At 43.0% G+C, this 142857-nt stretch overlaps 7 protein-coding genes and 1 long non-coding RNA gene across 9 annotated transcripts in view; 5 read left to right on the top strand and 3 right to left on the bottom strand.

Moving 5' to 3' along the window:
• Positions 1 to 9874, top strand: part of LOC120041963 — a 10605-nt gene extending 731 nt beyond the window's left edge. The window contains exons 2-16 of the mRNA XM_038986838.1: positions 1 to 28; positions 180 to 279; positions 488 to 708; positions 1389 to 1545; positions 1716 to 1939; positions 2315 to 2435; positions 2735 to 2931; positions 3046 to 3160; positions 3375 to 3544; positions 3641 to 3738; positions 3910 to 4040; positions 4375 to 4564; positions 9356 to 9491; positions 9593 to 9689; positions 9759 to 9874. The exon at positions 1 to 28 is cut by the window's left edge and continues 187 nt beyond it. Of these exons, the coding sequence (XP_038842766.1) occupies positions 1 to 28; positions 180 to 279; positions 488 to 708; positions 1389 to 1545; positions 1716 to 1939; positions 2315 to 2435; positions 2735 to 2931; positions 3046 to 3160; positions 3375 to 3544; positions 3641 to 3738; positions 3910 to 4040; positions 4375 to 4564; positions 9356 to 9491; positions 9593 to 9689; positions 9759 to 9832 (2059 nt within the window). The 3' untranslated portion in view covers positions 9833 to 9874. The remainder of the gene's footprint in view (positions 29 to 179; positions 280 to 487; positions 709 to 1388; positions 1546 to 1715; positions 1940 to 2314; positions 2436 to 2734; positions 2932 to 3045; positions 3161 to 3374; positions 3545 to 3640; positions 3739 to 3909; positions 4041 to 4374; positions 4565 to 9355; positions 9492 to 9592; positions 9690 to 9758) is intronic.
• A 23231-nt stretch (positions 9875 to 33105) lies between these two features.
• LOC120041954 lies at positions 33106 to 34629 on the top strand. Its single transcript, XR_005475994.1, has 4 exons — positions 33106 to 33127; positions 34198 to 34254; positions 34359 to 34458; positions 34556 to 34629. It is a non-coding gene; the product is annotated as an uncharacterized LOC120041954 (long non-coding RNA).
• A 2909-nt stretch (positions 34630 to 37538) lies between these two features.
• LOC120041959 lies at positions 37539 to 47940 on the top strand. Of its 2 annotated transcripts, XM_038986833.1 has the most exons (16): positions 37552 to 37828; positions 37932 to 38093; positions 38245 to 38344; positions 38553 to 38773; positions 39454 to 39610; positions 39781 to 40004; positions 40374 to 40494; positions 40794 to 40990; positions 41105 to 41219; positions 41434 to 41603; positions 41700 to 41797; positions 41969 to 42099; positions 42440 to 42629; positions 47415 to 47556; positions 47657 to 47753; positions 47825 to 47940. In XM_038986833.1, exons 2-16 carry the CDS (start codon positions 37953 to 37955, stop codon positions 47896 to 47898), a joined length of 2178 nt encoding a protein of 725 aa, XP_038842761.1. In that variant the 5' UTR covers positions 37552 to 37828; positions 37932 to 37952; the 3' UTR covers positions 47899 to 47940. The 2 variants fall into 2 exon arrangements, with proteins under 2 accessions (XP_038842762.1, XP_038842761.1); XM_038986834.1 differs by lacking the exons at positions 47657 to 47753; positions 47825 to 47940 and having other exon boundaries at positions 37539 to 37828; positions 47396 to 47506.
• A 15315-nt stretch (positions 47941 to 63255) lies between these two features.
• On the top strand, positions 63256 to 71657 carry LOC120041958 (DISP complex protein LRCH3-like). The gene is made up of 6 exons (XM_038986832.1): positions 63256 to 63545; positions 63836 to 63949; positions 64935 to 65035; positions 65324 to 65461; positions 65790 to 65867; positions 70852 to 71657. The coding sequence occupies exons 3-6, from the start codon at positions 64997 to 64999 to the stop codon at positions 70990 to 70992; spliced, it is 396 nt and encodes a 131-aa protein (XP_038842760.1). The 5' UTR covers positions 63256 to 63545; positions 63836 to 63949; positions 64935 to 64996; the 3' UTR covers positions 70993 to 71657.
• A 5269-nt stretch (positions 71658 to 76926) lies between these two features.
• On the bottom strand, positions 76927 to 81145 carry LOC120041956 (dynein regulatory complex protein 9-like). Its single transcript, XM_038986830.1, has 5 exons — positions 80996 to 81145; positions 80046 to 80120; positions 78898 to 79029; positions 77462 to 77563; positions 76927 to 77289 (listed from the first exon to the last, which is right to left on the bottom strand). The coding sequence occupies exons 1-5, from the start codon at positions 81143 to 81145 to the stop codon at positions 77182 to 77184; spliced, it is 567 nt and encodes a 188-aa protein (XP_038842758.1). The 3' UTR covers positions 76927 to 77181.
• Positions 81146 to 81309: 164 nt separating this feature from the next.
• Positions 81310 to 99935, bottom strand: LOC120041962 (dynein regulatory complex protein 9-like). The gene is made up of 4 exons (XM_038986836.1): positions 99640 to 99935; positions 99282 to 99484; positions 98819 to 98947; positions 81310 to 81499 (listed from the first exon to the last, which is right to left on the bottom strand). The coding sequence occupies exons 1-4, from the start codon at positions 99766 to 99768 to the stop codon at positions 81409 to 81411; spliced, it is 552 nt and encodes a 183-aa protein (XP_038842764.1). The 5' UTR covers positions 99769 to 99935; the 3' UTR covers positions 81310 to 81408.
• Positions 99936 to 117014: 17079 nt separating this feature from the next.
• On the bottom strand, positions 117015 to 134360 carry LOC120041957 (transport and Golgi organization protein 1 homolog). The gene is made up of 24 exons (XM_038986831.1): positions 134185 to 134360; positions 132577 to 132633; positions 130277 to 132443; positions 129929 to 129994; positions 129705 to 129838; positions 128091 to 128216; positions 127941 to 127962; positions 127728 to 127804; positions 127545 to 127622; positions 127306 to 127416; positions 126779 to 126850; positions 126558 to 126662; positions 126324 to 126440; positions 126060 to 126141; positions 124934 to 124986; positions 124720 to 124810; positions 124504 to 124642; positions 124128 to 124320; positions 123872 to 123939; positions 123470 to 123558; positions 119753 to 119827; positions 119601 to 119647; positions 118223 to 118571; positions 117015 to 118066 (listed from the first exon to the last, which is right to left on the bottom strand). Exons 3-24 carry the CDS (start codon positions 131223 to 131225, stop codon positions 117807 to 117809), a joined length of 3303 nt encoding a protein of 1100 aa, XP_038842759.1. The 5' UTR covers positions 131226 to 132443; positions 132577 to 132633; positions 134185 to 134360; the 3' UTR covers positions 117015 to 117806.
• Positions 134361 to 140760: 6400 nt separating this feature from the next.
• LOC120041961 (eukaryotic translation initiation factor 2 subunit 1-like) lies at positions 140761 to 142563 on the top strand. Its single transcript, XM_038986835.1, has 2 exons — positions 140761 to 140899; positions 141156 to 142563. Exons 1-2 carry the CDS (start codon positions 140786 to 140788, stop codon positions 141279 to 141281), a joined length of 240 nt encoding a protein of 79 aa, XP_038842763.1. The 5' UTR covers positions 140761 to 140785; the 3' UTR covers positions 141282 to 142563.
• The last annotated feature ends 294 nt before the right edge of the window (positions 142564 to 142857 follow it).

The following is a 142857-nucleotide window of genomic DNA, read 5'->3' as shown; positions in this document are numbered from 1 at the left end:
TAATGCAGAGGAGACATACCTCCAGAATGTAAGCTGACTTTCTCCACTTCCTCCATGAACTGGGTCATGTTCAGTAGAGCAAACATTTGGAAACGGTGGCCCTACCTGAACTCTGCAACATATTGTTAATACGGTGTGCCCTACTGAACACGGCCCTGGTGTGGTTGCCCCCTGAACAGGTAGCTGGGGTTCCGATGCGGGTGCTCTCAACCTCAACCTTCTTTGAGCAGAAGTGGCTGGTTACTCGAGTAGATGCTACGGCTGTTTGTCCAACACCAGGTTGAGTGTGAAATAATGGACAAACTTGGCAAATTAAGATCTTATAAACCCAGTTCTTAATTGGCTCCAGACAAGACTTTGATTTGTGTTATGTAGTGTTCAGTTGGGAAAATGTTTTGGGATGAACTTTTTCCAAATAATGGCACATTTGTTTTCAGTTGCAAAATGTTCTGTTATGATGTGCACTTGGCTTCTTGTTTCACTGCAGGGGCAGTGGCCTTTACTCCAGAAGTGATCACCTGGTACATGCCGAAGCACATAGACCCACTTTTCTCCTCTGCTGCCTTCACCATGTTGGAGGTGTACATGGGAATTGACGCTAAGAGGCTGGACACTGAGGAAATGGCTGCCAGAAACTACTCGGTTTTAGTCACAGAGGCTCATATTATTGTTGAAATTCCGGTGGGGGCGGTTGGCGGCTATTTCAAGGTCAGCGTTGGAAGAGTAAAATGTTCCTGTTTAATTTGTAAATCAAATCTTATTTGTAGAGCCCTTTTTACTGCAGCAGTTGTCAGTGCTTTGCAGTAACCCTTTGCCATCTCTCATGGGTAAACTCCTAGAAATGTTGTCTTGTGTAAAATGTTTCTTATTGAGCAATTGTCTGCTTAATCAGGCTAATATACAATGGATTGGTGGGTGTGTATACAGCCTGACACATTGGATTGCAAAATCGTGTGAATGTTGCATAAAATGACACTTAAACATACTCTACCGCTTGTCTTTGCAGTTTGTCCTTCAGCCGCTTGAAATTTGAGACCAAATATCCACACTAAAGTATTGTTTACCTGACTTTTTAGGGAGCCGGTAGCTTTGCCACTCAACTGAATGCAAGCAACGTTCGCTTACTGTTTACATATTGTGCAAGTGTTTACTTTGCGTGTCGGTTGCTTTGAAAATACACACCGCCGGAAATGCAAGTTGACAACCATATGCCTACCAGTTCTCTAAAGTCGGGTAAGCCGATATTTTGTCTTAAATTACGAGCGGCTGAAGGACAAACCACACAGATAACCGGTAGAGTAACATTCTGGCTTGTAAGGAACATTTAGCTGTTTTTGCACTCCACTTGTGTATTACAGCCTGAATGATTCACTCGTCTCCCTTTACAGAGCCATATTCAGGATGACCAGTACTTTGTCACTTACACCATTGAGCCCATGCTTGAGTTGCTGTGGATCGAGGAGGTCGCACACGAGGACACCAGCTACAAAGTCCTCTTCCCTATCACAACGCCACCGATGGCCAGGCCTCCACAAGTTCGCAACTGTGAGTCTGGTTTAGTTAAATAGTGCCTATGGTAATTTGGGATGCCTGGGTTGTTCATTAGGCACAAAACAGAAGAAAATGTACTGAAACGGGGAGGCAATAACAAATGTCCATTTTCGACTTCCATTGTAGCGCATTTCAAAATGTTTTTTTTGTTTGCCAATGAACAGACACGCCCTTAGACACAGTTCCTGAGCAGGCAGTGTTTGTGCTTGAGTTGGGGACCTTCAACCTTGATGTGGAGCTGCTGAACATCACCTTTCCCGCCATGGTGCTAACTGTTGCAGAGTGCAACGCCAGAGGCTTCAATGTTCAGGAGCAGAGATCCCTGGACAACACCTTGAAGACCTTCAGGATGGAGGTGCCCTTCTCAGACCCGGTGGTCTTTAAGGAGGTGTGTTTCTGTTAAATGCAAGGCCACACGCAGTGATTTGTACATGCCCTAATAAGTGGGCCACCAACAAAATATAAATAATGGCGCAAATGTACTTTGTATCCCTCATTTACTCAAGTGTTTCCATTATTTTGGCAGTTGTATGCATTCACTTGCCAATAGTGCTTGATTTACATTTACATTTACATTTAAGTCATTTAGCAGACGCTCTTATCCAGAGCGACTTACAAATTAGAGGAATGAGGGCAACATTACTTTAAGTATATAGTTTGTTTTAATAGTCCCCATATGTACTTAGTTGTCACTTGATGTTGAATAGAGTTCTGTTACAACAATAATGCTATCAATTGACCAATGCGTTTAACTTCACTACAGAGAAGGGCGGAACAAGGTGTCACAACCTTCACTCTTCAGCTGATCTACGGCCTGGTCGTCTTTCCAGAGTACGCTCCTTTCTCTCACTCTGCCGTTGTGGACGCTGTACTGCTGGACATTGGTATGTCTCTGGACTACGCCAAACTACTGTTGAATGGCTTCCTCTCGTTAATGATTGCAGTGAAAGCCCAACTAGCCATACTGTAGGTTTTACCTATGCGGTCTCTCTACAAAGAAAATGTTAAGCTTTAGAGTATTTGGACCCAGTGTCCTGTTCCTGATTTGCCAGGATCATGTTTATTCAGTCCCAACGTAGCAAAACATTTTGCAACTGAAAACGAGGTTTTCTCCTTGGACAAGTTCAAGTAGTACCTTCCTGTTTTTTGTGCTTAATGAACACAACCCTGTTTGTCCTTGTAGTGCCACCCTCAGTCACTGGCAACTGTGATCAGGAGAACTTTCACATCACTGTGGACTACAGGAACCAAGATCCCTTTTTCGTGGTCTTGGTTGGCAAGCGGCTGCTTAACCATGAGCTTGCTCAACAGTATTTAACAGAGGGCGACGCAGACTTCACCATCACGTTGCCCTTCTCTTCGCCGGACGCAGTGTTTGAGGTACGATGCTCTCCCAAAACATGTTAACCTAAATTGCTGCAGCTAGCCTCGCTTTCCTTACTCTGTATACATGCATACAATATTGGACTAATGAACTCTCCCATTGGTTCCCAGTCGGTTCACCCGTCCTCTGTCAGGAGCAGACTGGATGTGGCTCTGTTGAATCCTTACAACAACATGACCATCAAATACTTTTCCCTGGCTTGCAGCTTCCTCAAAACGCTGACTGGTTGGTTCTCAAACAATTACTTCCGATAAATAGTCGTTTGACATGTTTACCTAACCTGGGTTCCTTGCAAATACTGTGAGTCTAATAGTAGTGCCAGATGGGCATGGTTTGCACTTTTGGTGCTATTCCATTGGTTCTACTGTGCTCAATGAAGTGTAACAAATACAGAACCCAGGTCTGATGGCTACCTGTCTTTTGCTTCCCCACCCCCAAGAGTGTTTCTCTAACGGAACGATGACTGCGCTGGCGGTCAAGGTGGAGTCTGCTCCCAGTCTGAACCCCGGTCAGCTGACCCTGAGCGACCCCGCCTGTGGTCCCACCTACAGCGACGATCGCTTCGCCTACTTCCACTTCACTGTCAACTCCTGTGGCACCACCAGGAAGGTAAAATGACTATTACCCTGAGGTGATGGGTACTGTGTATTTACGGACTGTTTGCTTCTGCAGGCTGTAATAAGTCAATTCCCCTCTACTATATAGTTTATCAACAATGTCATGCTGTATGAGAACGAAATCTCCTTGCCAGATGAACTTGAGGTGAAGCTGAATGGCACGACGTCTTCAGAGGAGGAATATCAGTAAGTGCATTACGCATCACAATTGTAGCTGTTAGATTTTATAGGTTTTTTCTTCACCAATTGCTCAAAACTTTAACTTTGTATACAGGGAAAATGTGCCTCTACTACCAGTGTGTCCACTCCACTGCTTGAAGTTTCCTCTATTGAAGTTGCCTACATCTCTCTTTTTAGGTTAAAGGTTTCCTGCTACTATGTGGTCAACATCACTCGCACATTGGCCTTCCTCACCAGGCCGCGTGACAACGAGCTTTTTGCCGAGACTGGGACGGGTCGACTAATGGTCAGAATGAGACTCGCTCAGGGTAAGCGTGCACAAATTCAGAATTTCAACTTGGCCTCTAAATTCTAATCACTCCTGATGATCTGGAAATTGAATATAGAATCTTGGAAGGTGTCCTTTACAAAACCATTCCCAAAAATGTAAGCCTTATGATATATTACTCTTGTGTTCTGAGATCTACAGGTGTGGCTATGGAGTAACGGTGAGGAGCTGATTTGGGAATTTGTCAGAAGCCTCTGGTGGGGGGGGTTTCATCGGGGCACAACAGGATATGATAAACGTGTGTTTCTTAATGGACAAGTTGAGATGGTACCTCGCTGTTTTGTGCCCACCGGTTGTCTCGTTCTGTGTTCCAGACGCCTCGTATAACACGTTCCACCAGGAGGAGGACTATCCAGTGGTGAGGTACCTGAGACAGCCTCTGCACTTTGAGGTGGAGCTGACCAGGTCCTCTGACCCCAAGGTAGCGCTGGTGCTTGACCACTGCTGGGCCACCCTCAATGAGGACTGTGACTCCCGACCCCGGTGGAATCTCATCATTAATGGGTAACTTGTTGTTTTTGGGCCTAAACAAGTGTTATTCCACAGGTGTGGTTCCTGAGTAATTAGCAACCTATCATGCTTGGCAGGCCATCTACTTTGACTACCGTGGCTATGCCCCCATCCATAGGTCATGAGTGGTCACAATGGTTTGAGCTTAAAAACAATGTGAGCCTTATGCGGTCTGTCAGCAGATCTCCACCCAAATGAACACTTCTGGGAGATTCTGGCGCGTAGCATCACATGTTTGTTATCACTGAGTGGTCCCTGCAGCGTAGCATTGGAACAGAACGTATGATGCAAACAAACGACTCTAAACCGCGTTGTCTGAAAAGCATCTAAACAATGTTTAGTACTGATGAGAAGTAAAGGTCTTCACAACTTTATTCCACCTTTACTTGTAAAATATATAAATGTTAATGCTATCATCTAGTCTAAATAACAGCTAGACTTGTTTTACAATGTGCTCACCAGTGATGCGGTACAAGGGAGCCATGTAAATCTAGTTTGGAAAATATGGCAGCCATGTTTGTCAAGCAAGAACTCCCTAATCCCATTCACTGCGCCCATTGCCTGAGATCTTAACTTAGTTTGGCCACTTCAGCGTGTGACAAATCTTTGTACTTGTTACGGCGTACACATGACAAGTAGTTTACAATTAACAAATCAAAAAGCCAATTGTCACCTCCCCAAATACAAGCCTAGCTTAACCGTAGCACGAAAGCTAAACAGTTGCAAGATATAGATCAATCCATTTAGTCCTCGGGAAGGTATTGTGGCGAGGATGATGCAGGAAATATTACTTAGATGGGGGATTTATCAACAATAAATGGAGGGGCAGACAGTTTTTCTAAGCTAAATACCCCTGAGGTACCATAGTTTACACTCTGATGCCGTGTTCAAATCAACTAACGGCTTGGAAGTCTTTGTCTTGAATGCACTGAAGTCTATGGGGGTACTCCGAGATCCCAGGTGTCTTAAACACCATACGTCAGTTGAGTCTGACAGACCCTTACGTGATAACCCGACTGCATTGTATGGCGTTAGCTCATATTCGGTACCACCTTCAAAAGTGTTTTACACACGTGTCCATTACAATCTAGGCAAGAATCAGAATGCATGAATAAAACGCTAAGTACATTATACTTACGGTATGCTACAGTAGAAACGTTACACAGAAAATAAGGCACTTTGATAGGAATGCACGCATGTCCAGTTATTTGTAAGGAAGGCAATGTGGGCACCAGGCAATAAATGTGCCAGGGGGAAAGTTTGTGCAAGGCCTGTTCTGACTAGGTGTGCAAATGTCTGTATGCTTGAAGGAAAGTTTGTCTGGCTCATTCAAATTCTCAAAAAGAAATTGTCTGCAACATTGAAATGGGCTACTTTTGTGAATGAATGAGGCAAACTTAGAAGTTGAAACGGGCTATAGAAAATTAGCAGGTAGTGTGCCTTGGTTTGAGGTCAGCGCGGGTTAACTGTCCACATTTTGGAACGGTGAGTGCATTCTGACATCACGCGCATAACAAACTCCCGCTGGGGTGACTGTTGAAGATATTTGGAATTCGCGTGTGGAAAGGTTAAGACACTATGTTGGCGTTACCTACACCTTTTTACTCAATGTTATCCTTTTGGTTTGCTCCAGTTCAGTGTTGTGCTGAACTGCTGGGCAGTCGAATGGAAATCGAGAGCGGCTGGCAAGCTTGGCTTGCCTTTCCGATTGGTTTCATACAACTGCTCTTAACACTGACTGAATACTTGTTGAATTCAGGCACAAGTGACCTCTTGTGTTTAAAACGGTTATGCGCTTAACATAATGGATGGTTCACACGCCTGTGCAGCATGGAAGTTGATGTTTGAAACTGAATAGGATCAGTGGACAGGATCCCTAGAAGTTGATGCCACTTTCAATGGAATTTCCTGTCCTAGAGGAATGCGCTAATTGGGAGTTGCTAAACATGAACAAATACCACGGTCAAGTGTAGCAGCATCTTGCTAACCTTATTTAGCTAGCTAATGTTCATATTTAAAAAAAAATGTCACACAGCTGGGTTTGTCATAAGCATTGATTTGGGCACTTTGCCACAGATGGACACCGCTGGCCTAATTTTTAACTTTGCCATCTTCTCAAGAATTTAAATTGGGTAACTATTGAAAGATGACTTATTTTTCCTACATTGTAATGGACACTGCAACCTTTGGTAGATGGGCTAACATTGACTTTGCACTGATTATGCACGCTGCAAATGACACTTTATTTTGCGGGTGTCTTTTCAGTATCTGGATACATGTTACACCAAGCAGTGGAGTGAAGCAACTTTATTGGTCAAAACCATTTATTGGGGGATCGGGTTTGCCAAATGCTATCAAATCACGCAATTTTACCATTTTTATGAAATGGTCGCAAAACCCCAAATTTGGCACCCCCTATTTTAATTTGCTCCGGCGGCCATGTGGACACAAGGCTCATCTGTCACGGGAGTAACTTTGCAGCAGTTTATTAAATCAAATGTCATCCTGGTGGGGGTGGTAGCAGTTTGAAAAAACAGGCTGAAAATGTTTTGTAGATCATAGGAAAAGACACCACATTCACATGGCTGTGCACGAAATGGGCAGTTCAGATTTGTCACTTCAGCTGCTTAAATCGTTGTGCAAAATCCTGAGAAAGCTCTGGCCGTCGTCTGCCAGCTCAAGTGGATTTGTACTGGTGTGGGCGTTCGTCTCTTAATGTAACGTCTTCAGATTTCACAAATCCCTTTTTGCTAATATCTGTCAGTTAAACAGTAAATGATAAACCTCCCAAAGATGCAAATGACAAAAGTAGGCCTAAACTGTCAATGCGTAGGTTACTTTATATAGTAGAGCTGCTCCCTTCACAGAAGTCCTCCACGTATGAATCTGATGCCATGGGTGTAGAATTTATATTTTTTGACCAATTTTTCCGACAGCGGAAGAATTGCTCTGGCGCATTGCATGAAATTCTTAATTAAAATGAATTACTTATTTTGAAAAATATGATTGCGTTGTTGATGATACCGACTGTCTATTCGGCAACTTTGGTTAAACCACGGTCAATTGATCAATATTCAGGTCGCCTGTAGTCTGACCATTCTGGATCATTTAGAACTTTAAGAACCATTTAGAGGGACGTCTCACCACATGAGAATGCATTCATGTCAATGTAATTGAATATACATGTTGGACATACGACGTAGACATTTGACATCCGTCATTTAACTAGCTATAAAAGCCTTTGCAGTAGACAAAGTGATATTGTTGATGAGAAATGCTATGGCATTGCTAGTATGACCCTCCCTTGACAAATTAAATGCATTTTTTTTCAAATAGGCAGCCCAATTTCTGTTTTTTTAGATAAATAAAAAATTTACTAAATCAGATTTTTCCAGGTCTGATGGGCCAAAAGATCAGAAATTAAAACCAACAAACTACTGTCGTGACCTTGAATTATCTGAGGACTGTTTAATTGTTACCCGACTCTAAATGAATCGTGTTAGGATTTGGGGTGCCGAGGAAATGGTTTTAAAGATACCGTCTCCCGACTTAAACTCTAGACGGTAGAAATCTATTACATTGCTAAAGTCAACTTATTAACCATTACATCGTATCCTCCTCGCAGCTGCAAGAACCCCAGCCTTATGATTCAGTACTATACAAATTGGTTTAATTTATTTACTAGCTAAACACACAGGTCCCTAGCGGACTGACACAATATGACGGCTTGTTACGATGTCTCCCCCACCCATGGTTCCATAAGGGACACTTATCGTTGTTACATTTTTGCATGAATGTATTTATGTGGGATGCCGCCGTGGAAAGGTAGGTGGTTGGGTCTTCTCTCTGATTGGCTCCCTGAGGTCACAATGTCGTTAGTTGTCCGTGGTTCCAATGACTAGTCTTGAACGGAACTTCAGGATGGATTTTCCTTTCACTCATTCTGGAAGATGGACTAATCAACCCTGTCGCTGATTCCTCAGTGGGTGATGAGAGTAGGATGGTTTGGATAGCAGAATGGTCCCACTGAAGTTAGCTTTTCTAGGTACTTGGCTGCAAACAGCTAATCGGCTGTACCAGTGACTGTCTGTCTGAGGGGTGTTTATTCTCCCTCGTGTTGGTATTCAGGTTTCGGACCACTTTGGACATGAGCTGCAGCTCGCCGTCCTTAGGAAGGTGCGTTTAGGAAAGTTCCAACCATTTCAAACGTGTAGCTAGCGACTCACGGTTTTCTGGTCTAATGTTAATTTCAGTTACCAATCCTTTTATGCACTCTGGCCGCCGGGGACGGTTCTGACACACTCTCTGATGTCACTCGTGGCATGGCTACTTACTATGCACATTTTCTAGGAGTTTCTCTAATACGTTCAAAAGTGAATACTGGAACAATATTTCTAACATAAGACTGGTCAGATAGAAAAAGAATGTCATGTTGATTCTTATTTTGTGATTTTTAAAAAGGAAATAATGGAACTAGAAAAGTGCTCACACTACAGGTAGGAAGTCTCGAGCCTTTACATTGTATATGAAATATGTTGGGTTTTTCAAGACCGAGGAATTTAGGAGGGGTAAGAGTTGATGGGGAAAAGCCTGGTAACAAAGACATTCCTTTAGTTCATACTGGAGGGGGAGAAGGAACCCACTTCTCCTGTCATTTACAACACGGTGTGAATTGATCTGATCCTCACAGTACAGTCATGACACCACCATAAGACTTCGTACACAAGGCGGTTGGGGTTTACAGTGTTTTCTTGTTCCTAACTTAGTCCCTCTCTACACTGGCAGTTGTGATAACCCGGAGGATCCGTACCGTGTAGTCTTCCACCCGGTGGTAGCTGACGCCAGGGTCCACTTCCCCCCTCACGTCAAACGCTTTGAGTTGTTTTCCTTCGTCGAGGATGCGGTTGAGCCGAGTGGCCAGGTAACAAAGTTCACCCAACAATCTTTATAGGTTAATTTTGTGAGTGGCAATCATCCCTTTTTTTTAAATGTATCTGACACCATCAAATCTTTGATTCCTAGGTCTTTGTCCATTGTGATGTGGTCATCTGTGACGCCAGTAGTCCCTCTGGCGGCCCCTGTAGTGGACAATGTGTGAATCGGGACAACCCGAAAAGAGGTAGGTCTTGTTTTATGCTTTTCAGACTGTCAGACCATAACTGAACTAATAGGTTCTCTCTCTCAACAGGTCAACGACATGTCAAAGACCTCTTTGAGGAGCGTCATTTCTATGTTTCTTCTGGATACATTCTTTGGGTGTAATGTCTTGTTCTAACATGTCAAATAAAGTGTTCTATATAACAATTACGTTTGCTTTACTTGCGTGGCAACATCCTAACCGTTGGAGCTACCTTAATTGTATCTGATTTGCGTATAACACCAAGGCGCATGTACTTTAGTGGATGTAGTAGGCTTGTCATCTGACGTGTATCAATCAACCCTTTTGTAAGCATGGAACTCTGAACCATCCACACCAATTTCCTGTCTAGGACGAACAATGGGTGTCAAAACAAAAGCTTTCCAATGTCCAGTAGGAAGAACTGACTCGATGTTATAGCAGATGGTGGTTTGCCAAAGTGAGGCCAGCAGGGCTGTGGTTGGCTGCAGGCCCCAGGGAGCGCAGCAGTGTTGGGAATTTCCAACTGAAATTACAACTTTACTTGATACCTCTCACTAGCTTGGTTTCCATCCAAATATGGACCTTTCTTTAATGATATGCATGTATATCTCAAATGGGGAGAGCTTGACTTTCTCACTACTTGTTTTTTGTAAGAAGTGTTGACAAGCTGAATGTACCGAGCTGTCTGTTTTTAAAACTACTAGCGCACAGCTCAGACACCCATGCATACCCCACAAGACATGCCACTAGAGGTCTCTTCACAATCTCCAAGTCTGGACTAGGGAAGGTAGAGTCATGAATACGTTGCAGTCTATTCCGCATCAGGATCAGATTTAAAGAAACACCTTACGGAACTGAAGAGATGCAGCAGTTCCTCCTTTAAAAGTTGCGAGCTTGCACCGCGGGACGGCTTCATTGCTCCAGACCACAAGGGGGAGTTGGCGCACTGGAGGATGAATTAGTTGGGTAACATAGATAAATAGGATGTTTAATTTACATAATATGCTTATGTGAGAGTTGTCATTAGAATGTGTCCCTTTGGACTATACTGTTGGCAGTTGCACGTTTCCCTTCTCAGCTAGGGCTCAGTCACTTGGGGCCCAGAGAGGGGAGACGTCAGAATGGAACATTGTCTTCATATGTGAAGGGATGGCGTGATTAAGGGGGAACCAATTATCTCTTGGCTCAACAATGTCTGTGCGCAAGTCACTACCCTCAGTGAGCTTGTCCAGGAGTGGGGAGAAGAGGTTTACTTGAGATGGGATCAGATTTATTTATATAGCTCTTCTTACATTAGCTGATATCTTGAAGTGCTGTACAGAAACCCAGCCTAAAACCCCAAACGGCAAGCAATGCAGGTGTAGAAGCACCGTGGCTAGGAAAAACTCCCTAGAAAGGCCAAAACCTAGAGGAACCAGGCTGGGGGGTGGCCAGTCCTCTTCTGGCTGTGCTGGGTGGAGATTATAACAAAACATGGCCAAGATGTTCATAAATTATCAGCATGGTCAAATAATAATCACAGTAGTTATCGAGGGTGCAGGAAGTCCTCACCTCAAGAGTAAATGTCAGTTGGCTTTTCATAGCCGATCATGAAGAGTATCTCTACCGCTCCTGCAGTCTCTAGAGAGTTGAAAACAGCAGGTCTGGGACAGGTAGCACGTCCGTTGAACAGGTCAGGGTTCCATAGCCGCAGGCAGAACAGTTAAAACTGGAGCAGCAGCACGGGCAGGTGGACTGGGGACAGCAAGGAGTCATCATGCAAGGTAGTCCTGAGGCATGGTCCTAGGGCTCAGGTCCTCCGCGAGAGAAAGAGAATTAGAGAGCATACTTAAATTCACACAGGACACCGGCTAAGACAGGAGAAGTACTCCAGATATAACAAACTGACCCTGGCCCCCCGACACATAAACTACTGCAGCATAAATACTGGAGGCTGAGACAGGAGGGGTCAGGAGACACTGTGGCCCCATCCGAAGATACCCCCGGACAGGGCCAAACAGGAAGGATATAACCCCACCCACTTTGCCAAAGCACAGCCCCCACACCACTAGAGGGATATCTTCAACCACCAACTTACCATCCTGAGACAAGGCCGAGTATAGCCCACAAAGATCTCCGCCACGGCACAACCCAAGGGGGGGCGCCAACCCAGACAGGAAGATCACGTCAGTGACTCACCCCTCCTAGGGACGGCATGAAAGAGCACCAGTAAGCCAGTGACTCAGCCCCTGTAATAGGGTTAGAGGCAGAGAATCCCAGTGGAGAGAGGGGAACCGGCCAGGCAGAGACGGCAAGGGCGGTTCGTTGCTCCAGAGCCTTTCCGTTCACCTTCACACTCCTGGGCCAGACTACACTCAATCATATGACCCACTGAAGAGATGAGTCTTCAGTAAAGACTTAAGAGTTGAGATCGAGTCTGCGTCTCTCATATGGGTAGGCAGACAATTCCATAAAAATTGAGCTCTATAGGAGAAAGCCCTGCCTCCAGCTGTTTGTTTAGAAATTCTAGGGACAATAAGGAGGCCTGCGTCTTGTGACCGTAGCGTATGTGTAGGTATGTACGGCAGGACCAAATCGGAAAGAGGGGTAGGAACAAGCCCATGTAATGTTTTATAGGTTAGCAGTAAAACCTTGAAATTAGCCCTTGCCTTAACAGGAAGCCAGTGTAGGGAGGCTAGCACTGGAGTAATATGATAACAATTTTGGGTTCTAGTCAGGATTCTAGCAGCCGTATTTAGCACTAACTGAAGTTTATTTTGTGCTTTATCCAGGTAGCCGGAAAGTAGAGCATTGCAGTAGTCTAACCTAGAAGTAACAAAAGCATGGATTACTTTTTCTGCATCATTTTTGGACAGAAAGTTTCTGATTTTTGCAATGTTACGTAGATGGGAAAAAAGCTGTCCTTGAAACAGTCTTGATATGTTCGTCAAAAGAGAGATCAGGGTCCAGAGTAACGCCGAGGTCCTTCACAGTTTTATTTGAGACGACTTTACAACCATCAAGATTAATTGTCAGATTCAACAGAAGATCTCTTTGTTTCTTGGGACCTAGAACAAGCATCTCTGTTTTGTCCGAGTTTAAAAGTAGAAAGTTTGCAGCCATCCACTTCCTTATGTCTGAAACATAGGCTTCTAGTGAGGGCAATTTTGGGGCTTCACCATGTTTCATTGAAATGTACAGCTGTGTGTCATCCGCATAGCAGTGAAAGTTAACATTATGCTTTCGAATGACATCCCCAAGAGGTAAAATATATAGTGAAAACAATAGTGGTCCCAAAACGTAACATTGAGGAACACCGAAATGTACAGTTGATTTGTCAGAGGACAAACCATTAACATGAGACAAACTGATATCTTTCCGACAGATAAGATCTAAACCAGGCTAGAACTTGTCCGTGTAGACCAATTTGGGTATCCAATCTCTCCAAAAGAACGTGGTGATCGATGGTATCAAAGGCAGCACTAAGGTCTAGGAGCACAAGGACAGATGCAGAGCCTCGGTCTGCGCCAATAAAAGGTCATTTACCACTGCGCCAATAAAAGGTCATTTACCACCTTCACAAGTGCAGTCTCAGTGCTATGATGGGGTCTAAAACCAGACTAAAGCATTTCGAATACATTGTCTTCAGGAAGGCAGTGAGTTGCTGCGCAACAGCTTTCTAAAATTGAGAGGAATGGAAGATTCGATATAGGCCAATAGTTTTTTATATTTTCTGGGTCAAGGTTTGGCTTTTTCAAGAGAGGCTTTATTACTGCCACTTTTAGTGAGTTTGGTACGCATCCGGTGGATAGAGAGCCGTTTATTATGTTCAACATAGGAGGGCCGAGCACAGGAAGCAGCTCTTTCAGTAGTTTAGTTGGAATAGGGTCCAGTATGCAGCTTGAAGGTTTAGAGGCCATGATTATTTTCATCATTGTGTCAAGAGATATAGTACTAAAACACTTAAGTGTCTCTCTTGATCCTAAGTCCTGGCAGAGTTGTGCAGACTCAGGACAGCTGAGCTTTGGAGGAATACGCAGATTTAAAGAGGAGTCCGTAATTTGCTTTCTAATGATCATAATCTTTTCCTCAAAGAAGTTCATGAATTTATTACTGCTGAAGTGAAAGCCATCCTCACTTGGGGAATGCTGCTTTTTAGTTAGCTTTGCGACAGTATCAAAAATAAATGTAGGATTGTTCTTATTTTCCTCAATTAAGTTGGAAAAATAGAATGATCGAGCAGCAGTGAGGGCTCTTCGATACTGCACGGTACTGTCTTTCCAAGCTAGTCGGAAGACTTCCAGTTTGGTGTGGCGCCATTTCCGTTCCAATTTTCTGGAAGCTTGCTTCAGAGCTCGGGTATTTTCTGTATACCAGGGAGCTAGTTTCTTATGACAAAAGTTTTTAGTTTTTAGGGGTGCAACTGCATCTAGGGTATTGCGCAAGGTTAAATTGAGTTCCTCAGTTAGGTGGTTAACTGATTTTTGTCCTTGGGTAGGCAGAGGGAGTCTGGAAGGGCATCAAGGAATCTTTGTGTTGTCTGAGAATTTATAGCACGACTTTTGATGCTCCTTAGTATATAGAGTTGCCAATTAAGTTATGCCTTGGATGAGGTAATGTTTTGGTACTACGAAGTAGTTTTAGAGACCAAACTGAGCGATAATTTATAGCGAATGCAATCTGGCTAAGGGATACTCCTTTCTCAAGTTAAAGGCCCTTTGTGAAGTTTTCCTAAGATCTGTGGTTTGTCATGTAAGTTGAGAGGGGTGTATCTTTGCTATAAAAAATCTCAATTGCCATTGTTGGAACTCTCAACAATTAATAGATAGTGAATTGTTGAAAGTCACAGGGCTTTGGTAAAGCTCATATTATTAAAGATTAAGTTTAAGTATAACTCTGACGTGTGTGTGGTTTGTAACTCTCCTCATTTGGTAATACAGGGAATTGCCACGACAGCACTCATAATGCATTTGGGTCCCAAGGCTTTGTGATGACGAATTTTGACGCGAGCCACCCTTGCCTTGTGGCGCTCAACGAAGATGGCTGACGTCTTAACGAGTCAAGCAAATGTACAATTTGAGAGGAATGTGTTAATGTAGAGACAAACGCATTGACTGCACAATTGTGTAAGCTTGCCTTGCAATGCAGCTGAAGTAACATAGCTAACTATTTACTTGCTTATTGTGTCGGGTTAAAAATAACTATGTAGCCGATCTGGGTATGGACCCTAAAACGTAAAGTTCTGAACTAATATTCATACCAATCAATGAACCTCAAGTCTGAATGGCATTAATGAAGCCAAGAGTAGAATATTACTTTAATGTGCCAAGGATGCAAGTCCTATATACACATGTACTGTAGTTACCACATTGTAGCCTGTACATTGAATATATTCACCGATCATGTACTCTTCCTTGGCAAATAAAGGTGCGGTTCAGATATGGCATTTTTCAGTCATATCAAACGCCATTATTTAAATGATGCGGTGTCTGCATGCATTACAATTATACACTTTAGTGTTTACTGCTCCTGGGATATCAATGATTACACATTGTAACTATACAATAGAATAAACATGATTGATCTGTAATTCATAGAGAGAAAAACCTATGAACATTTAACTCCATTAATCTGAGGACGGACACAGGATAGTATTTCAACCAGTGGAGAATGTGAAACGCTTTATTGAAAGAAGTGCATTTTTTTTTCTTATTTTTTTTCTTTTTTCTTTTAAATTTTATCCCATTTTCTCCCCATTTTCGTGGTATCCAATCGCTAGTAATTACTATCTTGTCTCATCGCTACAACTCCCGTACGGGCACGGGAGAGACGAAGGTCGAAAGCCATGCGTCCTCCGAAGCACAACCCAACCAAGCCGCACTGCTTCTTAACACAGCGCGCCTCCAACCCGGAAGCCAGCCGCACCAATGTGTCGGAGGAAACACCGTGTACCTGGCCCCCTTGGTTAGCGCGCACTGCGCCCGGCCCGCCACAGGAGTCGCTGGAGCGCGATGAGACAAGGATATCCCTACCGGCCAAACCCTCCCTAACCCGGACGACGCTATGCCAATTGTGCGTCGCCCCACGGACCTCCCGGTCGCGGCCGGCTGCGACAGAGCCTGGGCGCGAACCCAGAGACTCTGGTGGTGCAGTTAGCACTGCGATGCAGTGCCCTAGACCACTGCGCCACCCGGGAGGCCCAAGAAGTGCATTTTAATTGTAATATTATAAATACAAGTTCAATCTTGGGCGGGCAGGTGGACTAGTAACCGGAAGGTTGCGAGATCGAATCCCCGAGCCGACAAGGTAAAAATCTGTCCTTCTGCCCCTGAACAAGGCAGTTCTTAGGCCGTCATTCTTATCTGACTTGCATAGTTAAAAAAAAAAATGGTAGGCAAATCTGTACTTCAATGCACATATGGTGTGCATTAGAAGATGAGGTGGGTAGAGAGGTAAGAACAGCGGCAGATAGCATATGATTCATGAATGACAGTGCTACCCTAATATTCTCTCAGTTCATCACAATTGCGCTGTCGGGACTGGATTCCTCTCACATCAAAACATACCTGCAGACGAGAGAGCATGATTAAGCCTCTTTTTTTGTCAAACACGGTCAGTCATCTTAAATCAGAAGGTGAAATGCAAAACTGACCTTGGATCATTAACTCTGGGGTTTCAATGTAAAGCATCTCTTTAATAATACTTCCTGTTGACTCAACCAAGTGACATCTCACCTATGATCAGGCTGTGCCCTCTGTCAGCCAGTTCAGATGCGGGAGAGGTTCAACAAAACAGCTGATATAACCTAGAGGATTTAGGGGGAGAGGGTTGACGTGAGTGGCTACAGAGTACTTTAAGCTGAAAAACAGACCCATGAGGACAAACAATAGAAGATAATGCCAATAGGTGTCTCACCACTTGATTATTGCAAGGCTAACCCATGACTTAGCAGCAACAGATAGATAGTCCAGTGAAAATGGCTGTAAATCTGAAAATTAGCAGCTGACATCTTAAGTTTAAAAAAAATATATATTTATGCAATATTTCTTATCGATGGCGGTTAAGATATCGTTTAGGACCTTGAGCGTGGCTGAGGTGCACCCATGACCATGATAGAGCATGACGCTTCCAAAGCCAGGATAGTGGGTTCGATTCCCGTCACCACCCATACATAAACGACAGCAGGTTTTATTGTATGTCGCTTTGGATAAAAGTGTCTGATGAATGACATATATTATTTTTATATAGTCACTTACTTGCTATACAATGTAGAGAGAAAAAGGGTCAATTCAGGAGGGAGCTACGAAATTCATGTCCAAACATCGTTTTCTTTGCCTGATGTCATTAGAAATTACATAGAATTAATCATTAGCTTGTTCTCTACAATATTATAACATTCATATACTTGTACTTGACAGTGTTGATGAAATAATAACGATCATTTGCTGTGACCATTACTAGTTTAGACTGCACCGCACTTGGTTGTATGTGTTCCATATTTGGTGTTGTGAGGTTAAATATCTCAGAGTAAATCATCGGTAACTTTTCAACCATATATGGTAGAGACATTGGGTTTAGACTATTGTTTTCTGACAATGTTCTATTGATTGGGCATATTTGTAAACCTTGAATGAATTAATAATTTTATGTTTTTGGCTACTTTGCCACCAGATGCTTTCCTATATCGTTGGTATAATATAAAATACAAATACCAAATATTGTGTTTTATAAAGTCACTAGCTAGATTGGAAGAATGAGACAAACAAGGTGATTGTTTTTATTGTGTTGTTTAACTCCTGAAAGTATAGTCTTTGCCACAGTGGGCTATAAAGTCTTTTGGAGGACATATTGACCAAATTCAGACAAGGGGGGGGGGCCACAGCCCACGGAAAAAAAGCACTGAAGGCTCTACACTACCAGTCAAAACTTTTAGAACACCTACTCATTCAAGGGTTTTTCTTTATTTTTACTATTTTCTACATTGAAGAAAAATAGTGAAGACATCAAAACAATGAAATAACACATATGGAATCATGTAGTAACCAAAAAAGTGTTAAACAAAACCAAATATATTTGAGACTCTTCAAAGTAGCCATCCTTTGCCTTGATGACAGCTCTGCACACTCTTGGCATTCTCTCAACCAGCTTCATGAGAAAGTCACCTGGAATGCATTTCAATTAACAGGTGTGCCTTCTTAAAAGTGGAATTTCTTTCCTTTTTAATGCGTTTGACACAATCAATTGTGTTTTGACAAGGTGGGGGGGTATACAGAAGATAGCCCTATTTGATAAAATACCAAGTCCATATTATGGCATGAACAGCTCAAATAAGCAAAGAGAAACAACAGTCCATCATTACTTTATGACATGAAGGTCAGTCAATATGGAATATTTCAAGTGTAGTTGCAAAAACAATCAAGCTCTATGATGAAACTGGCTCTCATGAGGACCACCCCAGCAATGGAAGACCCAGAGTTACCTCTGCTGCAGAGGATAAGTTCATTAGAGTTACCAGCCTCAGATATTGCTGCCCAAATAAATGCTTCACAGAGTTCAAGTAACTGACACATCTCAACATCAACTGTTCAAAGGAGACTGTGTGAATCAGGCCTTTATGGTTGAATTGCTGCAAAGAAACCACTATTAAAGGACACCAATAAGAAGAAGAGACTTTCTTGGGCCATGAAACACAATCAATTTGTCCTTTGGTCTGGAGCCCAAATTTGAGATTTTTGGTTCCAACTGCCATGTCTTTGTGAGATGCGGGGTGGGTGAACAGATGATCTCTGCATGTGTATTTCCTACCATAAAGCATGGAGGAGGAGGAGGTGTTATGGTGTGGGGATGCTTTGCTGTTGACACTGTCTGTGATTTATTTTGAATTCACCCTTAACCAGCATGGCTACAACAGCATTCTGCAGCTATACGTCATCCCATCTGGTTTGGGCTTAGTGGGACTATCATTTGTTTTAATAAATTATTATTAAAAAATAAAAACAATTGTTTGTTACTTTTACACCTTTTTCGTGGTATCCAATTGGTAGTTACAGTCTTGTCTCATCGCTGCAACTCCCGTATGGACTCGGGAGAGGCGAAGGTCGAGAGCCGTGCGTCCTCCAAAACACAACCCAGCCAAGCCGCACTGCTTCTTGACACAATGCCTGCTTAACCCGGAAGCCAGGCGCACCAATGGGTCGGAGGAAGCACCATACACCTGGCAACCCTGTCAGTGTGCATTGCGCCCGGCTCGCCACAGGAGTCGCTAGAGCTCGATGGCACAAGAACATCCCTGCCGGCCAAACCCTCCCCTAACCCGGACGACGCTGGGCCAATTGTGTGCCGCCCCATGGGTCTCCCGGTCGCGGCCGGCTGCGACAGAGCCTGGACTCCAACCAGGATCTCTAACTGCACAGCTTGCCTAATTGCACCACTCAGGAGAATGTATTTGTTTTTCAACAGGACAATGACCCAACACACCTCCAGGCGGTGTAAGGGCTATTTTACCAAGAAGGAGAGTGACGGAGTGCTGCATTAGATAACCTGGCCTCCTCAATCCCCCGACCTCAACCAAATTGAGATGTTTTGAGATGAGTAGGACCGCAGAGTAAAGGAAAAACAGCCAACAAGTGCTCAGCATATGTGTGAACTCCTTCAAGACTGTTGGAAAAGCATTCCAGGTGAAGTTGGTTAAGAGAATGCCAAGAGTGTGCAAAGCTGTCATCAAGGCAAAGGGTGGCTATTTGAAGAATCTGAAATATATGATATGTTTCACACTTTTTTGGTTACTACATGATTCCATTTCAGTTATTTCATAGTTTTGATGTCTTCACTATTATTCAACAATGTAGAAAATAGAATTTTCTTCTTTGACGCACCTTATGTCTAAACTTCTTTACAGTGAAATTATTTTGATTGGTGATCTCAACTGGTGTTGGTTAAAGCCGGTGTCTGATGATTTAAAAATGTTTTGTAATTCTATGAATTTTACCCAGTTGATTAACTCACCCATTCGCCCAAATCTTAAATGCCCAGATAAATCTACCCTGATTGATTTGATATTGTAACGGCAGCCTTCCTCCTCTTCGTCTGAAGAGGAGGTGTAGCAGGGATTGGACCAAGACGCAGCTGTCACGTTCCTGACCTGTTTTCCTTGTTTTTGTATGTGTTTCGTTGGTCAGGGCATGAGTTGGGGTGGGCATTCTATGTTATGTGTTTCTATGTTGGGTTAAATGTGTTGCCTGATATGGTTCTCAATTAGAGGCAGGTGTTTGACGTTTCCTCTGATTGAGAACCATATTAAGGTATGCTGTTCTCACTGTTTGTTTGTGGGTGATTGTTCCGGTGTCTGTGTCTGTTGCACCACACGGGACTGTTTCGTTTGTTCATTCGTTTGGCTAGTCTTTCCTGTTTGTGCGTTCTTCGTGTCTATATGTAAGTTCTCAAGTTCAGGTCTGTCTACGTCGTTTGTTGTTTTGTATTTTCCAAGTGTTTTTTCGTGTTCGTCTTGTCGTTAATAAATATCCATTATGTCTGCATACAACGCTGCGTTTTGGTCCGACCCTTACTCCTCCTCCTCATCCGAGAAGGAGGCATTAGACAGCCGTTACAGCAGCGTAGCTCGTGTTCAACATGTTTTTAATAAACAAGACGAAACTGTGAACACTTACAAATAACAAAATAACAAACGTGGCAAACCGAAACAGCCCTATCTGGTGCAGAGAAAACACAGAGACAGGAAACAACCACCCACAAACCCCAACACAAAACAAGCCACCTAGCCAGGAGCTGCCAGCCAGGAGCTGCCAGAGCCGCCAGCCAGCCAGGATCTGCCAAAGCCGTCAGCCAGCCAGGATCTGCCAGAGCCGTCAGTCAGCCAGGATCTGCCAGAGCCATCAGTCAGCCAGGAGCTGACAGAGCCGTCAGTCAGCCAGGATCTGCCAGAGTCGTCAGTCAGCCAGGAGCTGCCAGAGCTACCTGTCACGCCGGCGATGCCGGAATTCCCCCTCAGTCTGGAGCTGCCCCTCAGTCCGGAGCTGCCCCTCAGTCCGGAGCTGCCCCTCAGTACGGAGCTGCCCCTCAGTACGGAGCTGCCCCTCAGTCCAGTGGGGTTAATATGGAGGGTCGCCATTAAGAGGAGGCCACAGAAGCGGGGATTAACTATGGTGGGGTGGGGGCCACGTCCAGAGCCAGAGCCGCCACCGTGGACAGATGCCCACCCAGACCCTCCCCTATAGGTTCAGGTTTTGCGGCCGGAGTCCGCACCTTGGGGGGGGGGGTACTGTCACGTTCCTGACCTTATTTCCTTTGTTCAGTCTTGTTTAGTTGGTCAGGACGTGAGCTGGGTGGGCATTCTATGTTATGTGTTTCTATGTTGGGTTTATTGTTTGGCCTAATATGGTTCTCAATCAGGGGCAGGTGTTTGTCATTGTCTCTGATTGGGAACCATATTAAGGTTGACTGTTTTCACTGTTTGTGGGTGATTGTTCCTGTTCGTTGCGTTCATTGTCTCTATGTTCCCATGTTCAGGTCTGTAGCGTCGTTAGTTTCATTTTCTGTTTATTGTTTTGTTCGTGTTGTTAAGTATTCCAATAAATATGGAAACGTACCACGCTGCAATTTGGTCCTCCTCTCTTCCACCTAACGACGAGCGTTACAGATATTAAAACAAATGTTCCACATAAATATTCTGCGGTTGGTGTTTTTTGTAATGATTTAAGTGACCATTGTGCTGTTGTTACTGTTAGAAATACTAAGGTTCCTAAGACAAACCCATGTTTTATTCGTAAGAGAAATTTGAAGTGTTTTAATGAGCAGGCTTTCTTTCACGATTTGTTTCATTTTGACTGGAGCAAGATTGAGCTTATCCCTGATGTGGAAACTGCCTGGATATTCTTTCATTATGTTTTTTTCCCAAATAGTAAACAAACATGCCCCATTCCGCAGGTTCAGGGTTAAAGGGCGGGATAATCCATGGTTTTCTTCTGAGCTGTCTTGTATTATTCACGACCGTAATCTAGCCTGGGCTAAAGCAAGGAAATCATGTTCTGATGCTGATTGGCTTAATTTTAGGCAATTACGAAACAAGTGTTCTTTTCTTCTCAAGAAGGTCAAGTCTGAATATTTTATGTCTGTTTCCACTGATAACCTGAATGACCCTAGAAAGTTTTGGAAGGCTATTAAGTCTATGTCTGGTAACAGTAATGTTACTGAATTACCGTCATGTGTTTTGAAGGACTCTCTTGCTGTATATGACAAAACTGAAATGCTGAATTGTTTCAATGAGCACTTTGTATCATCTGGTAGGCTGTTTGATTCAGTGTCCTCTGTCTCTGTACAACCCTGTGTGGATGAACCAGTGAGAGCTGGTCAAACTTTTAGCTTTTTGCCATTCTCAGTGCAGGTGGTACATAAAGCCCTGAAATCCTTAGATCAGAGAAAGCCTGCAGGTCCTGATCTTTTGGATCCCTGCTTTTTAAATCTGGCAGCTGATTTCATAGCTGAACCACTTACATATCGGTTCAATCTAACCCTGGAATGTAATGATATTCCGAAAATCTGGAAATCAGCATTTGTCCTACCACTTTTAAAAGTGGGAGATCCAACTCTTTTAAATAATTATAGGCCAATCTCAAAGCTGTCACCCCTGGTGAAAATACTTGAAACCCTTGTGAGTGAACAGCTAAAAGAGTTTTTAATTACTAACTCTATTTTATCAATGTACCAATCGGGCTTCAGGAAGAAGTATAGCACAATTACTGCAGCCATGAAGGTTTTAAATTATATCACTGAAGCCCTTGACAAAAAACAACACTGTGTCTCACTTTTTATTGATCTTTCTAAGGCTTTTGATACAGTTTATCATGCTATAATAAGGCAGAGATTGTCGAGTGTAGGTCTTTTAGAGCATGCAGTTGCATGGTTTGCTAACTATCTGTCTGATATAACTCAGTGCACTCAATTTGATGGGCTTATGTCTGTTAAATTGTCTGTCTTTAATGGTGTGCCCCAAGGCTCTGTACTTGGTCCTCGCTTATTCACTATTTATTTAAATGATTTAGACAAAAATGTCCAAAATGCGCAACTTCATTTTTATGCTGATGATACTGTTATTTACTGTTGTGCCTCGTCTCTTACAAAAGCTTTCCAGAACTTGCAAACGGCTTTTTATACTGTTCAACATACCTTGTGTCAATTGAAGCTTATCCTCAATACTGACAAAACTAAACTAATGGTGTTTTCTAAAGCAAGAAATAGACCTCTGAACCTTTCACCTATTACTACCTGTCAGGGCAAGGAGATTGAGGTTGTAACCTCATATAAATATCTTGGAATTTTAATTGCATATTCAACAACTTACAAAAAAATTGAAGCTGAAATTGGGATTTTATTTTAGGAATAAGGCCTGTTTTTCTTTTGAAGCCAGGAGGCTAGTATCAGCTACATTTATGCCTTTACTAGACTATGGGGATATTTTATATATGAATGCTTCCGCTCAGTGTTTGAGATCAATTGATACCCTTTACCATGGCACTTTGAGATTTATTTTAAACTGCAAAACCCTTACGCACCACTGCACTTTGTATACCAGGGTTGGCTGGCCTTCTCTAGTCACTCGTAGGCTCAGTCACTGGTATACTTTGATTTATTAAGCCATTTTGGGTTTACTACCTTTTTATTTGGGCATTTTTATTGTTCAGAAATGTGGTGGGTACTCTCTTCGTTCGCTGGACTTTATCCTGCTAACTGTTCCAAATGTCCGAACTGAATTTGGTAAAAGGGCTTTTATGTACTCTGCGCCATCGTCTTGGAACGCCTTACAAAATACTTTTAAACTGGAAGAACTTGTCCCGATTGGTATTTTTAAATCACTGATGAATGATCTTGAGACTGATTCCCTGACCTGTCAATGTTTTTAATTTGCTGTTTTTGATTTTTGTTATACTCTTGTGAATTCAATGGTTTCTACTAGATTACTTGTAGTTTTTCATGTTGTTTGTCTGTATTTTTGTAATTACTTGGTGCTGCCTATCTTGGCCAGGACGCTCTTGAAAAGGAGATTTTAAATCTCAATGAGCCCTTCCTGGTTAAATAAAGGTTAAATAAATAGTAAAAATAAAGAAAAACCCTTGAATGAGTAGGTGTTCTAATAGCAATAAGGCACCACTGAGGTTTGTGGTATATAGCCAATATACCACCCCTCCTTGGGCCTTACTGCTTAAATAACCCATATCTCTTTTATAACAAGATATTATCATTGACTATATGAAAGTGCATGTATGAATGAGTCTGATTTACCGTTTTCAATGGCAGGTTCACCTTCTGAAGCCGGATGAGGTTCCCAAAGCGTGCTGCACAACCACCAAGCTCAGTCCCATCTCTGTACTCTTCTACGCTGACAACAACAACGTGATCCTAAAGAAGCATCGCAACATGGTGGTCAAGACCTGTGATGCCTGTGACACCAGTGGTAGCCCATCTATCTATTCTTAATTTTAATCAACTTAATTGCCATTGTTCCAAAAGAAACAAACAGGGTAAAATAACTTGCAACCAGCAGTTGATAGCAATAAACTGTCAATATGCTGATAAATAGTATGTATCTAATATATTGATTTTGAGTCAGAGTGGTATATGAACAACACCCATTGGACCTATAACCATACTTCACTTTTGATTAACTAAACTATTCAAATCTACAGTAATTCAGATAATTACATCACCCCTTCATGTCATATATTCTGTGACCAATCAAAGCTGTAAAGTACTGTATCATAAGTATATCAATGCTAAAATTCTGCCCTTTTGATGACTATAATATCTTGTTGAACCATGAATTTGTCATTGTCTCTTTTAGAAGTACTAAACATGGTTTGCAAAAAAATACACGTTTTTCTTCTTCTTTAATCATACTTTTAACCAGTACAAGTTAGTAACAATGGAAAATGGCAACAAACCAAAAAATGTTTGGCCATTTTTGTATGTACAGTGTAACAAATACACAGTGATGTATGTCCTTGTCAACAGATATCTGGAGGACTGTATACTGCTATATTTGTAATAAACTATACTGAACAAAAAAACGCAACATGTAAAAGGTTGGTCCCATGTTTCATGAGCTGAAGTTAAAGGTCTCGGGAAATGTTCTGTACGCCAAAAAAAAAAAAAAAAAAGTGAGCATTTCTCCATTGCCAAGATAATCTATCCACATTGAAAGGTGCACCATATCAAGAAACTGATTAACTAGCATGATCATTACACAGGTGCACCTTTTGCTGGGGACAAAAGGCCACTAAAATGTGCATATTTGTCACAACACAATGCCACAGACGTCTGAAGTTCTGAGGGATTGTGCAATTGGTATGCGGACTGCAGGAATGTCCACCAGAGCTGCTGCCAGAGAATTGAATGTTCATTTCTCTGCCATAAGTCGCTTCCAACTTCATTTTAGAGAATTTGCCAGTACATCCAACCGACAATTTTCCTGCCTGCTAGCCATTCAAAATGTAACGATTCCTTTTGGGTGTCAGGGAAAATGTATGGAGTAAAAAGTACATTATTTTCCTTAGAAATGTAGTAAAGTAAAAGTTGTCAAAACTATAAATAGTAAAGTACAGATACCCCCCCAAAACTACTTAAGTAGTACTTTAAAGTATTTTTACACCACTGTATGTGCTTCAATAGAGTCTGACGTTCAGGGTGGTTGGACATATTGTAACGGCTGTCAATGTCGTTCTCCTCCTCGGACGAGGAGGAGCATGGATCGGACCAAGATGCGGAGTAGGAGGTATTCATGATTTTAATGGCAAACCAACAAACACTACAAATGAACAAAAACAACAAACGTGACTAACCTGTAACAGTCCTGTGTGGCCCAAACGCTAACACAGGAAACAAACACCCACAAATAGCTAAAGCCTATGGCAGCCTTAAATATGGCTCCCAATTAGAGACAACAGAAATCAGCTGTCTCTAATTGAGAACCCATTCCGGCCACCATAGACTTTCCTAGAAAACTACACACCCATAGACACAGCTAGATACATACACTCAACACAAAACCATAAACTACAACCAACACCCCCTCTACCATATAATACCCCAAAATACACACATACCCCATGTCACACCCTGACCTAACTAAAATAATAAATAAAACAAATAATACTAAGGCCAGGGCGTGACACATATAAGATGGGGTGCTGGTGAGCTTCTGCCCCCATTTTAGGTCGTCACACAAATATTCCCCCACCCATGTCCATTGAATCATAGTAATTACACCTTGCTTTAAGGAAGCATAGCAAGAATGAAAGGAATCAATTTATCATTGAATGATTTATAAACCTCGCTTATTAAACCATCATTTCCAGGGGACCTATTGTCCTTAAGGCTTTTAATACAGTCTTATCTCAATTTCAGATAACTCATCACAAAAATCCCTGAAATCATTATCTTCTTAGCTACTTCTTTGCTACATTGTCTAAGAAAAGATCCATATTGAAAGTTGGCTGGGCTGATGTATACAGATTCTGATAAAACTGGGAAACATGCTGAGAGATTTCTTTTGGATTTTTATTGGGAGTATTATTAATCATTAATTGACATATGGAAGGAAGTCTTTTCGCCTGCCCTTTTTTCTAAATTAAAGAAATATCTTTAATCGTCTTGCTCTTACAAACGCTCCCCGGGCCTTTTCCTCGTAGAAACAATCTAACTGCATTTGCAATGATGATAGCTCCAGTAATTCCTGATTAGTTAGTTCCCTTTTTTTAGTTTAATCCATTATTCCCTTTATGATGTCATATTCTTTCTCTCTCTTGGCACGAGCAATTTCTTTTCCCATTGAAATAGCCAAAAGCCTTAATCAAATTTCCTTAGCTCCCAGTAACTTCCAAACATATTCATAACACAGGCACAATTCCTGTATGTATCATTAATTCCTGCTACTTCCTTCTTAAATACTTCATTCTCTAGTAAAGTCTTGTTCATTTTCCAGTAACCTTTAACTTTTTTTGGTTGACAAACCATGCATATTTATCTTTATTGAGATCCCGTTGTGGTCTGTTAAAATCAATGGTTCAATCGAGACTGTATCAACCTTGTCAGCAATATCTTCAGATATCAGCCAGAAATCAATACGGGATTGTATAGATAAATCTTTGGTACTCCATGTAAACATAATCTTATCTGGGTTCTTATGTCTCCAAATATCTAGAACACCTAACCTTAGACATATATTCCTTATCTCACAAACAGAATTGCTATCCATAGGAGGCCATCTATCTAGATTATCATGTAATACTGTATTAAAATCTCCACCCCATATTACTTTGGCCAATTGAAATTTAGACATCATTTTACTTATTTTCCTCTCAATGTCTCTAAATAAAATACAGTTACTTGACTTGTTATTGGAAGCTTAAGTATTTACAACAATGAATTGAACATGGTTAACATCTACCAATAGTATAATCCATCTCCCTGTATTATCTGCTTCATGACTCAATATATGAGCCTTAAAGTTGCCTTTTAAAATAGGGACACCTGCTGACCGATTAGTACCAAATGAAAACCAAATGTCATTCATATCATCACCATTGACACTTCCAAAACGCAGTATCTGTGCAACAGGCATGAGTTTCTTGAATGAAATAAGTCGGCACTCTTACCCTTACAATACAAAAATAAAGATCTCCTTTTCAAAAAATGACAGATTCCCCTGGCATTAATAGAAAAAAACAGAAATGGACATTTACTATCAAAGTGACTATATGAAGAATATTAAACTTGTATACGTTCACATGAATCGGGTTCTCATAAAAAGAAAAGGTCTTACTAGTTGCAAATAGAAACATACCTTTGCACCACGTAAGTGGTTGATCTAAATTATATATTTATACAATTGTAAATAACATTGTACCATAGATTGGTAAAAACGAATAGCCATCAAGCTAACATTAAGTGTCAGTGCGAATTTCCCTGCCATAAAAAATATATATATATATAAACAAAGTTTGGCTCACACAAACAATGCTCTTTCCTCAATAAATATCTAGTTTTATCAAATTAGCAAATAAAACTCAGTCCTGCACAACTCACTTGACAAGTCCAGCAGTCAACAAACTAGGCGTCAGCGTGAATTTCCCTTCCATTACCAAAAGCCTTAGCTCCCGCAAAGTATGCACTTTTCCCTTCCTTCCTTGCTCTCTCAATTATCGGCCACAGACGATTCAGAGCTTCTTTGTCAAATGGAAGCTGCTCCTTGGTTGGGGTATTCGGGTATGAATCGCATTCACCCCCCTTTTTTACACCGCAAGCATATGAGTGAGTTTCAACAATTTCTCTTTTCTCCTTGGAAGTTTCAACATCCATTATCAGCAACAGTTTGGTCATGTCCTGATTACATGCTACTAGCTATGAAGACGTTAGCAGGCTAATTTAACTACACACGCTGACACTTTTCGATAGCTAGCTTGTTCGTTGGAAATAGTCAAAAATATATGTCAAAGGTTTGATTAATTACAAAATTATTCATTGTATGGTTAGATATCATTTTTTGTGAAAAAAAAAAAATTGCAACTGCAGTCTAAAACTATAAACTTTGTGAGAAAACCCCAAAATTGTTCCTCAGCTAGAAATGTTACACCCTCTCATGTCGCAATCTTTATCATATCACTGATTTCATGGAGCTCTCCTGCTCATCATTTACTTCACAAAATCCCGCAAACGTGAAAGCGTCAGAAATAAACATTGCGAGATTGTACATATGTGTGAGTCAGAGATTTGAAAGCAGACGAATTCATCCAAAACGATGTACAGTAATCCGTACATACATTTTACGTTTGGTTGGCCCAGGGAAATTAGAGTTTTTCGAGCTTTTCGAAGCAATTTTTGTATATCTTTCTTTGTAGTACTGTATGTATTCAATCATTTCGAATTGATCACTTCCCACTGGGTACATACATCAATTCAATGTTTATTCCACGTTGGTTCAACGTAATTTAATTGGAATTACATTGATATTGTGTCACAGTGAATTTTATAATCTGCAGTCAATTTAATTATGTTTTCATGTGCCATGATTCTGACATTTTACATATGATCCTCATAGGATTAGGCTACATAATTACAGTGGTGCAGTAAATGTAATCTCAATTCAATACGATGTGCATATACTGTACATATAGCCAATATAGCTATTAAACCCATGTTCAGTGACTAATCTGTGACGCAAGTGGCCTAATATGTTTGTGACGTTCCATGGAAACCCACCGGTATTGTTTAAAACTCGATTCTGATTGGCTTGCAGGTCATTCTACAGTGTAAATTATAAATGAAAACGTGCTTTTATAGCAGTGTTACAGATTCACAATACCGAGCGTGTCTCAACCCGTACCGCGCTTTTATCTACCTAAAGGTATCTTCACGCACGACTGGATAGGCCTTTTGGATACGCTTGTCCAAGGTAAGGATATGCAGTCAAGCTATAGCCTACTTTAATGTTTTAGTTCCGAACTTAAATTACTCCAGTCAAGTGATTCATCGTAAAAGTTTGTTGTTTTGACTGAGCAGTCCAATGGCCAATAACATACATAGATTATGCATTAGGCAATGCACAAGTCAGTGTTTAGGTCAGAATATAAAGTTGCTACTTCCGTCAACTCAAGTTACTCAATTCAAGTGATTAATCGTAAAATTGAGTTGTTTTGACTGTCAAAACAAATAACTTTGATGGAATATTCAAAATTATAATGGCAATTATGAATCACAAATTCACAACATTACTTGCATTTCAATGATTCATCCAGGCCCAAGACATAAAGTTGCCTGAAAGCTGTGTAACAATCATTCCATTGCTGACCCATAGGATGGTAATCACGTACATGATTGGCTTAATCTAGAATCATGGATACCTTTCATGTGAGTACACACACCATATTTTTTTTTTACATATCTCAGAAGGAAGATACCTCAATATCTGGAAGCACTGTCTCATGTACAATTGTTAATGCTATCTCTGAAATGTCTAACAAAATGTTGACTTGATCGTTTCATCAAGACCCTCTCATCACAAGTTGGAACTAGTGGTCAACATTGGGACAATGCAGCCATAAATAACATGGACCAATATTTTAATGGAGGTAAGCACTACACTTCTGATGGGTTTAAAGATTGTATTACATTATCTAAAAGTGAGAAAGTAAACCCCAGCTGTTATTCTTTTCACAGGGAAGGACAATCCCCATTATGCCATGAATGTTTCATTGCTGAACAACCATAGATATGTTTCCTCTAATTTGGCTCCCGTTCCTCAACAGTGAGCAAGACCTGCCAGCAGAGCTCACTGGAGCAGGGAGACATCCCGTCATCCTTTTGGCGCCTGACAAAGTACACTTTTTTTCTTCTAAATAACACTATAGTAACATCTTCTGCACAAAGTTACATTCCTAATAAGATTGGTGTTAAGTGAGAAAGAATCCTAAAGATGGTCCAATGGGCATGGTCTGAAGCCTCTCGTCATCTCAGTATGTTGAACCACCTGATTTCTTGCAGGCTTGAGATTCAGATCCTGCTGAACGATGTTAAGCATTCGATTAACCACATGCAGGGGACGCTGAACACCATGCAGGGGCAGTGTATTGAGTTGCAGACTGCCATGTCTAAGGTAGTGTCAGATGAGTCTCAGATACAGAAGAATAAGTCTATGATGGTATGGTGATAATGATTGAGATGGTGATTATAATAATGATGACTAGCGGTACCCCACCCTACGGGCAGTAAATCATTGGATCTGATTAATTCAATTCAATGCAATTCAATCTTTGAGGACTGCAACCATAGAAATACAATTTATTTACACTAATAATAAGCTATTGTCAACTTCCCGTCTATGCTTATCTTGCTCATTGCTCACTGTCAATTGCTCACTGTTACCCTATGTGTGCAACTATTATTGATTTCTCACAGAAAAATCATTTGGTTTCAAATGTACCTGGGGCATGTAAATAATTGTTAGGCTACTCATTTTGAATCCACCGGTGGCAACTTGTGTGACCATAAAAGTCTGTGTGCGATTGGGCACAGTAAAATTATTTGGTTACTGACCGGCCCTACATTATAGAAGGCCCTTCAAGTCGGAACTAGGAAATTCTGACATTTCTGACTCGCTAACTCGTTATGGAATGATGATTTCAAGTTTCCCACTTGTGAAGTATCAGAATCAACCAGTAGGAAGATCTACACTGATAACTTACATTCATTTTAACTCTGAGGTTCCAAGATTCCGATGGCATGTTAATGCGTCAATAATTGCCATGGTAATTTTGAATGTCCAGTCAGTGAGCATTATGGGTAATTATCCTACATACTTACATCAAATACTTTATGATAGCATCATCTCCTGTAGTAACAGTGCCATTCCAAACACAATAAATGTGAAATATAACAAAGATACAAAATATTGCTAAAGTGAAGAAAATCAGCTCAAAAATGTAGGAGGAAATGCCCCTGCAGCAGGGAGGCTTACGGTATTATAATATATTGTAGATAACATTAATATAATTTGTGTATTTACAGTATCGTACACATACAAATGAAAGTATATGCTAGGGATTGATCTACACTGAGTGAACAAAACATTAAGAACACCTTCCTATTGAGTTGCCCTCCCCCTTGGTGGTGGACCATTGTTGATACTCAGGGAAAACTGTTGAGCGGGAAAAACCCAACAGCATGGCAGTTCTTGACACAAACCGGTGCGCCTGGCACCTACTACCATACTCTGTTCAAAGGGACTTAAATCTTTGGTCTTGCTTATTCACCCTCTGAATGACACACATACACAATCCATGTCTCAATTGTCTAAAAATCAATCTTTAACCTGCCTCCTCCCCTTCATCTACACTGAGAAGAAGATTTAACAATTAACATCAATAAGGGATTATAGCTTTCACCTGATTAGTCTATGTCACGGAAAGAGAAGGTGTTCTTAATGTTTAATACACTCAGTGTATGTGTCAATGATGTTATAGATTCCAAGTGGTTGATTTTTTAGGGAATGGCTATATTCTCTATATTATACCTGCAGATCATCACAGCAGCCGAAGTTGCTGTGCAGAGGGAGGAGGTCCCCCGAGCATCAGGCCTCATCCCGTCACAGAGGGAGGGTATCCTCCAAACAGTCAGTGTCCCTGCACAGACGGAGGGTATCCTCCAAACAGCCAGTGTCCCTGCACAGAGGGAGGGGATCCTCCAAACAGCCAGTGTCCCTGTACAGAGGGAGGGGATTCTCTCAGCAGCTAGCATCACTGCACAGAGGGAGGAGATCCTCCGAGCATCAGGTCTCATCCCGTCACAGAGGGAGGGTATCCTCCAAACAGCCAGTGTCCCTGCACAGAGGGAGGGTATCCTCCAAACAGCCAGTGTCCCTGCACAGAGGGAGGGGATCCTCCAAACAGCCAGTGTCCCTGTACAGAGGGAGGGTATCCTCCAAACAGCCAGTGTCCCTGTACAGAGGGAGGGGGTTCTCCCAGCAGCTAGCATCACTGCGCAGAGGGAGGAGATCCACCGAGCATCAGGCCTCATCCCTGCACAGAGGGAGGGGATCCTCCAAACAGCCAGTGTCCCTGTACAGAGGGAGGGGATTCTCTCAGCACCTAGGATCACTGCGCAGAGGGAGGAGATCTTCCGAGCATCAGGCCTCATCCCGTCACAGAGGGAGGGGATTCTTCCAGCATCTTCTATCACTGCGCAGAAGAAGAAGATCCTCAGAGCATCAGGCCTCATCCCTGCACAAAAGGAGTTGATCCTCCTGATGGCCAGTGTCACTGCGCAGAGGAAGGGAATCGTCCCAATGGCCAGCGTCCCTGCGCACAGGGAGGGGATTGTCCCAAAGGCAAGTGTCTCTGCTGAGAGGGAGGGGATCCTCCAAACAGCCAGTGTCCCTGCACAGAGGGAGGGGGTTCTCTCAGCACCTAGCATCACTGCGCAGAGGGAGGAGATCTTCCGAGCATCAGGCCTCATCCTGTCACAGAGGGAAGGGATTCTTCCAGCATCTTCTATCACTGCACAGAAGAAGAAGATCCTCCGAGCATCAGGCCTCATCCCTGAAGAGAGGGAGGACATTCTCCTCACAGACAGTGTCCCTGCACAGAGGGAGGGGATTCTTCCAACAGCTACTGTCACTGTGCGAAAGGAGAAGATCCTCAGAGCATCAGGCCTCATCCCTGCACAGAGGGAGTTGATCCTCCTGAAGGCCAGCGTCCCTGCGCACAGGGAGTGGATCGTCCCAAAGGCTAGTGTCCCTGCAGAGAGGGAGGATATCTTCCTCACAACCAGTGTCCCTGTGAAGAATGGACACAATCATCCACAACCACCTCCCATCATCCCCATGGTGGCACCACTGTGGAAATGGGATGGTGGAGCGTGTACTCCACCTGTGGATTTCTATTCCAAGAGAAGAGGTCACTTAAACTTACCTAATTAGTAAAGAAATTACCATTGTGATAGCTGTGAGAATTAGCTGTGATAGGTTAAATGTATGGCTCATGTGAGTATATATCTGTAATACTTTCATGCATTTTCTACATAAAACAGGTTTAGCTCCATTTTACTTTGACATTTTAGTCATTTAGCAGACGCTCTTATCCAGAGCGACTTACAGTAGTGAGTGTATACATTTTCATACTCCAGTGAATCTCTCCAGGATTTCGCATGGATTTTTTTGATATTTGCGGATAAATATGCTAGATTTTGCAGCAACAATTATGACATTTTGCATAGCAATATGCAATTGTTTTGTCCAATTTGTTGCAAAAATGCGCTGACAAGGGAAAAAACTGTGTTGATGTGTGGCTTGATTGAACCATATTATGCAGTAAATGTGCGGTGATTGGTTGAAATTGCGAGCCCTCTTTTTGTACTGTGGTAATGGGTCAGTTCTATGCGATAATATTGTGATGATGTGACTATTTTATGCAGAAATAGTTTGGCGATTGGTCAAATTTGTAAGCCCTCGCATAATATGCAGGGAATTGTTGATTTTGCAACCAAAACAATGCGATCGCAGAGTCCTGGAGTAACCTCCCTGCGTGTAGGTTAAGATTGGGTTGTAACAGAGTATCAGAGCCAGACGTTTCTACCTGTCAGCTAGTAATTGTTCTGTATGGTGACATGAGCAGAGTGGCCTGACTTCTCCCACTTATTACAGATGTCCGACTTAGATATGTTGAGCATCCTGCTATGATGTCCATCACCAAGCCGGAACACTCCGAGGCCAACCCTCAGTGCCAGACTGTCAGCCGGCCGGTGGCTGAGCCTGAGACCCCTGCTGTTCACAATAACAGTGGAGGCTGGCTCAGCTGGGTCTTTGGGAGTGGAAGAGTTAATAAGAAGGAGGTGCATCTACCTGAGGACAAAGACAGATCTGTAAGGAACTGGTTCTTAACACTATATTCTATGTAGAGACAATTGAGTGGATTTTGTTTTATTTTTTTTGTGGCTTGCTTCACATTGCTAACATCTTCTTCCTCAGATTGTCTGGGATCCAACTCTGCACAGATGGGTTAACAAAACTGAGCCCAAGGCTGAGGTACACACTTAAATTCAATGAAATTAAAAACAGTGAACAACCATTGTATTTTAACTGTGATAATATTACTAACAATTTGGAAAATGTGTTGATGTTTTTTACAGAACAAGTGTGTACCACCACCTCCACCGATGGGGACATATGGATATCAGGGGAACACTGGCAGTGTCCCCAAAGGAGTGAATCCTTACTCTATGAAAGCAGGTGAATATTGCTTTAGAATACATGTGGTTTAACCAAGACTGTCAGCCGATCATAGATGTCCCTGGTGGTCTCCTGCTAACACCTTTCCAACTACCAGCAGGTCTATGGGGCAGCAGATACCCTACAATGTATTACAATGATGGGACCAACTCAAAGCCTCCAAGCCATGGGCCTGGACTGCTTCCTAGACAGCTCTCTGGCTTGCTCCCTCCTTCACACGTTGACCTCATGGCACCAATGGTTGTGCCACCTGACACTCTACCCTACTGAGGTATGGCTCTGGAAAATCCTTCCAAATTGTATCCATTCATTATTAACTGAGATTTTTCTTTAACATAGCAAGTGGCTGAAATAGCAAGGATGTTAACTATTTCTTATTTTTGTCCAACAGGCCATTTGCCCAGAGTGGATTTGCCATACATAGATTTTTTCAGCATTAAAAATCTTCAGCATAAAAAGTATTAAAAGATGATCTTTTAATTAAATCTCTCCTTTGTGTCCTCATGTTCACATTAATTTGATGTGTTCTATCATCATTTACAATGCTTATTGCTTCTGCATTGCTTTACAGACAAGTATATATTATACACATATTTTATTTTAGACATTACAAAAACATATTTTTGTGCATTTTGGATTTCCTACATTTACCTGTACAGACAAGTATATTTTATACATATATATTTTTTTAACGACATTTTTGTATGTATTCCATAGACAGAACTACATATATTGGAATCGAACGTTCGCAGAGATTGTTTTGACTGGAGTGATGCTTAGGACTTCATTAAAAAATCTATCCCGTTTTATTTTACCACTACAGTCTGTTCGTCGGACGAAACTGGAGAAAAATAACTAGTGTCGAAAGTAAACATCCACACCTCGATGGTGTCAACTCTGCTTATGTCTGCGTAATGAAAAAGATAGGGGGGGGGGGGAATCTGGTCTAGCGATCGATGACAAATTAAATGGTGCCCGTGTAACAGTTTTACTTCTGTCCCGAACCAGTGACCCTTTGCACACATATACAACAGTTACCCATCGCTCCACAAAAGCCGCGGCCCTTGCAGAGTAAGGGGAACTACTTCAAGGTCTCAGAGCGAGTGACGTCACCGATTGAAACGCTATCAGTGCACTACCCCCAAACTAGCTAGCCATTTCACACCGGTTACATCCAGCATAACCCCTCATTCAATTACGCCAGTGGCAAACAGTGAAATTTGAGGAGCAGGAACAGCTATAGCCCTCAAACTCACCTCTGGGTCTCAAAGCCAGTTCCACTGCATTTCTTCATTGTTCTCCTGTCATCGGGGACTGATCTAGACCTGGGACACAAGGTGGGTGCAAGTCATTATCAGTTAGAACAGAAAACCAGCAGGCTCGTAGGGCAGGGCAGCGTTTCCCAAACTTGGTGTGCATGTTGGTTTTTGTCCTAACACTACACAGCTGATTCACATGAACAAAGCTTGATGATTAGTTGATTATTTGAATCAGCTTTGTAGGGCTAGGGGAATAAAAAGAAAATGTGCAGCCCTTTGGAGTTCAGGTGACTGAGTGTGGGAAGCCTTTGTCATAGGGTAAAAGTTGAATACCCCTGGGCTGTAGGCTGCACACCTTGGGTCAAATATTAGATTCTGTAGCTGTGTATTTTATCAAAACAATTCTGTTCTACAATGGCTCCTTTCCTTAGCTCAGGGTAAGTAGTAGCAGGCCTAGAAGAGTCTTATTGACGCAAACATTTGAGTTGTGTTCTTCCTCCTTTTAATCAATCATAATCATTTGTCAAATGCCTTACAGGTTGTTTTGCCTGTTGTTGGCAGCTGTGGGCATACAAGCACAACAGACACCTTCTATAAGTATGCATTTTTCACCCTGCAAGTTCAAGCTATAAGCGTTTGACAATATATTTTTTTGGTTTTTAACTAACCTTTCCCATTCCAGATGACCTCAACGCTGAATGCCTTGGTAACGTTATTCGTTTGAGTGTCGCTCCTCTTTTTAAAGAGGTTGACGCTGTCTTCAGTGAGTTTGTCTCTTATGATTCTCCTTTCATAATTCATGGATTGTTGTTTGTCAACTATTGTGTTCACACCATCTCCATCCCTTCCAGATGACACACAAATCATAAACCTGACGCCTGGCCTTGCTACTCAGTGTGGATTCAGCTTTAAATTTGACCCCATGGGGAATGCCATGTTTTTTGCTTCTCTTCAAAACTGCTTTTCCCAAAACATGGTAACCCTAAGCACTGTAGTGTTTGCTTGAACTTCAAATGGACAGTTTGCCTTTCAGTGTCACTGCATTTGCAACCCATAATGTAGCAACGTCACTTTATTTAACCTTTGACATGGAGTCATGCTGAGACCAGGCTCTTTAACAGATGAGCCCTGTATACACAAAGATACAAGTCAATATTTGCATCACTAGATGACAAATGTAATCATTGAAAACAAATGCATTCTTCAGTAAAAAGGTCCTCAATAAGCCTGAGTTGCAGTAGAGGTGCTAATTCATACAATTTTAGAGCATGGAGGTTATTAGAAGTACGGTGCCAGAAACATTTAAGCAGTTTTACCACCCCTGGGTCTGCTATCTCTTACCTCTAAGTTAACGATGACGTAAGGTACAGCAGAAGTTTATGGAGGGCTTTCAGAGGGCCAGCCAACTTTCTGATACAGACTGCAGTGATGTGTACTACTGAGCACTTCTCCTGTAGTGTGGCTTCAATACAGTGGCAGCTGCATTCATATAGTCAATTTTGCCACAGTCTATAACTTGCATGAACGTCAACTGAATTATTTGTTTTCTGCTATATAATGAAAGGCTTTTTTAATACCTTTTTTTCCCCTTCCCCCTTCATTTTAGGATGATAAGATGTTCAGCTTGGTCATGCAGTTCAGGCTGCCAGGAAACCACATGACTGAAGACCCTGTGTATAGAGTGGGCAAAACCTGTAGCTACACCCCCTGGACCTCCCGAGAGATTCTGTGCGACCGCAACTACATGGAGGCAAGTGAGCAGAGCATGCCCCAAAGGACATGTTTACAGTCGAGCTTGTCGTACTGCCTGTATAAATGATCTGTCTAGAGCTACAACTGTCCAGTGTTTCATTTCTTCTGCTTCTGTGACACAACGTAGAGGTTCTTGACTCTCTCTCAATTCAATACTCCTTCATTTAAGGAGGCGAGTGGACAGATTGAGAACTGGCCCTTGATTTCGTATTGTATGGGAGGGAGAAAATGCATAGGGAATAATGGCCTTTCTTCTCTAGGTGTCGGTCAGAAGGACTCTTCCAGACATCCAAACCGTCCCTGAACAGCCCACTGGAGGCCCGAAAGCAAGGAGCGGCAACTTCCGGAGAGGAGCTGAGGTAGCCATATTTCAGTTTCTGTAATTTCACTACAGGGTGGCGCTAAACAAAATGTGCATTTGTTGACAATTTGTTTAATTCCTGTTTCCATTTCCTGAGACAGGCTGTTGCTTCAGGATACAAAATGACAGCAGTCGTCTTTAGTCCTAGCAAGAAGGTCATGAATGTGGATGAGGTCCAAAGAAAGGGCTATGCAATAGCCAACACTCCCACACGGCTGGTGTTAAGAAGCCCTAATAATGCAGAGGAGACATACCTCCAGAATGTAAGCTGACTTTCTCCACTTCCTCCATGAACTGGGTCATGTTCAGTAGAGCAAACATTTGGAAACGGTGGCCCTACCTGAACTCTGCAACATATTGTTAATACGGTGTGCCCTACTGAACACGGCCCTGGTGTGGTTGCCCCCTGAACAGGTAGCTGGGGTTCCGATGCGGGTGCTCTCAACCTCAACCTTCTTTGAGCAGAAGTGGCTGGTTACTCGAGTAGATGCTACGGCTGTTTGTCCAACACCAGGTTGAGTGTGAAATAATGGACAAACTTGGCAAATTAAGATCTTATAAACCCAGTTCTTAATTGGCTCCAGACAAGACTTTGATTTGTGTTATGTAGTGTTCAGTTGGGAAAATGTTTTGGGATGAACTTTTTCCAAATAATGGCACATTTGTTTTCAGTTGCAAAATGTTCTGTTATGATGTGCACTTGGCTTCTTGTTTCACTGCAGGGGCAGTGGCCTTTACTCCAGAAGTGATCACCTGGTACATGCCGAAGCACATAGACCCACTTTTCTCCTCTGCTGCCTTCACCATGTTGGAGGTGTACATGGGAATTGACGCTAAGAGGCTGGACACTGAGGAAATGGCTGCCAGAAACTACTCGGTTTTAGTCACAGAGGCTCATATTATTGTTGAAATTCCGGTGGGGGCGGTTGGCGGCTATTTCAAGGTCAGCGTTGGAAGAGTAAAATGTTCCTGTTTAATTTGTAAATCAAATCTTATTTGTAGAGCCCTTTTTACTGCAGCAGTTGTCAGTGCTTTGCAGTAACCCTTTGCCATCTCTCATGGGTAAACTCCTAGAAATGTTGTCTTGTGTAAAATGTTTCTTATTGAGCAATTGTCTGCTTAATCAGGCTAATATACAATGGATTGGTGGGTGTGTATACAGCCTGACACATTGGATTGCAAAATCGTGTGAATGTTGCATAAAATGACACTTAAACATACTCTACCGCTTGTCTTTGCAGTTTGTCCTTCAGCCGCTTGAAATTTGAGACCAAATATCCACACTAAAGTATTGTTTACCTGACTTTTTAGGGAGCCGGTAGCTTTGCCACTCAACTGAATGCAAGCAACGTTCGCTTACTGTTTACATATTGTGCAAGTGTTTACTTTGCGTGTCGGTTGCTTTGAAAATACACACCGCCGGAAATGCAAGTTGACAACCATATGCCTACCAGTTCTCTAAAGTCGGGTAAGCCGATATTTTGTCTTAAATTACGAGCGGCTGAAGGACAAACCACACAGATAACCGGTAGAGTAACATTCTGGCTTGTAAGGAACATTTAGCTGTTTTTGCACTCCACTTGTGTATTACAGCCTGAATGATTCACTCGTCTCCCTTTACAGAGCCATATTCAGGATGACCAGTACTTTGTCACTTACACCATTGAGCCCATGCTTGAGTTGCTGTGGATCGAGGAGGTCGCACACGAGGACACCAGCTACAAAGTCCTCTTCCCTATCACAACACCTCCGATGGCCAGGCCTCCACAAGTTCGCAACTGTGAGTCTGGTTTAGTTAAATAGTGCCTATGGTAATTTGGGATGCCTGGGTTGTTCATTAGGCACAAAACAGAAGAAAATGTACTGAAACGGGGAGGCAATAACAAATGTCCATTTTCGACTTCCATTGTACCGCATTTCAAAATGTTTTTTTTGTTTGCCAATGAACAGACACGCCCTTAGACACAGTTCCTGAGCAGGCAGTGTTTGTGCTTGAGTTGGGGACCTTCAACCTTGATGTGGAGCTGCTGAACATCACCTTTCCCACCATGGTGCTAACTGTTGCAGAGTGCAACGCCAGAGGCTTCAATGTTCAGGAGCAGAGATCCCTGGACAACACCTTGAAGAGCTTCAGGATGGAGGTGCCCTTCTCAGACCCGGTGGTCTTTAAGGAGGTGTGTTTCTGTTAAATGCAAGGCCACACGCAGTGATTTGTACATGCCCTAATAAGTGGGCCACCAACAAAATATAAATAATGGCGCAAATGTACTTTGTATCCCTCATTTACTCAAGTGTTCCCATTATTTTGGCAGTTGTATGCATTCACTTGCCAATAGTGCTTGATTTACATTTACATTTAAGTCATTTAGCAGACGCTCTTATCCAGAGCGACTTACAAATTAGAGGAATGAGGGCAACATTACTTTAAGTATATAGTTTGTTTTAATAGTCCCCATATGTACTTAGTTGTCACTTGATGTTGAATAGAGTTCTGTTACAACAATAATGCTATCAATTGACCAATGCGTTTAACTTCACTACAGAGAAGGGCGGAACAAGGCGTCACAACCTTCACTCTTCAGCTGATCTACGGCCTGGTCGTCTTTCCAGAGTACGCTCCTTTCTCTCACTCTGCCGTTGTGGACGCTGTACTGCTGGACATTGGTATGTCTCTGGACTACGCCAAACTACTGTTGAATGGCTTCCTCTCGTTAATGATTGCAGTGAAAGCCCAACTAGCCATACTGTAGGTTTTACCTATGCGGTCTCTCTACAAAGAAAATGTTAAGCTTTAGAGTATTTGGACCCAGTGTCCTGTTCCTGATTTGCCAGGATCATGTTTATTCAGTCCCAACGTAGCAAAACATTTTGCAACTGAAAACGAGGTTTTCTCCTTGGACAAGTTCAAGTAGTACCTTCCTGTTTTTTGTGCTTAATGAACACAACCCTGTTTGTCCTTGTAGTGCCACCCTCAGTCACTGGCAACTGTGATCAGGAGAACTTTCACATCACTGTGGACTACAGGAACCAAGATCCCTTTTTCGTGGTCTTGGTTGGCAAGCGGCTGCTTAACCATGAGCTTGCTCAACAGTATTTAACAGAGGGCGACGCAGACTTCACCATCACGTTGCCCTTCTCTTCGCCGGACGCAGTGTTTGAGGTACGATGCTCTCCCAAAACATGTTAACCTAAATTGCTGCAGCTAGCCTCGCTTTCCTTACTCTGTATACATGCATACAATATTGGACTAATGAACTCTCCCATTGGTTCCCAGTCGGTTCACCCGTCCTCTGTCAGGAGCAGACTGGATGTGGCTCTGTTGAATCCTTACAACAACATGACCATCAAATACTTTTCCCTGGCTTGCAGCTTCCTCAAAACGCTGACTGGTTGGTTCTCAAACAATTACTTCCGATAAATAGTCGTTTGACATGTTTACCTAACCTGGGTTCCTTGCAAATACTGTGAGTCTAATAGTAGTGCCAGATGGGCATGGTTTGCACTTTTGGTGCTATTCCATTGGTTCTACTGTGCTCAATGAAGTGTAACAAATACAGAACCCAGGTCTGATGGCTACCTGTCTTTTGCTTCCCCACCCCCAAGAGTGTTTCTCTAACGGAACGATGACTGCGCTGGCGGTCAAGGTGGAGTCTGCTCCCAGTCTGAACCCCGGTCAGCTGACCCTGAGCGACCCCGCCTGTGGTCCCACCTACAGCGACGATCGCTTCGCCTACTTCCACTTCACTGTCAACTCCTGTGGCACCACCAGGAAGGTAAAATGACTATTACCCTGAGGTGATGGGTACTGTGTATTTACGGACTGTTTGCTTCTGCAGGCTGTAATAAGTCAATTCCCCTCTACTACATAGTTTATCAACAATGTCATGCTGTATGAGAACGAAATCTCCTTGCCAGATGAACTTGAGGTGAAGCTGAATGGCACGACGTCTTCAGAGGAGGAATATCAGTAAGTGCATTACGCATCACAATTGTAGCTGTTAGATTTTATAGGTTTTTTCTTCACCAATTGCTCAAAACTTTAACTTTGTATACAGGGAAAATGTGCCTCTACTACCAGTGTGTCCACTCCACTGCTTGAAGTTTCCTCTATTGAAGTTGCCTACATCCCTCTTTTTAGGTTAAAGGTTTCCTGCTACTATGTGGTCAACATCACTCGCACATTGGCCTTCCTCACCAGGCCGCGTGACAACGAGCTTTTTGCCGAGACTGGGACGGGTCGACTAATGGTCAGAATGAGACTCGCTCAGGGTAAGCGTGCACAAATTCAGAATTTCAACTTGGCCTCTAAATTCTAATCACTCCTGATGATCTGGAAATGGAATATAGAATCTTGGAAGGTGTCCTTTACAAAACCATTCCCAAAAATGTAAGCCTTATGATATATTACTCTTGTGTTCTGAGATCTACAGGTGTGGCTATGGAGTAACGGTGAGGAGCTGATTTGGGAATTTGTCAGAAGCCTCTGATGGGGGAGGGGGGGGTTTCATCGGGGCACAACAGGATATGATAAACGTGTGTTTCTTAATGGACAAGTTGAGATGGTACCTCGCTGTTTTGTGCCCACCGGTTGTCTCGTTCTGTGTTCCAGACGCCTCGTATAACACGTTCCACCAGGAGGAGGACTATCCAGTGGTGAGGTACCTGAGACAGCCTCTGCACTTTGAGGTGGAGCTGACCAGGTCCTCTGACCCCAAGGTAGCGCTGGTGCTTGACCACTGCTGGGCCACCCTCAACGAGGACCGTGACTCCCGACCCCGGTGGAATCTCATCATTAATGGGTAACTTGTTGTTTTTGGGCCTAAACAAGTGTTATTCCACAGGTGTGGTTCCTGAGTAATTAGCAACCTATCATGCTTGGCTGGCCATCTACTTTGACTACCGTGGCTATGCCCCCATCCATAGGTCATGAGTGGTCACAATGGTTTGAGCTTAAAAACGATGTGAGCCTTATGCGGTCTGTCAGCAGATCTCCACCCAAATGAACACTTATGGGAGATTCTGGCGCGTAGCATCACATGTTTGTTATCACTGAGTGGTCCCTGCAGCGTAGCATTGGAACAGAACGTATGATGCAAACAAACGACTCTAAACCGCGTTGTCTGAAAAGCATCTAAACAATGTTTAGTACTGATGAGAAGTAAAGGTCTTCACAACTTTATTCCACCTTTGCTTGTAAAATATATAAATGTTAATGCTATCATCTAGTCTAAATAACAGCTAGACTTGTTTTATAATGTGCTCACCAGTGATGTGGTACAAGGGAGCCATGTAAATCTAGTTTGGAAAATATGGCAGCCATGTTTATCAAGCAAAAACTCCCTAATTCCATTCACTGCTTCCATTGCCTGAGATCTTAACTTAGTTTGGCCACTTCAGCGTGTGACAAATCTTTGTACTTGTTACAGCGTACACATGACAAGTAGTTTACAATTAACAAATCAAAAAGCCAATTGTCACCTCCCCAAATACAAGCCTAGCTTAACCGTAGCACGAAAGCTAAACAGTTGCAAGATATAGATCAATCCATTAAGTCCTCGGGAAGGTATTGTGGCGAGGATGATGCAGGAAATATTACTTAGATGGGGGATTTATCAACAATAAATGGAGGGGCAGACAGTTTTTCTAAGCTAAATACCCCTGAGGTACCATAGTTTACACTCTGATGCCGTGTTCAAATCAACTAACGGCTTGGAAGTCTTTGTCTTGAATGCACTGAAGTCTATGGGGGTACTCCGAGATCCCAGGTGTCTTAAACACCATACGTCAGTTGAGTCTGACAGACCCTTACGTGATAACCCGACTGCATTGTATGGCGTTAGCTCATATTCGGTACCACCTTCAAAAGTGTTTTACACACGTGTCCATTACAATCTAGGCAAGAATCAGAATGCATGAATAAAACGCTAAGTACATTATACTTACGGTATGCTACAGTAGAAACGTTACACAGAAAATAAGGCACTTTGATAGGAATGCACGCATGTCCAGTTATTTGTAAGGAAGGCAATGTGGGCACCAGGCAATAAATGTGCCAGGGGGAAAGTTTGTGCAAGGCCTGTTCTGACTAGGTGTGCAAATGTCTGTATGCTTGAAGGAAAGTTTGTCTGGCTCATTCAAATTCTCAAAAGAAATTGTCTGCAACAGTGAAATGGGCTACTTTTGTGAATGAATGAGGCAAACTTAGAAGTTGAAACGGCCTATAGAAAATTAGCAGGTAGTGTGCCTTGGTTTGAGGTCAGCGCGGGTTAACTGTCCACATTTTGGAACGGTGAGTGCATTCTGACATCACGCGCATAACAAACTCCCGCTGGGGTGACTGTTGAAGATATTTGGAACTCGCGTGTGGAAAGGTTAAGACACTATGTTGGTGTTACCTACACCTTTTTACTCAATGTTATACTTTTGGTTTGCTCCAGTTCAGTGTTGTGCCGAACTGCTGGGCAGTCGAATGGAAATCGAGAGCGGCTGGCAAGCTAGGCTTGCCTTTCCGATTGGTTTCATACAACTGCTCTTAACACTGACTGAATACTTGTTGAATTCAGGCACAAGTGACCTCTTGTGTTTAAAACGGTTATGCGCTTAACATAAAGGATGGTTCACATGCCTGTGCAGCATGGAAGTTGATGTTTAAAACTGAATAGGATCAGTGGACAGGATCCCTAGAAGTTGATGCCACTTTCAATGGAATTTCCTGTCCTAGAGGAATGCGCTAATTGGGAGTTGCTAAACATGAACAAATACCACGGTCAAGTGTAGCAGCATCTTGCTAACCTTATTTAGCTAGCTAATGTTCATATTTAAAAAAATGTCACACAGCTGGGTTTGTCATAAGCATTGATTGGGCACTTTGCCACAGATGGACACCGCTGGCCTAATTTTTAACTTTGCCATCTTCTCAAGAATTTAAATTGGGTAACTATTGAAAGATGACTTATTTTTCCTACATTGTAATGGACACTGCAACCTTTGGTAGATGGGCTACAATGACTTTGCCCTGATTATGCACGCTGCAAATGACACTTTATTTTGCGGGTGTCTTTTCAGTATCTGGATACATGTTACACCAAGCAGTGGAGTGAAGCAACTTTATTGGTCAAAACCATTTATTGGGGGATCGGGTTTGCCAAATGCTATCAAATCACGCAATTTTACCATTTTTATGAAATGGTGGCAAAACCCCATTTGGCACCCCCTATTTTAATTTGCTCCGGCGGCCATGTGGACACAAGGCTCATCTGTCACGGGAGTAACTTTGCAGCAGTTTATTAAATCAAATGTCATCCTGGTGGGGGTGGTAGCAGTTTGAAAAAACAGGCTGAAAATGTTTTGTAGATCATAGGAAAAGACACCACATTCACATGGCTGTGCACGAAATGGGCAGTTCAGATTTGTCACTTCAGCTGCTTAAATCGTTGTGCAAAATCCTGAGAAAGCTCTGGCCGTCGTCTGCCAGCTCAAGTGGATTTGTACTGGTGTGGGCGTTTGTCTCTTAATGTAACGTCTTCAGATTTCACAAATCCCTTTTTGCTAATATCTGTCAGTTAAACAGTAAATGATAAACCTCCCAAAGATGCAAATGACAAAAGTAGGCCTAAACTGTCAATGCGTAGGTTACTTTATATAGTAGAGCTGCTCCCTTCACAGAAGTCCTCCACGTGTGAATCTGATGCCATGGGTGTAGAATAAAAAATTTTGGACCAATTTTTCCGACAGCGGAAGAATTGCTCTGGCGCATTGCATGAAATTCTTAATTAAAATGAATTACTTATTTTGAAAAATATGATTGCGTTTTTGATGATACCGACTGTCTATTCGGCAACTTTGGTTAAACCACGGTCAATTGATCAATATTCAGGTCGCCTGTAGTCTGACCATTCTGGATCATTTAGAACTTTAAGAACCATTTAGAGGGACGTCTCACCACATGAGAATGCATTCATGTCAATGTAATTGAATATACATGTTGGACATACGACGTAGACATTTGACATCCGTCATTTAACTAGTTATAAAAGCCTTTGCAGTAGACAGTGATATTGTTGATGAGAAATGCTATGGCATTGCTAGTATGACCCTCGACAAATTAAATGCATTTTTTTTCAAATAAGCAGCCCAATTTCTGTTTTTTTTAAATAAAAAATTTACTAAATCAGATTTTTCCAGGTCTGATGGGCCAAAAGATCAGAAATTAAAACCAACAAACTACTGTCGTGACGTGACCTTGAATTATCTGAGGACTGTTTAATTGTTACCCGACTCTAAATGAATCGTGTTAGGATTTGGGGTGCCGAGGAAACGGTTTTAAAGATACCGTCTCCCGACTTGAACTCTAGACGGTAGAAATCTATTACATTGCTAAAGTCAACTTATTAACCATTACATCGTATCCTCCTCGCAGCTGCAAGAACCCCAGCCTTATGATTCAGTACTATACAAATTGGTTTAATTTATTTACTAGCTAAACACACAGGTCCGTAGCGGACTGACACAATATGACGGCTTGTTACGATGTCTCCCCCACCCATGGTTCCATAAGGGACACTTATCGTTGTTACATTTTTGCATGAATGTATTTATGTGGGATGCCGCCGTGGAAAGGTAGGTGGTTGGGTCTTCTCTCTGATTGGCTCCCTGAGGTCACAATGTCGTTAGTTGTCCGTGGCTCCAATGACTAGTCTTGAACGGAACTTCAGGATGGATTTTCCTTTCACTCATTCTGGAAGATGGGCTAATCAACCCTGTCGCTGATTCCTCAGTGGGTGATGAGAGTAGGATGGTTTGGATATAGTAGCAGAATGGTCCCACTGAAGTTAGCTTTTCTAGGTACTTGGCTCCAAACAGCTAATCGGCTGTACCAGTGACTGTCTGTCTGAGGGGTGTTTATTCTCCCTCGTGTTGGTATTCAGGTTTCGGACCACTTTGGACATGAGCTGCAGCTCGCCGTCCTTAGGAAGGTGCGTTTAGGAAAGTTCCAACCATTTCAAACGTGTAGCTAGCGACTCACGGTTTTCTGGTCTAATGTTAATTTCAGTTACCAATCCTTTTATGCACTCTGGCCGCCGGGGACGGTTCTGACACACTCTCTGATGTCACTCGTGGCATGGCTACTTACTATGCACATTTTCTAGGAGTTTCTCTAATACGTTCAAAAGTGAATACTGGAACAATATTTCTAACATAAGACTGGTCAGATAGAAAAAGAATGTCATGTTGATTCTTATTTTGTGATTTTTAAAAAGGAAATACTGGAACTAGAAAAGTGCTCACACTACAGGTAGGAAGTCTCGAGCCTTTACATTGTATATGAAATATGTTGGGTTTTTCAAGACCGAGGTGAATTTAGGAGGGGTAAGAGTTGATGGGGAAAAGCCTGGTAAAAGACATTCCTTTAGTTCATACTGGAGGGGGAGAAGGAACCCACTTCTCCTGTCATTTACAACACGGTGTGAATTGATCTGATCCTCACAGTACAGTCATGACACCACCATAAGACTTCGTACACAAGGCGGTTGGGGTTTACAGTGTTTTCTTGTTCCTAACTTAGTCCCTCTCTACACTGGCAGTTGTGATAACCCGGAGGATCCGTACCGTGTAGTCTTCCACCCGGTGGTAGCTGACGCCAGGGTCCACTTCCCCCCTCACGTCAAACGCTTTGAGGTCTATATGTTTTCCTTCGTCGAGGATGCGGTTGAGCCGAGTGGCCAGGTAACAAAGTTCACCCAACAATCTTTATAGGTTAATTTTGTGAGTGGCAATCATCCCTTTTTTTAAATGTATCTGACACCATCAAATCTTTGATTCCTAGGTCTTTGTCCATTGTGATGTGGTCATCTGTGACGCCAGTAGTCCCTCTGGCGGCCCCTGTAGTGGACAATGTGTGAATCGGGACAACCCGAAAAGAGGTAGGTCTTGTTTTATGCTTTTCAGACTCTGTCAGACCATAACTGAACTAATAGGTTCTCTCTCTCAACAGGTCAACGACATGTCAAAGACCTCTTTGAGGAGCGTCATTTCTATGTTTCTTCTGGATACATTCTTTGGGTGTAATGTCTTGTTCTAACATGTCAAATAAAGTGTTCTATATAACAATTACGTTTGCTTTACTTGCGTGGCAACATCCTAACCGTTGGAGCTACCTTAATTGTATCTGATTTGCGTATAACACCAAGGCGCATGTACTTTAGTGGATGTAGTAGGCTTGTCATCTGACGTGTATCAATCAACCCTTTTGTAAGCATGGAACTCTGAACCATCCACACCAATTTCCTGTCTAGGACGAACAATGGGTGTCAAAACAAAAGCTTTCCAATGTCCAGTAGGAAGAACTGACTCGATGTTATAGCAGATGGTGGTTTGCCAAAGTGAGGCCAGCAGGGCTGTGGTTGGCTGCAGGCCCCAGGGAGCGCAGCAGTGTTGGGAATTTCCAACTGAAATTACAACTTTACTTGATACCTCTCACTAGCTTGGTTTCCATCCAAATATGGACCTTTCTTTAATGATATGCATGTATATCTCAAATGGGGAGAGCTTGACTTTCTCACTACTTGTTTTTTGTAAGAAGTGTTGACAAGCTGAATGTACCGAGCTGTCTGTTTTTAAAACTACTAGCGCACAGCTCAGACACCCATGCATACCCCACAAGACATGCCACTAGAGGTCTCTTCACAATCTCCAAGTCTGGACTAGGGAAGGTAGAGTCATGAATACGTTGCAGTCTATTCCGCATCAGGATCAGATTTAAAGAAACACCTTACGGAACTGAAGAGATGCAGCAGTTCCTCCTTTAAAAGTTGCGAGCTTGCACCGCGGGACGGCTTCATTGCTCCAGACCACAAGGGGGAGTTGGCGCACTGGAGGATGAATTAGTTGGGTAACATAGATAAATAGGATGTTTAATTTACATAATATGCTTATGTGAGAGTTGTCATTAGAATGTGTCCCTTTGGACTATACTGTTGGCAGTTGCACGTTTCCCTTCTCAGCTAGGGCTCAGTCACTTGGGGCCCAGAGAGGGGAGACGTCAGAATGGAACATTGTCTTCATATGTGAAGGGATGGCGTGATTAAGGGGGAACCAATTATCTCTTGGCTCAACAATGTCTGTGCGCAAGTCACTACCCTCAGTGAGCTTGTCCAGGAGTGGGGAGAAGAGGTTTACTTGAGATGGGATCAGATTTATTTATATAGCTCTTCTTACATTAGCTGATATCTTAGTGCTGTACAGAAACCCAGCCTAAAACCCCAAACGGCAAGCAATGCAGGTGTAGAAGCACCGTGGCTAGGAAAAACTCCCTAGAAAGGCCAAAACCTAGAGGAACCAGGCTGGGGGGTGGCCAGTCCTCTTCTGGCTGTGCTGGGTGGAGATTATAACAAAACATGGCCAAGATGTTCATAAATTATCAGCATGGTCAAATAATAATCACAGTAGTTATCGAGGGTGCAGGAAGTCCTCACCTCAAGAGTAAATGTCAGTTGGCTTTTCATAGCCGATCATTAAGAGTATCTCTACCGCTCCTGCAGTCTCTAGAGAGTTGAAAACAGCAGGTCTGGGACAGGTAGCACGTCCGTTGAACAGGTCAGGGTTCCATAGCCGCAGGCAGAACAGTTAAAACTGGAGCAGCAGCACGGGCAGGTGGACTGGGGACAGCAAGGAGTCATCATGCAAGGTAGTCCTGAGGCATGGTCCTAGGGCTCAGGTCCTCCGCGAGAGAAAGAGAATTAGAGAGCATACTTAAATTCACACAGGACACCGGCTAAGACAGGAGAAGTACTCCAGATATAACAAACTGACCCTGGCCCCCCGACACAAACTACTGCAGCATAAATACTGGAGGCTGAGACAGGAGGGGTCAGGAGACACTGTGGCCCCATCCGAAGATACCCCCGGACAGGGCCAAACAGGAAGGATATAACCCCACCCACTTTGCCAAAGCACAGCCCCCACACCACTAGAGGGATATCTTCAACCACCAACTTACCATCCTGAGACAAGGCCGAGTATAGCCCACAAAGATCTCCGCCACGGCACAACCCAAGGGGGGGCGCCAACCCAGACAGGAAGATCACGTCAGTGACTCACCCCTCCTAGGGACGGCATGAAAGAGCACCAGTAAGCCAGTGACTCAGCCCCTGTAATAGGGTTAGAGGCAGAGAATCCCAGTGGAGAGAGGGGAACCGGCCAGGCAGAGACGGCAAGGGCGGTTCGTTGCTCCAGAGCCTTTCCGTTCACCTTCACACTCCTGGGCCAGACTACACTCAATCATATGACCCACTGAAGAGATGAGTCTTCAGTAAAGACTTAAAAGTTGAGATCGAGTCTGCGTCTCTCATATGGGTAGGCAGACCATTCCATAAAAATTGAGCTCTATAGGAGAAAGCCCTGCCTCCAGCTGTTTGTTTAGAAATTCTAGGGACAATAAGGAGGCCTGCGTCTTGTGACCGTAGCGTATGTGTAGGTATGTACGGCAGGACCAAATCGGAAAGAGGGGTAGGAACAAGCCCATGTAATGTTTTATAGGTTAGCAGTAAAACCTTGAAATTAGCCCTTGCCTTAACAGGAAGCCAGTGTAGGGAGGCTAGCACTGGAGTAATATGATAACAATTTTGGGTTCTAGTCAGGATTCTAGCAGCCGTATTTAGCACTAACTGAAGTTTATTTTGTGCTTTATCCAGGTAGCCGGAAAGTAGAGCATTGCAGTAGTCTAACCTAGAAGTAACAAAAGCATGGATTACTTTTTCTGCATCATTTTTGGACAGAAAGTTTCTGATTTTTGCAATGTTACGTAGATGGGAAAAAAGCTGTCCTTGAAACAGTCTTGATATGTTCGTCAAAAGAGAGATCAGGGTCCAGAGTAACGCCGAGGTCCTTCACAGTTTTATTTGAGACGACTTTACAACCATCAAGATTAATTGTCAGATTCAACAGAAGATCTCTTTGTTTCTTGGGACCTAGAACAAGCATCTCTGTTTTGTCCGAGTTTAAAAGTAGAAAGTTTGCAGCCATCCACTTCCTTATGTCTGAAACATAGGCTTCTAGTGAGGGCAATTTTGGGGCTTCACCATGTTTCATTGAAATGTACAGCTGTGTGTCATCCGCATAGCAGTGAAAGTTAACATTATGCTTTCGAATGACATCCCCAAGAGGTAAAATATATAGTGAAAACAATAGTGGTCCCAAAACGGAACATTGAGGAACACCGAAATGTACAGTTGATTTGTCAGAGGACAAACCATTAACATGAGACAAACTGATATCTTTCCGACAGATAAGATCTAAACCAGGCTAGAACTTGTCCGTGTAGACCAATTTGGGTATCCAATCTCTCCAAAAGAACGTGGTGATCGATGGTATCAAAGGCAGCACTAAGGTCTAGGAGCACAAGGACAGATGCAGAGCCTCGGTCTGCGCCAATAAAAGGTCATTTACCACTGCGCCAATAAAAGGTCATTTACCACCTTCACAAGTGCAGTCTCAGTGCTATGATGGGGTCTAAAACCAGACTAAAGCATTTCGAATACATTGTCTTCAGGAAGGCAGTGAGTTGCTGCGCAACAGCTTTCTAAAATTGAGAGGAATGGAAGATTCGATATAGGCCAATAGTTTTTTATATTTTCTGGGTCAAGGTTTGGCTTTTTCAAGAGAGGCTTTATTACTGCCACTTTTAGTGAGTTTGGTACGCATCCGGTGGATAGAGAGCCGTTTATTATGTTCAACATAGGAGGGCCGAGCACAGGAAGCAGCTCTTTCAGTAGTTTAGTTGGAATAGGGTCCAGTATGCAGCTTGAAGGTTTAGAGGCCATGATTATTTTCATCATTGTGTCAAGAGATATAGTACTAAAACACTTAAGTGTCTCTCTTGATCCTAAGTCCTGGCAGAGTTGTGCAGACTCAGGACAGCTGAGCTTTGGAGGAATACGCAGATTTAAAGAGGAGTCCGTAATTTGCTTTCTAATGATCATAATCTTTTCCTCAAAGAAGTTCATGAATTTATTACTGCTGAAGTGAAAGCCATCCTCACTTGGGGAATGCTGCTTTTTAGTTAGCTTTGCGACAGTATCAAAAATAAATGTAGGATTGTTCTTATTTTCCTCAATTAAGTTGGAAAAATAGAATGATCGAGCAGCAGTGAGGGCTCTTCGATACTGCACGGTACTGTCTTTCCAAGCTAGTCGGAAGACTTCCAGTTTGGTGTGGCGCCATTTCCGTTCCAATTTTCTGGAAGCTTGCTTCAGAGCTCGGGTATTTTCTGTATACCAGGGAGCTAGTTTCTTATGACAAAAGTTTTTAGTTTTTAGGGGTGCAACTGCATCTAGGGTATTGCGCAAGGTTAAATTGAGTTCCTCAGTTAGGTGGTTAACTGATTTTTGTCCTTGGGTAGGCAGAGGGAGTCTGGAAGGGCATCAAGGAATCTTTGTGTTGTCTGAGAATTTATAGCACGACTTTTGATGCTCCTTAGTATATAGAGTTGCCAATTAAGTTATGCCTTGGATGAGGTAATGTTTTGGTACTACGAAGTAGTTTTAGAGACCAAACTGAGCGATAATTTATAGCGAATGCAATCTGGCTAAGGGATACTCCTTTCTCAAGTTAAAGGCCCTTTGTGAAGTTTTCCTAAGATCTGTGGTTTGTCATGTAAGTTGAGAGGGGTGTATCTTTGCTATAAAAAATCTCAATTGCCATTGTTGGAACTCTCAACAATTAATAGATAGTGAATTGTTGAAAGTCACAGGGCTTTGGTAAAGCTCATATTATTAAAGATTAAGTTTAAGTATAACTCTGACGTGTGTGTGTGGTTTGTAACTCTCCTCATTTGGTAATACAGGGAATTGCCACGACAGCACTCATAATGCATTTGGGTCCCAAGGCTTTGTGATGACGAATTTTGACGCGAGCCACCCTTGCCTTGTGGCGCTCAACGAAGATGGCTGACGTCTTAACGAGTCAAGCAAATGTACAATTTGAGAGGAATGTGTTAATGTAGAGACAAACGCATTGACTGCACAATTGTGTAAGCTTGCCTTGCAATGCAGCTGAAGTAACATAGCTAACTATTTACTTGCTTATTGTGTCGGGTTAAAAATAACTATGTAGCCGATCTGGGTATGGACCCTAAAACGTAAAGTTCTGAACTAATATTCATACCAATCAATGAACCTCAAGTCTGAATGGCATTAATGAAGCCAAGAGTAGAATATTACTTTAATGTGCCAAGGATGCAAGTCCTATATACACATGTACTGTAGTTACCACATTGTAGCCTGTACATTGAATATATTCACCGATCATGTACTCTTCCTTGGCAAATAAAGGTGCGGTTCAGATATGGCATTTTTCAGTCATATCAAACGCCATTATTTAAATGATGCGGTGTCTGCATGCATTACAATTATACACTTTAGTGTTTACTGCTCCTGGGATATCAATGATTACACATTGTAACTATACAATAGAATAAACATGATTGATCTGTAATTCATAGAGAGAAAAACCTATGAACATTTAACTCCATTAATCTGAGGACGGACACAGGATAGTATTTCAACCAGTGGAGAATGTGAAACGCTTTATTGAAAGAAGTGCATTTTTTTTTCTTCTTTTTTTTCTTTTTTCTTTTAAATTTTATCCCATTTTCTCCCCATTTTCGTGGTATCCAATCGCTAGTAATTACTATCTTGTCTCATCGCTACAACTCCCGTACGGGCACGGGAGAGACGAAGGTCGAAAGCCATGCGTCCTCCGAAGCACAACCCAACCAAGCCGCACTGCTTCTTAACACAGCGCGCCTCCAACCCGGAAGCCAGCCGCACCAATGTGTCGGAGGAAACACCGTGTACCTGGCCCCCTTGGTTAGCGCGCACTGCGCCCGGCCCGCCACAGGAGTCGCTGGAGCGCGATGAGACAAGGATATCCCTACCGGCCAAACCCTCCCTAACCCGGACGACGCTATGCCAATTGTGCGTCGCCCCACGGACCTCCCGGTCGCGGCCGGCTGCGACAGAGCCTGGGCGCGAACCCAGAGACTCTGGTGGTGCAGTTAGCACTGCGATGCAGTGCCCTAGACCACTGCGCCACCCGGGAGGCCCAAGAAGTGCATTTTAATTGTAATATTATAAATACAAGTTCAATCTTGGGCGGGCAGGTGGACTAGTAACCGGAAGGTTGCGAGATCGAATCCCCGAGCCGACAAGGTAAAAATCTGTCCTTCTGCCCCTGAACAAGGCAGTTCTTAGGCCGTCATTCTTATCTGACTTGCATAGTTAAAAAAAAAAATGGTAGGCAAATCTGTACTTCAATGCACATATGGTGTGCATTAGAAGATGAGGTGGGTAGAGAGGTAAGAACAGCGGCAGATAGCATATGATTCATGAATGACAGTGCTACCCTAATATTCTCTCAGTTCATCACAATTGCGCTGTCGGGACTGGATTCCTCTCACATCAAAACATACCTGCAGACGAGAGAGCATGATTAAGCCTCTTTTTTTGTCTAAACACGGTCAGTCATCTTAAATCAGAAGGTGAAATGCAAAACTGACCTTGGATCATTAACTCTGGGGTTTCAATGTAAAGCATCTCTTTAATAATACTTCCTGTTGACTCAACCAAGTGACATCTCACCTATGATCAGGCTGTGCCCTCTGTCAGCCAGTTCAGATGCGGGAGAGGTTCAACAAAACAGCTGATATAACCTAGAGGATTTAGGGGGAGAGGGTTGACGTGAGTGGCTACAGAGTACTTTAAGCTGAAAAACAGACCCATGAGGACAAACAATAGAAGATAATGCCAATAGGTGTCTCACCACTTGATTATTGCAAGGCTAACCCATGACTTAGCAGCAACAGATAGTCCAGTGAAAATGGCTGTAAATCTGAAAATTAGCAGCTGACATCTTAAGTTTAAAAAAAAAATTCATGCATGTGAGACAGATTCCATGTACAACAAGACAGGCAGAGATGGAGAAAAATAACACAGAACAGTTTAATTACCTCTGGTTAGGGACACTTTGCCAGCAATAAAGCTTCCACGGCCTGGTCCTCACACAGTGAACATCTGGCAATATCTACATTTTCGACCCCCTTGGTCAGCTCGCTCTCTGAAAGTAAAGAAAACAATAACTGAGATATGACCGTTATATCTAAAGCAGCACATGTCATTTTTTTAGGATACGTCAATACAGCCCAGTGCTGCTTACCTGAGATGCCATCTTCGTAGGTGTCCGCTTTGACTTCCTTTTCTGTCGGGGAAAAAATTGCTGTCAGAACAATTATTTTGACAAAAAGTAACAAATGCACCTCCATAGCATATAACAATTTGCCTGTAAATAACCACACCTTCATACAAGCGTGCTACTATTTTTTGAAATAACAAAAAAATATCAATTGTTGTTGGAAGATATGGGTATGGTGAATTATTTGTCAACCATAAAACACCTAATGTGGTACACACAATTAATAATATAAAAATAACTGATTATCTTAAAATGGAAAAATTGTCACATATATGGTTCTTCGTCTGTAGGATTCATTTACTTACTGTACAAAGTATATTTTATACATATATTTTTTTTTTTTACCAATTTTTTTAATGTATTCCATAGACAGAACGAAATATATTTAGATGCATTTTGAATTTCTAATTGTCAATATTTTATTTTCTGTGTCACGTGTTTATGCTCATTTATGTACATCCTGTGTATGTTACCCTTCCAATGAGCTTATCATATAAACTACAACGCGAAAACTACGGTTTACCTCACTTTGAATCATGTTAGCACAGGTAACAGCCGTTTACAGTCTTTCTTTAGTTTTTCATTCGTACTCTTCCCAATTCACTTAAACTATATTTCTTTATTTCCCATGGGCTTCACCAGAGTACCCCCTAGTGGCTGGAATACAACTGTATTAAGCCCCTTACAACACCCCCCTGCAAAAACGAAATGTTGTCCCAGTTGCAGCCTTGTTTGGCACGCTTTGTACAAAATAATAAAATGCAGTACTACAGGATATTTCTTAAAGTAGCTCTTTATTAGCTAGCTATAACTGGAATGTTCACGTATCGCCAACCAGCATCAAACTGACCATGACCTAACCATTTGGGTTGTCTTAACCAATCATAGCACAGTATGATATGGCGGTAAAATGCATCCAATTATAACTCAGTATGTCTACACATATGAATATTACATCCCCCTTCTTTTAAAACAAAATAAAAATGTTTACATATTCTAAGCGTTTCTTTTGAAAACATGCTCTGCAGTTTGAACTCAAGGTAAGTAACCATTTATATTGCATACTACACCAACCGAATCAACATAGACTCTGAAACAATGATCCAATATACTGTTACTTTTCGAACAAGGGATTCTCAGCAACTCAGCTTTCACAGTAGAAATACATCTTAACATTTCAAACAAATACAATACCAAAGCATTTCAAGTGAACTTTCAATAACAAGTTTACAGTGTGGAACTCTTTTAGGGCAGCGATCCGCCTACACCCTTTGACATTTCACAGTTCTAGGACAGCTCTGGGCTTGACCTCTCTTCCTGACCTTGTGCGATATGATGCTGACAATGCTTCTGTGTCAGTCAACAGTTCTTGTGGTGTTGCAGGTAAGTATGGTGTATGTTGTGATGTGTGTGTGTGTGTGTGTGTGTGTGTGTGTGTGTTTAGTCCATCACGTTCTCTTTCAGGGGAAAAGTTCATCTCATCAGTGTGTTGTTCTTTTGTGTTCAGTAGGTGACGACGATTGCGGCGGTACACCGCTCCTTCTGCGGTGAGGACGTGCTATGAACGTTCAGTGTCAGCTGGCTGGATGACGACTGCTGGCTTCCAGAGGCCATGCTCCTGGATTCAAACTGACTCTCCGTCGATCAGTGGTGGCAGTGGTCTAGCTGACCTGTCGTAGTATCGCTTTTGTTGTTGTTGTCTCTGTGCACGTTTTTCATGCATTTCCTTGTAGCTGACGACCTCAGGTTGTAGCTGCTGGTTGGTGCTGGGAAGGATTGAGCGAAGTCAGCGGCTCATCAACAGCTGGGCTGGTGATTTGAAGTTGTCAACTGGAGTGTTGCGGTATTCAAGGAGGCTGAGGTAGGGGTCTCTCTTGTCTGCTTTTGCTTTATCCATGAGTGATTTAGCGATCTGCACTGATTTTTCAGCAAGGCCATTACTTTGAGGGTAATGTGGGCTTGTGGTGACGTGTAAACTCCCATGCTTTTGTGAAGGATTCAAACTCATTTGATTTGTAACAGGGCCCAGATATTAAAGTCTCTACAATGCCATGCCTGGCAAAGGATGCTTTCAGCTTGTGTATCACAGCTGCAGATGTGGTGCTGTGAAGCTTGTCGAGTAGTAGACTACTATCTTCTGTAGTAGTCAACTGTTACGATGTAGTTCTCGTTGTTCCAGGTGAACAGATCGGTTGCCACGACCTGCCAGGGTCGGTCTGGGATACAGTGAGGTAACATTGGCTCTTTGGTGTTTGAGGGGTGTCGTTCAAGACATATGGCGCATTTACCAACAATGTCCTCTATTTGTTTGCACATTCCGGGCCAAAACAAAATGTCCCGTGTTCTCTGTTTGCACTTTTCCATGCCCATGTGTCCAGCATGGATCTTTGTCAAAATCTCTTCCTGAGACTGGTAGGAATGATGATTTTCTCTCCTTTGAAAATTATTCCGTTGATCTGTGATAGTTCATCAGGATGGTTCCAGAATTCTGAGACGCTCTGAGGGCATTTTCTCCTCTCCTCAGGCCGTCCATCCTGTATGACTTTCCTCAGCTGTGCGAGTTGTGAGTCCTTTTCTGTTTCTGCTTGGATCTCCTTCAGTTTTGTGTCACTAACTGGTAAGTTGCTGTACAGTGTGCACTTGCATGTCCATGCCTTCACTGAGGCTGCTGTCCTTATAGGTAAGAAACTTCTTGGAGAGCGTGTCTGCGACAGGGATGCCTTTGCCTGGACGGTGAGTGATTGTGAAGTCGTATTTTTGTAGTTGAAGAATCATTCTCTGTAGCCTTGGCGGGGCTGCGGCTAGTGGTTTCCTCATGATTGACTCAAGGGGCTTGTGGTCGGATTCCACAATTACTTGTCGTCCATATACGTACTGATGGAAACGTTTACATCCGAACAGAATGGCATAGAGCTCCTTTTCAATTTGATTTCACAGTCTGTGAGAGATTTGGAAGCGTAGCCGATGGGCTTTCCTTCTTGCAGTAGCACTGCACCTAGTCCATACTTCGACGCGTCTACTTGGAGTCTGAGCTCTTTGTCGGGGTCGTAGTAGGCAAGGATTGGTCCTGGTTCTCTCGTGATCAAGTCTTTCACATTTGGAAAGCAATGTCGTGTTGCTTGTCCCAGAGAAACTCACTGGACTGCTTTAGCAGTTGATGCAGGGGTGCATTAGCATTGGAGAGGCTGGGTGCGAACTTGGCTAAGTAGTTGAAAAGTTGTCTCGTGTGCATAATAAATCATAATACATCTCTGTTTGAAGCACAGAGTTGTGGGCTTCTATTTTATTAAATTGTCTGGAACCTAGCTCTGGTCCAAGTCGGAACGTGCACTAAAGCCCCGAACAAGAGCTATCTGGAACCCACCTGTCTCTCTGCACCTTGGCCAGGTTGTCAGGGGACAGTGGGTTCTCCTCTAGTGTGCGGTTCAGTTCCTTCTGGGATCTGTGCAGCTCACGGGTGGCATCTGACAGTCTCCCAGACTCTCTCTCAAACTGTCGGGCTGCTTTCAGGTTCTGCTCTGCCCCTTTCTGCTGTTCAAGGACCTGTCCAATGTCGGCTGACACAAACTTCCACAAAAACATATGAATACGGGCTGAATAGGAGAAAATTACAGCTTAGATAGCAAGCATACCATTAATTTGCTAAAGACGCATCATCGCTTGAAAAAGCCAACTGACATTAGCTCCGCGTATAATGTTAGCTGAGGATAATCAGATAATACCTTATCAGCTTCTGGACGACCCCTGTAGGTGTCGGGCATGATGTGACCCAGCACTGACAGCTCTGCAGCACAGTCCTGGAGCACTGTACACACTCTGAGCAGCTCTACCCCAGACAAAGGAACCGGCATCCTGATGGTCTGTGAACACTGAATTCGAGCGAAATTAGCCAAGCAATTTACAACATCACTTATCTAGCTAGCTACTAACGATACCGTTTTCTAACTGTGACATTTTTGTGTTAGAAAATATCCTGGGCAAAATGCTCAATAACACAATCAAAAGATTCGTAGCTAGGTATATTTCTTACGTGTCTTCACGGAACGTGTTGAAGTTTACTTGCTATATTTATGGACAATAAAAGGCCAGTAGTTTAACTAGAGCATAGTTTAGCTAGTCTAGCAGCACACTTGGTAGTTTACCCCGGTTACCCCGGTAACGCACAACATTTGATTATTGTTTTCAAAAAATGACAAATTCTTATCTACTTTGATTATAATGTTGTGTGAAACGTACGAGAATGCAATAAAGTGACAGCTGAATAGTTAGATACAAATAAATACATGTTTTGATTATGCGTTTCTGTCATAACCGACTACGTGAATTTCCCAGCATTCCATTCCAACTTCCTTTTCCGCCATTTTTCTTACAGTGAAGGTGAGAATTACAAAAGGCCACTTTTATAAAATCGAAATTTCTATGTTATTAAGTCTACATTTGGAATAATGTAGTATAACTCACTCACACAAGCACGAGTCCAGCTCTTTGGCAGATTTTCAGTCTGTGTTGTCGTGTCTCTGTTCAGTTTTTCACAAATGTTTTTTGGCCTCCTCCACATCTCCTGATGTACTGGCCTGTCTCCTGGTAGCGCCTCCATGCTCTGGACACTACGCTGACAGACACAGCAAACCTTCTTGCCACAGCTCGCATTGATGTGCCATCCTGGATGAGCTGCACTACCTGAGCCACTTGTGTGGGTTGTAGACTCCCGTCTCATGCTACCACTAGAGTGAAAGCACCGCCAGTATTCAAAAGTGACCAAAACATCAGCCAGGAAGCATAGGAACTGAGAAGTGGTCTGTGGTCACCACCTGCAGAACCACTCCTTTATTGGGGGTGTCTTGCTAATTGCCTATAATTTCCACCTGTTGTCTATTCCATTTGCACAACAGCATGTGAAATTTATTGTCAATCAGTGTTGCTTCCTAAGTGGACAGTTTGATTTCACAGAAGTGTGATTGACTTGGAGTTACATTGTGTTGTTTAAGTGTTCCCTCTATTTTTTTGAGCAGTGTATATAAAAGAATGTGTACACCCCTTCAAATGAGTGGATCTGGCTATTTCAGCCACACCTGCTGCTGACAGGTGAATACAACTGAGCAAACAGCCATGCAATCTCCATAGACAAACGTTGGCAGTAGAATAGCTCACTGAAGAGCTCAGTGACTTTCAACATGGCACCGTCATAGGATGCCACCTTTCCAATAAGTCCATTTGACAAATTTCTGCCCTGCTAGAGCTGCCCCGGTCAACTGTAAATGCTGTTATTGTGAAGTGGAAACGTCTAGGAGCATTAATGGCTCAGCCGCGAAGTGTTAGGCCACACAAGCTCACAGAACGGGACCGCTGAGTGCTGAAGCGCATAGCGTGTGAAAATCATCTGTTGTCAGTTGCAACATTCACTACCAAGTTCTAAATTGCCTCTGGAGGCAATGTCAGCACAATAACTCTCAGTTGGGATCTTCATGAAATGGGTTTCCATGTCCGAGCAGCCGCAAACAAGCCTAAAATCATCATGCGCAATGCCAAGCGTCGGCTGGAGTGGTGTATAGCTCGCTGCCATTGGACTCTGGAGCAGTGGAAACGCGTTCTCTGGAGTGACGTATCTGGATTTGGTGGATGTCAGGAGGACTGCCCCAATGCATAGTGCCAACTGTAAAGTTTGGTGGAGGAGGAATAATGGTCTGGGGCTGTTTTTCATGGTTCGGACTAGGCCCTTTAGTTCCAGTGAAGGGAAATCTTAACGCTACAGCATACAATGACATTCCAGAAGATTCTGTGCTTCCAACTTTGTGGCAACAGTTTGGGAAGGACCTTTCCTTTTTTAGCATGACAGTGCCCCTATGCACAAAGTGAGGTCCATACTGAAATGGTTTGTCGATCGGTGTGGAAGAACTTGACTGGCCTGCATAGAGCCCTGACCTCAACACCATCGAACACCTTTGGGATGAAGTGGAACGCCGACTGCGAGCCAGGCCTAATCACCTAACGTCAGTGCCCGACCTCACTAATGCTCTTGTGGCTGAAGTCCCCGTAGCAATGTTCCAACATCTAGTGGAAAGCCTAACCAGAAGAGTGGAGGCTGTTGTATCAGGTGTCCACATCATTTTGTCATGTAGTGTACCATCACACAGACGCAAACACAGTTGTTGTTTTGTTGCCCTTATCTGTGCAGCATGCTGTTTCCACTGTGCTTACTCAATTAGCAGAATAGTACTCAATGTTCTCTTTATCTTTCTCAGCATTTAATAGTCTCTTTTTATCTTATTTTTCTTGAGTTACATTTTTATTTTAAAAAATCCTTCAATCCACCTTTTGGCTTTACTCTCTTGTCTCTCTCGTTTTATATTTTTGTCCCCCCCACCCCAGTCTCTTTCCGGGTCTGGGATGTCCATAGATATCGTCCCCACGTGTCTACTGCAGGTACTGCGAACTTGCACGTCTTCTTTTCAACCTCCCTTCGCCGTCTCTTTCTCTTTATTTCCTTATACTTTGGGTGTTAAAGCATGTTGCTAAACACTGGCCCAGGGCCAGTTAGGTGATTGTTAGGGTTTGGCTAGCGCATGTGTGGTGCGCTCTCCCTTGCAAAATGGCTGCCGTGGCATCACCCAGGTGTGAGCTGAGGTGTTTCCCCTGTACAATGTAAAGCACTTTGAGCATAGGTGTATATAAATTCAATCCGTTAGAGATCGACCGATTATTGGAGGACCAAAAATATCCGATACCGATTAATCGGACGATTTTTATATATATATTTGTAATAATGACAATTACAACAATACTGAATGAACACTTTTATTTTAACTTAATATAATACATAGATTTTATTTATTTAGTCTCAAATAATGAAACATGTTCAATTTGGTTTAAATAATGCAAAAACAAGGTGTTGGAGAAGAAAGTAAAAGAGCAATATGTGCCATGTAAAAAAGCTCAAGTTTAAATTCCTTACTCAGAACATGAGAACATATGAAAGCTGGTGGTTCCTTTTAACATGAGTCTTCAATATTCCCAGTTAAGAAGTTTTAGTAATTATAGGACTATTTCTCTCTCTACCATTTGTATTTCATATACCTTTGACTATTGGATGTTCTAATAGGTACTTTAGTATTGCCAGCCTAATCTCGGGAGTTGATAGGCTTGAAGTCATAAACAGCACAATGCTTGAAACACAGTGAAGAGCTGCTGGCAAACGCAGGAAAGTGCTGTTTGAATGAATGCTTACGAGCGTGCTGCTGCCTACCACCGCTCAGTCAGACTTCTCTATCAAATATCAAATCATAGACTTAATATAATAAACACAGAATTACGAGCCTTTGGTCATTAATATGGTAAAATCCGGAAACTATCATTTTGAAAACAAAACGTTTATTCTTTCAGTGAAATACGAAACCGTTCCATATTTTATCTAACAGGTGGCATCCCTAAGTCTAAATATTGCTGTTACATTGCATAATTATGTACATTTCTGGCAAATTAATTACGGTCTTTGTTAGGAAGAAATGGTCTTCACACAGTTCGCAACGAGCCAGGCGGCCCAAACTGCTGCATATACCCTGACTCTGCTTGCACAGAACGCAAGAGAAGTGACACAATTTCCTTCGTTAAAATACATTCATGTTAGCAGGCAATATTCACTAAATATGCAGGTTTAAAAAAATATATACTTGTGTATTGATTTTAAGAAAGGCATTGATGTTTATGTTTAGGTACACATTGGTGCAACGACAGTGCTTTTTTCGCTAATGCGCTTGTTAAATCATCACCCGTTTGGTGAAGTAGGCTATGATTTGATGATAAATTAACATGCACCGCATTGATTATATGCAACGCAGGACAAGCTAGTAATATCATCAACCATGTGTAGATAACTAGTGATTATGTTAAGATTGATTGTTTTTTATAAGATAAGTTTAATGCTAGCTAGCAACTTACCTAGGCTCCTTGCTGCACTCGCGTAACAAGTGGTCAGCCTGCCACGCAGTCTCCTCGTGGAGTGCAATGTAATCGGCCACAATCGGCGTCCAAAAATGCCGATTACCGATTATGAAAACTTGAAATTGCCCCTAATTAATCGGTCAACCTCTACAATCCATGAATATGATTGTTATTCTAAGCTAACTCTAAGGAGCACTCTACCTACCTGCAGCCAGAGAGCCTGCTCTATGCCCATAGTCCACCCTCTCTTATGTAACAGTTGCCCATCTTTGCGCTAAAAGATAGGTCTGTAAACACCAAACAGTCGAGTGATGTTTACAGGCCTTTACCCTCCCCCATTACATCTCTGGTGTCAAAGGAGGGGTGAGACCGGAGTATTGTTGAGGGAACTGTATATGCATGAATGGTGTTTTCGTCTTGACTCAAATTACATGAACTCTCTCTCTCTCCCTCTCTTTGTTTGCTCTCCGCTCGGACTCGACTGGCCACTCAGCAGGGCGAGGATCGCTCCTCCTCCCTGTCTCCCACAGGTAAGACACCAGTCACACTATTCCTCCATTTCCCTCTACGGTTACATCACGGCTGCCATACACTGCTCGGTGCAGCTTGTCCTACTGGCTTCCAGGGAAACCAGATTATAAATGGATGTGAACTTGAGCGGCTTCCAACACACTCCTCCCTCTCTTTACTAATTTACTAATTTATGTATTCCAAATTGACCACTACCCCCTAGACGTTCCTGTGGATCTGAAAGGATTTTACTCCACTGTCTATTCACTCTGCCGCTCTCCCACCTGCTCACATCCTGTTCTGCTTGCAGCCCTCCAATCACCTTCTTACCCCGGCCCTGTTGCCCCGCCCTCCTGCCAGGGGCCCGCCCAGCGGCCAGACAGCTTCCTGTTTCGCCTCAGCCAGAAGGAAGAGCAGAGGAGAGGTATGTCACCGGATCACAACCTCTGGATCTTGGCTGCATGGCCTTGGGAGCTTTCAGAAGAGAGTGTTGGTACCTCTTGAGCGTGCAATGCGCATGTCACAATTGAGTGTCTTATGTGACATTGTTCTGGTAACTGTGTCTAGGCTGATAGGCATGTCTGGATGGGATCCTGCAAAGTCACTGAGCAACACTGTAGATAGTTGATCAAAATAGAAGGGGGGCAGTGGGGAATAATTTTCAACATGGACAGATTTCTATGTTTTAAATGGGGGAGGGGAAATTGTCGGCTTTTTGACTTGTATGTATGATGTTCAGCTCTGTTGGTTTTCTGATCCCATCTGTTACTTTGAGTGCTGTCTGACTATAGGTCACAGCCTGTCTGTTGCTGTAGAGTTCCGCCTGTCTGCTGTAGAGTTCCGCCTGTCTGTCTGCTGTAGAGTTCCGCCAGTCTGTCTGCTGTAGAGTTCCGCCAGTCTGTCTGCTGTAGAGTTCCGCCAGTCTGTCTGCTGTAGAGTTCCGCCAGTCTGTCTGCTGTAGAGTTCCGCCAGTCTGTCTGCTGTAGAGTTCCGCCAGTCTGTCTGCTGTAGAGTTCCGCCAGTCTGTCTGCTGTAGAGTTCCGCCAGTCTGTCTGCTGTAGAGTTCCGCCAGTCTGTCTGCTGTAGAGTTCCGCCAGTCTGTCTGCTGTAGAGTTCCGCCAGTCTGTCTGCTGTAGAGTTCTCTAGAGTTCCGCCAGTCTGCTGTAGAGTTCCGCCTGTCTGCTGTAGAGTTCTCTAGAGTTCCGCCTGTCTGTCGGCTGTAGAGTTCCGTCTATCTACTGTAGTTTGTCTTCTGCATTGTTTGCCAGGCGTCTGATCATGCCATTGTATCTGTAGAGAGCTGGACTTCACCCTCTTCAGAATAAATGATTAGCACCCATTCTGCTTTCACCAGCTTTTGATCTTGTATGTGTATGTTTGAGCCTGTCTGGTTCTGCCTTCCCCCCCAGGTGATGGTGCCGCCCCCAGGCCGGAGCCTGAAGAGGTGACCCCTACCCAGCCTCAAGGCCCCATGGGAGAGGAGGCTGCTCTGGTGGAGCAACTGCGGAAGGTGAACAACACCCGACAAACAGATTCTCCCGCCTTTTGACCAAGCCATTAGGGCCTGGAGTTTCTACTGGGTTCCTTGGCCCATATTCATAAAGCATTTCAGAGAAGTGCTGAAATAGAATCAGTATTTCCTTTCAGATCATAATTAGATGGACATGGGATCTGATCCTAGAACATCACTCCTACTCTAAGATGCTTTATGAGCCCAGGTCAGATCACAAGGCCAGGAAAAACTCCTGGCCCTACTTGTGCTTATCCCCCTGTAATTGTGTTCTGCTCTATTTTGTAGAACATAGAGTCGCGTCTGAAAGTGTCCTTGCCCAGCGACCTGGGAGCAGCACTGACCGACGGGGTCGTCCTCTGCCATCTGGCAAATCATGTGCGGCCACGATCCGTACCCAGCATCCATGTGCCCTCCCCTGCTGTGGTGAGTGTTTGTGTGTGCACTTTATGCGTGTGCTGTGCGTGCATACCATACGTGCATTAGTGAGATGTCAGTTTTAGAATCAATTTAGTCAGTCAGGAACACTACACTTCAAGCATATGAAAACAACAATGCTCCTTTTTACTTTGCCATACATTTGCATTTGGGTTATGATCAGACACTGCTTATGTCCCAAATTGCACCCTATTCCCTACATAGTGCACTACTGTGACCGTAGGCCCTGGTCAAAAGTAGTGCACTATACTGGTAATAGGGTGCTATTTGAGACAAGCAGCTGTCGTTGTGCTTATCGTTGTCTCTGTCCATCAAGCCCAAACTGACGATGGCCAAGTGTCGGCGGAACGTGGAGAACTTTCTGGAGGCGTGTCGCAGGATCGGGGTTCCACAGGTAAGACCTTCACACTAGTTGAATAAAGGACTGGTATACAACTCACTAGTCCTCATGCTAAAACGTCTGTGTGTTTGTGATGGGTTAGAAAAAGCATGTGATACAAGAGAACCTGTACTGACGGACTGTTCTTCAGATTTTAATTTGCTAGCAGCAGACGGTGACATCACCAATGTAATTAAATACCTAAAGGCTACTGTCAGTGCAGGTTTTTCTCTTCTGTCATAAGATTTCTTCCCTCTACTACTCTGCTTTTTGTATCAACACTAAAGTTTAGCCTAGTTCTCTGTCCCTGCTCTTTTTATCAGTTGACTCCAGCTAACTCAACTGGCAACCTGCAGAGCTTTTGTAAACTTGACTTGGAGAGCCGCTTGCCTGTTACTAACAGTAGCTTTCTCTTTCTGCTCCTCCGCTCTTCTTCCTTTTAACCTTAACACTTCCCCCTCAAACTCATCTTCCATCTGTCCGTCCAAACACACAACTCCCCTATCTATGTAATTGTATCCTTTGCCTGCCCATTCTCTCCCCTGCTTCATCTCCCATGGGACAGGAGAGGCTGTGCACAGTGGAGGAGGTTCTGGATGGCCGGGGAGGCTGTGTTTACGGGACGCTGGGGGTCCTGCTTTCCATGGCTCCTCCCCCCCTCCTAATGCCTTCTCCCCCGGCCCAGCTGGCAGGCTTCGCCCTCTTCTATCTGTCCACCATGTCTGTGCTGTGTGCCCTGTACTGCAACCTGGTGCCCCACCTCTGAACTGTCTGTCTGGACCACACAACCCCTTCCTCACCTTACCCAACTGGCTCTCCACCACTCGTACACACACATGCGCGCTCACACACCACTCGCACTCCTACGCGCTTCTCATTTCATATTGCGCCGACTCCCATCACCACAGCGGTATCCATTCAGACGCAGCAGAACTCGACAAGGGAAAAACGCAAGAATGAGAGTGGACCTCTCTGTCCCACTCTACCATAACAAAGAGGAGCGCTCGCCACTGCCTGGTTTGCCATCCACTGAAAAGGGAACAACTCCATATGCCAAAAGCCATATAGTAGGTTTTATCTTTTGTTGTTCCAGTTGTTTGTTGGGGAAGGTTACTTGCTTCCACTCAAGGAGTGGCGAGGTGGACCTTCAATGCTCCCTCGTTACCCTTCTGTGATGTACTGGCACTGCCCCCATTGAGAGAGACAGCGAGACCCGGAGGTTGCTATGTTGTCAATGAGCTGTCTGCTACTGTACCTACCTACTGAACCTCCTTCTGTGCCTTAAGTTTGTCCGCCTGCCGCCGTGTGTTTTTTAGATGGAACCTTCCCACCCGAAAGCGCTTCCATTGCACAGATAACATCAAAGTAGGAGTGCTTGTCATATGTAGCCTACGTGCTTCCTCCTCCCCGACTGCCTCTGAGAAGAAACAACCACGAGTAATCTGACCATTCAACGCCCTATCGCTTCTCTTCTTTCCTGACTCGAACACGGCTTCGCCTTAGCTGCAAAGTCAGTCGGACGTTTTTGCCTAATCAAGAAGAGAGCAGGTAGCCGAGGGTAATTTGTAAGCCTTTGAGTCCTTGCTGACGCACAATCAAGTATCCTACAGGCACCTTTTTCTCCTTGACTGTCTGTGATCGAGCCCCCCTCTGTCCTAACGCTCATTTTGTGGCTCCGGGGTGATGTTACCCCTAGGTACAGATCTAGGATCTGCTTCCCCAATCCTAACCTTAGTGGAACTGAAATGCTCAAATCAACCTACATTTTACATGTCGACATTAGGTAACGTTGTTGAACGTGATGTTATGAAAATGCTTTTAAAACATATGATAGGTTTTGGAGCACCTAGCACAAGCTTGGAAAGATGTGGCCACAGCCATATTGAAAAAAACGTCATGGGAATGGTAGAGCGTCTGCACCGAACTGTACGCATGGCTTTTTGTTAAATAATAAATAATAATAAATAATAAACGAAAAGAGATGAGATGGAACAACAATAAAACAATAACAATCATGTTAACAAGCCTGTATTGTCCTGTCAAAAAATCCACTTGCATAAGTTTTGAGCTTAGTCAGATGTAGGCTATATAATTGTAATTTTCACATGGGCAGGGGCATCGGATCTACTGTTTCCCGACATTAGTAAGGAGCTAAATACATGACGTCCACAATAGCAAAGCAGTTAGCTAGCATTGAATAAACTTGTATAGTCCAGTCAATAACCCAATTGCACATGTTTCTGTGTTCATTCAGCGAGCAAGGTCTAGCTGTGTTAAACATTACAGTAGTTTAGACGGGCATCGATCGTACTGTTAGCCGAAGTTAGCCATCAAGCTAGCTAAGAGCAAAAAGCTTAGCAAACCGCATGGTAGTGCCCACAATAATAGTCACTTTTGTAGGCACATGGTGTACACTATGCATAAAACAGTATTCAATATGGTTTGCAGTGAGGGACTTCAGATGTGCCAAACCTAAGCGAGGCTAGCTGGGCTAGAAACAGCTGACTAGTAAAACAAGTATTCAGTTAATGCAAGCTAACGTTAGCTACAGACATGTAGGTTGTTAAATGTCCACTCCTATTAAATCAATTGCAGCTAGTAGTCAGACTTACCACACGATGCTGCCAGTATCCATAGTAAAATTCTGCACTGTCGCAAGCTGTTCTGATAACATCGCTAGCTAACTAACAAAATATCCATCAATGATAGCTGAGCTTGGAGTGGTTTTGGTCTTACTACCTAGCTATGATAGCCCAACTTGCACAAGTTCATTTTTTATTTAACTACGTAAGTCAGCTAAGAACAAGTTGTTATTTACAATGACTGCCTACCAAGAGGCAAAATACCTCCTGTGAGAATGGGGGCTAAAAAATTATAATGTAGGACAAAACACACATGACGACGAAAGAGACAACTACACAACATGACAGAAACACATGACAGCACAACATAGTAGCAACACATCATGACAACATCGCCACATGGTAGCAGCACAAACATGGTAGATAACAATAGATTGTGTTAAGCAACCACAAGTGTCAGTAAGAGTGTCCATGATTGAGTCTTTGAATGTTGAGATTGAGATAAAACTGTCCAGTTTGAGTGTTTGTTGCAGCTCGTTTCCAGTCGCTAGCTGCAGCGAACTGAAAAGACGAGCGGCCCAGGGATGTGTGTAATTTGGGGACCTTTAACAGAATAGGACTGGCAGAACGGGTGGAGTATGTGGAAGATGAGTGTTGCAGTAGGCATCTCAGATAGGGGGAGTGATGCCTAAGAGGGTTTTATAAATAAGCATCAACCAGTGGGTCTTGCGCTGGGTATACTGAGATGGGAGTATAGAGTGCAAGGATGTGTCCTATAAGGAGCATTGGTGGCAAATCTGATGGCCGAATGGTAAAGCACATCTAGCCACTCGAGAGCACCCTTACCTGCTGATCTATAAATTACGTCTTTGTAATGTAGCATGGGTAGGATGGTGATCTGAATTAAGGTTAGTTTGGCTGCTGGGGTGAAAGAGGAGCGATTACAATAGAAAAAAACAACTCTAGATTTTACCTTAGCCTGCAGCTTGGATATGTGCTGAGAGAATGACAGTGTACTGTCTAGCCATACTCCCAAATACAATTTATAGACATGTCTGGAAGCCACTCAAGTTCACACGGCACGCAGTAGTCAATGAGGCAATTTTCTAATGTTTTTTTTGTACTGGTTTAAGGGTTTGAACTTGCTTCTTTATCACATTTGGTTATCAAAAGCCCTTTTAACTTACTACAATGTTTCACTTTGTCTTTAATCTTTAGTAGTTAAAATGCTAAACTGACCCAAGATCAGTGTAGGGGCAACTTCACTCTACCCCCATTTTGTGTCTCTGGTGTGTGATGAATGTGTTTAACACTAGCCTGGTTCCAGATGTGTTTGTGCGGGTAAGATGGCACAAACAGGTCTGGGACCAGTCTATGTAGGCACAAGCTGTGGTAACAATCAGCCCCAGGATATGGCAGGACTACAGTGCCTTCCGAAAGTTTTCACACCCCTTAACTTTTTCCACATTTTGTCACAAAAACTTATTGATTTCAGCGTTAAATTTTTAATTAAAAACATAATTCCACTTTAACATTATGGGGTATTGTGTGTGTTCCAACAAAATGTGGAAAAAGTCAAGAGGTGTGAATACTTTCTGAAGGCACTGTATATCGCAATGAGTGCTCTTATACCGTTCTATACGAAGACAAAGCACATATTTTGTGAGACAGAGTGAATCTGTGGTTTGTTCCAAATAGGACCCTATTCTTTATAGTGCACTACTTTTAATCAGATTCCTATGTGCCCCCTGGTTAGAAGTAGTGCACTCAATAGGGAATAGGGTGCCATTCGGGGGACGCAGGCTGTGTGTGTAGTTTGTTGTTGGTCTATGCTGAATGACAAGGAGTAATGTCTCCTCTGGCTCTGAAGAGCGGTGTGTATGTTCTCTCTGTCAGTGGTCTGTTTGCTTCCAGTGTGTGTAACCACGTGTCTATCTCTCCTGTGTCTTCTGTTGTTGACCTTTCAACTCTTTCCCAGAGCTCCTCCTTTCACAATAAAATGAACCAAATATTTGGTGTGACTTCCTTCCTCTTTGCCGCCTGTCTTCTCTCCTCGCTACTTCTGCTTGTGTTCAGCTTGTTCTCTCTCTCTCCTGCTCCCTCCATATTTGCTCCTGTGGGATATGTTGTTCAGTGGGTGTCTCAGTTCACAAGTCCCTACTTATTGTAACCCTGTGCCTGTGTTTGCACACCTGCTCCCTGCTCCGCTTCCATGCTCTCCTCAAGGTCATGCCGTTTGGATCCCATTCACCTCCTTTTCCATCTTATGTTGAGTTTGTCTTTCCATTTGTGTTGATTTCTGTTGTCTTTTGGTAGTTTGTTATTATTTACCCATCCATTGACATACCCTTTTTTGTTCTCCCGTTTTCCCTCCTCCCTTTGTTGTCTGTGTGCGTGTGCTCTTCATCTGGCCTCAGACCCAGCTGTGCCTGCCCCTCCACATCCTGGAGGAGAGAGGGCTCCCCCTGGTGGCCGGGATGGTACGTGCGCTCCTGGAGCTGGCCCCGCCCAAATACACAACCTCCCCTGCCACCACCACTAACCCTCTGGCCATGTAGGGCAGCAGAGTTCCACACTCACTCGTGGATGGACAGATACAGGACCCACCCTCTCGCTCTCCGAATGTACGTTATATGGCTTTCCCTCTCGACCACCCCCCACTTCCCCTCAACCCTAGACCCCCCCCCCCCCCCCAACCATACAGGGTCACCCAGCCTTCCCAGACAGGTCTTCCCCAATGAAGAGAGAAGAGGGAGCACGAGTACGTCAAAGAAAGGGATGACTGTCTCTTCCTCTGTGTCCTCACACAGACTGCTTACGACTTGCAGCCTTACGGACGAACAGATGGACAACCGAGATTGTCCCAGACAAACAGTCAGTTGGACGGCGAGTAAGAGTGTTTTTTTATTTTCTATTATTAGTCATTTGACTTCTCTCTCCATCCTCCTCTTATCTATGTTCAGTAGGGGTTGTTTTATTTTCTATTATTATTTCATCTTATTTTTCATATTCCTTTTACTTTCACATGTTAGATCCTTGCATGTCAGAGGGGTTGGGTGGGTGTATGGGGAAGGGTTAGGAGACTAGGAAGTTGTCGGTTGCATAAGTAACCTTTTAAGGTCATGTGCTACAAAGAGCAACAATAACGGTGGTGGTCTGTCATCATGGGAACATTGATGCTGCCAACACTTAAAATGGCTGTTATTAAATGAACCCGTCTTTTTTTGTTTTGTTATTGTGGTCAAATCACGAGCTGGCTGAATCAAAAACCGATGCTGGATTAGAGAGAGAGAGAGGGCGCTCCGGGAATCTACGCTTTATACTTTCTCAAAATGTGTACAAAACATTACGAACACCTTCCTAATATTCAGTTGCACCCCCAGAACAGCCTCAATTCGTCAGGGCCTAGACTCTACAAGGTGTCGAAAGCATTCTACAGGGATGCTGGCCCATGATGACTCCAATGCTTCCCACAGTTGTCAAGTTGGCTGGATGTCCTTTGGGTGGTGAACCTTTCTTGATACACACTGGAAACTGTAGAGTGTAAAAAAAACAGCAGAGTTGCAGTTCTTGACACAAACCGGTGAGCCTGGCATCTACTACCATACCCCGTTCAAAGGCACTTAAATATCTTCTTGCCCATTCACCCTCTGAATGGCACACATACACAATCCATGTCTCAATTGTCTCAAGTCTAAAAACTCCTTCTTTAACCTGTCTCCTCCCCTTCATCTACACTGATTTGAAGTGGATTTAATAAAGGATCAGCTTTCACCTGGTCAGTCGGTCATGGAAAAGGAGGTTTTCTTAATGTTTTGTACCCTCAGGGTCATTATACAGAAGTGGTGCAAACTGGGACAAAAAAAAAATCGCATTTGTATCCTATTTTTCCCCAACTTTCAGCACACGTCTTCCAACATATTTCAGGTGGACATATATACTACTCACACACTTTGTTTGTATTGCATATTTGAAATATTTATCTGAATTTACCTTACCCCCCCCCCAAAAAAAAAAGGGTTATTACAAAACACAGTGAAAAAGTTGCAATAAAGGAAGAACCATGCACAATAGTGATTATTTTGATTAACCTTCCATTATAGATTCATTGGAGAAATATTTTGCAAACCAAATTGACAAAATAACAGGCGTTTCGGTGGCAAGGGTGTCAATCATAGACATAAATGGAGGACTCCGATAGATATAACTCGTTTCAGTATAGACATTACCATTGAGGGCTTCCACTATTTAAAAGTAGTCAACTGTGTGGGGATTCCTATGGGTTTGGAAGTGATCAGCCAATGATCAGAGAGCATTGGCTTCTTCAAATTGGGTTGCCTATTGTTTGTAAACCAAAGAGTAAGGTAATATCCAGAAGCCAAGACCAAGATTTCTACCAGGACTTTGTTGGTCCCAAGATCCAGACCCAGTGAGTTGAGACCATGACAAGTTAAAGACCGAATGTGGTCTTGGGGGGGGGGGACTCAGTCAGGCTTTCAATTTACTCCTGAACGTTCTAGTAGTATAATGCACAAGGTGCAATTTTGAAAGTGGGTACATGGTGGTCCTCTGTAGCTCAGTTGGTAGATCATGGCGCATGCAACTTTAAAATGAAGATGGCCTCAATGGCACTGCCCGTGCTGTCACAGATGCCATAATGGCATAGATACAAAGATGAAACCTCTGTATATCTCCATGGTGTCAATTGTTTCGGTTGTGACTTTTTCAGTTTGACTTATTTTGAACATCAAATGAGGTTGGTGGCACCTTAATTTGGGAGGACGGGCTTGTTGCAATGGCTGGAGCGGAATGTATGGAATGGTATCAAACACATGGTTTGTTGCCATTCCATTTGCGCTGTTCCAGCCATTTATGAGCCGTCCTCCCCTCAGCAGCCTCCACTGGCTAACATATTGCTAGCTATCTTTAATTTCCACATCTTCTTACGTTACAGCCTTATTCTAAAACATACAATATTTTTTTCACCTCATCAATCTACACACAATACCCCATATTAACAACGCGGAAGCATTTTCTTTGTTTTAAAATGTATCTAAAAAATTTTTTTTTAATGAAATATCTTATTTACGTAACTATTCAGATCTTTTGCTATGAGACTCGAAATTGAGCTCAGGTGCATCCTGTTTCCATTGATCATCCTTGAGCTGTTACTACAACTTGATTGGGCATGATTTGCAGAGGCACACACCCGTCTATATAAGCTCCAACAGTTGACAGTGCATGTTAGAGCAAAAACCAAGCCATGAGGTCGAAGAAATTGTCCGTAGGGGAAGGGTACCAAAAAATGTCTGCAGCATTGAAGGTCCCAAAAAACACAGTGGCCTCCATTATTCTTACGTTTGGAACCACCAAGTCTCTTCCTAGAGCTAGGAGGTGACCAAGAACCCAATGGTCATTCTGACAGAGCTCCCGAGTTCCTCTGTGGAGATGGGAGGACCTTCCAGAAGGACAACCATCTCTGCAGCACTCCACCAATCAGGCCTTTATGGTAGAGTGGCCAGACGGAAGCCACTCCTCAGTAAAATGTACTTGACAGCCCACTTTGAGTTTACCCAAAGGCACCCAAAGGACTCTCAGACCATCAGAAACAAGATTCTCTGCTCTGATGAAACCAACTCTTTGGCCTGAATACCAAGTGTAACGTCTGGAGGAAACCTGGCACCATCACTAAGGTGAAAGATGGTGGTGGTGGCAGCATCATGCTGTGGGGACATTTTTCAGTGGCAGGGACTGGGAGACTAATCAGGATCGAGGGAAAGATGAACAGAGCAAAGTACAGAGATCCTTGATGAAAACCTGCTCCAGAACACTCAGGACCTCAGACTGGGGTGAAGGTTTACCTTCCAACAAGACAATGACCCTAAGCGCACAGCCAAGACAACGCAGGACTGGCTTCAGGACACGTCTCTGAATGTCCTTGAGGGGCCCAGCCAGAGCCTGGAATCTCTGGAGAGACTTGAAAATAGCTGTGCAGCGACGCTCTCCATCCAACCTGACAGAGCTTGAGAGGATCTGCAGAGAAGAATGGGAAGAAACTCCCCAAATATAGGTGTGCTAGGCTTGTAGAGTCAAGGCTGTAATCGCTGCAAAAGGTGCTTCAACAAAGTACGAACTAAAGGGCCTGAATACTTAGGTAAATGTGATATTTCCATTTTTGTATTTTTTATACATGTGCAAAAATGTTTTTAAAAAACTGTTTTTGCTTCGTCATTATAGGGTATTGTGTGTAGATTGATGAGTGGGAAAAAGTCATGGGGTCTGAATACTTTCTGAATGCACTGTATGTACATCCCAAAAGCGTACTTTACACATTTCTTGATATATGAGATGTTTGGTACTGACACTATTTAAAAATAGATGAAGATTTACCAACTTGCTCAAAAATTTTATCGGAAATGTTTGCAGATAGACTACTCACCATGTGGTCATGCTGGAGAGGGGTGCAATCCCAACACCTGGTGATATTTGTAGGAGTTGCTTAAGGCACAGTCTTTTATTGTGTGTGTTTAGTTAGTGATATCAAAATGTGGGACAGCATTCTTTTTTTGGAAAGATGTTTAAAAATAAACAACTGCTTATTAGATCAGTATCTTTCAATATAATAGAACACCTCTCAAAAGAAATGTGTATAAACAATTACTTTGTACTATATTAATTTAACAATATATTTGGTATTGCCTTAGAACATATTGTGATGTATATAGATGTCCTAAGTTTGGAGACTTAGCTTTTTATTTTTTTTATATATATATATTTTTTTTTTTTCGGGGTGGGATTGCAATTTGCACCGCTTCTGTAGAATCACCCATGTATAAAGCTGTAATTCATGTGTTTTTCCACAAGGAGTTGCGTTCTCGTGTAGCTACATGGATTGGACGATGTCCCTAAGCGCTGGGCCAGGGAAGTAAAATAAAAAGTACTATAAGAAAAGAAAACAGGCCTCTTAAAAGGTTAGCGTTACGAGTGGGATTGGTTCAAGCTGATCCTAGACCAGCGTTTACAGGCAACTTCTTCCTTGAGCACAGCTCAGTCAAGTCTCTAATCAAGGGTGTATGTATGGGCAGGTTGACTGACAGCATATGGGCAGGTTGACTGACAGCATGACATCAAGGCCTGCAACTTTGCATTAGTATCTGTGTTTTTATCTTGCAGTAACGGTTATTTCTTATTGTAGTCCACTCTACTGATGAGCTGTTGGGGCCGGCCAGGTTCTGGGGCTAAGGCACTGGGGATAAACATACACTACCTTTTTTATTTTCTACAAACAAACGTTTCTTTTTTTCTTGTATTTTTTACAAACCACCTCATCACCTTCACATTTGAGTTCAACATGGTGTGTTGAGACCGTAGACAAGTAGTAGTGAATATGACAGTGTCTCCCTCATGCACAGAACTAATCTTTTTATCACTACATGTAGCCAAGTTTGTATGACATTCAAATGGATCTACAGATTTAACTATTGACAGTGTTCAAGACACCTTTCCAATTCTTCTCATGATCAAGTTGTTTTTGGTGAATTGTTCAACCACATCTTAAAGACACAAATGTGGCTCTTGCTACACACACAGGTGTGCATATTGCTAATTTGGTCTGGCAGCGGTTACAGTAATCTGCCAGACCGGAACAGTATTTATTTGTCACTAGCGCTGTCCTTAGTGAACCCCATTGACAAGGTCGTGTTCATTAGGCACCAAACAGAAGAAAACACACTGAAACAGGGATTACCTGTACTTGTCCAATAAGAAACATTGCAGTTCAGTTGCATGCCCTAATGAACATGGCCCAGCTCTACTTAGAGCAGTGTTACCCACAGAAAGTCAGGTTAACGGACTGACTCTTAGTTCTAATGAGGCAGACACAACCTCTCGTTCCCAGGGAGGGGGATGAGGGAGTGCTAGCCTTAGAGCTGACAATAATACTCTGGTGAAGACTGACCCAAGGACCACTGATTGATGGGGTCGGGGATCTTGTAGGCAGATTCCCAGCCTCCCTTTTCAGAACTCTTATCTAAAAGAAAGCTTCTGAAGTGAAAAAATATATCAGAAGTATGTTTTTGCCATTTTAACTTTGTTTTTGATAAGACTCAGAGTTCTGAAAAGGGAAGTTAAAGGTGATTTTAAATATATTATAAATGTTTTGTTTAGATATTTTCACCCCTCCTAACTTATGTCGACTGACTTGGGCTTTCTCCAGCAGAAATCATGTGCCCCTACTGCTGGGTCTGGACCCTGTGACATTTGTACAGTAAAATAGATACATTCCATATGTTTACAAGTAGGTACCAGATAAAGAGAGGACCTTCTTTCATGACCGCAACATGGTCTTTTTAACTTTTTACACCGTTTGCTGAGAAATTGTCCCTGAAAACATGTACAAAATTGAATTATTATTTTCTGGAATTAATATTTGGAATTCTTTAAAGTGCATTAATAAAAGTTACCCATTTCAGTCTCATGAGTACGCTTGTTTATTACCATTCTTGCCCTTGTTAGACTGCATATAAGTAAGAACCTGGCAATGGTGGTAGTAGTATTCAAAATGACCATGCCAACTTTACTCTGTTAAAGAAAAAAAAAGCTTTTCTCATTGAAGATATATTTGCCTACAGGCCAGTGTCGACTTAGATTGTCTGTAATCAGGAATTGAACATTGATGAAAAGTAACATGTCTGTATTGAGAATTTTTTTGGGTTTCCTTTCACTGGAGCTCTTGAAGAAGGGACACCTCACTTTTTCTTCTTTCCCTTCTTTCCCTCCTTGGACTTGGGCTTCTTGCCTTTCTTATAGGGGCCCAGGCCGCGTCGCACTAATGTTCCCCTCCACCACGACTGGATCTGCAAGTGACAGACAGGGAATAAGAAAATGATTTAGTGTAATGAACAAAAGAAGAGGGGAGTACAGTTGTGAACAAGATGCATGGCATTAAACACTGCACTGCCACTGGATGTGATTGGTTTCCTTGCTGGGCAGGTGGTGGTGATTTATTAAAGATTGTTCAATGATTACCTTGGTGGCTGCGTCTCGCTCCATATGTTCCTTCTCCAGCTTCCTGCGTAGGGCCTCTTTCTCCATCCTGTCCTCGATGACCACCTGCTCAATGTCTCTGTACTGGAACAGAAGAAAGTACAAAGACCGAGTCAATATCCGGAGTACAATTTCTGTTCCATACGGGTATACTTTCTAAAAGCGGCAATTTGCAGTCTATTTTAGTAAAAAGCTGCTATGGAAACTCATTACATGGAGCTCCTGATGAACAGTTCTTGTGCTGATGTTGCTTCCAGAGGCAGTTTGGAACTCGGTAGTGAGTGTTGCAACCGAGGACAGACATTTTTACGCGCTTCTGGACTCGGCGGTCCCATTCTGTGAGCTTGTGTGGCCTACCACTTCGCGGCTGAGCTGTTGTTGCTCCTAGACGTTTCCACTTCACAATATGAGCACCTACAGTTGACCAGTGCAGCTCTAGCAGGGCAGAAATTTGACAAACTGACTTTTTGGAAAGGTGGCATCCTATGACAATTCCACGTTGAAAGTCGCTGAACTCTTCAGTAAGGGCCATTCTACTGCCAATGTTTGTCTATGAAGATTGTGTCACAGAACAATGAGACAGATATTTCACCAGATGTGAAGCATCTGCTTGGCGTTTCCACTCAGTACCAAATATGGTAGTGAGAGGAAGCCCACTGACCTGCAGTTGGAGAAGGTGGATTTTGGCTGACATTCTGCACATTTTCTCCTTGATGAAACATTTGATCTCAATACAGTTTTCTGTTCCCAAAACTACAATCTGTTATGAACAGAGTGGACTATGTTTTGTAGACTTTGCAAAAGGGTAAAAGTTTTTTAAAATTGCGTTGTTTAGGAGTGCAAGGGTGAATTGAGTTATTGCACAGGCGCACTTCACAGAGTAGGCGTTCCCCGACGGAAATATGTAGATGCATGCTAGAACGCGCCAATATATTGAAAACGACAGACTGTGGTCTATCTCGGGTTTAGTTATAGAATCCACTACTTTGAAGGGGTGTCCACATACTTTTGGCTATGTAGTGTACAATTCATTTAAAAGTTAAAAAAAACGTATGTAGCAACTGCAGATTTCCCCTTTAATGATCTGAGGACTTGTAATAACAGTTTATTTGCAGGTGGGATGTGCAACTCAATAATAGGACGGTGTTCCTAATGTTTGGTATACTCAGTGTATATCAGGCCTACTATCCTATTCATTACCTAGTGTCAGTGCGCTAAACCGTATACTACAGAAAGAAATGGGTTGTGAGCCATGCAGACCAGGCTTGTATTCATTAGGGCACACCGAAGCAAAACATTATTCAACGGAAAATGAAAACTACTGTTTCTTTTTAGAAAAGTCCAGGTGGTCCCTCCCTATTTCAGTCTGTTTTTCCCTGTTTGGTGCCTAATGAAATCAACCCAGGCTTTGTCCTCACCTTCTTTGCCAGCTCCTGGAGCTGGGAGAGATTGTTAGCTTTTTTGTTCCTCAGGCTGTTGAGCTCCTGCTGCTTGTCCTCCATGTCTCTCTCATAGCGCTCCATCCACACCTCCAGCTTCTCATCCAGACTCTGAGAGGTGCACACAAACACACATTGTTGCAGCTTCACCTGACAGACAAATATGGCTCTGCTGACGGCCGCTGTCCACTGTTTTGTGGTTCTGAAAGTCAGATTTTGCAGTGATTTGATCTGCAGCTATTCGTGGTGCTAAATCCCAGCTATGGCCGCTATTGCTCTAGAGACAAGGGCTCATCAATTTCTTGTACAGCTCCCCCAACACATTTTTTGTGATTAAAAATGTTTTAATTGCTATTGCTGTCGTAAAGGTTGCCGAACCCTGAATAGGTGCTAGGGATTGATTTGGGATTCTACTATTGCAATAAAATAACAGCATTTAGATGGCAGCTCCAGCTCCTAACCTACTCATTCAAGGGGTTTCCTTTATTTTTAACTATTATCTACATTGTAGAATAATAGTGAAGACATCAAAACTATGAAATAACACATATGGAATCATGTTGTAACCAAAAAAGTGTTCAAATAACTCATTATATTTTATACTTTAAATAGCCACCCTTTGCCTTGATGACTGCTTTGCACACTCTTGGCATTCTCTCAAACAGCTTCACCACCTGGAATGCTTTTTCAACAGTCTTGAAGAAGTTCCCACATATGCTGAGCACTTGTTGGCTGCTTTTCTATCACTCTGCGGTCCGACTCATACCAAACCATCTCAATTTGGGTAAGGTCGGGGTTTTTGTGGAGGCCTGGTCATCTGATGCAGCACTCCATCACTCTCCTTCTTGGTCAAATAGCCCTTACACAGCCTGGAGGTGTGTTGGGTCATTTTCCTGTTGTTTTTTAACACTTTTTTGGTTACTACATGATTCCATGTGTTATTTCATTGTTTTGATGTGTTCACTATTATTCTAGAATGTAGAAAATTAGTAAAAATAAAGAAAACCCTGGAATGAGTAGGTATTTTAAAACTTTTGACCGGTACTGTATATGTCACACAAAAGATAAATTATGCTCCTATACACAAGTCATGTCATGCCATTTTCCAACCACCACTGCACACGTACTGTCTGATGTTTCTTGAGGAAAGTCTCCGTCTCCATATGAACTCTCCTCTCCTCCTCCAACCTCTCCTGCAGTAGCTGAGGACAGAGGAACAATGATTACACAGATGCACATGTAGTGGTAACCATCTCTGTACAGCCAAACCTCACAGTTACTACAAAGTCTGTAGCCAAGTCACACCAAAGGCTCTGTCCAGAAACACCCCCTAGCCACTTGTGTAGATCTGAAAGGATGGGATAGCTACAAGAAATGTGTAGGTATTAGCAAAAAGCAATACCTACCCAATTCTATGAGATCTTCATGGGTGGACTGGAACAAGAATTCATCCCTGGCATTTCATCCACACCAGCCCCCATCACTACATGCGCCGCCAACTCACCCCCCCCCCCACACACACACCCTGACCCTACACACCCTAATTAGACACTGGGAGCAGTGTTGACACATGACATTTAAATACATATGTGCACTAAGTAATATCATAGGCTAATTAACTTGAGGTTCAACATCAGAGGAAGTGGAAACTCAATACACATTAACTAGATGGCTGTTGCCCACTGGTCAGCCAAAAGCTCATTATAGATTAGTAGAACATAGAAATTGCGCAAAACTCTGTACAACAAATCTTAACAGGCCCATGGGCCGCCGGCCATGTCTTTATATAAAAATATATATTTGTGTGTGTGTGTCAATTTCGACCAGCCTACCCAACAACAAAAATGGTCCAGCCCATCTGGCATTTGTCAGAATTGCCAATCCGCCACTGCATGAGGCACTTAGACTGCGTTTACACAGGCAGCCCAATTCAGATCTTTTACCACTAATTGGTCTTTTGACCAATAAGATCAGATGTTTGCCACTAATTGGGCAAAAGATCAGATTTGGGCTGCCTGTGTAAACACAGCCTTAGGGGCTAGGGGATGATTCTGGACAGTGCCACAAAGACACACACCCTGATCTCTTCCTCCAGCTGCTTCTCAGAGTGTGTGTTGATCTTCTGTCCCTGGTACACCAGCAGCTCCGCGCTGCTCTTCACATACTTCCTCTCCAGCCCAGTCTTAGCTTTCCTCCCGTGTAGCTGGTCCTTCAGGTGGGCAGTCATCTCCTCACGTCGCTAAAGGGACAACATTAAGACAGTTTGCGCAAAGTATTACATAAGTTGCCAATACTTTGTCATGTATTTACCTGAGAATGAAAAACCGGGAGGCACCCCAATTTTCAAAGACATCGACGTCTGACACCCTCAAGGAACTTGGAGCACCACCAAGAGTCAGTCAATGTGTAGCCTAATTCTAATCTTGCCCATTACTAGATTGAAAATCATATCGGGCACGTGAAGGAATGTGTCTCCGTTGTCTTCCTCAGTTATGGTACCTGCAGCTCCAGAGTTTTTTCCTTGCGGATGTCAAGCAGCTGTCTCTGAAGAGCTTTGGTCCTCCGCCGGCTGCCCTCCTCCCTGCAATACACACAGACAGCAATCAGGCTCAATGTGTAAGTGTGAGTAGACTCCTGGCATTCTCTCAACCAGCTTCATGAGGTAGTCACCTGGAATGTATTTCAATTAACAGGCGTCCCTTGTTAAATTGTTGAATTTATTTCCTTCTTATTGCATTTGAGCCAATCAGTTGTGTTGTTTCAAGGCAGGGGTGATATACAGATGATAGCCCTATTTGGTAAAAGACCAAGTCCATATTATGGCAAGAACAGCTCAAATAAGCAAAGAGAAACGACAGTCCATCATTAAGACATGAAGGTCAGTCAATGTGGACATTTTCAAGAACTTTGAAAGTTTCTTCAAGTGCAGTCGCAAAAACCATCAAGCGCTATGATGAAACTCTCTCTCATGAGGTCCGCCACAGGAAAGGAAGACCCAGAGTTACCTCTGCTGCGGGGGATAAGTTCATTAGAATTACCAGCTTCAGAAATTGCAGCCCAAATATATGCTTCAGTGTTCAAGTAACAGACACATCTCAACATCAACTGTTCAGAGGAGAATGTGTGAATCAGGCCTTCATGGTCGAATTGCTGCAAAGAAACCAATACTAAAGGACACAAATAATAAGAAGAGACTTGCTTGGGCCAAGAAACACGAGCAATGGACATTAGACTGGTGGAAATGAGTCCTTTTGGTCTGATGAGTCCAAATTTGCGATTTTTGGTTACAACCGCCGTGTCTTTGTGAGACGCAGAGTAGGTGAACGGATGACCTCCGCATGTGTGATTCCCATCGTGAAGCATGGAGGAGGAGGTGTGATGGTGCTTTGCTGGTGACACTGTCAGTGATTTATTTAGAATTCAAGGCACACTTAACCAGCATGGCTATCACAGCATTCTGCAGTGAAACACCATCCCATCTGGTTTGCGCTTAGTTCCACTATCATTTGTTTTTCAACAGGACAATGACCCAACACACTTCCAGGCTGGGTAAGGGCTATTTGACCAAGAAAGAGAGTAATGAAATGCTGCATCAGTTGACCTGCCTCCACAATCACCCAATCTCAACCCAGTGATTACTACATGATTCCATATGTGTAATTTCATAGTTTTGATGTATTCACTATTATTCTACAATGTAGAAAATAGTAAAAATAAAGAAACCCTTGAATGAGTAGGTGTGTCCAAACTTTTGACTGGTACTGTAAGTATTCAGACTCTTTACTCAGTACATTGTTGAAGTACCTTTGGCAGCGATTCCCACAGCATGATGCTGCCACCACCATGCTTCACTGTAGGGATGGTGCCAGGTTTCTTCCAGACATGGCACTTGGCATTCAGGCCAAAGAGTTCAATTTGGTTTCATCAGAGCAGAGAATCTCGTATCTCATGCTCAGAGTCCTTTAGGTGCTTTTTGGCAAACGGGCTATCATGTGCCTTTTACGGAGGAGTGGCTTCCGTCTGGCCACTACCATAAAGGCCTGATTGGTGGAGTGCTGCAGAGATGGTCGTCCTTCTGGAAGGTTCTCCCATCTCCACAGAGGAACCCTGGAGCTCTGTCAGAGTGACCATCGGGTTCTTGGTCACCTCCCTGACCAAGGCCCTTCTCCCCCGATTGCTCAGTTTGGCCGGGCGGCCAACTCTAAGAAGATTGTTGGTGGATCTAAACTTATTCCATTTAAGAATGGAGGCCACTGTGTTCTTGGGGACCTTCAATGCTGCAGAATTTTCTTTGGTACCCTTCCCCAGATCTGTGCCTTGACACAATCCTGTCTCGGAGCTCAACGGACAATTCCTTTGACCTCATGGCTTGTTTTTGCTCTGACATGCACTGTCAACTGCGGGACTTTATATAGACAGGTGTGTGACTTTCCAAATCATGTCCAATCAAATGAATTTACCACAGGTGGACTCCAATGAAGATGTAGAAACATCTCAAGGATGATCAATGATAACAGGGTGCACCTGAGCTCAATTGCGAGTCTCATGTCAAAGGGTCTGAATACTTATGTAAATAAGGCATGTTTTTTTTTTTTTTATAAAAAAATTGTTCACGTCATTATGGGGTATTGCGTGTAGATTGAGGATTTTTAAAATTTAGAATAAGTCTAACGTAACAAAATGTGGGAAAATCAAGGGGTCTGAATATTTTCCAAATGCCTTGCACAGTGCTTATTCTACATTTTATTCTGTTACTGCCTGAATTCAAAATGTATTAAATAAATAAAAATGCTCACGATGTACACACAATAACCCTTTTTTTTTTATTTTTTTTTAGAAATGTTGGCAAATGTATTTAAAATTACACCTACTCATTCAAGGGTTTTTCTTTGTTTTTACTATTTTCTACATTGTAGAATCATTTTGAAGACATCAAAACTATGAAATAACACATATGGAATTATGTAGTAACCAAAAAAGTGTTAAACAAATCATTTGAGATTCTTCAAATAGCCACCCTTTGCCTTGATGACAGATTTGCGCACACTTGGCTTTCTCTCAACCAGCTTCATCTGGAATGCTTTTCCAAAAGTCTTAAAGGAGTTCCCACATATGCTGAGCACTTGTTGGCTGCTTTTCACTCTGTGGTCCGACTCATCCTAAACCATCTCAATTTAGTTGAGGTCGGGGGATTGTGGCGGGCCAGGTCATCTGATGCAGCATTCCATCACTCTCCTTCTTGGTCAAATAGCCCTTACACAGCCTGGAGGTGTGTTGGGTCATTGTCCTGTTGAAAAACAAATGATAGTCCCACTAAGCCCGGGTGGCAGGTAGCCTAGTGGTTAGAGCGTTGGACTAGTAACTGAAAGGTTGCAAGATCGAATCCTCGAGCTGACAAGGTAAAAATCTGTCGTTCTCCTCCTGAACAAGGCAGTTAACCCACTGTTCCTAGGCTGTAATTGTAAATAAGAATTTGTTCTTAACTGACTTGCCTAGTTAAATAAAGGTTCAATTAAAAATATATGTATTATTTTGACCTAAATTGCTTTTGTTTTAGAGATGAGTACTGAATTGGATTTAAAATTGTCCCATACAATAAGGGGATCTTCTATACCTATTAGAGGTCGTCTGATTAACTAGGGCCGATTTCATGTTTTCATAACAATCGGTAATCAGCAGCATGCTCGTAAGCATTCATTCAAACAGCACTTTCCTGCATTTTCCAGCAGCTCTTAGCAATGCTTGAAGCACTGTGCTGTTTATGACTTCAAGCCTATCAACTACCGAGATTGGGATGGGAATACTAAAGTGCCTATAAGAGCATCAAATAGTCTAAGGTACATTAAATACAAATGGTATAGAGAGAAATAGTCGACGCGTCATAATTCCTATAATAACTACAACCTAAAACTTCTTAACTGGGAATATTGAACCACCAGTTTTCATATGTTCAGAGCAAGGAACATAAACGTTAGCTTTTTTACATGACACATATTGCACTTTTACTTTGTTCCCAACACTGTGTTTTTGCATTATTTAAACCAAATTGAGCATGTTTCATTATTTATTTGAGACTACATAGATTTTAGTTATGTATTATATTAAGTTAAAATAAAAGTGTTAATTTAGTATTGTTGTAATTGTCATTATTACATACACATATATATAAAAAAATCGGCCGATTTAATCGGTATCAGCTTTTTTTGGTCCTCCAATAATCGGTATCGACGTTGAAAAATCATAATCGGTCGACCTCTAATACCTACAGTGGGGCAAAAAAGTATTTAGTCAGCCACCAACTGTGCAAGTTCTCCCACTTAAAAAGATGAGAGAGGCCTGTAATTTTCATCATAGGTACACTTCAACTATGACAGACAAAATTTGGAAAAAAAATCCAGAAAATCACATTGTAGGATTTTTAATGAATTTATTTGCAAATTATGGTGGAAAATAAGTATTTGGTCACCTACAAACAAGCAAGATTTCTGGCTCTCACAGACCTGTAACTTCTTCTTTAGGAGGCTCCTCTGTCCTCCACTCGTTATCTGTATTAATGGCACCTGTTTGAACTTGTTATCAGTATTAAAGACACCTGTCCACAACCTCAAACAGTCACACTCCAAACCCCACTATGGCCAAGACCAAAGAGCTGTCAAAGGACACTAGAAACAAAATTGTAGACCTGCACCAGGCTGGGAAGACTGAATCTGCAATAGGTAAGCAGCTTGGTTTGAATAAATCAACTGTGGGAGCAATTATTAGGAAATGGAAGACATACAAGACCACTGATAATCTCCCTCGATCTGGGGCTCCACGCAAGATCTCACCCCGTGGGGTCAAAATGATCACAAGAACGGTGAGCAAAAATCCCAGAACCACACGGGGGGACCTAGTGAATGACCTGCAGAGAGCTGGGACCAAAGTAACAAAGCCTACCATCAGTAACACACTACGCCGCCAGGGACTCAAATCCTGCAGTGCCAGACGTGTCCCCCTGCTTAAGCCAGTACATGTCCAGGCCCGTCTGAAGTTTGCTAGAGAGCATTTGGATGATCCAGAAGAAGATTGGGAGAATGTCATATGGTCAGATGAAACCAAAATATAACTTTTTGGTAAAAACTCAACTCGTCGTGTTTGGAGGACAAAGAATCCTGAGTTGCATCCAAAGAACACCATACCTACTGTGAAGCATAGGGGTGGAAACATCATGCTTTGGGGCTGTTTTTCTGCAAAGGGACCAGGACGACTGATCCGTGTAAAGGAAAGAATGAATGGGGCCATGTATCGTGAGATTTTGAGTGAAAACCTCCTTCCATCAGCAAGGGAATTGAAGATGAAACGTGGCTGGGTCTTTCAGCATGACAATGATCCCAAACACACCGCCCGGGCAACGAAGGAGTGGCTTCGTAAGAAGCATTTCAAGGTCCTGGAGTGGCCTAGCCAGTCTCCAGATCTCAACCCCATAGAAATTCTTTGGAGGGAGTTGAAAGTCCGTGTTGCCCAGCAACAGCCCCAAAACATCACTGCTCTAGAGGAGATCTGCATGGAGGAATGGGCCAAAATACCAGCAACAGTGTGTGAAAACCTTGTGAAGACTTACAGAAAACGTTTGACCTCTGTCATTGCCAACAAAGGGTATATAACAAAGTATTGAGATTTTGTTATTGACCAAATACTTATTTTCCACCATAATTTGCAAATAAATTCATTAAAAATCCTACAATGTGATTTTCTGGATTTTTTTTCTCATTTTGTCTGTCATAGTTGAAGTGTACCTATGATGAAAATTACAGGCCTCTCTCATCTTTTTAAGTGGGAGAACTTGCACAATTGGTGGCTGACTAAATACTTTTTTGCCCCACTGTATGTTTTGTCGGAAATAGTCAGTTATAAATACTTCTGTCCTAGTTAAAAACAAGTTGTCATCCATTAGGCTTTAACTACATTTTCAATATCCTCGCCCACGTGGAAATTCTGTAAGAGTAATATATATGCCAATTATTTGATGCTCCGACTGCAATCTGTCCCCTATCAACACTAACTTTTGGTGCCAGAGAGAAAGTAGTCAAGACGACTAAATTGATTGAGCCTCTGCCATGTATATCTCACTAGGTCAGGATATTTAAGCCTCCATATATCCACTAGTTCCAATATATCCATGATATTCGGGATTTCCTTAAGTGTATGAAGGGGATAGTTTGTAGTGTCATTTCCTTTACGGTCCATAGCGGTATTTAAAACCGTAATATAATCTCCCACCATGATAATACAGTCTTGTATAGCTTGTATGGTTGATAAACTATTATATATATTTTCAAAGAAGCGTGGATCATCATAATTTGGTCCGTAAAGGTTAATGAGCCATATCTGTTTATGGTCCAATAACATACACTGCTCAAAAAAATAAAGGGAACACTTAAACAACACAATGTAACTCCAAGTCAATCACACTTCTGTGAAATCAAACTGTCCACTTAGGAAGCAACACTGATTGACAATAAATTTCACATGCTGTTGTGCAAATGGAATAGACAAAAGGTGGAAATTATAGGCAATTAGCAAGACACCCCCAATAAAGGAGTGGTTCTGCAGGTGGTGACCACAGACCACTTCTCAGTTCCTATGCTTCATGGCTGATGTTTTGGTCACTTTTGAATGCTGGCGGTGCTTTCACTCTAGTGGTAGCATGAGACGGAGTCTACAACCCACACAAGTGGCTCAGGTAGTGCAGCTCATCCAGGATGGCACATTAATGCGAGCTGTGGCAAGAAGGTTTGCTGTGTCTGTCAGCGTAGTGTCCAGAGCATGGAGGCGCTACCAGGAGACAGGCCAGTACATCAGGAGACGTGGAGGAGGCCGTAGGAGGGCAACAACCCAGCAGCAGGACCGCTACCTCCGCCTTTGTGCAAGGAGGAGCAGGTGGAGCACTGCCAGAGCCCTGCAAAATGACCTCCAGCAGGCCACAAATGTGCATGTGTCTGCTCAAACGGTCAGAAACAGACTCCATGAGGGTGGTATGAGGGCCCGACGTCCACAGGTGGGGGTTGTGCTTACAGCCCAACACCGTGCAGGACGTTTGGCATTTGCCAGAGAACACCAGGATTGGCAAATTCGCCACTGGTGCCCTGTGCTCTTCACAGATGAAAGCAGGTTCACACTGAGCACGTGACAGACGTGACAGAGTCTGGAGACGCCGTGGAGAACGTTCTGCTGCCTGCAACATCCTCCAGCATGACCGATTTGGCGGTGGGTCAGTCATGGTGTGGGGTGGCATTTCTTTGGGGGCCGCACAGCCCTCCATGTGCTCGCCAGAGGTAGCCTGATTGCCATTAGGTACCGAGATGAGATCCTCAGACCCCTTGTGAGACCATATGCTGGTGCGGTTGGCCCTGGGTTCCTCCTAATGCAAGACAATGCTAGACCTCATGTGGCTGGAGTGTGTCAGCAGTTATTGCAAGAGGAAGGCATTGATGCTATGGACTGGCCCGCCCGTTCCCCAGACCTGAATCCAATTGAGCACATCTGGGACATCATGTCTCGCTCCATCCACCAACGCCACGTTGCACCACAGACTGTCCAGGAGTTGGCGGATGCTTTAGTCCAGGTCTGGGAGGAGATCCCTCAGGAGACCATCCGCCACCTCATCAGGAGCATGCCCAGGCGTTGTAGGGAGGTCATACAGGCACGTGGAGGCCACACACACTACTGAGCCTCATTTTGACTTGTTTTAAGGACATTACATCAAAGTTGGATCAGCCTGTAGTGTGGTTTTCCACTTTAATTTTGAGTGTGACTCCAAATCCAGACCTCCATGGGTTGATAAATTTGATTTCCATTGATCATTTTTGTGTGATTTTGTTGTCAGCACATTCAACTATGTAAAGAAAAAAGTATTTAATAAGAATAGTTCATTCATTCAGATCTAGGATGTGTTATTTTAGTGTTCCCTTTATTTTTTTGAGCAGTGTATTTACATTCACCCATCTACCTTGATGATCTGTTTGGACAATTTGCACATTCGGATCAAAATTACTGTTAATTAATATCATTACCCCTTTCGAGTTTCTTTGCCCATGGGAGAAATATATTTCGCCTCCCTAGTCCTTTTTCCACACAACTTCATCTAAAATAGTTGAATGAGTTTCCTGTAAACAATATATATTAAACTTCTTCTCTTTTAGCCAGGTAAATACTGATCGTCTTTTCTTATTATCTGCTAAGCCATTCATTATAACTGGCTATACTTATTTCACCATTTACCATATTGAGATACAAGTTTCAAATCTATTTATCATAATATATGTTTGTAAACTCACCATTTAAAAGTACCATAGTGATTGAGTATCCATATAGCTATACCATGATATTTGCATTGCTACTAAGTAAACCTCCAATTGTTCCCCACTATTCAGTTGTTCCATCACTGAGCCCAACTCAAGAAAGAACTTGATATACAGTTGAAGCTGTTTGAGAAGGCATGCAAAACGTAGCAATAATAGGGAGATTTGATTAACCATTGTCACGTCCTAGCTGATGAAACTCAGCTACACCCCAACGGTCCCCCGTTGTGACCATATTCCCAAGCATCTCTGTGTTGTCAGACCTTTGCCACCAGGGCCACAATAATATGCCCCCTCTCTGATTGTCCGAGTGTGACCCCCTCCCCATTGGTTACTGCAGCTAGTGTTGCCAGCACTGCCACTGCCTGGGTGGGGACACCCCACTGGAATCTCCACCAGTTAGGTACAAGGTCTTCAAGGTTCTCATTAGCAGCTTTGAGAATTTCCTTGTATATTATGCTCTCCCATCAGGGGGATTTGGCTTTGTAGGACCAACCCTGCCAGGCAGGCTCAGAATCTTGAGTGTGTGGTGCTGCTTTAGTAGGTCTCAGACCACATTCATCTTTCTGATTTGGCTGCGTATAGGCTACTTACGGTAGGTCCATAAAACAGATAAGGACTTCTCCTTAGCGTATGGGTCGCTCAGGTATAGGGTTGGGGATAGGCCAATAAATAAATCAACTACATGTATGATATATTTTAAAATGTATATCCCACATCTGCACAAAATTGAAAGCTCTCATAACCCCTGCTCACAAGCACACATGGGCTCTGGGATTTGCAACCACTATCCTTTTTCACTGACTCAACTCCACACTTTTTCAAACACAAAAACACACACCCCACCTTCCATCACAATACTCCTGCACATACCCACATACTGTGTCCTCTGTGTTTTATCTCTTCCATGTTGATTCAGTACTTTTGTGTTCCAGTTCCTTGTATTTTAAGATGTACAATTTAGTTAATTATCCTTTCTTCAATGCTATCTTATCAATTCATAAAATACAATAAATGGAAAGTCTAATACTAATTATTTTTCCAACATTCCCTACCTAGAATGGTATAGTGTAGTTGTAGTTTATTTATTTAAATTGTTGTATTTTATTGCTTTTCTAGATATTTTTTTAAATTACAATCCCGACCATGGCTAATATTGAGTGTTCCATTATTAGAATCCTCTATGGGAACTTTGTAATATTTAGAATAGCCATGGAGTAGTCTGTGTCTCGGAACATTTGGTTATCAATATACAGTTTATAGACTACGAGAGCTACACTTTTCCTTTTTAATATCTTCTCCTTGAAGATTGGACACAGAGCTTTGCGCCGTTCTGCAATTTCCTTCGGAACTTATCATTCATGCCTATTTTCGTGCCAGTGAGTCTTTTACCCAGGCTTTCAACCATTATTTTATCTTTAAAGAAAGCAAATTTGGCAAAGATTGGGCGCTCATATCTCGGGTCCTCTCTGTCCGAAACAGTGTACACGTTCAAGTTGGATTTTGTCAACAGCTTCGCGTGGGTTCTGAAGCGCTGTAAGAAGGAATTCCTTCACCACATTTTCAGGAACTTCTCCTTTTTCTTGGATAGCAGTAAGTACCATATTTTCTCTCATAGATCTATTCTGTATGTCAAGTAAGGCTTCTCTCAGAAATATGTTCTCCTTTAAGTTCATTTAACGTCCATTTCAATCTTATTGACTGTACCTTTAAGCTTGTTTGTTTCTTTCTCCATTGTCGCAGCTTTTTCGTCACTCGTCTCGAGGCTCGCCTTCAACTCCTTTATATCTTTCCTAACTAATTCAAGTATGCAGTTTGTCGTCGATCGATTTTAACAGATTGGTTTCCACCCTTACCATTCCCGGTAGTGAAAAGCATAAATCGTCTGTGTCCGTCAGTCTCATTTTCTTTTGGAGATTGGTTCTCCTTGTTTACTCTGTCATCTTTGGTGTTGCTTGTTGTTGTAATATTTGTCGATACATTTCTTAAGCCTGATGATTTGTTTTGTGTTATCCAGATTGAAGGTTATTACCCACGAGTATGTAAAGTTCTAATATTTAGTCTTACAGATATTGAATATTATGATTTTATCTTGAGGCAATCTGCACCTGTCACGTTCCTGACCTGTTTTCTCTTGTTTTGTATGTGTTTAGTTGGTCAGGGCGTGAGTTGGGATGGGCAGTCTGTGTTGTTTGTTCTATGTGGGAGTGTTGGTTAATTAGCCTTATATGGTTCTCAATCAGGGACAGGTGTTATTCATTTCCTCTGATTGAGAATCATATATAGGTAGGCTGTTTTACACTGTTAGTTTGTGGGTGATTGTCTTCCGTGTCAGTGTATGTTGCGCCACACGGGACTGTTTCGGTATGTTTGTTCGTTCGGTTTTTGTGTAGTCTATTTTCCTGTTCGTGCGTTCTTCGTGTCATGTAAGTTCGTTTGTTCAGGTCTGTTGACTGCGTTTGTTATTTTGTATATTCTCAAGTGTTTCGTGTTTGTCTATCATTTAAATAAATTCATTATGACTGCATACCTCGACGCGTATTGGTCCGACCCATGCTTCTCCTCTTCAGACGAAGAGGAGGAGAGCAGCCGTTACAGAATCACCCACCAACAAAGGATCAAGCAACGAGGGCGAAAGAAGCAACAACAAACGCAGGATTACAGGAATTGGGAGGAAATTCTGGACCGCGAAGTACCAGGAGAATATAATCGCCCCAAAGCTGAGCTGGAGGCAGCGAAAGCAGAGAGGCGGCGATTTGAGGAGCAAGCACGGAAACAGAAGGTGGAGAGGCATCTGGGTTATAATTCATGGGAGGAGATCGACAGATGGGCGATCGACCCAAGGAGAGTGCCGGAGCCCGCCTGGGATTCAATGGAGCAATGTGCGGAGGGATACCGGAGAATGGAGGCAGCACGACGACGCGGTAGGAAGCCTGTTAGACAAGCCCAAAAATTTCTTGGGGGGGGGCTTAAAGGGAATGTGGCGAAGTCAGGTAGGAGACCTGCGCCAACTCCCTGTACTTACCGTGGAGAGCGAGAGTACGGGCAGATACCGTATTACGCAGTAGAGCGCACGGTGTCTCCTGTACGTGTGCATAGCCCGGTGCGGTACATACCAGCTCCTCGTATCTGCCGGGCTAGATTGAGCATTGAGCCAAATGCCATGAAGCCGGCTCTACATATATGGCCTCCAGTACGTCTCCTTGGGCCGGCTTACATGGCACCAGCCTTACGCATGGTGTCCCCGGTTCGCCTACATAGCCCAGTGCGGGTTATTCCACCTCCCCGCACTGGTCGGGCGACGGGGAGTATTCAACCAGGTAAGGTTGGGCAGGCTCAATGCTCAAGGGAGCCAGTACGCCTGCACGGTCCGGTATTTCCGGCGCCACCTTCCCGCCCCAGCCTAGTACCACCAGTGCCTACACCACGCACCAGGCTTCCTGTGCGTCTCCAGAGCCCAGTTCCTCCTCCACGCACTAGCCCTGTGGTGTGTGTCTCCAGCCCGGTACCACCAGTTCCGGCACCACGCACCAAGCTTCCTGTGCGTCTCCAGAGTCCTGTGCATCCTGTTGCTGCTCCCCGCACTAGCCCTGAGATGCGTGTCCCCAGAGTCCTGTGCATCCTGTTGCTGCTCCCCGCACTAGCCCTGAGATGCGTGTCCCCAGCCCGGTACCACCAGTTCCGGCACCACGCACTAGGCCTAATGTGCGTCCCCAGGGTCCAGTATGCCCTGTTCCTTCTCCCCGCACTAGCCTGAAGGTGCGTGTCCTTAGCCCGGTGCCTCCAGTTCCGGCACCACGCACCAGGCCTACAGTGCGCCTCATCCGGCCAGAGCCATCCGTCTCCCCAGCGCCATCTGAGCCATCCGTCTCCCCAGCGCCATCTGAGCCATCCGTCTCCCCAGCGCCATCTGAGCCATCCGTCTCCCCAGCGCCATCTGAGCCATCCGTCTGCCCAGTGCTATCTGAGCCATCCGTCTGTCCCGAGCCATTAGAGCCGCCCGTCTGTCCCGAGCCGCTAGAGCCATTCGTCAGTCAGGATCTGCCAGAGCCGCCAACCAGACAGGATCTGCCAGAGCCGCCAACCAGACAGGATCTGCCAGAGCCGCCAACCAGACAGGATCTGCCAGAGCCGCCAACCAGACAGGATCTGCCAGAGCCGCCAACCAGACAGGATCTGCCAGAGCCGCCAACCAGACAGGATCTGCCAGAGCCGCCAACCAGACAGGATCTGCCAGAGCCGTCAGCCAGCCATGAGCGTCCAGAGCCGTCAGCCAGCCATGAGCGTCCAGAGCCGTCAGCCAGCCATGAGCGTCCAGAGCCGTCAGCCAGCCATGAGCGTCCAGAGCCGTCAGCCAGCCATGAGCGTCCAGAGCCGTCAGCCAGCCATGAGCTACCCCTCAGCCCAGAGCTGCCATTAATCCTGAACTGCCCCTCAGTCCAGAGCTGTCTCTCTGTCCGGAGCTGCCCTTCAGTCCGGAGTTGCCCCTCTATCCTGAGCTACCTCTCTATCCTGACCTACCTCTCTGTCCTGAGCTATCTCTCTGTCCTGAGCTACCTTATCCCGGTGCTGCCCCTTATCTCAACGGTACCCTTTAAATTAAGTGGGTGGAATAGGAGGGTGGTCATTCAGAGGGGAATACGGAAGCTGGGATTGACTATGGTGGGGTGGGGACCTCGCCCAGAGCCTGAGCCACCACCGTGGTCAGATGCCCACCCAGACCCTCCCCTAGACTTTGTGCTGGTGCGCCCGGAGTTCGCACCTTAAGGGGGGGGTTATGTCACGTTCCTGACCTGTTTTCTCTTGTTTTGTATGTGTTTAGTTGGTCAGGGCGTGAGTTGGGATGGGCAGTCTGTGTTGTTTGTTCTATGTGGGAGTGTTGGTTAATTAGCCTTATATGGTTCTCAATCAGGGACAGGTGTTATTCATTTCCTCTGATTGAGAATCATATATAGGTAGGCTGTTTTACACTGTTAGTTTGTGGGTGATTGTCTTCCGTGTCAGTGTATGTTGCGCCACACGGGACTGTTTCGGTATGTTTGTTCGTTCGGTTTTTGTGTAGTCTATTTTCCTGTTCGTGCGTTCTTCGTGTCATGTAAGTTCGTTTGTTCAGGTCTGTTGACTGCGTTTGTTATTTTGTATATTCTCAAGTGTTTCGTGTTTGTCTATCATTTAAATAAATTCATTATGACTGCATACCTCGATGCGTATTGGTCCGACCCATGCTTCTCCTCTTCAGACGAAGAGGAGGAGAGCAGCCGTTACAGCACCGCTGTGTAGAGTCTGCCATCTTACCTCCGTTCCCATCTAGTGGATTTTTTTTAACACCGGCTATTTCTTTTCACTTTGTCATACAGGCCAGGAATATGGAGTGAATGCAATGTTGTTGATCTCTTTGTATTTCCAAGTATTGGGATCATGTTATGGGTATGCTTGTCACCGGCAGGAACTGAGGAGTTTGTTAGGATCAAAATAAATATGAAAGAAGAAAAGCCCAGTTAAAAAGTTACAGAGAAACCCACCTCAGTCTTCTGTGAACAACTACACAAATTTTTATGCAAAAGACACCAGAAGGGCTTTCCAAGAGGTGTTGACTGTTCCTGAGTGGTCTAGTCTCAGTCCTGACTTAAATCTGCTTAAAAAAAATCAGAGACGAGGTTTAAATATCGCTTTCCGTCAATGATCCCCAACCAAATGTAATGAACTTTCGCAATTTTGACAAAAACAATGGATATATTTTGCCCTAAGAGTTGTGCAAAGTTGGTAGAATTCACAGCTGTAATGTCTGCCAAAGGTGCTTCCACCAAGTATTTAAGATTTACGTCGGCCTCAGCCCGATCAAATCCTGCCAGTCTGCACAGCGCGATATCAACCCAGAGCATATCGGACTGATTTTTCTCCACGATATCTCCGGATTCCTACCGCAAGCTCTGAAACTTTACACCGGATCATCGCAGCTAGCTAGCTGCTATCCGAGTGGCTAAAACTGGCTAACGTTTATGTCCCGAAGCAAGCACCAGTTAGCCTGGAGCTAGCCTCGAGCTAGGCCCATCACCTGGCTAGCCGCAGAGATCCATCAGTCAATTTCTGGGCTACAATACCTCTTTTGCAATTTGGCCTGGACCCCTTTACTGCCGACACGGATCCACGCTGATCCATTACAACTGGTCTGCCGACGTAACCGTCCGAGGGGGTTTCTACAGGCTCTTCCGTTGCGACGTCCCCCTGAGGCCCATCTGCTAGCCTGCTAGCCCCGGCCTGCTAGCTGTCTGAATTGCCGTGTCTTCAGCTCGCCAACTTACTCAATGGACCCTATGATCACTCGGCTACACATGCCTCTCCCTAATGTCATTATGTTGGTTAGTGATTATTGTCTTATTTCACTGTAGAGCCTCCAGCTCTGCTCAATATGCCTTAGCTAGCCCTTTTGTTCCACCCCTCACACATGCGGTGACCTCACCTGGCTTAAATGGTGCCTCTAAGAACAAAACCTCTCTGATCGTCACTCAATGCCTAGGTGTACCTCCACTGTACTCACATCCTACCATACCCTTGTCTGTACATTATGCATTGAATCTATTCTTCCGCGGCCAGAAATCTGCTCCTTTTACTCTCTGTTCCAAACACACTAGACGACCAGTTCTTTTAGCCTTTAGGCGTACACTTATCCTACTCCTCCTCTGTTCCTCTGGTGATGTAGAAGTTAACCCAGGCCCTGCAGCCCCCAGCATCACTCCCAATCCCCATGCGCTCTCATTTGTTGACTTGGTTTCATGCATGTTAACATTAGAAACATCCTCCCTAAGTTTGTTTTATTCACTGCTTTAGCACACTCCGCCAACCCGGATGCCCTAGCTGTGTCATAATCCTAGCTTGGGAAGGCCACCAAAAATCCTGAAATTTCCATCCCTAACTATAACAGTTTCCGACAAGGTAGAAGTGCCAAAGGTGACGGAGTTGCAATCTACTGCAGAGAGAGCCTGCAGAGTTCTGTCATACTATCCAGGTCTGTGCCTAAACAATTCGAGCTTATACTTTTGAAAATCCACCTTTCCAGAAACAAGTCTCTCACCGTTACCGCTTGTTATAGACCCCTTCAGCCCCCAGCTGTGCCCTGGACACCATATGTGAATTCATCGCCCCCATCTATCTTCAGAGTTCGTACTGTTAGGTGACCTAAACTGGGACATGCTTAACACCCCGGCCGTCCTACAATCTAAGCTAGATGCCCTCAATCTCTCACAAATTATCAAGGAACCTACCAGATACAACACTAAATCCGTAACCAACCTCTTAGATATCATCCTGACCAACTTACCCTCTAAATACCTCTGCTGTCTTCAACCAGGATCTCAGTGATCACTGCCTCATTGCCTGCGTGCGTAATGGGTCCACGGTCAAACGACCACCCCTCATCACTGTCAAACGCTCCCTAAAACACTTCAGCGAGCAGGCCTTTCTAATCAACCTGGCCCGCGTATCCTGGAAGGATATTGACCTCATCCTGTCAGTAGAGGATGCCTGGTTGCTCTTCAAAAGTTCTTTACTCACCATCTTAAATATGCATGCCCCATTCAAAAAATGTAGAACTAAAAACAGATATAGCCCTTGGTTCACCCCAGACTTGACTGCCCTTGACCAGAAATGTGCATCCTGTAGCACTAATTCCAAAAAGTTTTGGGACACTTAAGTCCATTGAGAATAAGAGCACCTCCTCCCAGCTGCCCACTTCACTGAGGATAGGAAACACTGTCACCACCGTTAAATCTCCGATAATCGATAGTTTCAATAAGGATTTTTCTACTGCTGGCCATGCTTTCCACCTGGCTACCCCTACTCCGGCCAACATCTCAGCACCCCCTGCAGCAACTTGCCCAAGCCCCCCCCCCCCCCCCCCCCCCCCCCCCTCGCCGCCTCCCCCACCCAAATACAGACAGCTGATGTTCTGTAAGAGCTGCAAAATCTGGATCCCTACAAATCAGCTGGGCTAGACAATCTGCACCCTCTCTTTCTAAAATGATCTGCCGAAATTGTTGCAACTCCTATTACTAGCCTATTCAACCTCTCGTATCGTCTGAGATCCCCAAAGATTGGAAAGCTGCCACGGTCATCCCACTCTTCAAAGGGGGAGACACTCTAGACCCAAACTGTTATAGACCTATATCCATCCTGCCCTGCCTTTCTAAAATCTTCAAAAGCCAAGTTAATAAACAGATCACTGACCATTTCAAATCCCACCATACCTTCTCCACTATGCAATCTGGTTTCCGAGCTGGTCATGGGTGCACCTCAGCCACGCTCAAGGTCCTAAAAGATATCATAACCGCCATCGAAAAAAGACAGTACTGTGCAGCCGTCTTCATTGACCTGGCCAAGGCTGTCGACTCTGTCAATCACCGCATTCTTATCGGCAGACTCAATAGACTTGGTTTCTCAAATGACTGCCTCGCTTGGTTCACCAACTATTTCTCTGATAGAGTTCAGTGTGTCAAATTGGAGGGCCTGTTGTCCAGACCTCTGGCAGTCTCTATGGGGGTGCCACAGGGTTCAATTCTCGGGCCTACTCTTTTCTCTGTATATATCAATGACGTCGCTCTTGCTGCTGGTGATTCTCTGATCCACCTCTACGCAGACGACACCATTTTGTATACATCTGGCCCTTCTTTGGACATTGTGCTAACAAACCTCCAAACGAGCTTCAAAGCCATACAACACTCCTTCCGTGGCCTCCAACTGCTTTTAAATGCTAGTAAAACTAAATGCATGCTCTTGAACCGATTTCTGCCCGTACTCTCCCGCCCGACTAGCCTCACTACTCTGGACGGTTCTGACTTAGAATATGTGGACAATTACAAATACCAGGTGTCTGGTTAGACTGTAAACTCTCCTTCCAGACTCACATTAAGCATCTCCAATCCAAAATTAAATCTGGAATAGGCTTCCTATTTCGCAACAAAGTCTCCTTCACTTATGCTGCCAAACATACCCTCGTAAAACTAACTATCCTACCGATCCTTGACTTCGGCAATGTCATTTACAAAATAGCCTCCAACACTCTACTCAGCAAACTGGATGTAGTCTATCACAGTGCCATCCGTTTTGTCACCAAAGCCCCATATACTACCCACCACTGCGACATGTTTGCTATGCTCTCGCTGGCTGGCCCTCACTACATATTTATTTTTTGGGAAAATGTTCTATAACTTTCTTTCACTTTGAAAATGTGGAGTAGGTTGTGTAGATCTATCGGAAAAAACATCAAATGTAATCCCTTTTTAGATTGAATTTTAAGGCAGACACTGTATGCAAGTCCTATAATAAGCAAAGACAAATTATAGCTCTGTTTTCAATCAAAATAAAACAGGCTCATAGAAATGGCTGGAACGGTATCATACACATCCATGCATTTGATACCATTCCATTTACAACATTCCAGATATTATTACAAGCCACCCTCCCCTCAGCAGCCTCCTCTTTGTGTGGGATTTGAAAGAATTTGACTATTGCCTGCACAGACAATGAATTATTAGCCTACATATTCATATTGACCATAACCTGACCTGATTATTATGTCCTGGAGGTTGGCCTTCCTTCTTTTCTCTTCTTCCACAGCGAAAAGCAAGCTGTGAAAGGTCCCTTTCTCTTGCAGCTCTGCCAACACATCAGCAATCACGTGACCCACAAACTGACTGTATGCCAGGAAGACAGAGAGAGAGAGAGAGCATGATCGTTATGTATGAGGTAGATGGCATACAGGGTACTTTTTGGATTCACAGTTAATACAGTCTGCTCTGCACCTTGGAAATGTTTGACAAATGTAAACAATGGCAATGTGTTTAGTTCAGTGGTTAACCTGAAAAAGATCCCAATGAAAAGTTGTCTCGTGTGCATAATAAATCATAATACATCTCTGTTTGAAGCACAGAGTTGTGGGCTTCTATTTTATTAAATTGTCTGGAACCTAGCTCTGGTCCAAGTCGGAACGTGCACTAAAGCCCCGAACAAGAGCTATCTGGAACCCACCTGTCTCTCTGCACCTTGGCCAGGTTGTCAGGGGACAGTGGGTCCTCCTCTAGCGTGCGGTTCAGTTCCTTCTGGGATCTGTGCAGCTCACGGGTGGCATCTGACAGTCTCCCAGACTCTCTCTCAAACTGACGGGCTGCTTTCAGGTTCTGCTCTGCCCCTTTCTGCTGTTCAAGGACCTGTCCAATGTCGGCTGACACAAACTTCCACAAAAACATATGAATACGGGCTGAATAGGAGAAAATTACAGCTTAGATAGCAAGCATACCATTAATTTGCTAAAGACGCATCATCGCTTGAAAAAGCCAATTGACATTAGCTCCGCGTATAATGTTAGCTGAGGATAATCAGATAATACCTTATCAGCTTCTGGACGACCCCTGTAGGTGTCGGGCATGATGTGACCCAGCACTGCCAGCTGTGCCTCACAGTCCTGGAGCACTGTACACACGCTGAGCAGCTCTACCCCAGACAAAGGAACCGACATCCTGATGGTCTGTGAACACTGAATTCGAGCGAAATTAGCCAAGCAATTTACAACATCACCTATCTAGCTAGCTACTAACGATACCGTTTTCTAACTGTGACATTTTTGTGTTAGAAAATATCCTGGGCAAAATGCTCAATAACACAATCAACAGATTCGTAGCTAGGTATATTTCTTACGTGTCTTCACGGAACGTGTTGAAGTTTACTAGCTATATTTATGGACAATAAAAGGCCAGTAGTTTAACTAGAGCATAGTTTAGCTTGTCTAGCAGCACACTTGGTAGTTTACCCCGGTTACCCTGGTAACGCACAACATTTGATTATTGTTTTCAAAAAATGACATTCTTATCTACTTTGATTATAATGTTGTGTGAAACGCACGAGAATGCAATAAAGTGACAGTTAAATAGTTAGATACAAATAAATACATGTTTTGATTATGCGTTTCTGTCGTAACCGACTACGTGAATTTCCCAGCATTCCATTCCAACTTCCTTTTCCGCCATTTTTCTTACAGGGAAGGTGAGAATTACAAAAGGCCACTTTTATAAAATCGAAATGTCTATGTTATTAAGTCTACATTTGGCATAATGTAGTATAACTCACTCACACAAACACGAGTCCAGCTCTTTGGCAGATTTTCAGTCTGTGTTGTCTCTCTGTTCAGTTTTTCACAAATGTTTTTTGGCCTCCTCCACGTCTCCTGATGTACTGGCCTGTCTCCTGGTAGCGCCTCCATGCTCTGGACACTACGCTGACAGACACAGCAAACCTTCTTGCCACAGCTCGCATTGATGTGCCATCCTGGATGAGCTGCACTACCTGAGCCACTTGTGTGGGTTGTAGACTCCGTCTCATGCTACCACTAGAGTGAAAGCACCGCCAGCATTCAAAAGTGACCAAAACATAAGCCAGGAAGCATAGGAACTGAGAAGTGGTCTGTGGTCACCACCTGCAGAACCACTCATTTTTTGGGGGTGTCTTGCTAATTGCCTATAATTTCCACCTTTTGTCTATTCCATTTGCACAACAGCATGTGAAATTTATTGTCAATCAGTGTTGCTTCCTAAGTGGACAGTTTGATTTCACAGAAGTGTGATTGACTTGGAGTTACATTGTGTTGTTTAAGTGTTCCCTTTATTTTTTGGAGCAGTGTATTAATACATGGCTATAATCAGTAGGTGTTATATGTAGAGTTAGCGACCAAGCCTATGTGTTGAGGTGCTCCCACAATAATGTGATTTGTACCACATCTAGGGCTGTGGCGGTCATAAAATCTTGTCAGCTGGTTGTCATGCAAAAGCTGCCTGTCTCACGGTAATTTACTGTTAATTAACATCAACACGTTTAACATTTCCAGGTATCCATGCAAACATGACGCCGATGCACACCTTTGGAACATCTACATTTAAAAAAACGTATAATAAATCAATTCAATATACACCATCACAGTAAATCCATGATTTGTTCTAGGCAGGTCTAAAGAAACATGATGATATGAAGAAAATGTATTTCAGAAGAACAGAACATGAGTTAGCCTACTGTATGTTATCTGGCTGTGAGCCATGCCATAGGCTGTAGGTTTGTTCATTTAGCAGACAAGATACTTTTGTATATATAGTGTATGTGGACACCCGATGAATGAGTGGATTTGGCTATTTCAGCCACACCCTTTGCTGACAGTTGTGTGAAATGGAGCACATAGCCATGCAATCTCCATAGACAAATATTGTCAGTAGAACGGCCTTTCTGAAGAGCTCAGTCACTTTCAATGTGGCACCGTCATAGGATGCTATGGCTATGTTGAGCATAAAAGTGATAATTTGAACAGGTCCTATACACTAGATTTAGAGTTATTTGGCAACTTTAGTTGTGAATGATATAAACCATAGAATGTCTTAGAAATCAAAAGATATATGGGCTGCATGTGACTATAGGCTATTGATCATTTGAGAAAGTCACAAAAAAAGCTTGCCACTTTTCCGCTGGTTCATTTCACTCATGTCAGGTAGGCTACTCCGGTTATTTTGCCTTGACAGGTGATATTCCGCCCAAACTCTGTATGTCATGGCCTCTCCAACCCTGTTCCTGCAGCTACAGTATGCTTAATTTGGGAAACCAAGTGAAAACTGTTCGGGAACATCGTTGTGACATGTTTTCACAATGCAACTTATTTAATTAAACGGTTGACAGCCCCTCTGCATGCTGGAGAAAGGAATGAAGGAGAGAGGGGAGGAGATAAACGCACGGTGGTGAGATTCTGTAGCGAATGGTAATGTAATGCCTATTAATTATGAAAACATTTTTTTAAATATATTACTAGCCTATTCAAAATCAAATACAAATTCTCTATAATTGTAGGGTAACGCTGCATTTATTTAATTTAGGCTAGACCAATTATGTACCAAAGATATCTTAAATCAGTATTTATTTGTATGTTTTTCTGCCATGTGTAATATGCGGTAGGCTATATTTTGTATAATGGCACAATCATTATAATTCAGGATTTTTGGGGGGCTTGGGCTCATATATAGGCCAATGCGTAATCATAAGCTCTAATATGCATATACAGTGCATTCGGAAAGTATTCAGACCCCTTGACTTTTACCACGTTTTGTTAGTCTTATTCTAAAATAGATTAAATACGTTTTTTCCCTTATTAATCTACACACAATACCCCATAATGACAAAGCGAGAATAGGTTTTTAGACATTATTGCACATTTATATAAAATTTTAAAAAACAGATACCTTATTTATGTAAATATTCAGACCTTTTGCTATGAGACTCGAAATTGAACTCAGGTACATCGATCACCCTTGAGGTGTTTCTAACTATGGTAAATTCAGTTGATTGGACTTGATTTGGAAAGGCACACACCTGTCTATATAAGGTCCCAGAGTTGATAGTGCATGTCAGAGCAAAAAAACAAGCCATGAGGACAAAGGAATTGTCTGTAAGCTCCGAGTTAGGATAGTGTCAAGGCACAGATCTGGGGAAGGGTACCAAAACATTTCTGCAGCATTGAAGGTCTCCAAGAACACAGTGGCATCCATCATTCTTAAATGGAAGAAGTTTGGAACCACCAAGACTCTTCCTAGAGCTGGCTGCCCGGCCAAACTGAGCAATCGGGGGAGAAGGGCCTTGGTCAGGAGGGTGACAAATCAAATTTATTTATATAGCCCTTCTTACATCAGCTGATATCTCAAAGTGCTGTACAGAAACCCAGCCTAAAACCCCAAACAGCAAGCAATGCAGGTGTAGAAGCACGGTGGCTAGGAAAAACTGCCTAGAAAGGCCAACACCTAGGAAGAAACCTAGAGAGGAACCAGGCTATGAGGGGTGGCCAGTCCTCTTCTGGCTGTGCCGGGTGGAGATTATAACAGAACATTGCCAAGATGTTCTAATGTTCATAAATGACCAGCATGGTCAAAAAATAATAATCACAGTAGTTGTCGAGGGTGCAACAAGTCAGCACCTCAGGAGTAAATGTCAGTTGGCTTTTCATAGCCGATCATTCAGAGTATCTCTACCGCTCCTGCTGTCTCTAGAGAGTTGAAAACAGCAGGTCTGGGACAGGTAGCACGTCCGGTGAACAGGTTAGGGTTCCATAGCCGCAGGCAGAACAGTTGAAACTGGAGCAGCAGCAAAGCCAGGTGGACTGGGGACAGCAAGGAGTCATCATGCCAGGTAGTCCTGAGGCATGGTCCTAGTGCTCAGGTCCTCCGAGAGAAAGAAAGAGAGAATTAGAGAGAGCATACTTAAATTCACACAGGACACCGGATAAGACAGGAGAAGTACTCCAGATATTACAGACTGACCCTAGCCCCCCGACACATAAACTACTGCAGCATAAATACTGGAGGCTGAGACAGGAGGGGTCAGGAGACACTGTGGCCCCATCCGATGATACCCCTGGACAGGGCCAAACAGGCAGGATATAACCCCACCCACTTTGCGAAAGCACAGCCCCCACACCACTAGAGGGATATCTTCAACCACCAACTTACCATCCTGAGACAAGGCCGAGTATAGCCCACAAAGATCTCCGCCACGGCACAACCCAAGGGAGGGCGCCAACCCAGACAGGAAGATCACGTCAGTGACTCAACCCACTCAAGTGATGAAACTCTCCTAGGGACGGCATAGAAGAGCACCAGTAAGCCAGTGACTCAGCCCCTGCAATAGGGTTAGAGGCAGAGAATCCCAGTGGAGATAGGGGAACCGGCCAGGCAGAGACAGCAAGGGTGGTTCGTTGCTCCAGAGCCTTTCTGTTCACCTTCACACTCCAAGGAACCCAATGGTCACTCTGACAGAGCTCCCGAGTTCCTCTGTGGAGATGGGAGAATCTTCCAGAAGGACAACCATCTCTGCAGCACTCCACCAATCAGGACTTTATGGTAGAGTGACCAGACGGAAGCCATTCTTCAGTAAAAGACAGCCCACTTGGAGTTTGCCAAAAGGCACCTAAAGGAATAAGGCTGTGATGTAACAAAATGTGGAAAAGGTCAAGGGGTCTGAGTACTTTCTGAATGCACTGTATATAGAGGTCTATAGAGCCTGTCTGCATTCCTGATTTCTGTAAGCTCCAAAGCCCTAGATGCAGTGCAAATCACATTATTGTGGAAGCACCTCCTCTAAGAGTATGAATTAGGCTGTTTGAGAAGGTTTGAATCGTAAGCAACCTGCATACACATTGTTTGAAGTACAGTAGATCAACATAGCTACTGTAGTAGGTCAAAGTTGTGTACTGGAAAATTGTTTTATTTTTACTGCGCAAAGGTTGTTTAAGCAAGCAATGATGTTGTTAACCAGTCAGCGTAAATGTGTATTATAAATGACAAAAATAAAATTGCATTGACAGAGGGTGTCAATGCATACTGAGTCTATGCATAAGGTATAGGCTGTAACATTAGCTAGCTACATTGCTTAGCAATGGTAGAGCATTGGTTTCGTAGGCATTGTGTGAATTGTCTTTCTGCTTCAGACCAATGCCTACTTCTCACTTAAAACACATTATTTCCATGGTTGTTGCAACATTCTCATACAACATAACACAACAATACAAGTAAAAAATACACAATGACAAATGACAGAAGTAATGTAGTTATTAGAATTTATTTAATATTAACAGCTGATTTTACAGACGGAAGTGAAAAACCAGAAACGTATCTAAGCCAATATTTTAACAAGAAAATCAACATGTAGCCTACCCATTACTTTACTGACTTTATTGTCCCCGTGGGGAAATTGTTGCAGTGTCATGTACACGTTTAGTGACATTTAAATACAAAACAAATTGACAATACAACTTTCATAATAGTTACCTTTATTTATTCATTTAGTTTTTATTTAACCTTTATTTAACTAGACAAGTCAATTAAGAACAAATTCTTATTTTCAATGACGGCCGACCGTGGGTTAACTGCCTTGTTCAGGGGCAGAACGACAGATTTTTACCTTGTCAGCTCAGGGATTCGATCTAGCAACCTTTTGGTTACTGGCCCAACGCTCTAACCACTAGGCTACCTGCCGCCACTGGTTTGATTACATACCAATAAAAAGAGACCAGCCTGCTGGCCTTACTGGGTGGATAGGAACATTAAACCACTGCTATTTTTATTTTACTTACATTTTTATTTGATGTGAACGAAAAAATGATTACCTACCTGTGTTGACCGGCTTCTTCAAGCTTTGCGAAAATAACAAATTTCTACATTTGCCTGCTCTATTCCAAAACGGACAACTTTTGACTGCTATAATGTGTACATTTTGTCAGGTTAGAGTTGATTTTACAGGGAGTTTTTTTTTGTCTGGCACAAATGATTGTCTAGTTGTGTTTTTCCTGCTGAGGGGTGCCCTATACCTGCGCCCAGAGGGGAGTAGTTCAAAGTCCAGGTACAGGGGGTGGCTTTGGTCTAAAATTATTATGTGAGCCTTGCGGAGGGCCCTGACCTTAAAGATCTCATCCAGGCCTGTCTGTTTGACTCCAAGTACCTTGCTTGCTGTGGTGATAATCCTTCTCAGCATATTTCTCTGGCTGACAGTGGCATTGCCAAACCAACAAACAATACAAAAAGTTAAAATACTCTCAATGAAAGATTTGTTAAACAGAGTTAATATAGTACAGTCTACATTAAAAGATCCCAGCTTTTTGAGAAAGTACAGTCTCTGTTGGCTCTTTTTGTAGATCAGGTCTGTACATTTACTCAACTGAAGCTTATTGTCCAAGAGGACACCCAGATATTTGTATTCCTCTACAATCTCTATATTCTGACCTCTGATAGATGTTGCAGAGGTAGGTGTTGTACACTTCCTGAAGTCTATGCACATCTCTTTGGTCTTATTGGTATTGAGGACCAAATGTGATTCGTCACACCACTCTACCAAGTCATTTAGGACCGGCCATGGTGTTCCTCGTCATCATGCAACAGGCTGATCAAGGCAGTGTCATCAGCGAACTTAACAAGGTGTGTCAGGATGGGAACTAGTACAACTATTAGTGTACAAGATGTACAGGAGTGGGGACAAAACGCATCCCTGAGGAGAGCCAGTGTTGGTGTTGCGTATGTCTGACACTTGGGGACCTATTTTGACCTGCTGTGACCGTTGGCTCAGGAAGTCCAACAGCCACAAAACCAGCCCTCCGTCTGAGAAGTCCCGAATGAGTCTCTGTGCCAGAATGTAAGGCTGGATTGTGTTGAAGGCAGAAGAAAAGTCAACAAACAAAACCCTGACATGGGATTTGGCACCCTCTACATGTCTGTAGACCATGTTGATGAGAGTAAGAATGGCATCATCAACTCTGCTGGGCTGAGGAGGAGCTTCTGGGTGATGCTGAGAATGACAATTTACCAATTTCATTACTAAGGTTGACAAGGCGGTAGTCATTCAGCACAGAGGGATTAGAAGCTTTAGGAATTGGTATAATTGAGTTTTTACACAATACTGGCACGTGTTGCTGGTCGAGTGAGGATTGGAAATTGTCTGTAAAAACACCAGCAAATTGTTCAGCACAGTGCTTTAACACATGTCCACTTATTTTGTCTGGGCCTGGGCTTTTGTGTGCGTTACATCCCCTGAACAACTTCAAAACATCAGCCTGTTTAACAACAACCCTCTCAAACATTTGTAATGATGCTTCCATTTGTTTTACCTCCGACACAAAGTTGTCTGATTCAAATCTTGAGAATAAAACATTCAGTTGATTAGCCATGTTCTGGTCCTCATGTCTCCCAAGGTCAGCATGGTTTTCCCGCTGCCTATGTGGGGGGCACTAGCCAGGGATTTAATCCCTTGCCAGGCCACCCTTGAGTTTCCTGAGGAGAGGCTCCTCTCCACCCTTTGCTTGTATGCCTCCTTGTCCACCAGTATCTGTCTTTTTATCTCACATTGTACATCTCTTAAAGCCTGTCTATCACCCTCAGCATAAACTGCCTTCTTCCTATTAAGTTGTGATTTTAGATTTTTTTTGATACCCAAGGCTTATTGTTAGGGACGATTTTACAGGTTTTAGTAGGCACAACTGACTCAACACAGAAGTTTTCATAGTCTTAAACAACATCTGTGAGTTCATCAAGATCAGAGCTGCTGTCCTCAAATACCTCCCACACAGTACAGTCAAAACACACCTGGACACCAAATACCTCCCACATAGTACAGTCAAAACACCCCTGGAGACCAAATACCTCCCACATAGTACAGTCAAAACACCCCTGGTGACCAAATACCTCCCACACAGTACAGTCAAAACACCCCTGGAGACCAAATACCTCCCACGCAGTACAGTCAAAACACCCCTGGAGACCAAATACCTCCCACATAGTACAGTCAAAACACCCCTGGTGACCAAATACCTCCCACACATTACAGTCAAAACACCCCTGGACACCAAATACCTCCCACACAGTACAGTCAAAACACCCCTGGAGACCAAATACCTCCCACGCAGTACAGTCAAAACACCCCTGGAGACCAAATACCTCCCACATAGTACAGTCAAAACACCCCTGGAGACCAAATACCTCCCACATAGTACAGTCAAAACATCCCTGGAGACCAAATACCTCCCACATAGTACAGTCAAAACACCCCTGGTGACCAAATACCTCCCACACAGTACAGTCAAAACACCCCTGGAGACCAAATACCTCCCACGCAGTACAGTCAAAACACCCCTGGAGACAAGTGGTACTGTTGTCCTTCCAGATCTGGACAGTCTTAACTGTGGGTTTCTCCCTCTCCAGGAGGCGACAGTAGATTGGCCTGAGGTAGACAACATTGTGGTCTGATGTCCCCAGGGGAGGTCTGGTGGTGGCAGAGAACGCATTTGGTATTGTCCCATAGCACATCAAGTCGAGTCTTATTTTTCCTAGTGTGACATTTCACATACTGGTGGTATGTGCGCAGGACTTTGTACAAAGTACAGTTGTTAAAATCCCCTAAAATAAATTTGGTTGCGTCGGGGGAGATGGAGTCCAGTTTCTGTGACAGATTATAAATAATCTCTGATGCCTTTGTTATATTAGCTTTAGGTTGAATGTACACAACGGTAACAAACAATTGGGGCAACAGTAGGGTCGCAGTGACACAGAAAGCAGTTCAATGTCGGGGGTACAGAGATCTTACCAGGATCCATTTACACCACTGGTCCCTGAAAGCAGGCAGACATGCCAGCCGTGATTTTTCGGTGTGACTATCAGATCACGGTCCGCTTTGACCAGTGTAAAGCCGGCCATCTCCACTTCCCTGTCCGGGACTCTGTCATCCAGCCAAGTCTCAGTAAACGCCAGCAAACAGGCCTCCCGGTATTTGTGTTGGAAGCGCAGATTCGCTGACAGCTCACCCGCTTTCCCCCTCAGTGACTTGATCAGCAAGGTGGTGGGTAAGGGGAGTTGGTTCTTTAATTTCTGAAGTCTTTGTCTGATTCCCCCTCGTTTTCCAGGTTTGCATTTGGGTTTGTAATCCACTCACAGACAATCAGGGATTAGATGGTGTATGGTGTATTGGATTCCGCTGCCAGATGCGTTTTCATAATTTAGTCCGTTCGTAGCGGGTATGTACACGATCAACAAGATCAGTCCAACACCCCACCACTGTAAATCCATGGTTGGCAGATTGCTTGTAAACTAAGTGTACAAATTGAAAACATAAAAGAACGGCACACGAAACGCCACGCCACACTGCAGGTCACACCAGAGCCGCGCCCCCCATGAACTATTTACATACATTATTGACTGTCACATTAGGTGGCTCAGAGAGCAAGGCATGAAATGGTACAAACTACTCGATGTTCTGCACCAGCAGAGGGCCTGTGCTACTACTCCCCCTGACATCATAGTCATCCACCTCAGTGGAAATGACTTGAATACACCAACGGGTATATCTGCCGCACCAACGGGTGCGAATGTTTCCCTGGACAACAGTGGTCTTCTCTGATATCGCGCAGTGGAGGAGCTGGATGTTCCAGTAGGAACAGAAGTGCATAAAGGGGGTCCAGCGCTCCCTCAATCAGCTGGTGTAGGCATTTAAGGGAACACAATCTACCACCCTGCCATTAAGCAGTGTGTCCCTGGGATGTACCGTAGGGGTGGAGTGCATCCTGACGGATGAGGGCAATGACGTATTCCTTGAGAGTTGGTCTCAAGTCTCCACCGTTCTCTCCTTCTTAGTAGGAAGACGGAGAAGGGTGCAATTACGGCCTGCAATTCGGGGCGTTCCTGCATGTGGGCATTCCTGTATCTGCAGGAATCCCTCTCTATACTTCTATTGGTCCATTTTTAAGATCGTACTCCAATACACAGGTGGGAGTGCTCCAATACACTGTGGTGGTAATGCAACTTAACCTGTTTGGGCTGCAGGGGCAGTATTGAGTAGCCAGATAAAAGGTGCCCATTTCAAACGGCCTCGTACTCAATTCTTGCTCGTACAATATGCATATTATTATTACTATTGGATAGAAAACACTCTCTAGTTTCTAAAACCGTTTGAATTATATCTGTGAGTCAAACAGAACTCATTTGGCACAAACTTCCTGACCAGGAAGTGGAAAGTCTGAAATCGAGGCTCTGTTCTACTTCCTGCCTATAAATGGGCATGATACGTATTAGTATACATGCACTTCATAGACCTTCCCCTGGATGTCAAGAGGCGGTGAGAGAAGAAATTGAGTGTTTATCTTGGTCTGAAGTGGAATACAAGCTCTTTGTATGACGTGTCCCCCATTTCCTGTTTTCTGGAGAGCGCGAGGAGGTACCTGGATTTGCCTTCTGTTGAGCTGCCGTTATAGGCGACTACTATCTCCGGCTTTGATTTTATTTGATACATGTGACCATATCATCGTAAAGTATGTTTTTTCAATATAGTTTAATCAGATTATTGAAATTTTTTCGGGAGTTTTGCCGTGTTCCGTTCTCTGACTTTGTTGACGATGGAGAGATTCGCGCCACTTGGCTAGTGTGCTTGCTAATTCAAGAGGGAAAGTGGCCGTTCTAAATCCAAACAACGATTGTTCCCGACAAAGGACCCCTTGTCCAACATTCTGATGAAAGATCAGCAAAAGTAAGAAACATTTTATGATGCTATTTCATATATCTGTCGTACATGTGAACTAGTCGTCGGCGCCCAACTTTTGGGTACTCTAGCTATACCGAAGCTGGATGTCGTAATGAAGTTATTTTTTAGAATTCTAACACTGCGATTTCATTAAGAACTAATGGATCTATCATTTCCTATACAACATGTATTTTTTAGTTATGTTTATGACTAGCTATTTGGTCAGAATATGTGTGTCAGAAAAAGTGTCAGAAAAATATCCGGACGTTGTGGAAAAAGTAGCTACGATAGCACAATGTATAACCACTGATTTCAGCTCTAAATATGCACATTTTCGAACAAAACATAAGTGTATGTATAACCTGATGTTATAGGACTGTCATCTGATGAAGAATATCAAGGTTAGTCAAAAATTATATATCTTTTACTGGTTTGTTACGATCGCTAACTTTTACTGCTGGGAAATGGCTTGTGTTTCTGGCTATTGTGGTAAGCTAATATAACGCTATATTGTGTTTTCGCTGTAAAACACTTAATAAATCGGAAATATTGGCTGGAATCACAAGATGCCTGTCTTTCATTTGCTGTACACTATGTATTTTTCAGAAATGTTTTATGATGAGTAATTAGGTATTTGACGTTGGTGTCTGTAATTATTATGGCTGCTTTCGGTGCAATTTCTGATTGTAGCTGGAATGTAAACTATGATTTATACCTGAAATATGCACATTTTTCGAACAAAACATAGATTTATTGTATAACATGTTATAAGACTGTCATCTGATGAAGTTGTTTCTTGGTTAGTTTGGTTGGTTCTTGGTTAGTTAGGTTGGCTTTGTGCATGCTACCTGTGCTGTGAAAAATGTCTGTCCTTTTTTGTATTTGGTGGTGAGCTAACATAAATATACGTGCTGTTTTCGCTGTAAAACATTTAAAAAATCGGACATGTTGGCTGGATTCACAAGATGTGTACCTTTCATTTGCTGTATTGGACTTGTTAATGTGTGAAAGTTAAATATTTAAAAAATATATATATTTTGAATTTCGCGCCCTGCACTTGAGCTGGCTGTTGTCATATTGTGGGCGGCCTCGGGCTGCAGCCATAAGAAGTTTTAACATTGGATGCTAACTTCCGATAAACCCCACAGTAGAAGATGCACGGATGACAACGCCGTTAGCTAGCTAGCTAGGACAACTGTAGACAGTGTCCTTTGCCCCTGCTGTCAGGTACTGTTTTTCCTCAGTTCTGTTAATGGCGAGGGCAAGTGTTAGCAAAGGACACTGGGTGCTAGCTTGCTAGTTAAAGTTTCTTACGGCTGAAATCCTGTTAACGGGATCGATTTGACAACAGCCAGTGAAAGTGCAGGGCGCCAAATTCAAACAACAGAAATCTCATAATTAAAATTCCTCAAGCATACAAGTATTATACACCATTTTAAAGAAACTTGTTTTTAATCCCACCACAGTGTCCGATTTCAAAAAGGCTTTACGACGAAAGCATACCATGCGATTATGTTAGGTCAGCGCCAAGTCACAGAAAAATACAGCCATTTTTCCAGCCAAAGAGAGGAGTCACACAAAGCAGAAATAGATAGAGAATTAGTCACTAACCTTTGATCTTCATCAGATGACACTCATAGGACTTCATGTTACACAATACATGTATGTTTTGTTCGATAAAGTTCATATTTATATCCAAAAATCTCAGTTTACTTTGGCGCGTTATGGTCAGTAATGTTTTACTTCCAAAACATCCGGTGATTTTGCAGAGCCACATCAATTTACAGAAATACTCATCATAAATGTTGATGAAAATACAAGTGTTATGCATGGAATTAAAGATATACTTCTCCTTAATGCAAACGCTGTGTCAGATTTAAAAAAAACTTTGCGGAAAAAGCACACCATGCAATAATCTGAGTACAGCGCTGAGGCACCAAAACAAGCCATACAGATACCCGCCATGTTGTGGAGTCCACAGAAGTCAGAAATAGCATTATAAATATTCACTTACCTTTGATGATCTTCATCGGAATGCACTCCCACGAATCGCAGTTCCACAATAAATGTTTGTTTTGTTTGATAAAGTCCATAATTTATGTCCAAATACCTCCTTTTTGTTTGCGGGTTTAGTTCACAAATCCAAATTCACGAGGCGCAGGCACTTAGCCCAGAAGAAAAGTCAAAAAGTTCCATTACAGTTCGTAGAAACATGTCAAACGATGTATAGAATCAATCTTTAGGATGTTTTTATCATAAATCTTCAATAATATTCCAACCGGACAATTCCTTTGTCTTTAGAAATGAAAAGGAACGCAGCTCACTCTCACGGGCCGCGTGCATGACTTAGCTCATGGCATTCTGCCAAACCTCTTAGTCAAACAGCCCTTATTCGCTCCCCCTTCACAGTAGAAGCCTGAACCAAGGTTCTAAAGACTGTTGACATCTAGTGGAAGCCTTAGGAAGTGCAATGTGACCAATATCCCACTGTATGTTCGATAGGCAATGATTTGAAAACCTACAAACCTCAGATTTCCCACTTCCTGGTTGGATTTTTGCTCAGGTTTTTGGCTGCCATATGATTTCTGTTATACTCACAGACATCATTCAAACAGTTTTAAAAACGTCAGAGTGTTTTCTATCCAAATCTACTAATAATATGCATATCTTAGTTTCTGGGCCTGAGTAGCAGGCAGTTTACTCTGGGCACCTTATTCATCCAAGCTACTCAATACTGCCCCCCAGCCATAAGAAGTTAACTAGTTAGGACTCCGGTGCACAGCTAGTGGGAAAGGTAGCTAGCTAACATTAGCTAGGACACCGGTGGACAGTGTCCTTCGCCCCTGCTTGTCGAACACTGTTCTCCCGCAGTTCCGTTAACAACAGCGAGGGCAAGGTGTTCAGCAGGCATTGGCGAAGAGCACTAGGTGCTAGTTAGCTATCTAACTAGGACTCCGGTACACAGCAGGTGGGATAGCTAGCTAGCTCGCACACCGGTAGACAGTGTACTTCCCCCCCCTGCCTGTCAAGCACTGCTTTCCCGCAGTTCTGTTAACTACGGCGAGGGCAGGTGTTCGGCAGGCGGAATCAAAGCGAATTAGCTAGGTAGCTTGGAGGACTTGTGTACACAGTAGGCGGGAGGCGAGGGTGACACCGGTAGACTGTGTCCTTCGCCTCCGAAAAACTCAGATAATACTTCTATTTCCCTTTTCTTTTGACTCACATTTAATCGCATAGACAATCAGGTGAAATCTCGAATATCAAGGGTAACAAAAGCATGAAGAGGGCGTGTGTGGGGTGTATGCAGGAACCAATAGGATGCTCGAGGGGGGTCACAATGACACACTATAAGCAAGATGCTCGCATAGTCCCTGTCCATTGTCACAATGATGCTATCTATAAGAGCCCACTAATAATTGAAATTAAGCACACACCGTGTGTGTGAAAGAATACCATGTCATTTTTTCAGAGAGCACAATTATGAACTTGAAAATGTATCAATAAACCAGTTAGGCACATTTGGCAGACAATACATTTTGAAAAGTAATGCAATGCTTCAGTCTAAAACTTTGCACATAAACTGCTGTCATCTAGTGGCCAAAATCTAAATTGTGCCTAGAGTCCTCAATCATATAATGACCCTTTTCTTGCATTTCAAAGATGATGGAACCAAAAGAATATAGAAAATACATCTTTTTTTTCTTTGTTATCCTTTACCAGATCAAATGTGTTATATTCTCCTACATAAATTTCACATTTTCACAGACGTCAAAGTGTTTCCTTTAAAATGGTATTAAGAATATGCATATCCTTGCTTCAGGTTCTGAGCTACAGGCAGTTAGATTTGGGGATGTCATTTTAGACAAAAACCAATCCCTTAAGCAATAAGGCACAAGGGGGTGTTGTATATGGCCAATATGCCACGGCTAAGGGCTGTTCTTAGGCACGAAGCGGAGTGCCTGGATACAGCCCTTAGCCATGGTATATTGGCCATATATCACAAACCCCCAAGGTGCCTTATTGCTAGTTTAAACTGTTTACCAACTTAATTAGAGCAGTAAAAATAAATATTTTGTCATACCTGTGGTATACGGTCTGATATACCACGCTGTCAGCTAATCAGCATTCAGGACTCGAACCACCCAGTTTATAATTGTGCTTATTACATGCAAGTGTCAAGGCCAACAGTTTACACAGATCACTTCAGCCATGTGGAAAAACCTTACATAGCTAAATGTATTTAGCTTCCTTTCTCTCATCCGACTGGTGTTAGCCAGCTACTACTGGTACTGTTTCTGTGTAACCCAAGTGCTTTGGTCCGGTTTTAGAACTCTGAGATTCAAGTTGTTAGCACTGTCACTTCTTTAATAAAGCATTGTGAATGACTTTATAAGGTGCTGACTCAAATATATTCCATTGTGTGATGCGGCACACATTTTTGGGCTGGTGGCACCAACTGAAAATGTTAGTGACACCAGGGGAAAATGTTAGTCTGGAGCCCTGGCTATATATCCTAGCTATATCCCCCTCCTCTCCATCCTCACCTCCTGTCTTCTTGTGTGTTCTGTCCTCATTCCCTCTCTTCCACTCCTCCCTGCCAGAACGCGTACCCCTCCAGGCGTTCCACCCACACGGACGACTCAGCCCTCTTCATGGTAAGGCCCCGGGGCTGTGCTCCCATTCTCTTCTTCCCTTCACTCCTCCTCCACTGATTTTAAAACAGTGGTCAATTTAGGTTTTACATCAACAAATAACCTTCGATTCATTGCATGTACATCTCTTATTAAAGTGAAAAGAAACCAATGAATACTGTATTTACTCAATACAATTTTATTTTTCAAGTAATATTTCTCAAACATTTGTATATCATTCCATACAATAATCTGTACTCGTAAAAAAATATATATATACTTGGCGACCCCCCCCCCCCCCCTGCAATTCCCGGTCGCCCCCACATGTGGTGTTACCTGCTCTCTTTCCGTCCTCTAACCACCCGTCAACACCCAATAACCTTTCATTGTCCTCCCTCCTTCTCTAACTAGTCTTCCAGGGTTGGATTGACACTCTTGTCTGATTTATAGTGTGAATGTGTGTAGCTATATAACCAATCTATAGACTTACAGGTAACTGACAAATGAGGGATACAAAGTATATTGAAAGCAGGTGCTTCCACACAGGTCTGGTTCCTGAGTTAATTAAGCAATTAACATCCCATCATGATTAGGGTCATGTATAAAATGCCCAGTTAAACATTATTTTGGCCCTCATGGCTAGAAGAAGAGATCTCAGTGACTTTGAAAGAGGGGTCTCAAAGGAGCATATGGGGTTTAAAGTGTGTGTGTGTGTCTCTCAGTCACCAGATCTCAACCCAATTGAACACTTATGGGAGATTCTGGAGCGGCGCCTGAGTGTTTTCCACCACCATCAACAAAACACCAAATGATGGAATTTCTCATGGAAGAATGGTGTCGCATCCCTCCAATAGAGTTCCAGACTTGTAGAATATCTAACTGTGACGTTTTCATTACGCACCAAACTGCCAAGTGGGACTAAGATGAAACGCTCATTTTCATTTTCTGTCAAGTGCCTAATGAACACCACCCTGGCTATTATACATTTTTCACACAAACGTTCCTCTGACCCAAACTGTACTCCTCTGGCTCACTTTTCTCTGAGCACAGTATGGTCTAACCCAAGGATCAGCCTGCTTTGTTACACACAGCTTATTTAAAGCCTGGTTTGGGCGGGACATGGCGAGCTAACCATGCCCCTCTGCTCACTTAAGGAAATGTAAAATGTAAATATCCACACCAGCACGGTATGGTTTGGGTCGGCACGATAGTGTGAAAATGCTGTTAGTATAGTTATTAGATGACCTGCTGCTATTGGATTCCTTGCCTGTCCCCTTCTTGGTTTCATTCACCTGTTCAATAGACAATGGTCATATCCCAAATGGCACCCTGTTCCCTATATAGTTCACTAATTTTCTATGGAGAGCCCATGGGCGCAGCAAATAGGTCTCTTTGTCTTCCTGGCGCATTGTAACCAGCTTACACATGTCCTGGCTTAACCCCTCCACTTCTCCACTTCTTTCCCTTCTGATTCCCCTCTTTCTGTATTTCTTTTCTGTCTCTCTCTCTTCCGTCTCCGGCTGGTTCACTGTTAGAGCGAGTACCAGCCTCGCATGGTGTTTGAGATAGACACTGACACCAACACTATAAAGAGGAGGCCTGGCATTTACAAGCAGGTGAAACACTTTTGGTTACAGTACTACATACGCACAAACATTTGACTTGTTTCACACGCACATTTAGGGAGCAACTATGTGTACACAGCATACATACACACACGCAGTCACACATTGTTGGATTAATGATACACAGCAATACATACAAACAAACCAAGTCATAATTGTTTCTGTAAATTGCTCTGGATAAGAGCATCTGCTAAATGACTCAAATGTAAAATGGTGTACATGCGCTGTCTGCAAACATACACTACAGTGCATTCGGAAAGTATTCAGACCCCTAAACCTTTTCCACATTTTGTTATGTTACAGCCTTATTCTAAAGTGGATTAAAAAATAATGTTGTCGGCGGGTACAAAGAAACGTTCTGGGACCTACAGAGTAAAACATTTCTAACCAAAGCAATGATATACATTTAATGCAAATAGTCTTTAGTCACGTGCAACATTTTTTTGTTATTTTCTTTTTATTGAAAATAAATAGATAAATGTGATGCATCCCTGATGTAACATAAGAACAAAAAAAGAAACAAATGTGAAGGTCATATGACAGGTGTTCAGTTAGTGGGTGATAACTGGCTTTTCACATGTAATACAGCTACCCATACAAAACAAAATGCAGTCAGACATTTCCTTTCAAACTAAAATGGATCACAAAAGTTGTCATATGCTTCATATGAACAATAGACAACTGCAGTACCTTTTACCAGTTTTATTAATAAAATATCCTAAGAACAGCAAATACATCTTTGACTTTCAACTTACACAACTTTCCTTTTCAGTTCATTCTGAAGAGAGTTTGGGGAAGAGTTAAGATAATATGGTACTTCTGAAATGATCGATCAAGCAACCCAAAAGCTTGGGGTCCATTTATTTTGAATAATTTCCACAGGAAACCATGATAACATTGTGAAATTAATACAAAATCAACATAATACCCTTTGAAAAACTTAAAATCCTCAGTCATACAATAGAAATGTTATTGCACAATAGGACTTGCAGAGTAACAAGCCTCAGTTCTACTCCTCTTCAAGTCATTATTACATTTCAGACACGAAACATAAAACATTGATTTTCTGATGCTTTAATAGGAACACTAACTTTTTAGATACTTCTGTTGTTTGCAAGTATATCATATGATATTTATTTTCAGCCAATTAAAAACAAAAAGGAAAAAATAAAGAGATGAATCGTGGTTGATTAAATGTAGCCAGGTCGTTAACGGTTGGTAGGTGTCTAAGGCTCTGCCATGGCAGAGCTGACTGAGTCCTGGGGGGCAGCTGTTGCCTGCTGGGAGCTGTAGTCTTGCCCCTGGCCCTGGGGGCCAGCGTCGGGCTGGGGGCCCACTGAAGAGTCATGGCCATGTGGGACCTGTGGCTGCACAGGGAAGTCTTTGGGGCCGACATGAGGAGGGAATGGGGCCACCCCAGGGGGCAGGTGTCGGAGTGGGATGGAGTGATCAAGTGGTCCATAGTGCACGTAGGTATGTGGGGGTCCTATGGGTCGGGCCATAGGAGGGTAGAAGGAAAAATGAACATACAAATATAACACTGTAGTACCAACATAACAATAGCATTGCTAATCACAACTGAAATACTAATAGCAAAGACTCAACTTGAGATAAAAGCTGGCGGCCAGAATTCACCACCTACCGAATGGAGGAGGCACCGGTCCATAGTGAGAAGGTGGAGGAAGGTACCGGTTGTGTGGGGAAGAGGGACCGTAAGCACCAGGAGGTGGAGGTCGATGTCCGGGTGGTATCATTGGACCAGGCGGGTGTCCGTTAGGCGGTGGGGGTCCAGGAGGCATCATGCCTGAGTGTCCGTTGTCTGGTCGGTACACGGGAGGCATGAAGGGTGGGGGAGGAGGGATGCGGTGGGGTCCGGGAAGAGGACGGTGGCAGAGTCCGGAGGGATGGCTGATGACTGGTCTGAGGCTTGAGTCGAGGGGGGAGCTGATGGGAGAGACCAGCAGGGAGCCAGGACCCTGAGGTCGAGGGTTCTGGAGGAACACAAAAAAATATTAAAACAAAGAATAGCAATAGGTCCATTGTGCTTGTAGCCCTGCTGCTGGCACCAACAATGAGAGACCCTTTCATCTGATTCAAACAGTTTGGTTAGGTTAGAACAAAACAAACAATTATGCACTGGTGAGAAAGACAACAATATCCCACAATAATAAGTCAAGTTACACAGTCCCACAAGAATCACACGACCAAGTTCCACACACTGATTCAGAATCAGGACCGTTTCCACAAAGCATTAACCTCAAACACACACAGCTTTAAATGACAACACATTTGAGATATCCATCATGTAGTTGTGCTGAAGTTATGGCTTTGTAGAACAGTGTCACCAATTCATTCAATGGGGGTCAGAGGGAGGGTGTTGTAATATAGGGAAAATATAAAAGGAGCTTACAGACGGACCACGGGAAGCGGCAAAGGTCTTCAGACTTCAATGGGAGTAGGGCGGCAAAACGCAAGCAGTTTCGCAAGTGGCGCCGTTCGTGGTACTCACTCCAGTGAGCGGCGACGCTGGCTCTACGCTCAAGGCTTCAAAATATGCATGGTTGACCAATGAGCAGAGTTCTTCTCGCCAACCAACCAACCAACCAACCAATGTTTTAATCACAACCGCCGAGCTGACAAAAACCGGGACCGCTGGCATCTACACACGGTAGGCAGAAATGTTCAGTTTACCGCAGCCCGTCTGTAAGCGCCTTAAAACAAGCAACCACGCATGTCAGAATCCAGCCAGCAATGTTAAGTCTGACAACCCTGTGACGCCACTACCCAGCTGACTGCCACTCCAGCCACTGATCCACGGCTGGGGTAAGCATGCTCACACACACACCCGCACCCCTGCCACCGCTGCCTCGAACATAATACTCACTGCCTCTGGGTTCTCTGTGGAGGCCTGGGCCTCAGCCTGTGACTCTAGTGGAGCGGTCTGTTTAGTGCAAACACACCCACATGATGGAGGAACAGGGGGGAGAGATGCACATTGTCTCAAATTGACTGAAACTTACCGAGCTGCACAGATTGCTTGGTGAGGATGTACGTGGGGCCATGGTGTCTGTGGAGGAACAAAGGGAAGAATGATTAGAGGAGATATAGGATAAGGGCTCGATTAGGGAATAATACCACATCAACCCTCATTGACAAAAAATACAATCCCTACCAGGTCTAGCAGCCACTGGGTGTTTGTGGTACGGAGAGTAACGGCGGCCGTGAGGGTCAGAGTGAGGTCGTGGTCCTGTCGGACAATAAATACACGGTGATACATCAACGTAAAACACTGCAATATTCTCAAATCTTCTAGAATGCTAACCTTGGCTCTCCTGGTTGTCATTAGGCACCTGACTCTAGACCACGTTACTGGTTCATGCTACCATCTATTTATAGCAAAGTCTGGTCTATTTGCAGTCCGAGGAAAATGTTTGGTCATGTCATGGTAGGATATTATTCTTCCAGAACTAGAAGTACCAGTATCAGAATATTTGAGATTCTTCAAAGAAGCCACCCTTTGCCTTGATGACAGCTTTGCACACTTTTGGCATTCTCTCAACCAGCTTCATGAGGTAGTGACCTGGAATGCTTTTCAATTAACAGGTGTGCCTTGTTAAAAGTTAAATTTGTGGAATTTCTTTGCTTCTTAATGCGTTTGAGCCAATCAGTTGTGTTGTGACAAGGTAGGGGTGGTATAAAGAAGATGGTATTTTACCAAATAGGGCTAAGTCAATATTATGGCAAGAACAGCTCAAAGAAGCAAAAAGAAACGACAGTCCATTACTTTAAGACATGAAGATCAGTCAATCTGGAAAATTTCAAGAACTTTTAAAGTTTCTTTAAGTGCAGTCGCAAAAACCATCAAGCTCTATGATAAAACTGGCTCTCATGAGAAACGCCACAGGAAAGACCAAGAGTTACCTCTGCTGCAGAGGATAAGTTCATTAGAGTTACCAGCCCAAATAAATGCTTCAGAGTTCAAGTAACAGACACATCTCAACATCAACTGTTCAGAGGAGACCACGTGAATCAGGCCTTCATGGTTGAATTGCTGCAAAGAAACCACTACTAAAAGGACCCCCATAAGAAGAGACTTGCTTGGGCCAATAAACAAGAGCAATGGAGATGAGACTGACGGAAATCTGTCCTTTGGTCTGAAGAGTACAAATTTGAGAGTTTTGGTTCCAACCTTCGTGTCTTTCTGAGACGCAGAGTAGGTGAATGAATGATCTCCATATGTGTGGTTCCCACCGTGGAGCATGGAGGTGGTGTGGTGTGATGGTGCTTTGCTGGTGACACTGTCTGTGATTTATTTAGAATTCAAGGGACACTTAACCAGCATGGCTACCACAGCATTCTGCAGTGATACGCCATCCCATCTGGTTTGCGCTTAGTGGGACTATCATTTGTTTTTCAACAGGACAATGACCCAACACACATCCAGGCTGTGTGAGGGTTATTTGACCAAGGAGAGTGATGAGTGCTGCATCAGATGGCCTGGCCTCCACAATCACCCGACCTCAACCCAATTGAGATGGTTTGAGATGAGTTGGACCCCAGAGTGTAGGAAAAGCAGCAAACAAGAGCACAGCATGTGGGAACTCCTTCAAGACTGTTGGAAAAGCATTTCAGGTGAAGCTGGTTGAGAGAATGCCAAGAGTGTGCAAAGCTGTCATCAAGTCAAAGGGAGGCTACTTTAAAGAATCTCAAATATATTTAGATTTTTTAACACTTTTGGTTATTACATGATTCAATATGTGTTGTTTCATAGTTTTGATGTCTTCACTATGATTCTACAATGTAGAAAATAGTAAATATAAAGAAAAACCCTAGAATGAGTAGGTGTGTCCAAACTTCTGACTGGTACTGTGTGTATGTGTATATACAGTTGAAGTTGGAAGTTTACATACAGTTAGGTTGGAGTCATTAAAACTCGTTTTTCAACCACTCCACAAATGTATTGTTTACAAACTATAGTTTTGGCAAGTCGGTTAGGATTACGTTCATCTCTAGGAGACAGAACGCGTCTCCTTTCTGAGCAGTATAACGGCTGCGTGGTTCGATTACAGGCTCAAAATGGCCAGAAACAAAGACTTTCCTTCTGAAAGGCCAGCATCCCGGAGTCGCCTCTTCACTGTTGACGTTGAGACTGGTGTTTTGCGGGTACTATTTAATGAAGTTGCCAGTTCCTCAACGTGTGAGGCATCTGTTTCTCAAACTAGACACTAATGTACTTGTCCTCTTGCTCAGTTGTGAACCGGGGCCTCCCACTCCTCTTTCTATTCTGGTTAGAGCCAGTTTGCGCTGTTTTGTGAAGAGAGTAGTACACAGCGTTGTGCGAGATATTCAGTGTCTTGGCAATTTCTCACAAGGAATAGCCTTCATTTCTCAGAACAAGAATAGACTGACGAGATTCAGAAGAAAGTGCTTTGTTTCTGGCCATTTTGAGCCTGTAATCGAACCCACAAATGCTGATACTCCATATACTCAACTAGTCTAAAAGGAGGCCAATTTTATTGCTTCTTTAAATCAGGACAGTTTTCAGCTGTGCTAACATACTTGCAAAATGGTTTTCTAAAGATCAATTAGCCTTTTAAAATGATAAACTTGGATTAGCTAACAACGTGCCATTGGAACACAGGAGTGATGGTTGCTGATAATGGGCCTCTGTACGCCCATGGAGATATTCCATTAAAAAAATAAAAGCCGTTTCCAGCTACAATAGTCATTTACAACATTAATGTATACACTGTATTTCTGATCAATTTGAAAAATAAAGGACATTTCTAAGTGACCCCAAACTTTTGAACGGTAGTGTATATTTTAAATATATATATATATACAAATGTATGGAATGCAGTAATCCCACAAGGGAAAGCAAAGGCTGAAGCTTTAGTAACCTAACGAGTTGCCACACACATATGATCTCACAACAGCTGAACACAACAAAAACACCACCATAGTACTGAAAGAGCAAGAGGGATGCAAGAGCGGTTATTCCAAATTGTGAAAGCAAACGGAGGCATGGGAACATTCTGGATCGTCTGGACACGCAAACACAGGTGAGAAAGATAGGTATGGCAGTAGAGGGAGAAAAGATGGCAGTGAAAGAGACAGGAAAGAATGTCTTCGAAAATCAGAGAGGACGTAATTAGAAGACAAACATTAGGAAGAGGAAAAGGTCAAATGGGTACCAACTAGGAGCAGGATGAGAGCAGTAGGAAGAAAAAATAAGGGAAATTATTGAAACACCACAGCGGAGGTAAAGACAGGGAAAAAGGAAAGGTGAAAAAGAAGCGGGGAGTCAGGGCATACAAGGGTGAACAAGGGGGGGGTGGTTGATTGGCTGAGGGATGGTACTGCTCGGCCAATCAGGGCCAAGGCTGTCCGGGGCGTGGGTTCAGGAGACTCACGGTAGGGCTTGTTCCTTCGCCCCACAGGGGGAGGGGGGGGCACCCGTGAACTTCTTACAGGGCCTGTACGAATCACCTGTTTAGCAAAACCATTTAACAACAAAACACTCAGCCAAATACCACTCTCAGTCTCTCCACATTGGACCAGCTACAAGGAATTCAAATCAAAACCCCAGGAAAACATGCATTTCAGAGGGTGGACGTCAAACAGCAGATGAGGTATCAGACAGTCAAAAAGTCCAAGATCTAATTTGAAACGCAGTCACAGATGATATCCAACCGACAAGACAATAGAAATGGTCAGGAACGTTACAGAACGTTCAGATAGAAATATGATTCTCTGTCCTCAAGAATAGTCATATCAGCCCTATTCATTTCATTTCTACCTGCAAGTTATGTTCTGACGATTTTGCCTTTTCTGAATGCACCCCAGACGTGCCAGTACTAAATAACGTGAACTGAGGATTGGTTCTTACCTCGTCGGAGAGGCATGGGAGCCATCCCAGGGGTGGGCTTGAACAGAGGCCTACAGAGCTCCTTCAGCTTGCTGGACATGTCAGTCAGTCTAGGGTGAAAAAGAGAACAGGCATTTAGATTCTCAATACTGTACCTCCAAATCTAGACTAATACAGCTTACTGCATTGCAAAACTGTGACCAAAACACTTGCATTTGTGGCCCTTCGACTTGGCAGTGCAACCTTTGGTTCACAATGTGCCTCTTTTTACTTTACTATTATGACTAATTCAAAAAGTAAATGTGAGATTGACCAAAAATAAACCAAATGAAAGGATCTGCCTGTCTCCATTTTGAGTGAGCAATAGGTGAGCCCTGCTTTGGTATAGCCCAATTGAGTCTGTTGTATTAGTGTTGCACTCACAAGTTACGAATGTTAGTTGTTTCCTTCTTCTCGTCGAACAGAGCTCGCTCTGCGGCGCGTGCAATCACCTAGAGAGAACGAAGAGACATTTAAAATCTCCTGTTATGGACTAAATTCACCTTACAAATGACTGGCCAAACAGAAGACAAAAAAAAAAAAATCCTGATCCTAATGTATGTGCCATCGATGGGGGTTGAGAAATGAGACATTTGTTGTTTCTTTAACAAATGGACTAATAACGTTGTATTGTACAAACCCAGTTCTCGTGAGATTTCTGCTCCTGCTCAATGATCTGAGCTTTGTAGAACTTCTCGGTCCATTTCAGCTCGTCCTGGATCTCCTTAACGCGCTGCCTACACACCTTGACCTCTTCCTCTAGGGCCTTGCCGTCCATCTCCGTCAGCCGGTCTTCCTTGTTGGGGCGCTCAAACTCCTCCTTGGTCAGCTTCCTGTAAGGCGACACACAAATTAAATCAAACTATTTAAAGACCATTTGAAAACCTCAAACCTCACAGTAAAAGAATACAGTAAAAGACAAGGATTTTTTTTTTTTTTACATGCTGTGGAACCATGGAGAACAAACCCTACTATGGTATTAACACATGAACTGCACTGCTTCTGATTCCACTTACTGCTGCAAAGCGTTCTCCTTCTGCTGGTACATATCTGTCATGATGTCATTCTTCTGCTGCAGGGTCTTGTACTGGTTCTCCAGGTGGTTCTTGTCACTTTTCACCAACAAGATGTCATGCTCCAGCTTCTGAAATTGCTCTGTGGTGAAAACAAGTTGATAGTGTTGAGAGAGAAAAGGCAGTGATGCATATCAAATTCTAGTTGCTGGGACATACCTTCCAGCTCTTTCCTGGACTTCTCTTCGTTCAGCAGCTTGGTCATGAAGCGATCGCGCTCTTCCTCCACAACAGACAGAGTGGTCTGGACCTGTGGAAAGTTCTTCCAACAGTTAGTGGAAGAGTTGACACACTTCTTGGTTCTGAGCACAAGTTTTACCTGCCTTCAGGTACACAGAAATCTGGGTCCGTTCAAGAAAGAACTCAGTCTTACCCGAGAGACATCCATCATTTGCTTATGGCGGTTTTGGATGATGGTCTGCTTGTCTGAAACAAATAATTGTAAACACAGTGACACGTTTCAGGAAAGTAGGCGTATGTCGCGCGTCAATACTTCACAGGAGAGGCATTTGAATGTATAACTATCAAAATGCGTTTTTGGGGGCAAAATGCCTTCTGGTACGTGAACTTCCATGTGCCTTAATAACAAACTTGTATGCCATCCGTAAATCCGAATAAAAATGGTAAACTATGAGCAGAGTTAGTTTAGCCACGGAAAAAGGAAGGAACCTTCCCTCTAGCCATGATTGGCTGAGATAATGGATGAGCTGGACGCGCCATGAAACGAGTTCGGATTGGTCTGCCATGTAGCACGCTTCTGTCTATAACATGAGCTTCTCAGTATGTGTAAGTAACCCTTTCTAACGCAGCTTTTTTGAAAGATGCTCTCCACTTTTAGGAGACCCAAGTTTTGAAATCAGTGGACTGTCTGGTGGAAGCAGAGTATGATAGCTAAGGAGATGGAGAAAATTCTGTGGTTTGATTGCAAATATGCAGAGGCAGTCGAAAATAGAACACATAGAAGGCTGTTGTATAAAACACCTGTCTCCTGAATACATCTTCAAACTAAGGGAAACCATTTTCAGATATAAGTTTCTAATTTTGTCAGAAAGTCGTTTTCTCATTGCAAAATAAAGCATATTGTTAGCTAGCTAACAATATGTGTGAACAATGCTGAATGGGTATAGACAAAGAAGAGCTCTCCAGTATGGGTTACAAGTTTATCAACTTTCAAAGCAGAATTACTTTCCCATTGTTCCTCAACTGTAGTGTATGATATACCATTTTGATGCTCCGAGTCTCTACTTTAATCCAATGTAAAAAAAACACAATTTCAAATTTTGCTACATAAGACCAAATCACATGACAGTATCCTAATCAGAGAAGGCTGGTGGGAGGAGCTATAGAAGGACTGGCTCACTATAAAGGCATAAATGGAACGGCGTCAAGCACACTGTTTCCATGTATTTGGTTCCATTCCAGCCATTACAAGGAGCCCGTCCTCCTATAGCTCCTCCCACCAGCCTCCTCTGATTAGGACACCGTGTCAGGTGACTTACCGTTAGAGGCTACCCCGTTAGCAACAACTCCACCTTTCAGGTCATCGCAGGCCTCCAGGTCTCCTAGCAGGTCAGATAGAACCTGCCAGAGAGGTTGAGAACCACCAATTGATACATTACACTTTTCCCATGGAATCAGTCAAGAAGTATTTTTTTGGAACATAATACAGGTGACATGTTTCTTTGTCATCAGGGTGCATTTGAGAAGGTGTGAACAGGAATTGATGTGTGTAACAATATCGTAACGTGTAAAAAAAACTCAACATTGTGGTCCTTCTGAAGGAGGGAATCCTCCAGGTCTTTCTGGGACTTCTGGTAGACTTTGATCTGCTCGCTTGTCTCCCTGTGCTTCTCCTCCCACAACTTGGCAGCATGGTGCAGCTGTAACAAGGAAATTAGGTCATCAGGACGGTGCAATGCAGGCCCTGCATGGCCAATGAGTCCTACACAATGTCATGAGGCTTAAAGTGTGAATCGTTGTTCCATATTGGTACTCACCGAGAGGTTCTCCTCCTTCAGGGTGGCAATATCCTTCTCCAGAACCTGGACCTGGACAATCCGGGCATCTTCGTGGAGCTTGGCTTCATCCATCAGAATGGTAGACTACAGATTCAATGATAAGGATAATGAAAAGGAAATAAACACTTTACATTTGATTGTTGCAATGTTAATATATTTGACATATTTTCATTGGGCCTGTTCACTTATATGACCTATACCTTCGACAGTGCATCCTGGGTCTTCTTCTTGCTGCGCTTCAACTTCTCAATGGTTTTGTCCATTTCGGACATCTATGGGCAAAGATAATGATAAGCATAATGACAACCATCTTTCTCTGTCCTCATCAACGAGCCATCCTATTTAGGATAGTAGCTGGCTAATAGTAGCTGCCTATGCTGTCTACATCACGAAAGCAACTGCTCTCTAGGGTGTCTCTCTCTCATTTGCAGGCTGTCCCTTTCTCTCTGTCTGCCCGCGCAAGTCCATGCAGCTGTAGGTGCAATGGATTGTGGTCATTTTAGTCAATTACCACATTTTCTGCACTAAACTATGTGGAATATTTATTTTCCTGTTGAAAACTACAACGTCCCGAAGTATGTGCTTGATTTGATTTCTCTCTAGAGAAACGGCACATTGAGCTCACATAATAAACTAACTTAATGGAATTCAAATAATTGAACCGACGTCAGAGAATTGGTTGTTCTGAAACATTTTAATTACAGCTAAATCGCTCAATACTACTCACCATATCTTCATGTTTCGCAGTATTGGCCCGCTCTTTGTCAAAGGATATGGCGTGTAAGTTATTTTCCTCGTCCAGGCGCTCATTTTGTCTCTCCATCTCTTGCACAATATTCTATTGGACAGAAAAAGAAAATGCGTAGTCAATTTAAACACTATGGAGAAGAAAAAAATAATAAAAGATCTAATAATTGTCAGCATGACAATGACATGTGATCAAGATAATATTTCTTAGAGACTCACCTCCAATTCCTGGATCTTTTCCAGAGATAAAGTGGCAGATTTTTCAGACAGCTTTTGTTTTTCTTTAAGTTCTTCGCCCTGAGGGGAACCCAGTAGAAATATACTGTCAAAACATTATGTACCTTAATTCACATTGAACTCAAAAGTCTGGATCTTAGTCAGTGAAAAGTCTCTGCAACTTACCTGTTGCTGCAGTTCAGCGACCTTTTGGAGTATCTCCTTCTTCTCTTGTTCAAGCTTTTTCATCCTGTCCACCATTTCTTTTTCAGTAGCGAATAAAAACCATGACAAGAGTATGAAATCAGACATGGTTTACACATGACAAGAACACCAGCCTGTAAGAAATATGAATGAGGATTCACTATGCACCCTAAATAGCCAGAGAGAAGAACTTACTTAGATATGACTTGCTTTTGACCTGTGAGAAGGAAAAGAAAAGTGGCAGCAAACAGCCTCCTCAACGGTAGCATACAATACATCATAGAATAACATAAAGCAATCAGATGATGAAATTATGAAAGCAGTAACTGTGCAACAACGACTTACAGATAGAATGCTCCTCCAGAAGAGGAAGCCGATGACCCCGGCACCTGCAGTGACCAGCACGGGTTCACAGGACACGCCGTAGAAGTCTGGACCTGGCTTCCAGTGCTCTGGCAGGCTGGTGACCAACTGGGGAGAGACAGGTCCAATCAGTGTTACTACAGCACCATGTCAGGCTTAGCAAATAAGTTGGGTAATAGCTGGGCTGAGATGACAGAAGAAAATAAGTGATGTTAAAAACATTGAACTAAACCATCAGGCATTCCAGTGTTCTGTTTACAAGCATGGCTAATGGTTATCCCACTGAGCACCCTCTCAGTCAATGCAGAGGCATATCTTCAGATCAAATCAAGGTGGGTTTAGAAATAGACGTAGCCTATAACCTAGTTGTTGATCAAAATCAATAGAGAGAGGATTTGCCTTGACCTTATGTAATTAATGGGGATTGGATTGGACTGGGGCCCTACCACTGTCCAACCATGGTGACCTTTGCACAATACAGAACTTCCATCGCAGTCGCTCAGTGAAATTCAGGGATTGGCTAAATTAATCACCACAGAGTGGATCTAACTAACAAGCCTTAGGCCTATGTGGATTTAGAGTGCAAAAGATTGCATCATGTAGCCTTTCACCCTGTAAAATGGCCAATAAACAAAACAGATGATTACATAACATATCACTAGACATGAGCCACATGTAGATTTTAATGGCATGTAACCTCAAGTGATAGTTATGTAAGGGGAAGCTGTCAAAGCAAAATTCAACAACTTGAAGGCACCTCTCGATCTGAGACCCAGATATAGGAAGAACGGATACTGCTAGTCTGGAAAGTGAGCCATTTTTTAAATGAGGACGAGGACAGGCAAATGAAGTTGCCAACAAGATTCAGTTTCAATGTAGCTAGCTAGCCAGCCATGTGGCGGCCTAAGACTTGACTAGCCAGCTAGCTACATTGTAGCCAACTACTTACATATCGAAGTACAAGACAGTACAAGACAGGCAGTTGATCAGATTCTGTCATCAGGGGCAAAGTGGGTAAAGGGGTTGTTTCTTCCGAATCCATCGCTACTGTACGTTACTTTGACAGTTGAGCTGGCTATCTAGTTAGTTTGGCTTGTGACTTGCAATGCAACTCGTTTGCGTAAACCAACAACATGTCTACTAGCCTCCTTTTAGAGTTCTGAACGTGATTACTTTCTAAGCAAAACGCACAAAGCCTGGTAAAATGAGCGGGGGTATCATTTATATCCCACTCAATAAGCAAAACACCGGCTGTGGACACTTAACTTCAGTCTACACTTCACTAGAACAAGTCAACTAAAAAATGGGAAAGGATCACTTAACCTGGGCTGCATTCAGTACGTTTTTATGTTCTGGAACGTTTAATTTAACGGAAACGGTGCTGTACTCAACTACCAGTTGAAAACAGGGGAAGGGTTGGGTAACGCTGTCAGCATGGCAAATGCCGCCCCCCAAATAAAAATAATACATGCATTGTCCCAGCAATAATAAAATAAGTATGAATACTTGAGTCCTAAGCACTACATGCAGGCAATTAGTCAATTACAATAGGAAGGAAAGCCCATTCACAAGAGAGAAATACATGAAGTAACTTACCATAACACCATATATTCCAAGATACTCATAAAACAGGGTGACGAGACGACCAGATAAAATTAGCACTGATACGAATGATGAACCACTCTGCTCATCTTCATGGAAATCAGTGACAGCAGGTGACTCCAGAGATCCTGGAAATACAGCACAAGCAAATTAGGTTAATGCATACAGTTTACATCTCACCACAATTTCAAAAGTAGGGAAGTATAATGAACACCTACCTGAGGGAGGGTGATCCATGTCTACGCTAAGTCCCATGTCCAAGGTATTTTCAGACATATTCCCATCTTTTGAAACATTCAGAGAGGTTCAAACAGTGAGTAAATGTTCATGCATTGCAATCTAACTGGCATTGTCAGGAAGTGTATTTGTTCTGTCAACAGATTACTATTTACTTTGTTGTACTTCTTGGGCATTTCTTAAATACAGCTTATTCTGCAAACCAAATCTCCAGGCATTATTATCATGTCATTAGCAATGAATGAGACTTTCCAAATATTTATTTAACAAAAGGTTTTAATCCTCCTATACTCTGACTTGAACATAAACTGAAAAAAAAGCATTATTACCTGTGTCAGGGTGTAGTTGACTGCCCGCTGCCATGGGAGCACTGTTTCTGGCCGTTGAGTACTTCTGACGCAGGGTGAACACCAATTTCTGGAAGTCGTCCAAGATGGAAGCTTCCTCAACAAACTCACCAGCCTCCTGCTGCAGGTCAGCGTTCTCATGGGCATCCAGCATCCTCTCAATCTCATCCAGGATTGGGGTTTCAGAGCCTTCCAAAATGGCTTCCAGCACCGTTTCAATGTCCTCACTGACGTTTGTCTGGGACCGCCGGGCAGCCTTCAGCTCCAGGTCAAAAAAAAGGAACTCCAACCTAAAGAGGTTCTGAGGACCTAGAATCTTTTGGAGGCGCTCCATGTCCTCCTCCTTGCAGCGGTCTCGCAATAGTCTCAGCCTCAACACATTGTTACTGTATTCCGCCTCTTTGTTTGGAAGGGGATCCAGAACTTTATCTTTAAGTGAGGGCGTGTGGCTTTCAGCATCATTTTCAGTCTCATGCACCTCAGGTTCTATGTCAATAGCCTCGTCGTGTTGGACCACATCCAACACATCACTGGATACAACATCGGTTTGTGTATAACTATTGGGTTGCTCTGACCCAAATTCAGATAGACTTTCTGTGTCATTTTCATCAGTGTGCTCAGTTTTGGATGAAGACAATACTGCATTTTCATCCTCTAGCAACTCTTCCTCAATCTCTTCCCCCTCTAGGTGTATTGAATCCTCCTCCTCTATGGGGAGTTCTTGATGGCTCTCTTTCACCATTGTGTTTTTACTTGGATCTGGGACCTTCTGGTATGGTTCTCGAAATAGTCTGAAAAGCTCTGTACCACCCTGTTTAAAAGTATTCTCTACTTGTGAGAAATCTATTGACTCCTCTTTTTGTATGGGGAGTTCTTCAACAGCTTGTTTCTGCTCTGATTCGTTCATTTTACTATCAAAGTCTGAGAGCATGTCTGTCTGTGAGAGCTGTTTAGGGACTGGGCTGTCATCTTCTGTAAGATTCTCTGCTAAAGCCTCAGTGTGTTCACTCGCCTCATCAGCAGGAGGTGTTGAAGGTTCGATGACACCTTCTTCAGATTCATCCTCAAACTGCAACGTCTGAGAATCCTCATCAGGTACTTTGACAGCATCCTCACTGAAATTAGAGTCCGCAGGTTCCTCAAAGATTAGCTCAGAGGAAGTAGAACAGCCAAATGACTCCTTGGGTTCTTCAATTTTGGGAGGCTCCTCTGGTGTAATCTCACCTTCATCATCATCCTCCTCGTCATCTTCCTCTGAACCGGCAACATAAGCTATTCTTTCCCCACCACTGACAATGTTAAAAACGGTATCACCAAATGCAGACCACAGGTTATTGTCCTTGGAGTCCTGTTTCTGTGTATGAGGTACCTCTGATAGACTGTCTTCCTCATCTGTCTGATCAGATTCCGGAATGTTCTCGTGTTCCAAATTATAACTTTCTTCAGAAAAAGCCAGCAATGGAGTTTCCCTGAGATGATGATCACTGTCCTCATCCTGCTGATATTCAGTCTTGTCACTTTCCTCGTCATATGGAGTCACCTTCCAAGTGTCCTCATCATTGGAAGTGACAGCATCAAAAGTTATTCCAAGTGTGGTGTTTAACTCTGGAATAGGTCTGCCTTCTGAAAAACCATCAGGTGCATTTTCTAACTCAGGATCATCTTTGGATTCAGGTTCTGAGGGGGTTTCTTTGATCTCACCTTCCTCTGGTTCAACAACACTGTACGGCACAGAGTCCTCTGTCCTCTGCTGATCTTTCTGAAGGTAATCTTTGATCCTCTCAGCTGTGGTCTCAAGTACAGTGTTAGATTCCACTCCCTTTGTGTCAAGAGTTTCAGGCTGAGGCAGAGAGGACTCTAAAGCCTCAAAATGTCTCAGATCATCATTATCTGGAACCTCTACAACCTTATCAATGTCCTCAGGTACATCCCTATCAATCTCATCATTTTCTAACAGTGTCACTTCAGGTGGAGGCTCATCCACTTCCACCGTGGTGCTCTCAGCACTTTTGTTAAGGTACAAAGTCTCTGTGGTTACTTGCACAGATTCCTCCTTGTCTGTTAACAATAAAGAGGAACCTAACAGTGAATCAATGGCATAACTGTCAAACTTATCGTGTCCAGTGTCAAAGCAAACAATGTCGGTTTCCTGAAAAGAAAAAGAAAACATTGTTTGAGTCATACTACCTATTTCAGAAAGAAGTTCAGTCATTCCAGACAATGTTTTAAGCGATGATGCATTGGCAGTAGTGAACTAGGCCTACATCTATTTATTGACTTACCTCAGCAGGAATCTCCAATTCTTTTTCAGTGTATATGTGATTGATTACGAGTTGGTCCTTATTGAAGTAACCAAAACGGTTACCAACCCATTGTAAGAAATGGAAACAAAACAGAGAATGAAACATGTTAACAAAACAGAAAAAGCTTCAACATTCCTTCTAGACTGCAATGTTATCATATACAGTACCAGTAAAAAGTTTGGACACACCGACTCATTCAAGGGTTTTTCTTTATTTTCTACATTGTAGAATAATAGTGAAGACATCAGAACTATGAAATAACACATATGGAATCATGTAGTAACCCCAAAAAAGTGTACAAAAAAATATCTAAATATATTTGATATTCTTCAAAGAAGCTCAAATCAAATCAAATTTTATTGGTCACATACACGTGTTTAGCAGATGTAATTGCGGGTGTAGCAAAATGCTTGTTCTGTTGTTGAAACAGGAATGCTTTTACAACAGTCTTGAAGGAGTTCCCACATATGTTGAGCTCTTGTTGACTGCTTTTCCTTCACTCTGTGGTCCAATTCATCCCAAACCATCTCAATTGGGTTGAGGTCGGGTGAATGTGGTGAAAAAGCCCTTACACAGCCTGGAGGTGTGTTGGGTCATTGTCCTGCTGAAAAACAAATAATTGTCCCACTAAGCACAAACCACATGGGATGGCATATCACTGCAGAATGCCGGTTAAGTGAGCCTTGAATTCTAAATAAATCACAGACAGTGTCACCAGCAAAGCACCCCCACACCTCTTCCATGCTTCACGGTGGGAACCACCCATGCGGAGATAATTTGTTCACCTACTCTGCATCTCATAAAGACACAAAGGTTGGAACCAAAACTCTCAAATTTGTACTCATCAGACCAAAGGACAGATTTCCACCAGTCTAATGTCCATTGCTCGTGTGTCTAGGCCCAAGCAAGTCTCTTCTTCTTATTAGGGTCCTTCAGTAGTGGTTTCTTTGCAGCAATTCAACAATTAAGGCCTGATTCACGCAGTCTCCTCTGATCAGTTGATGTTGGGCTATGTCTGTTACTTGAACTCTGTGAAGCATTTACTTGGGCTTCAATATGAGGTGCAGTTAACTCGCAGCAGAGGTAGCGCTGGGTCTTCCTTTCGTGTGGCAGTCCTCATAAGAGCCAGTTTCATCATAGCGCTTGATGGTTTTTGCGACTGCACTGTTCTTGCCATAATATGGACTTGGTCTTTTACCAAATCTTCTGTATACCACCCCAACCTTGTCACAACACAACTGGCTCAAACGCATTAAGAAGGAAATAAATTCCACAAATAACATTTTAATAAGGCACACCTGTTAATTGAAATGCATTCCAGGTGACTACCTCATGAAGCTGGTTGACAGAATGCCAAGTCTGTGCAAAGCAGTCATCAAGACAAGGGGGGGCTACTTTGAAGAATCTAAAATATATTTGATTTGTTTAACACTTTTTTGGTTGCTACATGATTCCATGTGTTTTCCAAAGTGTTGATGTCTTTACTATTTTCTACATTGTAGAATAATAGTGAAGTAAAACCCTTGAATGAGTAGGTGTGTCCAAACTTTTGACAGGTACTGTAATTTAATATTAACTCATACTTACACTCCCTGCACATATATTTGTCCATTGGCCTGAGAGTTTATAGTAGACATATATAGTCTCTCCTTTTTTAAATGACAGAAACCGACAGTCTGGTCCGGTGAAATCGCTGAAAGCTTTGCCCCGGCACAGGAGCACTGTGGAGAGGAATGATTCAAAGATCAGTTGTTTCACGCCTACCAAAGATTCCAGCCCATTACCTCAGCGTCCACCCTATGTGCCCCATGCACAATCAGGGCGTGAATAGAATACACATCACTAAAGTAAGCCTTGTTTTATCTGCTTCTCTTTTTACAGAGCCAGAGTATCCAAAAGGAAAGCCAAGCATTAAGGCTAAATAGAATATTGTTTTTGTCTTGATAAGGTAGATGTAAAAAGAGAAGAACTTGCAAGCAGAGGGGTTAATGACATGCCAGTATTTTATGTCAACAATAGCTAGCTTTATAGCTAACCAGGCCTATACACCATCTTGCAATTTGCTTCCTAAGCCAACACAGAAGTATGATATATTTATGGTCAGTTTAGTAAGTAACTATAGTAGTTGATTACAATTAAGCTCACATCTCTATTATTGTGTGTAGCTAGCTAGTTAGTTAACTAAGAAGACTGTCAGATCAATTGGCAAGTTGTCATGTAGTTAGTTAGTCAACGTTCACAAGTTTGGATTAGCTATGGGCCCTTGTGTGGCTTTGCCTTTGGGTTCAAGAAAATATATAGGCCGAAAGCTTGTGCAAGCTACTAACGTAGTTACTACAGAAACACAGTTAATATAGTTTCAGAATTTGGCAACTAGTCAGGCAGTAGCCAACACAGGCCGAGACTTCGCTTCGGCTACAACTAAGCATAGCTTAGGTTATTATGCATTGGTAGTGTAACGACCCTGGGTTTATAAGCGCGGAAATCGACTCTGCCGCACGAGCCCTCGCGCTAGCTTGCGACTCTACGTCTTACAGGAAAGCGCTCACCGGCCAAGCACACACACTGTCGTGGATGCAAGGTCCGATCACTTCTGACACCAATGTAATGAAACAGTGGGGAGCAGGTCTCGAACCCTCGAACTCCTAGCCCGAGGTCCGGCGCGCTATCGACTGTGCGCCGGACCCTGGGGTTATAAGCGCGGAAATCGACTCTGCCGCACGAGCATGCTTTTGCGACACAGTCGATAGCGCGCTGGACTTCGGGCTAGAAGGTCGAGGGTTCGAGACCTGCTCCCTAACTGTTCCATTACAGTATTTACAACTAACGTTAACGACAATTGCGCTAGGTTAGCCGAGTTTATCCCTTTGAAATGACAACGCCGGTCAAGCTAGCTATCTATTGAAAGATGGAAGCATCCTGAAAGTTCGCTTGAGTTTAGCGCCAAGTACTTACCACTGCATTCCTCGTCTGCACATCTTTTGAAGTCGGAGAAGCTCCTTTCGACTGCGGCTTTGGGTATGAAATTATGAATACATAAAATAAAAATGTATACATAATAAACATTTACAGCCATGTTGGCAATTGGGCTGGCTGGTTCTGCTCGACTATGAACAGATGAAGCCTAAACGTCAGCAAATCCAAGGCTGGAACAATTCGCAGGATGTTGATCGTAGAGGCAAATATCAAAATCTGGGCAGACAATGTAAAAAATAAGAGCAAGGACATGAAACCAGAACGCATAATAAAACCGTCTTATTGCGTCACAATATACGTTCTGATTCGGGTTTATCACGTCTTTGTTGGATAGAACTAAACAGTCCACAAGTTAACTGACAAGTGAGCGCAATATCCCATTCTCCATTCAATTGGACTTTCTGACTATCGCAGATGTATTATGATACATTAAAAGCACATGTTCATTGTTTTTCAGGCACTGGGTACCAAAACAAACAGAGAGGATAGATAGGACTCACATTTCCAGGATAGGCTATAAACTACGTTTATATTAACCTGTAAAAGTCAGAATTGATCAAATAAATGTTAATACAAAAGCGTAGTTGCTGGACGAAGCTAAGGGTTGGCGATACAGTTGTTTTTGTTTCACCTGTTATCAAAATAGTAGCCACTCCCACCCGAATAGACTACAATCACCCCATTAAACAGAGGACATCATTTTACTCACATTTGGGAGGACCCTCAATGACGGTAATGATCCAAGTCACATGTCATTGCCAATAAAATGACAAAAAAGCATTGCAACAAATTACAGTCCTATAACAAAGACAATGTATTTAATTACATGTTTTGATTTGACCTTTATCTAGGCAAGTCAGTTAAAAATAATTTCTTATATACAATGACGTTCTAAACCCTAAACCCAGACAACGCTGGGACAATTGTGCGCTTCCCTATGGGACTCCCAATCACAGCTGGTTGTGATACAGCCTGGAATCGAACCAGGGTCTGTAGACAGAAGCTGCTTTTCAGTCTCTCGATCTCAAGGCCATCAGACTGCGAAACATCACTAGCACATCAGAGGCGGCTGCCTATAGACAAAGATTTGGAATCACTGCCAATTTTAGAAATGGATCACTAGCCACTTTAATAATGTTTCCATATCTAGCATTACTCATCACAAACCAGCTCGTGGAGATAACAAAAATATATTTTGTTATTCCTTAACTGAAGTAAACTAAATACAATTAACAATGGTGTGTGTAGTCAGTAATCAGTAGTGTGAGTGTTTGTGTGCATAAATGTGATAATGAGGGGTGTTGAAAGGTGCCAAAGCAACCAAACGGCCACAAAAATGCCACAACCAAAAATCTATAAATGTGTCTGCATGGAGAGTCTCCCCAATGAATGGGGAATTGGTGCATTTATCCGGGAACACACCCTGGCCCAGGTGTGTCCCATGTCGCTGACGACCCTCCCAGCCCTGCCCGCCAACATCCTAATAAGGAAAACAAGAGCAAAGCGAAATAATACGGCAGACAGAGCAGGAGGGTCGTCACAATATGTATAAACTGCACTCCACACTATTCTACGGTATCGTAGTCACTTTAATTGTGTTTACATACTGCATCACCCATCTCATATGTATATACTGTATTCTATACTATGCCACTGTATCTTCGTCCAATGCCGCTCTGACATACACTGCCGTTCAAAAGTTTGGGGTCACTTAGTAATGTCCTTGTTTTTGAAAGTAAAGCACATTTTTTGTCCATCAAAATAACATCAAATTGACCAGAAATACAGTGTAGAAATTGTTAATGTTGTAAATGACCATTGTAGCTGGAAACGGCAGATTTTTTATGGAATATCTACATAGGCTTACAGAGGCCCATTATCTGCAACCATCACTCCTGTGTTCCAATGGCACGTTGTTAGCTAATCCAAGTTTATCATTTTAAAAGGCTAATTGATCATTAGAAAACCCTTTTGCAATTATGTTAGCACAGCTGAAAACTGTTGTTCTGATTAAAGAAGCAATAAAACGGGCCGCCTTTAGACTAGTTGAGTATCTGGAGCATCAGCATTTGTGGGTTCGATTACAGGTTCAAAATGGCCAGAAACAAAGAACTTTCTTCTGAAACTCGGCAGTCTATTCTTGTTCTGAGAAATGAAGGCTATTCCATGCGAGAAATTGCCAAGAAACTGAAGATCTCGTACAACGCTGTGTACTACTCCCTTCACAGAACAGCGCAAACTGTCTCTAACCAGAATAGAAAGAGGAGTGGGAGGCCCCGGTGCACAACTGAGCAAGAGGACAAGTACATTAGAATCCATAGGCCTAATGGACACATGCTCAAACTCGCACACATTTGATAGAATAAAAAATAAAAAAAAGGGGTAGGTGCTACATCCATTTTTGGACACACATTGTTTTAACCATGTTATGAGGCTATACAGTGTTTGTTTACATTTACAATGTTTACAAACACTGGAGGAAAACAAGTTCACACACACACTACCGTTCAAAAGTTTGGGGTCACTTAGAAATGTTCTTGTATTTGAAAGAAAAGCACATTTTTTTGTCCATTAAAATAACATCAAATTGATCAGAAATACAGTGTAGACATTGTTAATGTTGTAAATGACTATTGTATTTGGAAATGGCTGATTTGGAATGGAATATCTACGTAGGCGTACAGAGGTCCATTATCAGCATCCATCAGCGCAAACTGGCTCTAACCAGAATAGAAAGTGTGGGAGGCCCCGGTGCACAACTGAGCAAGAGCTCAAGTATATTGAAGTGTCTAGTTTGAGAAACAGACGCCTCACAAATCCTCAACTGGCAGCTTCATTAAATAGTACCCGCAAAACACCAGTCTCAACGTTACCAGCGAAGAGGCGACTCCGGGATGCTGGCCTTCTAGGCAGAGTTGCTAAGAAAAATCCATATCTAAGACTGGCCAGTAAAAATAAAAGATTAATATGGGCAAAAGAAGACAGACACTGAACAGGGGAAGATTGGAAAAAAGTGTTATGGACAGCCTAATCTAAGTTTGAGGTGTTCGGATCCCAAAGAAGAACATCCGTGAGACGCAGAAAAAATGAAAAGATGCTGGAGGAGTGCTTGACGCCATCTGTCAAGCATGGTGGAGGCAATGTGATGGTCTGGGGGTGCTTTGGTGGTGGTAAAGTGGTAGATTTGTACAGGGTAAAAGGGATCTTGAAGAAGGAAGGCTATCGCTCAATTTTGCAACGCTATGCCTACAACAGGACAATGAGCCAAAGCACAGCTCCAAACTATGCAAGAACTATTTAGAGAAGAAGCAGTCAGCTGGTATTCTGTCTATAATGGTGTGGCCAGCACAGTCACCGGATCTCAACCCTATTGAGCTATGGGAGCAGCTTGACCGTATGGTACCTAAGAACGGCCCATCAAGCCAATCCAACGTGTGGGAGGTGTTTCAGGAAGCACGGGGTGAAATCTCTTCAGATTACGACTTCAACTAGAATGCCAAAGGTGTGCAAGGCTGTAATTGCTGCAAATGGAGGATTCTTTGACGAAAGCAATAATTTCAGTTAAAAATCATTATTTATAACCTTGTCAACATCTTGACTATATTTCCTGTTAATTTTGCAACTAATTTCATGTATGTTTTCATAGAAAACAAGGACATTTCTAAGTGACCCCAAACTTTTGAACGGTAGTGTGTGTGTATACAGTTGAAGTCGGAAGTTTACATACACTTAGGTTGGAGTCGTTAAAACTCGTTTTTCAACCACTCCACAAATTTCTTGTTAACAAACTATAATTTTGGCAAGTCGGTTAGGACATCTACTTTGTGCATGACACAAGTCAATTTTTCAACAATTGTTTACAGACAGATTATTTCACTTATAATTCACTGTATCACAATTCCAGTGGGTCAGAAGTTTACATACACTAAGTTGACTGTGCCTTTAAACAGCTTGGAAAATTCCAGAAAATGATGTCATGGCTTTAGAAGCTTCTGATAGGCTTCTAATCTACACACAATACCCCATAATGAAAAAGCAAAAACAGGTTTTTAGACATTTTAGCAAATGTATATTTAAAAAAAAAACTATAATATCACATTTACATAAGTATTCAGACCCTGTACTCCTCAATGCTTCACGGTGGAAACCACACATGTGGAGATCATCCGTTCACCTACTCTGCGTCTTACAAAGACACTGCGGTTGGAACCAAAAATCTCGAATTTGGACTCATCAGACCAAAGCACAGATTTCCACTGGTCTAATGTCCATTGCTTGTGTTTCTTGGCCCAAACAAGTCTCTTCTTCTTATTGATGTCCTTTAGTAGTGGATTCTTTGCAGCACTTCGACCATGAAGGCCTGATTCAGACAGGTCTGATTGTCTCCTCTGAACAGTTGATGTTGAGATGTCTGTTACTTGAACTCTGTGAAGCATTTATTTGGGCTGCAATTTATGAGGCTGGTAACTCTAATGAATTTATCCTCTGCAGCAGAGGTAACTCTGGGACATTCCTGTGGCGGTCCTCATGAGAGCTAGTTTCATAGCGCTTGATGGTTTTTGCGGCTGCACTTGAAGAAACTTTCAAAGTTCTTGAAATTTTCCGCATTGACTGAACTTCATGTCTGAAAGTAATGATGGACTGTCGTTTCTCATTGCTTATTTGAGGTGTTTTTGCCATAATATGGACTTGGTCTTTTACCAAATAGTGCTGTCTTCTGTATACCACCCCTACCTTGTCACAACACATTAAAAGAAGGAAAGAAATTGCACAAATTAACTTTTAACAAGGCACACCTGTTAATTGAAATGCATTCCAGGTGACAACCTCATGAAGCTGGTTGAGAGAATGCCAATGGTGTGCGAAGCTGTCATCAAGGCAAAGGATGGCTACTTTGAAGAGTCTCAAATATAAAATATATTTTTTGGTTAGCTGATTCCATATTGGTTATTTCATAGTTTTGATATCTTCACTATTATTCTACAATGTAGAAAATGTTAAAAATAAAGAAAAACCCTTGAATGAGTAGGTGTGTCCAAACTCTTGACTGGTACTGTATATACATACATTTTTTTATTAAAAAAGACAAAAGCATCCACTGAAAGTGACTTTTAGTCCAAGATCTGTGTCAGGGAAAAGGCTATATGCATCACAACATTGTGTCTCTTTGGGTCTCTGACAGATTAATCTGATAGCGCCGCCGCGCTACGTCATGACCACCACCACACTGGAGCGCACAGAGGGTCTCTCTGTCCTCAACCAGGCCATGGCTGCCATCAAAGAGAAGATTGAGGAGAAGCGAGGAGTGTTTAACATCCAGATGGAGGATTTTACATAAAAATCATGTTTGCTGTATTTTAATACATTAGGAAGAGGGGGACAATGGAAAGTCCAAGGTGGGGTGGTAGAAGTTTCATGTAAAACAGAAAATTGTAACTCCTGCCATATGTAATACATGCTTTGGAAGTCTTACTCGCCAGAGATCTCACATTAAAACAGTATTAAAAACAGCAACAATGTTCAGGACATTGCGCTTTCAATGTCCATGTGTTAATTGTCTTATATGTTTTCCTCCCCTCCAGGCGAAGGTTGTGACCGACATAGATGAGACAGAGCTGGCCCGCCAGCTGGAGCAACTGGAGAGAGAGAACGCTGAGGTGGACGGAGATGACGAGGATGGAGAGATGGAGGCCAAGGCAGAGGACTAAACTAGATGAAGAACTGAGGGATTGGATACGACGACGAGACCAATTATACATATGCAGTCCAGAGCATGTATTCATAAAGCATCTCAGAGTAGGAGTGCTGGTCTAGGATCAGCCCACCCCCCCATATGTAATCTTATGCATAATGATCTAAAAGGCTAAACTTATCCTAGATCAGAACTCCTATTTTGAGATATTTCATGAATACAGGCCTTGTCTGATGAGATGACGAACTTCATATCAAATCAAGCATTCTAGAACGTCTCTCCAACTGAACCCTTTGGATCAGTAGCAGGGACCCTCTCAGGGAGACTGATAGAGAGATGGCTACAGGCACTGACTGTCATACTGCCAAACAGGGCTGGGAAAGGCCTCTGTGATTATACCAATGGACACAATAACAACTGAATATGATCACTGAACCCTAGCTGTTTGAATTGCATAAGAACGGGTGGGTTGGGGTAGGATTAGCCTTTTTGTGCTGTAGCCAACTCCTCTCTGTGTGGAAGAGTTGGCTACAGCACATATAATACAAAATGGGACAAGGCTTGGGTTGGTGGGGTGGTAGCCTGGTCCCGTGCTGAATGTTCTTTAACCAACTCTTTGTGACACATGCAGTATAGGACCAGGCTAGAGTGAGTAGGGGTTTAGATAGATTCTGAGAATATAATAAGACAAGTGTTTTATATATAGCAAGGACATATTTTAGGAATGAGTACTTTTGAAAGTGGTTTTGACTATCTCCCCAACTCCATGAAAGGACAATAGCGTTCTTGTTGTTTTCCTGCTCAATATGGTTCAAGTGAAATGTCGGGCGGAAGAGAATAATGCTCACCTAACCAACTCACACAGATCTTTATAACTTAGGGTGCATTCTGGATATATTTCTATTTTGTCAGGACTACATTCTTAACATTACATTAAACAAATAGAAAAGTAAATATGTGTTATCAGGTTAGAAGTGATTGAAAGTGAAACATGCACTTAAATTAAATGTGGGATGCAGTTATAGCAGAAGCTGTTGGAGAAAGGTCCATGTGGGTACTCTAGCCTTTATCAAAGATTTTAAATAAGATGTTTAATTGTTGTCACGTGCACAGGATATGTACAGTGAAATGTGGTGCTTTATAGGGTCTGCCATGGCAGTACAGCACACCTGGAGCAAATTAAGGTTAAGTGCCTTGCTCAAGGGCAAATCAACCTTGTCGGCTGGGTTACTAGTCCAACACTAACAGCTAGGTGACCTTCTTCCACCCATTCACAAAATAAGCAAATTAACCATATTCGGCAGGACAAGCACGAGATAGTGAGATCCTATTGGGGCGTTTTTGAATACATTTGCGTTTTTCCGTTATGGAACACTTACTCTGAAATGCGCATCTAAACAACGCACTTTTACCAACGTTTCTAAAAAGGTAAAGTCTACATAACTTAATCTACTCTGTTCGTAACATATTCTATTTTTGGGAGCAGAAAACTGTATTGAGATTACATTTTTAATCGATGAGTAAATTACCACTGCCGGTCCCTGAGCTTCCTGTAGAAACTGAATCTGGCTCATTATTCTATTTTTGCTATT

This window comes from Salvelinus namaycush, unplaced genomic scaffold, assembly GCF_016432855.1.
Source record: "Salvelinus namaycush isolate Seneca unplaced genomic scaffold, SaNama_1.0 Scaffold593, whole genome shotgun sequence".
Lineage (NCBI taxonomy): Eukaryota > Metazoa > Chordata > Actinopteri > Salmoniformes > Salmonidae > Salvelinus > Salvelinus namaycush.
Note: the sequence above shows the minus strand (reverse complement) of the source record. Positions and strands in the feature narration are given on the sequence as shown.

Excerpts from the sequence above, each read along its gene's own strand:
- LOC120041957 (XM_038986831.1), bottom strand. The coding sequence starts at position 131,225 with ATGCTCTCAGACTTTGATAGTAAAATGAACGAATCAGAGCAGAAACAA. Across the intron at positions 128,217-129,704 it reads TTGGAATATATGGTGTTATG|TTGGTCACCAGCCTGCCAGA; the intron begins GTAAGTTACTTC and ends GTCTCTCCCCAG. Across the intron at positions 123,940-124,127 it reads AGAAATCTCACGAGAACTGG|GTGATTGCACGCGCCGCAGA; the intron begins GTTTGTACAATA and ends CGTTCTCTCTAG.
- LOC120041959 (XM_038986833.1), top strand. The coding sequence starts at position 37,953 with ATGACAGCAGTCGTCTTTAGTCCTAGCAAGAAGGTCATGAATGTGGAT. Across the intron at positions 38,345-38,552 it reads GGCTGTTTGTCCAACACCAG|GGGCAGTGGCCTTTACTCCA; the intron begins GTTGAGTGTGAA and ends GTTTCACTGCAG. Across the intron at positions 41,220-41,433 it reads CTTCCTCAAAACGCTGACTG|AGTGTTTCTCTAACGGAACG; the intron begins GTTGGTTCTCAA and ends CCCACCCCCAAG.
- LOC120041958 (XM_038986832.1), top strand. The coding sequence starts at position 64,997 with ATGGGAGAGGAGGCTGCTCTGGTGGAGCAACTGCGGAAG. Across the intron at positions 65,462-65,789 it reads ATGTGCCCTCCCCTGCTGTG|CCCAAACTGACGATGGCCAA; the intron begins GTGAGTGTTTGT and ends CTGTCCATCAAG. Across the intron at positions 65,868-70,851 it reads GCAGGATCGGGGTTCCACAG|ACCCAGCTGTGCCTGCCCCT; the intron begins GTAAGACCTTCA and ends ATCTGGCCTCAG.
- LOC120041956 (XM_038986830.1), bottom strand. The coding sequence starts at position 81,145 with ATGACTGCCCACCTGAAGGACCAGCTACACGGGAGGAAAGCTAAGACT. Across the intron at positions 79,030-80,045 it reads TCCTCAAGAAACATCAGACA|AGTCTGGATGAGAAGCTGGA; the intron begins GTACGTGTGCAG and ends TGCACCTCTCAG. Across the intron at positions 77,290-77,461 it reads AGCGAGACGCAGCCACCAAG|ATCCAGTCGTGGTGGAGGGG; the intron begins GTAATCATTGAA and ends TGTCACTTGCAG.
- LOC120041962 (XM_038986836.1), bottom strand. The coding sequence starts at position 99,768 with ATGTCGGTTCCTTTGTCTGGGGTAGAGCTGCTCAGCGTGTGTACAGTG. Across the intron at positions 99,485-99,639 it reads GTCGTCCAGAAGCTGATAAG|TTTGTGTCAGCCGACATTGG; the intron begins GTATTATCTGAT and ends TTTTTGTGGAAG. Across the intron at positions 81,500-98,818 it reads CTCCAGGACATAATAATCAG|GGAGGAGGGCAGCCGGCGGA; the intron begins GTCAGGTTATGG and ends TGTGTATTGCAG.
- LOC120041961 (XM_038986835.1), top strand. The coding sequence starts at position 140,786 with ATGACCACCACCACACTGGAGCGCACAGAGGGTCTCTCTGTCCTCAAC. Across the intron at positions 140,900-141,155 it reads TGTTTAACATCCAGATGGAG|GCGAAGGTTGTGACCGACAT; the intron begins GATTTTACATAA and ends CCTCCCCTCCAG.